Consider the following 144179-nt stretch of genomic DNA (forward strand, 5'->3'; position numbering starts at 1 on the left):
TGTGACTGCTCTCCTGAACATGGTATCCTTCTTCCTAAGGTCATCCTTCACCATCTCCAAAAGGGTATCAAACCTGTCAGGAGATGTAAAGGAAGAAGCTGTAAAGTATGTTGTGGGACAAGGTGTTGGGTGGAGGATGGGGGAGGTGTGTTTACAGAGGTTTGGGAGTGTTGTGGAGGGTGGGGGTGTAGTGTATAGCTAGGTATACAGGGGTGTGGGGGTCAGGGTGGTGTGTTTAGCTAGGTATACAGGGATGAGGTGTTGTGGGGGTGAGGGTGGGGTGTTTAGGAATGGTGGGGGTTGGTGTATTTAGGCCTATATACTTACAGGGGAATAGACATCCGAGTGTAGCTGTAGAACTTCTGTGGGTGTCGTCTGAGGTCCCGGTAGAGGGCCTGGAACTCTCCCTTCCTCTGCCTCCTGGCTAGTAGAGGGTGCACCCACCATCTCCTGCGAGGAGCACGCCTTCTCCCCACATAGTAGTAGGTAAACAACAGGAAGGAGAGAATTCCCAGGTAATAAGCGTAAAAAATGACTGGATCCATGGTCCCAACTGCTGTCTCTGTATCCAAGGATGGTCTCCACACGTCCAGCTGTCTCCAACAATGACCCCAGAGCTTCTGCTGACCTCCCAGAACCCCAGGTATTTATACAGGTTGTTATCTCTTTAAGAATCCGGATCCGGACCGCAACCGTGTTCATACCGCACGGAAACCGTATGCAACCGGACCGGATCCGGACCGGATCCGGACAGGAACCGTACGGTTCAGGTCCGATCCGGCTCCGGTGCGGTCCGGACATCCGGTGCGGTTTTTGCAAAACCGCAAGTGTGAACGGGGCCTTACCTGACTGGACTTGAACTGTACACTTTTTAAGTGTGAACACACCCATAGAAACACATACAAAATTGATGCCAACTGTCAACAACAGGCTGGACTGGGCACCTTTTTTATGTGTGAACCAAGCCTAATAGCTATAAAGTATTATTATAAGCAATTTGAGGAAAACGTGGATTTCACAGGCATGATGTAACGATTCTGCTAGTGTATGAGGGCAGACGTTCCCTGACAGGGGAAATGTCTAACAGTCAGTGACAGCAGAAGGCAGTACTGTCACTGATACAGCTTAAAGAATGGTCAGCAGGCAGGGTCCTTAACAGATCTGACAGATAAGGTACAAAATCGTAAGCCAAAATCAGAGTGTTTATTCAGGCAGAGGTCGGCAACAGATCAGATAGGCAAAGGTACAGTAACGTTAGGCAAGAGAGTAGTGAGTAATCAGGCTGACGTCAGCAACAGATCAGATTGGAAAAGGTACAGAATTCATAGGCAAGAGAGTAGTTAGAGACAAGGCAGAGGTCAAATAATACAATCACAATAATATGTTTTTCCTGAGCTTAGTGTGAATCCCCGAGGTCCTGCCGGTTCAAGCACACGGATCTGACTAAGGTCTGAAGCCTTCACTGTGAAGTGTTAGCTAGAACAGACAACGTGGTACTGAAAGAGCAAGCCTTAAGAAGCCCGGGGTGACAGATTGAACACGCCCCCGCACGCCCCGCAAATCAGGATGAAGAGGTGGAACCCTGTGTGTCAGCTGACCGGCTGTCAGCTGACACGCTTCCTAAGTGAATAAGAGGAGCGACGCTGACAGCGTGTGCGTCCGCCCTCTTTCACTCTCAGCATGGAAAGCCCAGCCGGAGCGCAGCTGACGTCATCCAGCACGGACCCGGAAGACGCCGATGCACTGCTGGCAGCTGCAGCGCCGGTAAGCCTCCCAGCCCTGACACATGATTTCTACAATTGGTCTTACTGGTCTGCTTACAGCAAAAAAAGGTGTGCATCAGAAGATGAACCATTTTGAAAACTGGGGTTTCCAACATGCTCAGGATATACCAATCTATTTATGGATACTTATGATCACATAGTAATACTTTTTTTTCTAAATACAGTAAAATAATCTTTAATAGGCAAATAGTAATATAATCCAATTCAATACAATGGCCTCAATTCACTAAGCAGTTTAGACTAGTCTAATCAATCACAAAAAAAGCAGCGCTGACACGGAGAGTTGCTGCTAGAGGTATGCCGGCTTCACAGCACAATGGAAAAGGATATAGATCTATAGTACCTCAGCGCAAAATGGATAACACTTTACCCGTACAACCAGGGTGGTTCACAGTACCTGTTCTCGAAGTTCCCACCTCTGGTGAAATGCGGGGTGTATTCAGGGGGGCCTGACGAAGGCGAAAGCCGAAACTCGAGTCGGGAAGTGGAGGCTACGCTACTACGTTGCAATACTGCTATTATTAAAGCTTTTATCCAGTAAGTGGAATCTTGCGCTTGGTCTTATTGTAGCCCCTACGGTGTGCACTATTGTGTCTGCGTATCTTTTGCAGTACTATCTGGACGCAGGTGACGCCGGTGGAACGCATAGAGGGCACGTCCACGAGTTACAACGTGGATCACATGACCGAGGATTCCGGAAATCCGTCTAGCGCGGTCACTCTGTCTTCATACGGAGCGGACCCTAGGTTGTCGGGATTACAGCAAGATTTCTGAATACACCCCGCATTTCACCAGAGGTGGGAACTTCGAGAACAGGTACTGTGAACCACCCTGGTTGTACGGGTAAAGTTTAGACTAGTCTACTGATGGTTTTTAGTCTACTGATGGTTTGGTGTAATGTTTTAGACCTGTTTTTAGACCTGGTCTAAAACATTCAGTAATTACACAATTCACAAAGGCAAACAAGAAGTAACCACGCCCACTTTTTTCTGGCATAGATTAGACTAGCTGATTTCTGCTGGTAAAGTAATTCTGTGAGGTATTTTAGACATGAGGATGGAACCTTTTGAATTAATTATGCAGGTGTTTAATTGTATCCAGAGGATAGCTCATCAAAGTAGAAGGATGTCAGTCATAGCTACTTGTTTGTGAATTTCATCTTTTGATCATTTCCCCTGCTTTACCGACCTAATTACCAAATGTTTTAGACCAGGTCTAAAAACAGGTCTAAAACATTCAGTAATAGTGAATTCCCCTTTGCTGCAACTGACCAAACCATCAGTAGACTAAAAACCATCAGTAGACTAGTCTAAACTGCTTAGTGAATTGAGGCCATTGTATTGTATAAGAGGAAATCAAGTTGGCTAAAACACTTGTAAAAAAAAAAGTGACAGCATTAAAAATAATACATAAATGGCTACCTTAGGTACTCAGCTTTTTTAATATGTATGTCATGAGGGTACATTGCTGTTATTGCAATTGCAATTTTTGATTGGGTACAGTGAGATTAAAAAAAAAATTGTACTAGGAACATAATTTAAAGTCTCATCTACACAGGTAGATGAGGCTCCGATCCGGCGGCTCGAGTAGCCGCGGGATCGCCTCTTCCGCGTCCTTGCGCATGCCTGCCGCGTCCCTGCTCGCCGCACATGCGCCGGATTCAATTCCCCACTCGTCCCCGCCGGTGCCACTTATCTTCCGCTCGATTCCCTGCCATTGTCCCCTCGCGGGGAACGAGCAGGGAATCGGCGGTGGGGAGATCCGTCCTGTCGGATCTTACCAATCGAGCCGCATCAGCGGCTCAATTGATAAGGAACACCGCCGCCGCATCTACGCGTGTAGATGCGGCTTTAGTGTTGTGATAGCAGAGACAACATGGGCAAACAAAAATGTGTGGGTTGCAGCTACAGTAGCATTGTTTATTTTAAAACAATAGGTAATAGTATTTTAGAAAGTGTATTTTTTCCCTTGGTTTTTCCTTTAAATTGCATAGAAAATAAAATGAAAACTTAGAAATAGGGATGCTCATTCGGATTCCACGGAAATGCAATTTCCGAAATTCCGATCGGAAATTACATTTCCGCATCGGAATGCGGAAATCGGTAATGCAAGTGTGTTAGGCGGATTTCCGCCGGAAATCGCGGAAATTTCCGCCGGAAATCGCGGAAATTTCCGCCGGAAATCGCGGAAATTCCGCCCGACTTTAACATCGATTTTCTCAGAAACTATAAGGGCTTTTTGAAAACTTTTTTTTGCATCTTGTTCAGGAGATTCTGCTTAATAAACCCTGAAAATTGTGTTTCTAGGACTTAAGGGGGATTTGCTATTAACTGCTAAAGTCGGCGGATTTTTACTGTAATGTAAAATGCAGAAAATCCGCATCTGCCTATTTTCTGCATTTACATTACAGTAAAAATCCGCCGACTTTAGCAGTTAATAGCAAATCCCCCTTAAGTCCTAGAAACACAATTTTCAGGGTTTATTAAGCGGAATCTCCTGAAAAGTTTTCAAAAAGACCTTATAGTTTTTGAGAAAATCGATGTTAAAGTCGGGCGGAATTTCCGCGATTTCCGGCAGAAATTCCGCATTGGAATGCGGAAATTGGTAGCGGAAAGCGGAATCTGTATTTGGCAATGGCGGAATGCGGATTTACCGCGGAATCGGAAATTGGCATTTCCGACCATCCCTACTTAGAAAACAAATATCACCCACAAAAACCCTAATTTGTGTCGGACAAGACATAGATCATTTAACTATGATAAGCAGTGATAAAGATAAAATTATTGCTGAATGAATGAGAGGAGTGCTAAAAGGTGAAAATTGTTGGTGGGAAGGAAGTTTGTGTAGTGAAATGGTTAAAAAAAGGCCAATGTTCACCCCATTGTATGTCCATAGAAATACAGGCTGGAACTCTACACTATACGGTTCCCAAGGAGTGATGGAATTACTCTATTTTCTTCTTTATATCTCAACTATGCCATTTAAATAGTCTGGACGTGTCACTATTGTTCATTTCGTTCTCGATTAGGGACTAGCATTAAACTAATCAGTTGGATACTCACTGACCAGATTTGAGAATAGTTTCTTATTTTGTTAAATTAAAATTAATAAAAACATAGGTTTTTATGCCAATGCACTATAGGATATGAAATTTTATATGAATAGCAAACCTTCGGTCAAACTTAATGACAATTTCAAATATAGTCAAATTTCTTTAAGCATTTCCACAAAGAGTTAAAGTTTACAATGTCTTATCTCGATCTGAAACAGGTTGTTATGTTTAATGGAAATCTGTATTTACTATATCCTTGTAATGATACATTCCGCTCAGATTGACTCTTACTTGTGTAATTGTCATGAAAATACTAAATAAAAGAATATTCAGAAAAAAAAGGGGGCCAATGACTGTAACTTTAATAATCCAAAAACACAACTCTCATAAAAATGCAATGTGTTTGGCAAGTACAGAGAGTAAAATTTGAGGCATATAAAGGACTCCACTATAGAGTATGTGATAATACTGAACAGTAAATGATAAAACTAGAAAACAATAAAATGAAATGGAAAAAAAATGTAGGCTGTTTGACATGATAATTATCATAGTTAGTATTTGCATGAAAATTAGTGGAGGTATTGGGGTGTAATATAATAAGTTAGGTTTATTTTTCTAGCTGGTGACTCCCTTTACTAAACTTATAAGTCCACTTATCCGGGTGACATGGGTTTTCAGCAAAACGTTTAGCTATTTACCAAAAGGAGTTCTTTTCCTCCCCACTTAAGTTCTGAACTGAATAGGTCATTGTACTAGTGACTAGTGTTGGGCGAACATCTAGATGTTCGGGTTCGGGCCGAACAGGCCGAACATGGCCGCGATGTTCGGGTGTTCGACCCGAACTCCGAACATAATGGAAGTTAATGGGGACCCGAACTTTTGTGCTTTGTAAAGCCTCCTTACATGCTACATACCCCAAATTTACAGGGTATGTGCACCTTGGGAGTGGGTACAAGAGGAAAAAATTTTTTAGCAAAAAGAGGTTATAGTTTTTGAGAAAATCGATTTTAAAGTTTCAAAGGGAAAACTGTCTTTTAAATGCGGGAAATGTCTGTTTTCTTTGTACAGGTAACATGCTTTTTGTCGGCATGCAGTCATAAATGTAATACATATAAGAGGTTCCAGGAAAAAGGACCGGTAACGCTAACCCAGCAGCAGCACACGTGATGGAACAGGAGGAGGGTGGCGCAGGAGGAGAAGGCCACGCTTTGTGAGACACAACAACCCAGGCCTTGCATGAGGACAAGAAGCGTGCGGATAGCATGCTTTGTACCGCCATGCAGTCATAAATTTAATAAAGATAAGTGGTTCAATAAACAGGGACCACGCGGCAACGCTAACCCAGCAGCAGCAGACGTGATGGAACAGGAGGAGGCGCAGGAGGAGAAGGCCACGCTTTGTGAGACACAACAACCCAGGCCTTGCATGAGGACAAGAAGCGTGCGGATAGCATGCTTTGTACCGCCATGCAGTCATAAATGTAATAAAGATAAGAGGTTCCATAAACAGGGACCGGCAACGCTAACCCAGCAGCAGCAGCAGCACACGTGATGGAACAGGAGCAGGCGCAGGAGGAGAAGGCCACGCTTTGTGAGACACAACAACCCAGGCCTTGCATGAGGTACCGCCATGCAGTCATAAATGTAATAAAGATAAGTGGTTCAATAAACAGGGACCACGCGGCAACGCTAACCCAGCAGCAGCAGACGTGATGGAACAGGAGGAGGCGCAGGAGGAGAAGGCCACGCTTTGTGAGACACAACAACCCAGGCCTTGCATGAGGTACCGCCATGCAGTCATAAATGTAATAAAGATAAGTGGTTCAATAAACAGGGACCACGCGGCAACGCTAACCCAGCAGCAGCAGACGTGATGGAACAGGAGGAGGCGCAGGAGGAGAAGGCCACGCTTTGTGAGACACAACAACCCAGGCCTTGCATGAGGACAAGAAGCGTGCGGATAGCATGCTTTGTACCGCCATGCAGTCATAAATGTAATAAAGATAAGTGGTTCAATAAACAGGGACCACGCGGCAACGCTAACCCAGCAGCAGCAGACGTGATGGAACAGGAGGAGGCGCAGGAGGAGAAGGCCACGCTTTGTGAGACACAACAACCCAGGCCTTGCATGAGGTACCGCCATGCAGTCATAAATGTAATAAAGATAAGTGGTTCAATAAACAGGGACCACGCGGCAACGCTAACCCAGCAGCAGCAGACATGATGGAACAGGAGGAGGCGCAGGAGGAGAAGGCCACGCTTTGTGAGACACAACAACCCAGGCCTTGCATGAGGACAAGAAGCGTGCGGATAGCATGCTTTGTACCGCCATGCAGTCATAAATGTAATAAAGATAAGTGGTTCAATAAACAGGGACCACGCGGCAACGCTAACCCAGCAGCAGCAGACGTGATGGAACAGGAGGAGGCGCAGGAGGAGAAGGCCACGCTTTGTGAGACACAACAACCCAGGCCTTGCATGAGGACAAGAAGCGTGCGGATAGCATGCTTTGTACCGCCATGCAGTCATAAATGTAATAAAGATAAGTGGTTCAATAAACAGGGACCACGCGGCAACGCTAACCCAGCAGCAGCAGACGTGATGGAACAGGAGGAGGCGCAGGAGGAGAAGGCCACGCTTTGTGAGACACAACAACCCAGGCCTTGCATGAGGTACCGCCATGCAGTCATAAATGTAATAAAGATAAGTGGTTCAATAAACAGGGACCACGCGGCAACGCTAACCCAGCAGCAGCAGATGTGATGGAACAGGAGGAGGCGCAGGAGGAGAAGGCCACGCTTTGTGAGACACAACAACCCAGGCCTTGCATGAGGACAAGAAGGGTGCGGATAGCATGCTTTGTACCGCCATGAAGTCATAAATGTAATAAAGATAAGTGGTTCAATAAACAGGGACCACGCGGCAACGCTAACCCAGCAGCAGCAGACGTGATGGAACAGGAGGAGGCGCAGGAGGAGAAGGCCACGCTTTGTGAGACACAACAACCCAGACCTTGCATGAGGACAAGAAGCGTGCGGATAGCATGCTTTGTACCGCCATGCAGTCATAAATGTAATAAAGATAAGTGGTTCAATAAACAGGGACCACGCGGCAACGCTAACCCAGCAGCAGCAGACGTGATGGAACAGGAGGAGGCGCAGGAGGAGAAGGCCACGCTTTGTGAGACACAACAACCCAGGCCTTGCATGAGGACAAGAAGCGTGCGGATAGCATGCTTTGTACCGCCATGCAGTCATAAATGTAATAAAGATAAGTGGTTCAATAAACAGGGACCGGCAACGCTAACCCAGCAGCAGCAGCAGCAGACGTGATGGAACAGGAGCAGGCGCAGGAGGAGAAGGCCATGCTTTTTGAGACACAACAACCCAGGCCTTGCATGAGGACAAAAAGCGTGCGGATATAGCAGCAATGCTTTTTGCCGCCATGCAGTCATAAATGTAATACAGATGAGAGGTTCAATAAACAGGGACCGGTAACGCTACACCATCCCAGATGTTCATTGGTCATTTTACTTGGTTGGGGTCCTGGAGTGTTGCGTAGTCGTTTCCAATCCAGGATTGATTCATTTTAATTTGAGTCAGACGGTCTGCATTTTCTGTGGAGAGGCGGATACGCCGATCTGTGACGATGCCTCCGGCAGCACTGAAACAGCGTTCCGACATAACGCTGGCTGCCGGGCAAGCCAGCACCTCTATTGCGTACATTGCCAGTTCGTGCCAGGTGTCTAGCTTCGATACCCAATAGTTGAAGGGTGCAGATGGATTGTTCGACACAGCTACGTCATCTGACATGTAGTCCTTGACCATCTTCTCCAGGCGATCGGTGTTGGAGGTGGATCTGCACGCTTCCTGTTCAGTGGGCTGCTGCTGCATGGGTGTCAGAAAATTTTCCCACTCCAAAGACACTGCCGATACCGTTCCCTTTTGGGCACTAGCTGCGGCTTGCGTTGTTTGCTGCCCTCCTGGTCGTCCTGGGTTTGCGGAAGTCAGTCTGTCGGCGTACAACTGGCTAGAGGAGGGGGAGGGTGTCAATCTCCTCTCTAAAGTCTCCACAAGGGCCTGCTGGTATTCTTCCATTTTGACCTGTCTGACTCTTTCTTCAAGCAGTTTTGGAACATTGTGTTTGTACCGTGGATCCAGAAGGGTATAAACCCAGTAATTGGTGTTGTCCAGAATGCGCACAATGTGTGGGTCGCGTTCAATGCAGTCTAGCATGAATTGAGCCATGTGTGCAAGAGTCCTACCAGAATCCTCATCATCCTCTTGTGAGCGTTGTGATAGTTGTTGTGATGCATCATAGTCGTCACCTTCCTCCTGGTCTGCTTCTGCTGACCATTCGCGCTGAATTGTGGAAGTCCAACGTGCACCGCTCTGGCCCTCGTCAGTGGTGGCATGAAATTCCTGCTCCAACTCCAGCTGTTCCTCCTCCTCTTCTTCGTCATAGCTGCTGGGGCCAGCGTTCCCTGAGGCGGATGGCCTGATGTTGGTACCATCACGCTGATCGTTTTCTCCTTCAGATTCCCCCAGTTGCATCATGACAGCTGTTTCCTTGATTTTCAACATTGACCTCTTCAGTAAACACAGCAGTGGTATGGTAATGCTGACTGAAGAGTTGTCACTGCTCACAAGCAACGTGGATTGCTCAAAATTTTGGAGGACTTGGCAGAGGTCCAACATGTTGGCCCAATCCGATCCACAGAAGCTTGGCAGCTGGCCGGATGCGCCTCGGTACTGCGCCGTCATGTACTGGACCACTGCACTCTTCTGCTCACAAAAGCGTGCTAGCATGTGCAGCGTAGAATTCCAGTGCGTAGGGACATCACACAGCAAGCGATGGTGGGGGAGATTGAAGCGCTCCTGCATCTTGGCGAGTGCCCCCGAAGCAGTACTGGAATTTCTACAATGTTTGGCCACTCGACGCACCTTCAACAGAAGATCGGCCACGCCTGGGTATGTCCTCAGGAACCGCTGAACTACTAGGTTCATCACGTGCGCCAGGCAATGGATGTGTGTCAGCTTAGCCAACCTTAAAGCGCGAATGAGATTACTCCCATTATCACACACAACCATGCCCGGTTTCAAGTCCAGCGGTGCCAGCCACAAATCCGTCTGTTCCTTTATTCCCTTCCAAATTTCCTCCCCTGTGTGCTGCTTATCCCCAAGGCAGATCAGCTTCAGCAACGCTTGCTGACGCATGCCAACAGCTGTGCTGCACTGCTTCCACGATCCTACTGCTGCTGGGTTAGCGTTTCCGGATGAGGTACAGCTTTGAGATGCGTTGGAGGAGAAGGAGTCAGAGAGGTAGGTGCTGCTGTTGTTATCCAGTGGGAGGGACGGCGGTGCAGCTGTTTGCGGCGTGGGCAACACCCGCGCCGTAGCAGGTGAGGAATCGCTGCCAGGCTCCACAAGGTTCACCCAGTGCGCGGTAAGGGAGATGTATCGACCCTGGCCGAACGCACTCGTCCAAGTGTCAGTGGTGAGGTGAACCTTGCAGGCAACGGCATTCTTCAAGCTTCGGGTTATTTTGCTGACCACGTGCTCATGCAACTCAGGCACTGCAGAGCGCGCAAAGTGGTAGCGGCTGGGAACCACGTAACGTGGGATGGCCACTGACATCATGCCCTTGAAGCTGTTTGTCTCCACCACTCGATATGGCAGCATTTCGCAGGCCAGAAGCTTGGCTATGCTGGCTGTTACTGCCACGGCCCAGGGGTCATTTGCTGGCAATTTCCTCTTGCGCTCAAACATCTCCGACACAGACAACTGAACCGTAGCGCTGCACACGGAAGGGCTGTTGGTTGTTGTGTTTGATGAACACTGGGAGACCTCAAGAGCACTACTCCGGAAAGTGACAGTGTCAGCGTCGTCTGATGTTTGTGAATGTTGTGAACCACGCAATGGCTGGGCTACTGCTGCTGCTGAGGCGGGTCTGGTGGTGAGTCTGGTGAACCCAAGGGAGGCAGTGTTGCTGGTACCCTGTCCTGCCGCGTTTGCCCACAGAGTGGGATGTTTGGATAGCAATTGGCGGCTCATGCTGGTGGTGGAGAGGTTGTTAATACTTTTCCCCCTGCTCAGGCGAGTCTTGCACACCTTGCAAATCGCCATGGTAACATCCTCAGTGCAGTCTTCAAAGAAAGCCCAGACTTTGGAGCACCTGCCTCCTTGCTGGCGATTTCTGTTTCCTCCTCTTTTGCCTCTCACTCTAACTTCCACGCTTGTGGTGCCTGAAATTGCGCGCCGCCTACCTTGTGGCACAAGGCGAACTCGTGCAGCAGTGGGTTCTTAAATAGACTCATCTGTGCTGCTGCTACGACGGCGATGTTCTCGTTCACAAATAAAATCTGGGTCTCTGTCCACATTGTCCATACCCTCCTCTTCCATCTCCTCAAACTCGTCATATGTCATTGTGGGGGGCCGCCGCCGTGGAGTAGAGCTCCCCAGAACAACCTCTGCGCAGCTCACTCCAACGTCGTCTTCCAGATCTTGTCGGCCGACCTCCTGCAATTGCAACCCCTCCTGCCCAACTTGCTCTGGGATTTGGGTTTCCGAGTCCTCCTCGGACTCGCCTTGTATTTCAGTGCGCGGTGCATTTCCCACAGTTAATGGTTGTGAATCCGGGCACAACATTTCTGGCTGTTCCTCCATTGACCTTTCATAGGTGGAAGTTTGTTGGGCTGGGAATAGCTCCTGCGAATACCCCATTGTGTCCTGAGGTAATTCATAGGACTGGTTATCTGGCAGTTGTGTGCGTGGTGTCGCTGCCGGTTGTGTCAGCTTTGTGCCCACTGGCTCCTTGTAACTGGCTGAGGACTCGGACCTCGTGCGTGATGTGCTGGTGCTGCTTAACCCACTGCTGGACGCTTGAGAGGTCATCCAAGTAATTATCTGGTCCTGTTCTTTTGTATTTGTGAGGGTTGTTGTCCTGGACAACATGGGCGGTATTGAGTGGGTTTTCTTGGGTGCTCCCCTGTGGCCTGTACGTGAACCGTCAGGGGAAACACCTCTTCCCTTGCCCCTTCCTCTTTCACCGGATTTCTTCCTCATTTCACTTATCCTTACAGTACACGCTGACTGGCAGCAGTACAGTGGCAGTACAGAAATGCTATACAGTACCACTATTCCCAGCAGCGACACAGAGCACAATGCTATACAGTGGCGGGTGAGCGGTGTACTACTGTTCCCAGGCCCAGCAGACACAGAGTGGAAGTAAACACAATGCTATATAGTCTGGCTGAGCGGTGTACACAGAGTGGCAGTACACACAATGCTATATAGTCTGGCTAAGCCGTGTACACAGAGTGTCAGAAAACACAATGCTATATATAGCGTGGCTGAGCGAGGTGCACAGTGGCAGTACACACAATGCTTTATAGTCAGGCTGAGCCGTGTACACAGAGTGTCAGTAAACAATGGTATATAGTCTGGCTGAGCGGTGTACACAGAGTGTCAGTAAACAACGGTATATAGTCTGGTTGAGCGGTGTACACAGAGTGGCAGTAAACACAATGCTATATATAGCGTGGCTGAGCGAGGTGCACAGTGGCAGTACACACAATGCTATATAGCCAGGCTAAGCCGTGTACACAGAGTGTCAGAAAACACAATGCTATATATAGCGTGGCTGAGCGAGGTGCACAGTGGCAGTACACACAATGCTTTATAGTCAGGCTGAGCCGTGTACACAGAGTGTCAGTAAACAATGGTATATAGTCTGGCTGAGCGGTGTACACAGAGTGTCAGTAAACAACGGTATATAGTCTGGCTGAGCGGTGTACACAGAGTGGCAGTAAACACAATGCTATATATAGCGTGGCTGAGCGAGGTGCACAGTGGCAGTACACACAATGCTATAGAGCCAGGCTAAGCCGTGTACACAGAGTGTCAGAAAACACAATGCTATATATAGCGTGGCTGAGCGAGGTGCACAGTGGCAGTACACACAATGCTATATTAGTCAGGCTAAGCCGTGTACACAGAGTGTCAGAAAACACAATGCTATATATAGCGTGGCTGAGCGAGGTGCACAGTGGCAGTACACACAATGCTATATATAGCGTGGCTGAGCGAGGTGCACAGTGGCAGTACACACAATGCTTTATAGTCAGGCTGAGCCGTGTACACAGAGTGTCAGTAAACAATGGTATATAGTCTGACTGAGCGGTGTACACAGAGTGTCAGTAAACAACGGTATATAGTCTGGCTGAGCGGTGTACACAGAGTGGCAGTAAACACAATGCTATATATAGCGTGGCTGAGCGAGGTGCACAGTGGCAGTACACACAATGCTATATAGCCAGGCTAAGCCGTGTACACAGAGTGTCAGAAAACACAATGCTATATATAGCGTGGCTGAGCGAGGTGCACAGTGGCAGTACACACAATGCTTTATAGTCAGGCTGAGCCGTGTACACAGAGTGTCAGTAAACAATGGTATATAGTCTGGCTGAGCGGTGTACACAGAGTGGCAGTAAACACAATGCTATATATAGCGTGGCTGAGCGAGGTGCACAGTGGCAGTACACACAATGCTATATTAGTCAGGCTAAGCCGTGTACACAGAGTGTCAGAAAACACAATGCTATATATAGCGTGGCTGAGCGAGGTGCACAGTAGCAGTACACACAATGCTATATATAGCGTGGCTGAGCGAGGTGCACAGTGGCAGTACACACAATGCTATATATAGCGTGGCTGAGCGAGGTGCACAGTGGCAGTACACACAATGCTATATTAGTCAGGCTAAGCCGTGTACACAGAGTGTCAGAAAACACAATGCTATATATATAGCGTGGCTGAGCGAGGTGCACAGTGGCAGTACACACAATGCTATATATAGCGTGGCTGAGCGAGGTGCACAGTGGCAGTACACACAATGCTATATATAGCGTGGCTGAGCGAGGTGCACAGTGGCAGTACACACAATGCTATATTAGTCAGGCTAAGCCGTGTACACAGAGTGTCAGAAAACACAATGCTATATATAGCGTGGCTGAGCGAGGTGCACAGTGGCAGTACACACAATGCTATATATAGCGTGGCTGAGCGAGGTGCACAGTGGCAGTACACTCAATGCTATATATAGCGTGGCTGAGCGAGGTGCACAGTGGCAGTACACACAATGCTATATTAGTCAGGCTAAGCCGTGTACACAGAGTGTCAGAAAACACAATGCTATATATAGCGTGGCTGAGCGAGGTGCACAGTGGCAGTACACACAATGCTATATATAGCGTGGCTGAGCGAGGTGCACAGTGGCAGTACACACAATGCTATATATAGCGTGGCTGAGCGAGGTGCACAGTGGCAGTACACACAATGCTATATATAGCGTGGCTGAGCGAGGTGCACAGTGGCAGTACACACAATGCTATATTAGTCAGGCTAGCCTAAGCCGTGTACACAGAGTGTCAGAAAACACAATGCTATATATATAGCGTGGCTGAGCGAGGTGCACAGTGGCAGTACACACAATGGTATATATAGCGTGGCTGAGCGAGGTGCACAGTGGCAGTACACACAATGCTATATATAGCGTGGCTGAGCGAGGTGCACAGTGGCAGTACACACAATGCTATATTAGTCAGGCTAGCCTAAGCCGTGTACACAGAGTGTCAGAAAACACAATGCTATATATATAGCGTGGCTGAGCGAGGTACACAGTGGCAGTAAACAATGCTATATATAGTGTGGCTGAGCGAGCGGTGTACTACTGTTCCCAGCAGCGACACACAATGACTGGGGGGGACCCTGGCTAGCGTGGCTGGAGAGCGAACTACCCTGCCTGCCTACCCAAAGCTAAACCCACAGACAAATGGCGGAGATATGACGTGGTTCGGGTATTTATTTACCCGAACCACGTGACCGTTCGGCCAATCAGAGCGCGTTCGGGCCCGAACCACGTGACCCGTTCGGCCAATCACAGCGCTAGCCGAACGTTCGGGGAACGTTCGGCCATGCGCTCTTAGTTCGGCCATGTGGCCGAACGGTTTGGCCGAGCACCGTCAGGTGTTCGGCCGAACTCGAACATCACCCGAACAGGGTGATGTTCTGCAGAACCCGAACAGTGGCGAACACTGTTCGCCCAACACTACTAGTGACAACTTGAGACATCTTCTAGATCACAAAAATGTGTCCATTTGGAGTGACCTTTTTTTCTCCTGCGATTTGCCGTGACCTGGATAAATTAGAACATTTACAGATATGCTTACACTGTTCTCCTGAACATTTTTTTTTATTTACTTGATGAAAAGCCCGCTTTGGTTGAAGAAAATGCATCATTAGTCTGTGACAGTCTTTTACTATTTTCTAAATGTCCGCTCAAGTCTTCTCTCTGCAGTGAAACATGATGCCTTTTCAGAATTCACATTTTGCAGTTGTCATAGCCAGGTGATGTGAATGGCCTTCAGACCGTAAAGCTGAAATCACACTCACATATTTGTTACTTAGCTTTCACAGTGTCACCCTGAAGGGCATGCACACTATGTTTTATCCAGCCACCGCAATAAGCTACACAGATGTCTGACTACATCATAGTGTGAGAGAGAAAACGTTAAAGGTAAATGAACAAGTTGTCTAGAAAAATAATATTCATGTCATAAGGTGTATGACTTCATTTACAGAGGCTACGTGCTTTTAAAGCCTATCTGTAGCCACAGCTATAATCCTACCACGGGAAAGCAGCAAGGCTGCAATGCTTTGAAAAAGACGTTAAAGCTCCTGAATTGCCTATTTCTAAATGCCAGTGCTGTGTTTTCTAGTTTAAATTCTGCCTGTTGCCCCTAGTCTGGGTAGCTCATGGACCCCCAGTTACAACCAATTATTTGTCAAGTCTGTGGCACACCCTTCTGGTTTCTAAGGCTTTGCTGAAGCATTCCTTCTAGCTGGATAGGCTCAGTCTATAGAAGCAATTTTTGGAAAATTCTTGGTATGACAAACTGCTGAACAAGAAAAATAATATCAAGGAAGAACCACTGACTGGTTGAATTTTATGTATCTAAGCATCCTCACCAGAGACCATATAAGTGAAGCTCAATGCTAGTCAAAGGGGATTTTCATTTATATTAGTTTTACCTTGTTTAAGTTAGCCAAGATTCTGATATGAAACAGGGAATCTCTAACAATCACTAGAGCTGTCAGTGACAAAGGACCCCCCTAGCAACAGAACCAAACATCTTCCTCTATAGTCTGTGTTTTTAATATTGTATCTTATGTATTTGTAAATACTGTGTGCACATACACATAGGAAAGCCTCTGACACACAAGAATATGCCACTGGTTAATTTATGATCCAAGGCATATCTACTACTAAATGCACATTGCCACCCTGTGGTTACAGCTGGTAATGTAGCTTACATACATAATAGACTGTTGTTGCTAAATACACATTCCAACCCTAACAGGCCCCTCAGGAAGGATCTGGCCACCAGCCCCCCTATTTCAAACCCCCCCACCCCCCAGCCTTCCTTGACAGACTTTGGCTAAGCTGGCCCACTTCTGGGATTAAATGCAGAGTCAAATAACAGAGCTGCAGCAGCTATGGTAATCTCTACAAAAAGTGTCATTGAAACCTTTTTATGCTATACTGTTTATGATCTGTTTTTAGTTTCTACAATACCAAAAAGAGATTTGTACTTTTAGACCTATAACAATAGATTGAGGAATTATTCTTTTTATGTATTACAATACATGTACTAATACTCATAAGAACACCATTTTGCAGCTGTCCCTGCTTTCCATTTGAATTTATGCCACAATATGAGCTAACAATGTTTTTCCGGTTGAAAGGAAACACTTCATTAATTGGATCTATTCACTGAGCATATTCCCTTGAAGGAAATTTTAATTTGTCTGTAGTTGTAAGAGTTTTCCACATTACCTCCCACTAATGGAACTCTGACAGTTCCCGAAGTGACCCTGCATTTATCATTGTCATACAATTTTTAACAATGATTTATGAACATCTGATGTTGTCTTAAGCGATCTGATAACAAACACTTTCATCTCACAAAAGGATGCAGAAGGTGTATTCTTCCTCTGATATTTGAATTTCATGACAAAAAGGTACAATTAATTATATTTACTTCCCTATGCCAGCGTGTTCTATGCTAACACTCATCTGACATAGTGATAGAGATCTCATCTCCATTCTTGCTTTGAAATGTCTAGAGGAAAGAGCTTTTATTGTTACATCGTTTTACTTTGCCCAAGGTACATACTTATATGAATACTAAAATCCCATGAAGAACACAATTTGTGAAAGATTATTGAGAACAATAGGCTAAGCGTTTAGTCCTGAACACATCAAAAATGCCTGGTAAGGATTATTGAAATGATCAAGCCATGTACACTTCTACGGCAGTGAAAGCAATTGAATCTGAACTTAAAGAAGAAGAAGAACCATAATGACACATAGTAGAACATAGTAAATAATTCATGATACCCATTCATACCTTAATTATCCTGTATTCATCATCTGAAACAATCTTTGTATCTATATATTGCTATATATTGATAAGTATCCATGCCCTCCCAGTGATGTTTAGCCTATGTTGGGATATCATGCAGCTTTCTCCCCCTGAGCACTCTGAAAACATACGATGTTCTGGCTGACTTTACAAAAGAAAAAACAAAACAGCTTTCTACCCCTGAGCATTCTGGAATCAGTAAAGATGCAGAATGAGAGTAACAGATCATATTAGTGAGTGACATTGTAAAGCATCAGGAGCTATCGTAGAGTGGGGTGTGCATGACAATGACATATTAATGTAATATATGCTAAACATGTGGGTTTACACATGGCTCCCACTCTTTGACAGCACTGTGCATTTCTCTAACTGTGTGTATCCTCACTTGATCTCAACATTTCCTAGGTGGAAAACCATAACTTGGATTATATCTAGCTAACCCATTCCCCATTTCTTCCCTCCCCAAATTGTTCCTTAATCAAATACCCTTCCTCCTTTTTACCTTCCCCCTTCGGCACGCCTTTTATTTATAATGTTTTTCCATTCGCCCATCATTCCTCCACATTTTCACCATTTATTTTCCTTCTTTTTTTCCTCTTTTCCTCTTCCCCTCCCCTTTCCTTTCTTCCCTTCCAAAGATCGTCCATCGCGGGACTCATGGTGACCTGTGGCAGGAGATAGGAGCATAGTTGAGAGGTTGCTTACATCCCCATCCTCCCACGATGGGGTCTCTTCAGCCTTGTCCACCAGCCCTGCTTTCATGGCTTCATCTCCATGGCTTTCCATGATCGGCACATATGTGCAGGTGAGAGGCGCCTCTGTAGCCATAGATAGTGGTCCCTGGGTGTGGCTGAAGACAGATCCTGAAACTTGAGTATCAAGATTTCAGTAACCTCTCAACTATGCTGTGCTTGCTATTCTGCATCTGACATCTGGTAGATCACATCTTCTACCTACACTGGGAAAGATGGGGGGCTTTAAAGATGCTGCTTTTTTTGTCTGAGCAAGGGAACTTATTTTACATACTCTACTCTACCCTTACTTTTCTTAGGCTACAAGCTCTACAAACCTGCGTAAATTTCAGCTATGTAACCTAAATTCCTGTGAAGATGCCTACACATAGATCAGTTTTGAAATCCAATAAATATAATCTTCTGATACTGAGAAAAACATGTGCTACAAAACTGAACTGTCTAAGAAAATGTTTTCTTCTTCCCATTTAATGAACTGCCTTAGGGCTGGTTTACACTAAAATGTAAGTACTTTAGCACATTTTAGTGCATGTGCTTTAGTGTATGCATTTTAAAATGTTTTTTGTGTGTATTGGGTCCACATGCAGCAGAACGCACAGAGACAGTTTTAGTGTATAGAGATGGCCCGAACGGTTCGCATGCGAACCGATTCGCGTGAACATTGGTGGTTCACGTTTACGGTGAACCGCGAACTTTATACGAGTTCGACCCGCCCCCTATACTACATCATTAGGCTAAACGTTGACCCTCTACATCACAGTCAACAGACATAGGGCAGACAATCAGGCTACACTCCCTCCTGGAGTCTCTCCCCAATAAAAAGCAGCAGCGTCGGCCATTTCCTCACTCTGCGTGCTGCATAGGTAGTGAGAGAAGAGAGAGCGGTTGCTGCAGAGATTAGGGAAAGCTTAGTTAGGCTTTTGTTAGGCTTGTTAGCTTGCTCCTTGCTGATAATTATTGCTAAGAAGCACCTCGAAACAGCTCTTTTGATGTGTTTTTTTTTTTTGTGGGCTCACTGACACTTGCATATACAGCCCTGTCAGTCGCAGCTGGCCCTTGCTAATTGCTATACTGTGCAAGGCCCAGCACATTCAGTGACTACCTTTTCACTACTGCACCTGTGTGGGACAGCTGCATATTTGTAATACCAGTCACTGCATACCTGTTCATGTTTACTGCACCTGCGTGACAGCAGCACACAGTGTTATATATACCAGTCACTGCATACCTGTTCAGTGCATCTGCGTGACAGCACGCAGTGTTATATTATATACCAGTCACTGCATACCTGTTCATGGTACCTGTGGGTGTGACAGCTGCACATTGTATTGAGTCCATTCACTGCATACCTGTTCAGTGCACGTGCGTGACAGCACGCAGTGTTATATTATATACCAGTCACTGCATACCTGTTCATGGTACCTGTGTGTGTGACAGCTGCACATTGTATTGATACCAGTCACTGCATACCTGTTAACTGCACCTGTGTGACCGAACGCTGTTTTATATGCCAGTCAATGCATAACTGTTCACTGCACCTGTGTGTGTGACAGCTGCACATTTGTAATACCAGTCCGTGCATACCTGTTCACTGCACCTGTGTGACCGCACGCTGTTTAATATACCAATACATGTATACCTGTTCACTGCACCTGTGTGACCGCAAGCTGTTTTATATACCAGTCCGTGCATACCTGTTAACTGCACCTGTGTCACAGATGAACATTGTATTGTAATACCAGTCACTGCATACCTTTCACTGCACCTGTGTGACTGCACATTGTATTAGTCAAGTCCGTACATACCTTTCACTTCATCCCCCCCCCGAAATGGACAAAACAACAGGCAGAGGCAGACCCAGAGGAAGGCCACCCGGCAGGTCTTTTCTAGGTCGTGATGACGTGATTTCGTGCAGCCCTGGACCAAAGTACAGTGCTCAGAAGAAGGCATGTGCCATCAACTCCCAAGATTGTCGGGACGTAGTTGACTATTTAACACAGAACACCTCATCTTCCGCAGCCACCAGCGCTACTACAAGCACCACATCCGCTACATTTGACACTTCACAGGAGTTATTTGGTGGGGAATTAACTGATTCACAGCTTTTATTGTTACAACAAGATGAAGGCGCTAAGCAAGTTACACCACCTCATATGTCCGAGTTAGGTGGCACTATGGGTGTAAGGTGTGAGGAGGAGGAGGATGAAGTACCTGCTGTTGGTGCAGTTTATGAGGTGTCTGATACAAGTGAAGCTGTGAAGGATGATTATGATGATGACGATGATGATGATACTGCCATGGATGTCATGTGGGTTCCCAATACAGGAGAGGAACAGGGGGACAGTTTAGAGGGGGAGTCAGAGAGGAGTAGGAGGAGACAAGTTGCTGAAAGAAGCAGGGGGAGCTCATCATCAGAAACAGCTTGTGGCAATGTCTGGCGCCATGTATCGCCACCTATGGACAGCCAGCCAACACGCCCTTCAACGTCAGCTGCTGACGTCACCATAGTGCCATCACCCCAGGGCTCAGTGGTGTGGAAATTTTTTGTGTGTCTGCCTCAGAGGAGAGCAATGCCATCTGTACTCTCTGCCACCAAAAATTGAGCCGTGGAAAGGACAACATCCACGTAGGGACAACTGCCTTACAAAGGCATATGACGAAAAAGCACAAAGTGAAATGGGAAGACCACCTGAGGAAAAGCAGCACACAAAAGCAAAGCCACCCTCCTTCTCCTCTTCCTCCTTCAGGTGCATTATCTTTAGCCGCTTTATCCCTTGCACCTTCACAGCCACCATCCTCCACTCCGCCTCTCACCTTGAGCGGTTCCTGATCCTCTGCCCATAGCAGCAGCCAGGTGTCCGTGAGGGAAATCTTTGAGCGGAAGAAGCCAATGTCTGCCAGTCACCCCCTTGCCTGGTCTCTGACAGCTGGCTTGGCGGAACTGTTAGCTCACCAGCTGTTACCATACCAGCTCGTGGACTCTAAAGCCATCCAAAAAATGTGTGGCGATTGGGACACCGCAGTGGAAGATACCAGGCCGCAATTATTTCTCAAAAAAGGCGATACCCAAACTGTACCATGAAGTTGAAAGGCAAGTGGTGTAATCTCTGGCACACATCGTTGGGTCAAGGGTCCATCTGACCACGGATGCCTGGTCTTCAAAGCATGGTCAGGGCAGGTACATTACTTACACAGCCCATTGGGTCAACCTGGTGACCGCTGTCAAGCAGGGAGTACGTGGCTGTGCAGCAGACCTAGTTGTGACACCTCCACAGCTTGCAGGCAGCCCTGCTGTCACCTCCTCTCCTTCTCCTCCTACTCCTCCTGCTACATCCTCTTTGCTGTCATCCTCCTCCTCCTCCTTGTCTGAGTGGCAGTGCTACTCTACTGGTGCTGCATTCTCCTCTCCAGCTACACAGCCCCAGCTCCCCAGGGCCTATGCTGCATGGCAGGTACGACGGTGTCACGCCATCTTAGACATAGCTTGCCTCAAAGCCGAGAGTCACACTGGAGCGGCTCTCCTGGCTGCTCTTAACAAACAGGTGGATCAGTGGCTGACCCCACACCAACTGGAGATTGGCAACATGGTGTGTGACAACGGCAGCAATCTCATTTTGGCTTTCAATTTGTGAAAGTTGACACATGTACCCTGCATGGCACATGTGCTGAATCTAATAATTCAGAGATTTGTGTCTAAGTACCCAGGCTTACAGGATGTCCTGAAGCAGTCCAGGAAGGTGTGTGGGCATTTCAGGCGGTCCTACACGGCCATGGCACGCTTGGCCAATATTCAACGGAGAAACAATTTGCCGGTGAGGCACTTGATTTGCGATAGTCCTACTCGCTGGGATTCAACGCTCCTGATGTTTAATTGCCTGCTACAACAGAAGAAAGCCGTCAACCAGTATCTGTACAGCTACAGTAAAAGGACATGCTCTGGGGAAATGGGGTTGTTCTGGCCAAAGTACTGGACACTCATGCGAAATGACTGCAGGCTCATGCGGCTGTTTGAGGAGGTGACAAGCATGGTGAGTCGCAGTGAAGTCGCCATCAGCGACTTGATCCCATATGCTTTCTTCGTGGAGCATGCCGTGTGTAGAGTGGTGGATCAAGCTGTGGAGGAGTGTGAAAAGGAACAGGAATGGGAGGAAGAGTTCTGGGATCAATTATCAGTAGAGCCAGATGTTTCCCCAACACCTGCGGCAGCACAGAGGAGGGGGGAGGAGGAGGAAGAGTCATGTGGGGAAGAGGAGTCAGATGAGGAAGGTGATTTTTTTGAGGAGGAGGAGGTGGAAGAACAACCGCAGCAGGCGTCGCAGGGGGCTTGTGCTGCTCAACTTTCCCGTGGTATTGTTCATGGCTGGGGAGAGGAGGAGAACTTACCTGACATCACTGAGGAAGAGCAAGAGGAGATGGATAGTACGTCTGCATCCAAATTTGTGCAGATGGCGTCTTTCATGCTGTCCAGCCTGTTGAGGGACTCCGTCTAAAAAACTCAAGGGGAATGACCTGTACTGGGTGGCAATGCTACTAGACCCTCGGTATAAGCACAAAGTGGCGGAGATGTTACCAACTCACCAGAAGACAGAAAGGATGCAGCACTTGCACAACAAGCTGGCAAGTAGGCGTTTAATGGTGATGTCACAGCACAACGGAATAAAGGTGCCACTGCCAGTAATCCTTCTCCCATGTCCACGCAGGCAAGGACAGGACGCTCCAGCGATCCTATGGTGATGTCGGACAAGCGGACATTCTTTAGTCCAACACCTCGCCTTAGCCCTTCTGGATCCACCCTCCACCAACACCTGGACCGACAGGTAGCCAACTACCTGGCCCTAACTGCGGATGTAGACACTCTGAGCAGCGATGAACCCCTGGACTACTGGGTGCGCAGGCTTGACCTTGACCTTCAGTGCAGCTGGAGGCATTGTCACTGAAAAGAGAAGTTGCCTAGGTCAAAAAAGTGTTCAGTACCTCACCTTTATCAAAATGAATGAGGCATGGATCCCGGAGGGCTACTGCTCACCCGAAGACTAAGTCAGTCGCCGCACACAGCATATCTGCCTGCACGCCGTGTGACTGACTGCTCCAAGGCTAAGTCGGTCCCCAGTCCCCACACAGCATCTCTGCCTGCAGGCCACTTGACTGCCTTCTCCGCCACCACCAACAGGGTCCAACAGGGTCCAGGTGGATTCCTGAATTTTTGCTACTAGCAGCAGCCGCTATAATAACTTTTCTGGTGTGTGTTCATGCCTGCCTAATTTTCCTAGCTGCACTGCAGCTGCAACAACAAAACAAAAGGCATGTAGATGTGTCAATTCCCCTTTGTGATAATTACCTTGCTGCGGTTAAGGGGCTTGCGTATCACAATGAAGCAATGACCGCTGGCTATGTGAGTATGTTGGGGGGCATACCCAAGATAAAAGGTCATTGCTTCATTGTGGACAAACCAAATCCGGTCAGCTGGATAGTCAGCCTGGCGACCATATGGGCTTGAAAACTTCCACGGCCTGCACTCTCACCATGGTGCGCACCAGTCCAGCATGGCCACAGTAAGTTTGGTGTGTCAGTGTGAAGCAGTACACTAATTACACTACCTGATTGATGTATACACATGCAAGATGTTTTAAAGCACTTTAGGCCTCCAATTTAGCATGCAGTGTGATTTCTGCCCTTAAAACGCTGCTGATCCAGATTTTTCCCTGGGACTTTTGGCGTGTATCCCACTCCACCATGCCCCCCTCCAGGTGTTAGACCCCTTGAAACATCTTTTCCATCACTTTTGTGGCCAGCATAAATGTTTTTAGTTTTCAAAGTTCACCTCCCCATTGAAGTCTATTGCGGTTCGCAAAGTTCGCGCGAACCTGAACTTTTGTCGAGGCTCGAGAACCTAAAATCGGAAGTTCGAGCCATCTCTAGTAGTGTCTTGGCATTTGCTATACTATACTGGAGCAAGCCCCAAAGCATTTTGAAATTCCCTCCAGGGCAGTTCAACTTCAAAATAGTGGTAACATTTGGTGCTTAAGTTTTCTTAAAGTGAACCTCCAGACTAAAAATCGACTCAGCAGCACTGAAAAGGCCTGGTGTTTCTTTAACAGTTTTACAGCATCAGAACTTTGTTTCTCTTATACAAGCCTCATTTTTAGCTGCACAGAAGAAAACTGCCCGGGCATTTTTCCCCTGATGCTGTGCAAAGCATGATGGGATTTCTGATGTTGTTGTTCTTGTTCTGCTGATTTGGTGCACTTTTTTTTTTTTTTTTTTTTTACATTTTGAATTTGAAATTGAAGCCTAGCATGTGCAGATGGGATGGGTAATCAGGACACAGGACAGTTGGAACTGTGTCTCCTGCTCCCTGTCACCTACTTTCAACCAAAAAGATGGCTGCCCCCATGACAAAGATGGCAGCCCCCATGAATCACCAACATTTGCCTGTTCTTTTAAAACAGGGTGGGTAAGAGATTATATTACCTATCTATTCTGATTAACATAACTAATGTAACGTAATGACAATATGTTTGTTTAAGCTGAAGTTCCCCTTCAAATATCTTCACAAATACTTCCAAATTCTGATAGTGGCATTTGACCAGCTCCACTTTTGGAACTAGGTTTTAACAGTGGAAAAGTACAGTTTTTTGTAAAGTAACCTTTTATTAATAGACCCCCTGGCATACTACAGTACTAAAATTCTTATACGGGTCACCAGAAAGCTTCAGAAATGGAAGGAATAAAGACAACAATCTCTTGATTGGCCACTGGACACCATATTTTTATTGATTCACCAGATGCACAATAGAGATATCTATAAATCTTATGCCAATAATTATTCTCCAGTGATCTCTGAAGTAAACATACACTCATGCTATACAGACATATGTAATGGATCATTTATCACAAAAATACCCTTTGTACACAGCAATGTGTTCACATCAGAATCTTTTTCCTACTTTAAATCTCCTTTTAACATCTATATAGTCTGATAAAAATAATAAATTCCCCTTTCCAGTAACTTGTTCATACAGTAAATGTTGGTAAAATGTTTAAAATGTTTGCATTGAAGTCAATGGTGGAGACTTTCTGGGTAAATTGCATGGTAATGTCACTTAGGCTGTTAATTTGGACATTGGTGGCTCAATGTTAACCACTTAATCCTATCTGGATTGATATATCCGTCCATATAGGCTACACTGCTGCTGCTGCCTGGGGCGCATGATCACGCACGCTCCCGCCACCTTCATTAGCCCGGAGATCAATAAATGGGAACAAAGTTCCCATTCATTGATCTAAGTACCCGTATGAAAGGCCACCACCTTCAAAGAGACGGATCCGTCTTTCACAAAGCTCCCACTGTCTCACTTCCATATTGCATAGTAATACTAAGCATTTAGAAGTGACCTATGAGGACATCTTTTGGCCAAATAGTAAAATTACATCTGGAAATAAAAATTTCCAGATAATGACATTTTTTACTGTTAAAACTAGCCCCTTACCTCCCACACTCACCTATAGGTACACGTAATTTTTTTGTTCTCTTAGGGACTTAACTTTTTTAATATCTATGTAGTAAAGTATATTACTGTTATTTTTTTTTTTAAATTATGGGCTTGTAATAAGTGGTGGACGCAAAACTGAAAAAATGCACCTTTATTTCCAAATAAAATATTGGCGCCATACATTGTGATAGAGACATAATTTACAGTGGGTTGCAAAAGTATTCGGCCCCCTTGAAGTTTTCCACATTTTGTCATATTACTGCCACAAATATGAATCAATTTTATTGGAATTCCACATGAAAGACCAACACAAAGTGGTGTACACATGAGAAGTGGAACGAAAATCATACATGATTCCAAACATTTTGTACAAATAAATAACTGCAAAGTGGTGTGTGCATAATTAATCGGCCCCCTTTGATCTGAGTGCAGTCATTTGCCTATAGGCATTGCCTGATGAGTGCTAATGACTAAATAGAGTGCACCTGTGTGTAATCTAATGTCAGTACAAATACAGCTGCTCTGTGAGGGCCTCAGAGGTTGTCTAAGAGAATATTTGGAGCAACAACACCGTGAAGTCCAAAGAACACACAAGACAGGTCCAAGACAGGTCAGGGATCAAGTTATTGAGAAATTTAAAGCAGGCTTAGGCTACAAAAAGATTTCCAAAGCCTTGAAAATCCCAAGGAGCACTGTTCAAGCGATCATTCAGAAATGGAAGGAGTATGGCACAACTGTAAACCTACCAAGACAAGGCCATCCACCTAAACTCACAGGCCGAACAAGGAGAGCACTGATCAGAAATGCAGTCAAGAGGCCCATGGTGACGCTGGACGAGCTGCAGAGATCTACAGCTCAGGTGGGAGACTCTGTCCATAGGACAACTATGAGGGCCCGTTTCCACTATCGCGAATCCGCATGCGGTGCCCGCATGCGGATTCGCACAGTCAGCACAAGTGGATGGGACTGTTTCCACTTGTGCGTTTCCCCGCACGTTTTTCTGTGCAGAAAAAATCTGCAGGGTAGGGCCTATAGTTCTACTATAGTTATATTATACACGCCCACTCCCGCCCCGCCCCCCCTCCCGCCCAGCCCCGTAGCTCCGCCCCCACCGACACTGACGTATCAGTCAGCGCCAGTCTGTCCTGCGACATCCTACGCTACCCTAGTGCAGTACCACGGGCCAGCTATTCTTGACATCCTGGAACTGCCCCCGGATATGACGTCCAGTCAGCGCCAGACTGTCCTGCAACATCCTATGCTACCTACGCACAGCGTTGCAGGGCAGCTTTTCCCGACACCTCCTACCTGCTCCCCGGATACGACGCCCCATGACGTCACGTGCACCCGCACGGGGACCCTCCCAGTTGATCTCCGCAGTGCTTTTAATCTTTGCCCGGCGGCCTGACACTCATGGCGCCCAGACTTTATTCCACTGCTATAGAGGTAAGTCCTTTATACTACCTGCCAGCCTCACCTACCTTTTCGCTCCCTTCAAACAGCTTGGGGTCCCTTACACACTTATCAGGCTGGACTGCATAGCACCTCAGCGCTCTATAGGAATGCCGTTGTTTAGATACATTCTTGTCTTCTATATACCTTCTCCCACGTGCTCTTTGGACCACATGGGCCCCCGGTTTCATTGCTTATTAATATGTATTTTTATTGTTGTATGCACTGTGCCACATGTGCCGGTGTGTATGTTGTACACGAGTGTGTGTATATACATAAGCATACTCATATATATGTAGATGGTGCATTTATATCCTTGCAATTGACCTGTTTTATATACAATATCTCACTGATACCTATATCTTTGCAATTGACCTACAATATCTCACTGATACCTATATTTTACATAATAGGTTCTCAATTTTACTATATTTATTATTATTTTTTAACGTATCAGGTTATATTTTTTTCCATATGGGTCAGGCTTATTCATAATATATTATTCATTATATATTGTTTATAATCATCACCACTGCCACCTACTGGCCAAACATTATCACAGAATTGCCACTTTTTTCTTCACATCGTTTACCTACCTGTAGGTTTTATTGGGGATATGTATATTAATAATGTTTTTTGTGTTTGTTTTTATGACGTCCCTTATTTAAATTTTTCTGCGTACATATGTAACTGTAACTAATTGTTTGCACAATTCTATAACAAATTTTTGGTTATTTCTTATGCCGTGTATATGAAATACGTATTGTTCATCCAGAGATTTTTTATTAGTCTGATAGCCATCTGTTGTTCTCTTATAGCACTTTACATGACCTGAGGAAGCGACTTTCTCGTGAAACGCGTTGTCAAGGTGCTAATCTTATCCAATAAATTATTACAATTTTATACCAGTGGTCTTCTACCTTTACTACAGGTAAGAGTATTCTCTACTTACCTGATCAAATTTACATATATATTACCTAGTAATAGTGGACTTGTATACACTCTTTGGGCGCCTCCTTTCATCGTAATCTACTACCTGTGACCCTAGCATTCCCGCCAGGGGCTGCGCCTCTACACTCCCGTAGGACGCTTTTTTCCAGGAGCAGCGACCAATAAAGGCCGAGTGGAGACGGTCCTTCTCCACATGCACTAAAGGTGGTTGCTCTACTTTGGCAACCCACACTTGTGAGTATATTTTGACCATCTTGATTGACGATAATACACGATATCGGGCTCCTGGTGTCCCTGTGTTTTTTTGCCATCTTCTACTAGCCTATACATACCGTAAAAGACTGGCAGCTGTAATTGCAGCAAAAGGTGGTTCTACAAAGTATTGACTTAGGGGGCCGAATAATTACGCACACCCCACTTTGCAGTTATTTATTTGTAAAAAATGTTTGGAATGATGTATGATTTTCGATCCACTTCTCACATGTACAGCACTTTGTATTGGTCTTTCATGTGGAATTCCAATAAAATTGATGCATGTTTGTGGCAGTAATGAGACAAAATGTGGAAAACTTCAAGGGGGCCGAATACTTTTGCAACCCACTGTATATAGTGTAATAAGTAAGACAAATAAGAAAATAAAATACATGGTTTTTAATTATGATAGCATGTATTATTTTAAATTATTTTAAAACTATAATGGCCGAAAAATGAGAAATAATGTTTTTTCCATTTTTTTCTTAATCTTCCTGTTAAAATGGATTTATAATAAAATAATTCTTAGCAACATGTACCACCCAAAGAGAGCCTAAATGGTGGTGGAAAAAACAAGCTATAGATCATTTCATTGTGATAAGTAGTGATGAAGTTATTTGCGAATGAATGGGAGGTGAAAGTTGCTTGGATGCATAAGGTGAAACAACACTGAAGGCTGAAGTGGTTAAAATGGGCGCAAAATAGACTGCTATGTTAATTTTGGCTATCGCAGTGCCCAGGGGTAATGTGGGTACTGGTGCCACCCAATAAAGATTGGGATTAGGCTGCCAGCACCTGTTGAGAGGACCTTAATCCACAGTGAGATCATCAACCATTTGTACTTTCAGTAAAGCTGTTTTTCAACTACAGTGGTGTAGCTCTCCAATCAAGCTTAGTTGGCTACAGTGCTGTTTTCTGAAACACGTCTCAACCTGTCTTTCACTATTCCTTGTTTGTTTAAAATTTTACTGCCGTAAAGTTCAAAGGGTCATTAGCTTTGCTCTGTTTCATAATTCAAAATACAGAGTGTAGTTTGTAAACTGCAAATATTAGAGAATGAGGCAATGTTAAAGAAAAACAGCTATATAACTAAAAATAAAAATATGTGACTCCTTTGCGTCTAATGTTCTATTCCTTATCCGCACTACACATACAATTCATTATATCACACTTTTTTATGCTTCAGTGTCACTTTAAAGGACATGTCAGCCAATTTAAGCTAGGCAAGCTGTACTTACCCCTTGCAACCGATATGTCCCTCATTGCAGCTCTACTCCCAGCCGCTGGCCTGGGGTCCTCTACTGCGCCGTTATCAACATGTCACTCGCACGTGCCCTTGAATGTTCTGCGCAGGAGCAGTAGTTCTGCGCCTGCGCAGAACACTCTATCCCCAAGCAAGTGCTCGGCTGCGACAAGGGACAAATTGGCTGCATAGGTTTGGAGGAAGCACCTGGTAAGTAGAGTTTGCCTAGCTTAAATTGGCTTACATTTCCTTTAAAGATAGCAGAAAATCCTAAATCATAATAATAAAGGCAGTCTGTATATGTTGCAGAGAATGAATTGTGTTGAATACAGATGAGGATACTGAAGGATATGCGGTAATTCTGCAATGTATCTGAAGCAAGAAAAGGGCTGAAGTCTCCATTGGCAGTCTTTTAAATAAAAGATCTGGATGTACATGAGTGTCAGGGTTTCAACTAGGAAATCCAACATCTATTGCATTATAAATACAGGGAGTGACTCTTAAAATAAACCTGTCACTTCTCAACACATAATGAACTAAACTCTCATTAACCAGCTGAGCGGTCTGGACGAGCTCAGCTCGTCCAACACCGCCAGCGGCTGCCGCTCAGGCCCTGCTGGGCCGATTTTAATGAAATAAAAAGCAGCACACGCAGCCGGCACTTTGCCAGCCGCGTGTGCTGCCTGATCGCCGCCGCTCTGCGGCGATTCGCCGCGAGCAGCGGCGAAAGAGGGTCCCCCCAGCCGCCTGAGCCCAGCGTAGCCGGAACAAAAAGTTCCGGCCAGCGCTAAGGGCTGGATCGGAGGCGGCTGACGTCACGACGTCGGCTGACGTCGATGACGTCACTCCGCTCGTCGCTATGGCGACGATATAAGCAAAACAAGGAAGGCCGCTCATTGCGGCCTTCCTCGTTTATTCTGGGCGCCGTAGGCGATCGGAAGATCGCCTCCGGAGCGCCCTCTAGTGGGCTTTCATGCAGCCAACTTTCAGTTGGCTGCATGAAATAGTTTTTTTTTTATTTAAAAAAAACCCTCCCGCAGCCACCCTGGCGATTTAATCAGAACGCCAGGGTGGTTAAACTCTCATCTTGTTCAATATTGCTGTAAATCCCATGCCAAAATAATGAGCAATTGCCTACATATAGAGACTACCTAATAAGGTATGACAAAGCTGGATCAAGCTTTTCAGTATTCAGCTGGAAACTATATTTCTTTACCTTATCAATTAATGCATTCCCAAAAATGATAAGGCAAAATAAAACTGTGTTGCCTGGATCTAAACAACAGTCATCACTAAAATCTAATGTATTAATTATTATTAAGGGTTTAGTTTATTATGTATATGGAAGGAACTATTTTAAAGGAGTACTGTAACCTTAAAAAAAATTAGTTCAACTTAACTGGGGCTTCTACAGCCCTCCTCCCCCATCCTCCCTCCTCTCCCCCCCCCCCCCCCCCCTTCATCCCGCAGATGTCCTGTGCCCGTGCCAGTACCCTACGACCCTCAAGTCTCCACCGCGGCTTGCTTCTGGTTTTTGCAACTTGATGACGTCACAGGGGCCGTGTAAGTTCTGCTAACTGCACCTTTTGCAAAACAGATGACAATGTGATACTACGTTACTGTTTTTTTTTGTTTTTTTTTTATACAGTTTAGGCACCTATAAGCAGTGAAATTCTCAAGGACAACAAACGTGCTTAGTAAACAAAGTTGATCTTAGGTCACTCTCGGTTTTAGAAGAGAAGGATGTATCCTGAATCAGGATCAGCATTAGGCTACGTTCACAGTGACACATGCAGTGCGTTCAACAATGAAATCCCATTGGCAACGCAATGCATTTATATTATAATAGTATGTTCACATCAGCCCATTAGCAATGCAGTGCGATGGAATCCGCTGGTGTATGCGATGCAGGCAATGCGGTACAGCATAACGTGTGCATTAACAATTGCAGTGATGCATACCTTGAATTAACTGTATGCTTCACTGTATGCAGCACACCACACACAAACAATTACTACTATGTGGCTACACAGAAGAAGAGTAAAGAGGACCTGTTATGCCGGTGCCGGAAGCAGGTAATGTATAATATTCCACTGCCACTGCTCTGCATTTACGGTAACTTTACCTTTTCTGACAGGAGTGGGCCCCCTTAGCCCCCAGTTCCCCCGTGACAGCAAAGGTTGCAGGAGCTATTGTTACACCCATTGGTATGACCCCAGCATCAGGCATCAGTCACAGTTGCTATTAACAAATGAGCAGCTTCAGCATCAATGTAGAGAGGGATTTTGATGAATGAGATGTAGCTAAACCTCATCTTCCTACTTTTTTTCCTAGAGTTCTGCTTTAACAATTGAAATGACTTTAATTCCTTTTGTGTTCTTGTAAAAGTATTTAAAAGTTCCTATATCTGGCTTGGAACAAACATCTTCTGCTCTGTTGAACAGCTTCTGTCAATGATTATCTTCCACTTCATCTAATGCCTCATCTCCAATGATAAGCATTAACCAGAATCTGCAAGGTGTGCTCAAGGTAACATATTTGCTGCAGTAAATGGAGACCTATTTCACTTAAGGTGAGCTGATGAAAATTATTCCACTAAGTGATTAGCATTACAGGAGAAGCGGGGTTATTCGAAACATATGTAATGCTCATAAATGCTCAGTCACTGGACCTTACTAATGTGCCTTAGATGAGTACAGTGCACAGTTCAAATAACACCACTAACTAAACTACTGAGTGCTGAGCATATTGCCATGGCTTCTCGTGCCAGTGGCAGTGGGTAACATCGATTGGACGGTTGTTTGGATCCTGCGATGTCTTTACAAAATCACAATAATGAAAAGCATGCTCTGCTAACAATTTTAATGTTATTTTGCCCTCGCTAAACTTTCTGATCTCGATGGAAATTGATTTTTGACTCGAGCCATAAGCATTCTGTTCCAGAGCAAAATTGTGCACGCAAACCATGCATTATATAAAAGTCTTGTAAGTGCCTTCATACTGTGGTTAAATTGTTGAGAGTTTTGTTCTTGATTAAAAAGATAAGCTTAGATAAAGAAAATACATTTTTTTTTCGACAAAAAGGAGGGAACAGTAAAGAAAAAAAAAATCTCTTAAAATTCCTTTTGTAATCTGGTTTTCAGTTGTGAGCTACAAATCAAATATACGGTTTTATGTTAGCATAAAAAAATAAATAAATAACGGGATTTCCAATACAATAATTAGGCAGTCCTTTCTCCATATGCTCGCTCTCTGTATTTGTTATTGAACTACAATGAAAAGTACTTCCATTGCTTTTCCATTACAGATCCTCAATGTACTTAGCTGAAATTCAAATATACACTTACTAAATGTAATGTAAAGTACCCAGTGCATGCTGCTTCGCAGCTGTTTCATTCTGTGCTGCCATTGTGCAAATGGATTCCTTTCAAAGTTTCATCAGAGGCATGTTACCTGCAAGATGTAGAAATATTAAACGTCTGAGATATAAAGTCATGCATGTAACATGATGTTGCACAAACTCATTTATACCAATAGACTTGGACAAAATCTACTTTCATAAAAGCAGCAAAAAGCAGATGTCTTCAGAGCAGAGCATTGTAATTTTAGTGTGGGCTTTTGGTTATAAAAGAGACAGAAGATCTGCACATAGCCTGACACACAAAGCGCTGGTAAATTTGCCATGCATAGGTAGCAAATAGCAATTTTATCAGTATTAATGCCATGGGAAAAGCATACTTTATCCATGTAACGCACATTGCGCTAATGCTGGATTTAGCACCAGTCTGAATGCTGGATTTAGCACCAGTAAAATTGCTGTGCATTGCCTGCACATTACAAATTTACCAATGCTTTATGTATCAGGCCCTTGATGAGATACGCACATTACTAGGAATGTGTCTAAAGTCCCTTTTTGTTTTTTGTTTTTCATTGCAAGGCTTAATAAACCAGTGCTTATATGAAAATGAGGCAGCTAAACAGCAGTCAAGTGCAGCTGACTCTTCTGAAAAGTAGATGTAAGCCTAAACACTTCTGTTTGAATGAGAAAACACTTCTAGCAGATTAACAATTACAAAAATAACTCAGAATACTATAATTATTTTTGTTTTGCAGCTGAATGAACAAGATTGTATATCGCATGCTGTTTAGAATGACATCTTAGAAATTCATCCTTTAAATTGTAAATAAGAATATGAGACCCCAGGTAAAGTCTCTTTACCAGTATGGCTACACATACAATTCATTATCTTATATGTCTATTTTTGAATAAGATATGCTTTAACCATTTCACTTAGGGCTTACTAACACATGTGATTTATGGAGCCACACAACCAGCCTGTGGTGTTACCTTGGCCACTGATAGACATTCTGATGGGGAAAGGTAGCAAATGGGTTTAGAGAAGCACAGAATGGGAGGTCAAAGAATTAGTTAAGATTATAGTCCCATCAACATGTAAGCAAGCTGCCCTATCACAGTATCTCACAATGCCTCACTAGCACTGTGGCTTTCTCATGGAGGTTACAATTAAATAGATATCATTTTATCATAGTTGGACAGCAGGGGAGAGTCTGTGATCCAACAATTCTGGAATAGACTCTCATAAATTATCTGCTATTAAGTGACAACAGTCTAACACTCACCTGTATCAAATCATATTATAGTGAGGTTTACTGAAAGTCATCAAGCTGTGGTCACCCGTGGTGCCTGCAGTGCAATTCTTTTAACTATGCATCTAATTAGACCTAGATTTATTCAAAATCATTTTCACTGCAGGTGTGTGCACAATACTGCAGTAGAGATGTCGCAAACATAGAATTTTCTGTTCGCAAACGGCAAAAACAAACTTCTGAAAGCTGTTCGCGAACAGGTGCATCTGGCGACCGCCATAGACTTCAATGGGCAGGCAAATTTTAAAACCTACAAAGACTGTTTCAGGCCACAAAAGTGATGAAAAAGTTGTTTCAAGGGGTCTAACCTGGACTGAGACATGCCAGAGGGGGACAGCAATTTTACCTCCATCCACTTGGTGGCGCTGTAACACTTTGGTGAGATCAACGACGGTTATCTCACCAGATTGACTCAGAGCCTCCGAGGACAGGAAATAGAAGGGCTACCGACGTCTGGATCACCAGGGAGGTATGTAAAAGCTTCCAGCTGCCTCCACTCACGTTCATTAAGCCTTCGGCGGCTAGCCTGAGCTCAGCTCAGGATTACCGCTAGGGAGGTTAAATACAAAATGTATGCCAGTGCTTCTTGGTGAACTCTGTCTGCATGGGGGAGGGGAGGGATGGTGCTGCTGGGGGGTATGGCTATACTGTGGGGGTATGTAGCACTTTGGGGAGAAATGGCAAGATTGGAGAGTTGGCACTGCTTAACCACTTAAGGACCACGGGCTTCCACCACCCCCCAACCCCAATTTTGATAATACTTTTCACCAACGTTTGGGTACTTTTTCAATTGTAAAATGCTGAAAAGTGATTTCAAAGAGAACATGAAAATTATCTCCTAGGAAATAACTTAGGAGAAAAAGTTAATTGCATATGGGCCATTGGGCCATATCCTATTACCCAACTCACCAGCAATGGCAAGTTCATAAATTAGGCTATGGGAGCTATCCTTTTACATTTTTCATGTTGCCGGGAAGCGATGCTGCCTGTCAGAATGACCATTAGCTTAAACCTGGTAAAAGGTCTAAACCAGCTAATGAAAGTGTTTTGCCACTGAATCCGGGGGTCTCCTTTAATAAGGAGACCCCCAGAGCTCTCTGTCAGCACATCGACAACCCCCCTTCCTCACAGAGCCTCGGCAAAGCTTATTTGAAGCTCCGGTCTGGGGCTCTCCATTCGTCCACTCCACTGTCTCGGCCATTTTCATTGGGGGCATCTTCTGGGGGAGTGAGGGAGCACTGCTGTGGTTCTGATATACAGCACCACAGCGCAAAACTCCCCATCTCCCGGGACATGGGAGCATCAATCAGGCTTTCGCCTGGGTAATGGTCCCTAACGATTGGCCATCGCACGAGTAACACCAACAATAGGATTTGCCAGTAATCCTCGCGCGATGGCAAGGCGATAAGTAGCTCGCATCTGCAAGCTACTTTCCACCTCAAATAGGATATGGCCCATTGTCTCTAACCTCAAGGGGCTTGATTCACAAAGCGGTGCTAACCTACTTAGCACATCTAAAGTGTTTAGACGTGCTAACCAGGGTGCTAAGTAGGTTAGCACCGGATTTCTCAATCAGATCGCGCGCTAACTTTACGTGCGCAAAGTTTTACGCACGCAAAGTCTTATGCGTGCTAAGTCCCATAGGTTTTAATGGGCACTTCGCGCGGAGCGCCCTGCGCTCTGTGCAGTGCGCATGTAAAGTTTTACCTGCATAAAGTTTTGCGCGCGTAAAGTGTTACGCGCCAAAACTCGTTTAGACGTGCTAAGGGGGTTTTCACAGGCGTGCTAACAGTTAGCACCGCTTTGTGAATCAAGCCCCAGCAGTGTCTCCAAGTTTTTATTTACCCTTATTTATCAGTATGAGTTGTGTACAGTATATTGATCCAAGGTGATCACATCCCCTCTGAATCTCACTGTGTTTATCCCAATTACTGTCACTTTTTTTTTTTTTGAGAAATTTCCTTTCATTTCAAATATAACTTTTAAAACATACTCTAATTAGCAAATTCTTAATTCTAGTATGGTCTGTTATGCTCAGGTAATTATCAAATCGCAAATGAATATAGTCTTTCAGGCCTGGATCGAGCAAAAAGAATCTCATTGTGTCAAGTGTAAACACATTTAGTGTAGCTAATCTTTTCTTGTGGTGAGGTTTTCAAAGTCCCAAGCTGGTAATGGTAATGATAACAGTGCCATTAGCAAAAGCAGAACTGCTACAGGTTACTGAGCTAGATGGGTGTCACTGTATGTGCAGAAACACAGAATAAAGCAATCCTGGATAAGTGATAATTTATATCCCCGTCTGCCCATTGCTGAAGAACAGCTCAATCTTCTGCAGCGAAGATAACCATCCCATTAGAAGCTGGCCTGCCTATGCTTCCCAAAATGCTAAATTCTACCTAATGAATGATCAGAAACCATAATGCTAGTCATTACAGATGTTATTTTCAGCAATGCTTTACAGAACACAAGCTTTTGCTAAAAGATTGCATCTAGACTATTTTATTTGATGCCATGCAGTTTCAGAGCACTATTAAAAAAAATCAATGTTCTTAGCAAGCACTTTAAAAAATGTTACTTTAAGCTGTTTTACGAGAGCACATCATATACGACGTGTGATGTGAGCAGAAAAACACCGAAACGAATCTTACCAAAGTTCAAGCATTATGACTTATTCCAATTTGCAATAATAACATGTGCAAATTGAATTGGCGTGCTGTTATTCTGCTGAAAACTAAATGAATGTATCAGGTGCTTTCAAATATATCATCCACACTACTGGAACAATGTGTCCTTTTACAGATACAATCAGAACAATTTTGTTTGTCCTTAGTGATAACTATGTCTAAAGACAGAGGCAAACGCGTTGCATTAGCTGTCCTTCCCCTATATTTTTTTGCAAGAACGATGTGTGAACATTGTCATCTTGTCATAAGGTGGAAAAGTGGTTAAAGATTAGTAAAAAAATGTTTAGCAAGTTTAGGCTGCACATAAAAACTTCTCTTTCTATATATATTTGAAATAGTCAGGGGGATTTTAGACAGAAAAACAGATACAACTTATTGTAGAGCAAAGGTTATTGGACCATTTTCAGAATGTGTCAAACCCAGACCTCAGAATTCTGTGATTCTGTCCTAAAATGAACTGAAAGTGAAATAATTTCCCACGTTGACTTACCTGGAGCTTCTTCCAACCCCTTAAAGTACTCCTGGTCCCTCACCGCGATTCCGCAATAAGCCGTTCCTCCGCTGTTCCTCTCCATATCTCGGCCAAGTGACGAGTCGGCCGGCCACTGTGCATGCAGAGTGCAAGATGATGGCAAGGGACTGGGAGTACTTTAGGGCACTGGAAGAAGCTCCAGGTAAGTAAATGGACAAATTGTGTTTTTACTTTAGGTTTTCTTTAAAGGAATACTGTAGGGCGGTCGGGGGAAAATAAGTTGAACTTACCCGGGCTTCTAATGTTCCCCCGCAGATATCCTGTATCCTGTGCCACTCACCGATGCTCCGGCCCCACCTCCGGTTCACTTCTGGAATTTCAGGCTGAAAAACCACTACGCCTGCGTTGCCTTATCCTCGCTCCCGCTGATGTCACCAGGAGCATACTGCGCAGACCCAGTATGGTCTGTGCCTGTGCAGTACGCTAGCATTGGTGAGTGGCTGCGCGGGCACAGGATGTCTGCGGGGGACCATTAGAAGCACCGGGTAAGTTCAACTCATTTTTCCCCGACCCCTCCTACAGTATTCCTTTTACTCAGAAATAAAATTCTTAATTTGGTTAAAAAAAATTCTGTTTCTAAGTTCTTAGTAAACTTTCCTGGACATTCCTGCATACCTTTGTTATATTACAAACACCATTTTAGAATTGCCAGGCAGCGCACTGCAATTATACCGGTAATAGATTTTTCAATTATATTCAGGTCTAGGGACTAAGATGGCCATTCCAGAACGTTGTACTTGTTCCTCTGCATGAATTTTGAGCAGTGTTTAGTGTCGTTGTGTTATTGAAAGATCCAGCCTCGGCGCAGCTGCTGTTTTGTCACTGATTCCTGGACTTTGGCCCCCAGAATCTGCTGATACTGAGTGGAATCTATGCGTCTCTCAACTTTGACAAGATTCCCAGTCCCTGCACTGGCCACACAGCCCCACAGCATGATGGAACCACTACTATATTTTACTGTAGGTAGCAGGTGTTTTTTTTTTTTTTTTTGGAATGCTGTGTTCTTTTTCCTCCATGCATAACGCCCCTTGCTATGCCCAAGTAACTCAGCACCTTATTCCAAAATGAAGCTGGCTTGTCCAAATGTGCTTCAGCATACCTTAGAGACACTGAAGCAAGACTAAATCTCGCTTCAGGTCTTATATATAGCAGGGGCACGTGTGCCCCTGCTAAAATGCCGCTATCCCGCGGCTTAACGGGGGTCCCTTCACCCCCAACCCACCCCCCGCAAATGTTGGTCGGAAAATGGTCGCTGGAGATATCCTTCCTGGAGGCAGGGCTAACGGCTGCAGCCCTGCCTCCCAGCGCGTCTATCAGACGCGCATCGCCGCCTCTCCCCCGCCCCTCTCAGTGAAGGAAGACTGAGAGGGGTGGGGGAGAGGCGGAGATACGCGTCTGACAGACGCGCATGGGGCAGGGCTGCGGCGGTTAGCCCTGCCCCAACCAGGAAGCGCTCCCCCGCTGCACGGAGGGGGTTTGGGGGGACAGGGACCCGCATGCCCCTGCTAGCTATGAGGTCTGAAGCGAGATCTATTCTCGCTTCAGACTCTCTTTAAGCGGCTCTGTTTGTGCCGTGGGCTTCCTCTGCATCACTCTCGCATACAATATCTCCTACTGTAAAGTGCACCGAATGGTTGAACGATGCACAGTGACTCCATCTGCAGCAAGATGTTGTGGGTCTTTGGCGCTGGTCTGTGGGTTGACGCTGACTGTTCTCACCATTCATCGCTTCTGTCTATCCAAGATGTTTCTTGGTCTGCCACTTCGAGCCTTAACTTGAACTGAGCCTGTGGTATTACATTTCCTCAATATGTTCCTAAATCCTAACTGTGGAAACAGACAGCTGAAATCTCTGAGACAGCTTTCTGTATCCTTCCACAAAACCATGATGGTGAATAGTCTGTGTCTTCAGGTCATTTGAGAGTTGTTTTGAGACCCACATGTTGCTACTCTTCAGATAAAATTAAAAGAGGAAGGAAACTTACAATTGACTCCCCTTAAATACTGCCCATATGCAATTCACTTTTTCACCTGACTTTTCTCCCAGGAGATAATTTTTCATCTTCGATTTAAAATAACTTTTCAGCACTTTTCAACTAAAAAAGTACCAAAAAGTATGTGAAATAGTACTATTAAAATTATTTTTTGAGTATTTTCTTTGCTTTCTGGTGGCTTAAAAGGCATTTTATTGTCAAGTTTCAAAATATCACCTAGGAGAAAACTCGGGTGAAAATGTGAATTGCATATGGCCCTCTTTCTCAAATTGGATTCACCTGTGTATGTAGGTCAGGGGTCACTGAGCTTACCAAGCGAATTTGAGATTGACTAATTCGTTCTAAAGGTTTTGGAATCAATAACATAACAACAGTGCCCAAATTTATGCACGTGCCTAATTTTATTTAAACAATTATTGCACACTTACTGTAAATCCAATAAACTTCATTTCACTTCTCAAATATCACTGTGTGTGTCTCCTATATGATATATTTAACTGTCATTTTTTATCCAACCAACAATTTATACAGGAAAATAATGACGATTAACAAGGTTGCCCAAACTTTCGCATCCCACTGTATATCTGTAGAAACACTTCCTTTTTTCTCCTAATGCTGAAGCTTTGTGTTCCCCCCCCCCCCCCAGCCTGGTTCCCGCCCCTGCCCTTCCCTACCCTGCTCTCTGCCTACCTGGATCAAATGACTTCTCTTTTCTCAGTGTGTAAGACAGAGGACAGACAGCATATAACTGCTGCAGCCTGTCTTATCCTGTCTATTTGCTATAATTCCTATTTCAGATGTCTGTCTGCCTTGCTTGATTAGATCACATGGACACGAGGGGTGGAGTTATCATATCAATCTCCCAGCATCCTTTGCACCTATGTTTTAGAAACAAACTAACTACCAGGGCCCAATTTCACACTGGGGGTGCAGATTTCAAGACCATATGTGGAATACAGAGGGGGGGAGGGGGGGGGGGGGAGAAAACATGGTTTATCATGGGTGGTTTTATATATCTTGGCAACTTATTAGCTTTTTCAATGGATATGGTATTTGTTTATTGATTCCTGTGAACTACCAGTCTACAACATGGTATGACAGCGTAGTGACAGATACAAGTTTCTGTCCTTCACTTATTACATAAAACTGAATATGGATGGGGTGGGTCAGTGGCAACACCACCCACTGTATTGTAAGTGGACGGCGTTGCAGGAAGTGACGTCAGTGGAGCGCACGCTGGAACGCGGAAAAGGTGAGTCCTCCCCGCCCGTGCCTCTTACTATCGTCTGCTTCCTAACTATTTACAGCTGGAGGGGAGCGCAGATCGGGGGTCCGACCCCCCTCCCCACCGCTAGGCCCAATACCCCCGTCCTGCCCGCTACCCCTCCGGCTCGGCGGTCGGCCCCCATGCGCCCACGGACGGGCGGGTGTCGCCCCTAGAAGTTTGCCGCCTGAGGCAAAAGTTTCACCCTGCCTCATGAGCGGGCCGGCCCTGAATCCCCCCTTAATATGGTAGACACCTCTCACCTGGCTTCTGAATTCTCCTCTACTGGCTGCTGCGCCTGGCAATACTGTTTTTGGCTGGAATGATGGATGATGTGTGAGCTGAAAGGCCTGGCAGTGATGCTGTGGCCGGGTTGGCTGGCGGTGATGCTGTGGCCGATGTTGTGGCTGGGTTGGCTGGCAGTGATGCTGTGACCTGGCTGGTGGTAATGCTGGGCTGTGCTTGGCTGGTTGAAGTAAATGCTGGCCTGACTGGTGGTGATACTGTGGCCTTTTTGACAGTGATTTTGGGCTGGTTGGCTGGTGGTGATGCTTGGCTGGCTGGCCTGGATAGTTTAGGTAGCGACCCCTAGAGAAGGTAGCGCCAGGAGTCCCCCAGTTTAGGTAGTGACAGGAGCCCCCCAGTTCAGGTAGTGACAGGAGCCCCCCAGTTCAGGGAGTGACAGGAGCTCCCCAGTGTATGTAGTGACAGGAGCCCCCAGTTTAGGTAGAGACAGGAGCCCCCAGTTTAGGTAGTGACAGGCACCCCCCAGTTTAGGTAGTGAGTAACAGGCGCCCCCCAGTTTAGGTGGTGAGTGACAGGCGCCCCCCAGGTTAGGTAGTGTGTGACAGGGACCCCGATTTAGGTAGTGAGTGACAGGGACCACCATTTAGGTAGTGAGTGACAGGGACCCCCGTTTAGGTAGTGAGTGACAGGGACCCCCGTTTAGGTAGTGAGTGACAGGGACCCCCATTTAGGTAGTGAGTGGCAGGGACCCCCGTTTAGGTAGTGAGTGACAGGAGCCCCCCTCTAACCGCCGCCGCCCCCTCCCCCTCACAGCGTCAGGCAGACCTCAATCAGCCGGCGACCTGATCAGTAAGAGCGGGCGCCGGCCTCACCACGCTCTCATATGCGGAAGTGATGTCACTTCCGCTTATCAGTGCGATGTGCTAGGTCCTAGCACCCGCACTATTGGTCGCTGCCAGATCGAGGTCTGAGTGACATGGCTAAAGGGGAGGGGGAAGCGGCGGCTAGAGGGGGGGAGCGGCAGCCAGGGGGGGCAGCGGGCGGCCAGGGGGAGGCAGCCATACGTGCGGACACCCATGCCCTGAGCAGGGACGGATCTAGACCAAGTTGCGCCTGGGGCAAGGTCAGGTTGTGGTGCCTTTGCTCTTATCCCTACATATGTGTCATATGTAGAGCTACATATGTGCCCCTACCCACATCTGGGCACCCCCTCACCCACTTCTGTGCACCCCTCAGCTTCAGCTACATATGTGCCCCTACCCACATCTGGGCACCCCTCACCCACTTCTGTGCACCCCTTCTGTGCACCCCTCAGCCTCAGCTACATATGTCCCCCTACCCACATCTGGGCACCCCTCACCCACTTCTGTGCACCCCTGAGCCTCAGCTACATATGTGCCCCCTACCCACATCTGGGCACCTCTCACCCACTTCTGTGCACCCCTTCTGTGCACCCTTCACTGAGGGGCGCACAGAAGGGGTGCACAGAAGTGGGTGAGGGGTGCCCAGATATGGGTAGAGGGCACATGTGGCTGAGGGGTGCATAGAAGTGGGTGAGGGGTGCCCAGATGTGGGTAGGGGGCACATATGTGGCTGAGGGGTGCACAGAAGTGGGTGAGGGGTGCCCAGATGTGGATAGGGGGCACATATGTGGCTGAGGGGTGCACAGAAGTGGGTGAGGGGTGCCCAGATGTGGGTAGGGGGCCCATATGTGGCTGAGGGGTGCACAGAAGTGGGTGAGGGGTGCCCAGATGTGGGTAGGGAGCACATATGTGGCTGAGGGGTGCACAGAAGAGGGTGAGGGGTGCCCAGATGTGGGTAGGGGGCATATATGTAGCTGAGGCTGAGGGGTGCACAGACAGAAGTGGATGAGAGGGGTGCCCAGATCAGATGTGGGTAGGGGCATCGGGCACATATGTAGCTGAGGCGTGCACAGAAGTGGGCAAGAGAATCTCTCTCTCTATGGCATGCTGTCCCCGAGTGTGTCAGCATAGCGGCGCCAGCACTGTCATACTTAACTTCTCCAGCCGCTCTCCAGAACCAGACCTGGTCTTCTCCTCTCTGTCCCACGGTCGCACCTCTAGTTGGCTGCCGCTTCAGTGATGACGCGCATTACAAATGCCAACACTAGAGGTGCGACAGAGAGGAGACCAAGTCTGCGCTCCGCGGAGAGCGGCTGGAGAAGTTAAGTATGACAGTGCTGGCGCCGCTATGCTGACACACTCGGGGACAGCAACACAAGCGGGGGGACGGGGAGCCACAAGCGGGGACAAAGTCGGGGGGGGCAGCGCCGGAGCGCTGCAAACACAAGCGGGGGGACAGGGAGCAGAGCAGACACAAGCAGGGACAAAGCGCCTGCCGACTGGGGCAAGAGACCCGCCTGCCCCCCCCCCCTAGATCCGTCCCTGGCCCTGAGCACACCCCCTCTAGGGTGGCTGGGGTCACCCCACCTGGTGCGGGTCGCACCCCCCGCATCCCCGTCACGACGCTACTGGGGTGGGTGGTGAACTGTGCTGCTAAAAAAAATGAATGTGTAAATGATTGCTACACCATTGTCATTTCCTTTTGCCTTCCCCCTCTGTTATGTTTTCTTCTGGAAATGCAAGGAAATGAGTTGTGTAGTGTGGAAGCGGATGTTTATTTCTACTTCAGGCTTATTTTGCAAAAAAAAAAAAAAAAAAAAACAAGAGTGAGATGCACACATCCTCCAGGTACACCCTCTTTTAGGATACTTTTCCAGTTACCCATATTTTTACTTGCAATATTGTACACAAGATAGTAGTAAATTATATGGTTTTCACTGGTAATACTTTGATTAAATGTGTTTGTGCATCTGCAAATTAGCTAATTGATTACTTTTCAGTTCACAAGGTAACAAGCCATTAATCAAACAAAACATAATCAACTAACTGAACCTTTATTGTTCACAGAGAGATAATAATGATGCAATCTGGGTCGTTAGTATGCAGCTATCCCATGAATGCTAGAAACAGCTTACCAATATACTGTAGAAAATACTTTAAAAATATTCTTTTTTTTCCGTCTGGAGAGTTCCCTGTGCTTTTCTACTTTCCACCAGTTAACTCATCTTTGTCCAACCCTGTGATAGTCTCAATTAGGAAAGAAAGTGCGTACACACACTATACTAAACATGGCCAAGACGGGTGTTCATGGCCACCTTGGCCGAGAATCAAACATGTGTACAGGTGTCTCCCAAACTCATTTACAGATCCAGAATACCATCCTTAAACAGTGACCCCCTGGACCACCAGGAACACCGTTTCCCTCCTTGCTCCTCCCACTAGATGCCAACATGTCATGCATGGCACCACTGTCCTTACTCTTTGGCCCTTGCCCAAATTTACATGTGATTAGATGAATGTGAGTGTTGTTCATAGTAAGTTTTTAATTTCTTTTTGTTAAACACAAGTTCTTTTTTCCATTGTTAGTAAATCTGTTAAATATATCTGTAATATATGTACTAAATTTAAAGTTGTACTAAATGTAAAGTTTATAAAGAGAAAATCTTCCTATACGTACTGTAAGAGCAAGATCACAATAGCAGACAGGAAGTTGTTGCTGAGAATAGAAATAATATATGCTCTTAAGTTACATTTTGTGCTGGAAGAGAGGGTGAGGCGATAGGAAGAATGTAACCATGAGGTTGAGGGGACAGAGACAAGCTGGAGGGGGTAGCGGGCTGGAACGCGGAAGAGGTGAGTCATCCCTGCCCGCTGCCTCGTATTAATACGCTGCTGCTGCACTTAAAAGTTGGAGGAGGACCCAGGTGAGGAAGGGGGGGGGGTCCGATCCTCCTCCCCACCACTGTGCCCAATACCCCCTTCTTCACCTGGGTCCTCCTCTAACTTTTAAGTGCAGCAGCAGCGTATTAATACGAGGCAGCGGGCAGGGATGACTCACCTCTTCCGCGTTCCAGCGTGCGGCAGTCCGACCCCCCTCCCCGCCGCTGTGCCCAATACCCCCTTACTGCCCGCTATCCCCTCCAGCTCTGCGCCCCCTCCCCCCCCACGGCTGGGGGGGCTGTGGTCTCTCACAAGTTTGCCTCAGGCTGCAAAAAGTCTAGAACTGGCCCTGACTGTTAGCCATAAAATCAAAAATCAAGTTATTATTTGTATCTGGTAAACAAGTAATAAGGATGCTAGCCAGGCAATCCAAAAGTTAAAAATCACTCTTACTTTTCTTCTGCATAAAAGATCATTCCCCAGTTTCCCTGGTTCTTATTTGGTACATCTGCCGCACAAAGGAAGTTGCAGGGCATGCAGGGCATGCTGGGTTTTCTTTTTTTCTTCTTTACTTTCCTCTCAAACATAACTAATGCAGCCTGATTGGCTGACGCCTTTTTCCCTCCCGTTTTCCCCTCCCACACCTCTGTTCCTCTCTGATTGGCCAATATTTCTCATGCTGAGACAATGCACTTTCTATTGCAGAGCTGAGTGGGAGTGTCTGAAGACTGGGAGGAAGGCGGGCAATGATACACAGACAGAGTAAGGGAGGAAATTATGTCAGGATTGGCTTGAAGATAGACAGAGTCAAAATGGTATTCTCTTTTTTACTATAGAAAAATCACTAAAATCAAAATGTGGACAGTGCAATACATATGTTATGTAAGTAGAGCAAGTATTTATCTACTAATATATGTGTTTTTTTCCCCTGAGATAGTTTGGCTGACAGCTCCTCTTTAAAGAATCAAAGAAGGGACTTTCACAAATGCCCTGTTAACTTCTTGTAATATAAAGGAGGGGGGGGGGGGCTTAAAAATTAATGTTTACAATTGCAGGTACTGGGAAATTCAACTTCTGGATTGCCAAAATGCCAAATGCTGCAATAATAATCTCAAAGTAGCAAATGCAGTCACTATGACCATCAATAATAAATGCAGCAAACGTTATCTCCGACAATGCAATGAGGCAAAAATTACATCCAGCACACGCAATGAAGCAAATGCTACCTCTGACACATGAAATGCAGCAAAATTTTCCTCCCACATATGCAATGAGGCAAACGTTACCTCCCACACATGAAATGTAGCAAATGTGAAAAGCAGAAAACACGACCTCCCACACAAGGTAAAATACAGTAAACATTAGCTCCCACACACAGAATGCTGTACATATGTGAAATGTGGCGAACAGTACCTCTGACACTTGTGAAATGCACATGTATTACCCCACATATATGAAATGCAGCAAATTTTACCACAGACTTAAAGGCATCAAACATCCCTCCACTCTGGGTGCTGGTGGGGTGGGTGGGATGGAGCTGCTAAGTGGGATGCAAGGGTGACACTGGGTGGGATGGGATACACTGGGTTATAGGACAGTGCCACTGAGTGGGGAGGAGGGTGACACTGGGTGGGAGAGGGTGTCAATAGGTGGGATAGGGTGTCACTGGGTGGGAGAGAAAGGTGCCACTAGGTGGGAAGGAGTGGGGAAGAGGATGCTATTGGGTGGGCACTGTATTGCTACCCTCCTGTATCCCCTTGTAGTCAGTAAATAATATGGGGACGCAGGAAGAGGGGCAACATCATTCCACCCTACCTATCTATAGGCCCCCTCCTGTGTGCCCTTGCAGAGTACTGGTGCAGCACTGTGTTTATCAATTACCTGCTCTATGCATCCCAGCAGCCGGATCCTCTCTACTTCCTGTTTTATCATGGAAATAATTGTGTCCAAGAAATATGCAATAACTTGATAAGGGATTTACAAATAAGATTCTTACAGACTGTTTTTGTATTGAAATGGAGTTAATTCAGTTCACAGAAACACTTTGGATAAATATATCACAATATCCTATTATGTGACTGCCATGAAATTTATTTAAAAATGTTTTTTTTTTCTGTTTTGTTTTTTTGGGGTGGGAACAGAAAATAAACTATTATCTTCATATGAAATGTACTGAAAACGAATTCCAAGCTTTTCAGCTTCAATATAACACTTACAATTGCAAAACGCACAAGAGCCCTCAGGTACAACTATTAGATTAGAAAAAAATGAACTTCAGACAACTGTTCAAAAGTTCTCTTAGGAAAACAAAGTGCTTGAAAAAAAGTTGTATTTCTAAGCCAGCTGGGATAATGGGTGTGGAATTTAAGCAGAAATACTCATATGTTCAGTACATTTCATGAGCTGCCTGGCTGGTCCCAATGATACACACAGAGACACATGTTACCTTGAGCATAATAAACAATTCTTGTGTATAACCAAAAGGCGATAACAAATGTTCAATCAAAGAAAAGGCACCTTATATGGTTTTTAAATGGCTGTCAATGCCACTAAAATTCACAAAATACCCAAACAAATGAGTACTGCCACACATAAATGTTGAAAATATGTAATCAAATTTATTAGGGACATATCCCTTTAAAAACAGTTAAAACAGAAATGACATAAAATCCCTCAAAACATTCTGCTTATAAGCAAAAAACCTTGCTGCATAAATATATGTCACCCATAAAAAATAAAAAAAATAAACTAATCGATACTGATGAGACCAGACCAATAACAAACAGGTGAATCAGGGATTGAAAGTGTCTGCGTGCTATGTGATTGTGCAAAAAATGGTCTGTTGCCAACCTTGTGTGTAAGAATCTACTAAACCTCACGGAGGAGGTAACATAGTGCAAAAGGAAAAAATATAAAGTGCGTGGTGCAATGATCCTGAAGGAGGAATACCTGATTCCTCTGGGTGATAAGAACAATGGTGAAAAGCCAAGACCAAGACTCACCCCTGTGTGGTGGCTGCAGCAAGGAAGAGGGAGGGGTATTTTGTGAATTTTAGTGGCATTGACAGCCATTTAAAAACCATATAAGGTGTCTTTTCTTTGATTGACACACACACACACACACACACACACACACACACACACACACACACACACACACACACACACACACACACACACACACACACACACACTATACAGTCATCCCATATTAGACTGCAGCAGTTACCGGTAGCAATTATATCCATGAGTTACAGTGCCAATACCTGCATTTTAAAAACCTGTCTGGATAGTAAATAGTTAAAGTCGACCCGAAATCCTGCACAGCACACAATGAAAAGTTTTTATTACACATATAGTTGTGGTGGGAGGGACACTTTGGTGTGTTCTGTGTTTCTGTGTTTGTTAAGGCAGATAAATGGTTCTTATCAACAACTGTGAATAGACTGCAGGAGAGCTCTACCTAGGCAGCTCTCCATATAATAATGCTGAGGCTTACTCTTTCAGATCTCCTTGCAGAAGCCCGCAGAAATGAAACCAAGTAAAACTTCAGTTTTAAGATTCCTATAAATTGTGTTGAAGAATTCCAATCCTCCCCCACAGTAAATTGTGATGAAGAATCCCACCCATAAAGATAACCATACTGTGGATAATCTTTAAGAGCAGAGTGAAAATTTTGAGTTTAGTTCCACTGTAACCTCCTAAGATATCCCTTTCTCTGTGTATTCACCCAACAGCCTCAGTTAGACCTTACTCTCTGCACAACCACAAGCACACACACAAACACACACTTACAATCACCTAGAATCCTATTGAACAAATATACATCACACTAAGCCCACAGAATAAATCACAGTAATCTCAGAGGAGAGGACATGCACAATACACGTTAAAGTGGGATAACACTGACATAACCTTCAATAAACATGTGTTTTACTAGTTTTTATTACCCATACAGTTATCATATTTGCTTTTTGCACAAGTAATATTGTCTTTCAACAAATTCCCCCCAAAAAGTGTATCTGCTCTGAAAGCTGTGATTGCACTTTATTACATAGCTGCTGTATTTATATATTAAAAATCTAGCTAGTCACTTCTCAGCTCTTTCTGCTTTTCTGCTCCGTATAGCTCAGTTTTGGCAGTTTGCTAATGTTAACTAAATGTATCTGACAAAGGAATATAAACAAAAGACAATGTTATTACCTCACCGGATGCAGCCAGAAGTTGCCCACTGAAGCAAGGAACAGTCCACTGAAGAACAAAGTGCTGTGTGTAACTGTTTGAATGCTGTTCTGCCACAGTTTTTTGTGGTCGGCGATTTTATGCTGCAAATATTTTCATGCTATTGTAAGTCCCACAGGATGAAGACATTCTCTACTCATGGAGGAAAGGAGACTTTACCATCTGTTTGGAAGGTTTTTCTTTATAGCAAGAGTGGTTAACATGTGGAACATCTTACCACAGGAGTGTAGTTATGACAAATACTAGACTTGCAGTTAAAGGATACCCGAAGTGACATGTGAAATGTTGAGATAGGCAAGTATATGTACTGTGCATATAATATAATAGCACACAAATAACTATGCTGTGTTCCTTTTTTCTTTCTCTGCCTGAAAGAGTTAAATATCAGTTATGTAAGTGGCTGACTTAGTCCTGACTCAGACAGGAAGTGACTACAGTGTGCCCCTCACTGATAAAAAATTCCCACTATAAAACACTTTCCTAGCAGAAAATGGCTTCTGAGAGCAAGAACGAGATAAAAAGGGGAATTTCTTAGTAGTGAGGGACACACTGTAGTCACTTCCTTTCTGAGTCAGGACTGAGTCAGCCACTTACATTCCTGATATTTAACTCTTTCAGGCATAGATAGAAAAAAAGGAACACAGCATAGTTATTTGTGTGCTAGGCACTATACATACACATGTCTATCTCATCATGTCACATGTCGCTTCGGGTAACATTTAAAAAGAGTTTGGATGTTTTCTTAATGTTGAGGGACAGCTTCATTAGGCAGCCCGGTAATTCCATCAGTTGGTGGGGAATTGGGCATGCCTGGCCGAGTGCGCCCCATTGCTCTGTGCCTGCGCAGTGACGCTCCTGGCCACGGGATTGTGATAGGGGAGCATGCAGCCAGACTGCACCTGCATCCACTGGACCCCACTGCCGGATTTACTGGGCCACCTAGTGGAGGATGCAGGTGGCCTGGGAGGACGGCAAGGACGGCAATCAGCCTGAAGGGGGCGGGAGGAAGCCCAATGTATGTATATATTTTTTTATTTCATAGTCTCAGGTACACTTTAAGTTCTTCCTCCTCCAAGACCTCAGCACACAGACATGTCTTATTCCAGAGTTTGCTATGGTAAAGATTTACATTTTTTCCCTTTTCATCCTTCTATACAGCAACAGTTTCCTCCTTTTGGAAGAGGCTCTTAGCAATTGATACAATCATAATCTGTGGTGACACATGCAGTGATAACAACTGACTTCCTTCCCTCTCCGCAGCACTCTGTTGCTGGAAATGCTGAGTTTAATTAGCAGTACAATATTCAGAGGAGCAAGCAGGTCACCTTTATGTCAGGTTTCCAGCAGTCAATTCTTTGCTCATTTTCTTAGGATTGCCCTTAGTGCCACGCTTTCACATAGAGCCCAAGAAGCCAAATAACTTAAGGATTTAAGAGAAATCCTTTGATTGTGGGTTTAATGTGATTATAATGCAATGAGCTTCAAGGGAGTTGTGTGAGTGAAGGCTTGCATGGCAATGTTATTTTAATGAGTTAATTACAGAGGTTTAGATCTTGGCACTCCTGTTTTCTTGTTTAGTTACTGCAGTGCAACATGTTTGCCATAGTATGTTCCAGAGGTAATGTAACAAGTCCTGTTGCACGTATTTTTGTAGTTAAGATGAAGTGACGTGTGCTCTACACATGGGGATTTCTGCATGCGGCACTTCAAAATAAAATGTCAAGTATAGTTAAATATGAGAATTTCTATGGATTGGTGAGAGCTATCCTAAAGCAGATCTACAATACAAGGATCAGACTGACAAGTTACACTGCATGATTCAACACAATGATCTACTCCCATGATCATTGCTCATCATTACTGCATAAGACATACACTTTTTATAACCTGAGTGCTAGACATGAACTCAGAACAATCTGGTTTAACACTTTTATTTCATTAAAGAAGAATTGCCATTTTGCTTTACAGCCATTACCCAACACAGTATATATCCAGCAAAAACATCTATCAAGTTCATGCTTGGCCAGGAACATCCATTTTGGCATAAGTAACAGGACAGTTGTGTAGGGTACCATATGCTGGCCATGACACCATGGAACTAGATCACCTGTCAAAGGAAAATTCCTGTCTAGTCTATGTATTTTGTCACTGTATAAGCAATACATGGGATAATCCCAAATGGCTGAGCCTTGGTCTTCGTTTTCTTTGGATTGTTGGATCACAGGGCATGGTGGTTACAGGTGAGTTGATGTGACTCTCACAGGGTGAGGAGGCCAGTGGCTATCAGGGTCTGCTCTTTATCTTCCCTTCTGCATGTCATGTAACATGCATTGAGAGCCAGAGCTTTGTATAGGAGCATATTGCGGGCAGCTGCAAGGAAGGACAGAGGAGACCCAGAACTGCAATGTGGGTACCAGGGGTTGTTGTGCATGAAGGGGAACTGCTTCTTTACTGGCCATGCTTGCATAAGCACTAGGAATAGTGTTATGCTGGCCACACTTGGGACATTGTTACGGGGGGGGGGGGGGGGGGGGTCATATGGTTTGTAGTTATGCCCCTGTCTTGTTGGAGACAGTTATTTAATTAGAGCGGCTTGCATTAGAGAATTGTGCACCACAGAACTATGTCCAGCATGCAGAAACCACACATACTTTATCCTTTGCATTTTCCACAGGATAGTGAAAGTACAAATCATCCAGATTATCTCATTTACTGCATATCCTGGAAGAGGATACCAGTGGCATCCAGTGAGCTGTAGTTAAGGCCATGCCCAAAAGAATTAAGTCAGTCCTGGAAAACAATGGTGGCCACACAAAATACTGACACTTTCAGTATGATTTTGACATTCTTCCCTTAGAGGTGTACTCACTTTTGTTTCCAGTAGGTTAGACACTGGCAGTATTTCCGAGCTGAGCTCAGGCTGCATGCTGGGAACTGGAAGCAGTAAGCTCGAGCTCAGCTCAAAGTGCTAGTGTTTTTAAGAGCGCTCAGAAGCGCTCTTTGTGTGCACCAGTCCTAAAAGGCATGTTATTGGTAAGGGGGAAAATACCACTGAGGAGAAAACTTGGAGGAAAAGTGAATTGGGTCAGGCCCATAGTGTCTTAGTGGCAATAATCATATCATATGATTATCATATAATAGCAAGCTGTATTCCACATTGGACAGACCACTATATATCAAGTTCTTAAATCATTTGAAGACAAACAATTATTATTATTATTCATTTATAAAGCGCCAACATATTCCGTGGCGCTGTACAATGTAAGAAAACAAACAAGGGATACATAATGATACAGACAATGATATACATCAAATATAAACAGTGATACAAAATACAGAACTGCTGATTATTATAGCAAATTTAACATGATGATTAAAATGTATAAATGTCTAACAGAGTGCAAGCAATTAAATTAATAACATTCCATGACACAAAAGGGTGAGAGCCCTGCCCTTGTGAGCTTACAATCTAAAGGAATGGGTTGGAAACAAGAGGTGGGGGAAGTATACAGTATATGTACAGGCAGTGCGTAATTAGGTTATTTAGTGGGTGCATGGCTTAAGCTAGAGAATAAGCTTGTCGGAAAAGGTGGGTTTTGAGGGAGCGTTTAAAGATTTCAAAGGTGGGAGAGTGGCGGATGTGCTGTGGAAGGGCATTCCAGAGGAGGGGTGAGGCACGTGAGAAGTCTTGTGCACGTGAATGTGAAGAGGTAATTGTAGAAGAGGATAAAATAAGCTTGTGTGCAGATCTGAGATTGCGATTGGGTTGGTATCTGAAGACTAGTGAGGAGATTATACTCAATTGTCACTCTTAGGTGCGTACACACCTTTTTGTCGCCCATCGGGGATGGGGGGATCTGATCCCCTTAAGCAACATTGCTGGGCCAGTCAGTGCAGATGTGAGTCAGCTATATAGCTGACAACGCATTCTGTTGCTATGCAGAGGAGGCAGAGGGACAGCGGAGCAGTGGGTGGGAGGAGAACTGTGAATAATGAAGTTTGGTGGCAGAACGTTGGCAGGATGCTCCCGGGGACAGAAGCGTGATCGAGGATGCACATGGCCATGGTTGCGCATTTGCAGTCGCCAGTTGGTTGGCTGGAAGAGAATCACTGTGGGAGACTGGAGGAACACTTAGTGACAGTGCAGGAACATGGTGGCCAGGTAAATTAAACTTTTTTTTTTTTACTTCAGTTAGGTTTCCATTAGGAGAGACACTGCTACACATGGTGAGACACCATAGCATTAATTTAGTACAGTTCTTGAAAGGACAACTGAAGTGAGAAATATATGGAGGCTGCCATATTTATTTCCTCCTATGCAATACCAGTTGCCTGGCAGTCCTGTTGGTCTATTAGCATGCAGTAGTGTCTGAACAATGCCCAGAAACAAGCATGAAGCTAATCTTTCAGATCTGACAATAATGTCAGAAACACTTGATCTGCATCTTGCTGCATGCTTGTTCAGGGTTTAAAGCGGAATATAACCCTGCATTTCAACTTTGCTCTAAAACATTATTTACAGTATATTATATGCAACCAGCATTTTTTTTTTTACTAGACCAGGATTGGAAGGGTTACACAGGGCTTTAAAGTTCCTGGAGATTTCTGCAGACGCATCCGAAGCTGACATAGATACATTTTGTTTACATAAATGTATCTAAGTGTAGCATGTGACTCATCTCTCTGACTGAGAAGGAGCTGGAGGACAGCCAAAGAGTGTGTAACATTTATCAATAGATACATTTAACTAAATAGAATGTATCTATCTGAACTTCTGCATATCTCTCCACGGAACTTTAAACCTCTGTGTTTAACCCTTCCAATGCTGGTCTAGTAAAAAAAAATGCTTTTTGCATATAATATGCTGTAAATAATGTTTTAAAGCAAAGTTGAAATGCAGGGTTATATTCCGCTTTAAGGCTAAAAGTATTAGAGGTAGAGGATTAGCAGGATACCTAGGCAACTGGTATTGCTTAAAAGGAAAAAAATATGGCAGCCTCCATATCCCTCTTGCTTCAGTTCCCCTTTAAATGAATTGTAGTGCTAACTAGAGAATTTCTGTTTTTTTAATAAACATTTCCTCTTACTTAGGCTGGCCAGAGGTATTTCCCCTTCAGACTGAAACTCAGTTTCTCAAAGAGGGCAACAGAAGAAAGTTTCCTTGAAAATGTACATTAACTTTCCTAATGGATCCATGGCTACTGAGATTCCTCAATAAATGGGTGCTGAATCTAAAAATAGGCACATATACAGCAGCCTTAAAGCACTAGCACAAAGAAAAGACAAGCACCACTAAGGCACTATTAGGGCTCTGTCACTTTCATTAGTCAACTTATGCTGAGGTGCAATGTTGGCACTGTCATTTCTGTTGACAACTGGCTTTGAGGCAATATGGAAACACAATTTCTGTACAGTAAGTCAAACACTTTCAAGCAATAGGTTTAGAGAAACATGTTTCCAAATACACTAATCAACTTGCATTTCCACATTTGAACATTAATGTCTTATGACTAACATCAGTGGGATGCTTCAGAAAAGAAGGGGAAAAATGGTGAGGCCAGGGAAGCTATTCCCATCAGAGACAAGTGACATTCCTCCTCAACAAGCCTGGAAATCATGCAAATAACATTTGGAAAAGCATATCATATACAGTGGGTTGCAAAAGTATTCGGCCCCCTTGAAGTTTTCCTCATTTTGTCATATTACTGCCACAAACATGAATCAATTTTATTGGAATTCCACATGAAAGACCAACACAAAGTGGTGTACACATGAGAAGTGGAACGAAAATCATACATGATAACACACTAGACAGGTCAGGGATCAAGTTATTGAGAAATGTAAAGCAGGCTTAGGCTACAAAAATATTTTCAAAGCCTTGAACATCCCACGGAGCACTGTTCAAGCGATCATTCAGAAATGGAAGGAGTGTGGTACAACTGTAAACCTACCAAGACAAGGCCATCCACCTAAACTCACAGGCCGAACAAGGAGAGCGCTGATCAGAAATGCAGTCAAGAGGCCCATGGTGACTCTGGACAAGCTGCAGCGATCTACAGCTCAGGTGGGAGACTCTGTCCAAAGGACAACTATTAGTCATGCACTGTACAAAGTTGGCCTTTATGGAAGAGTGGCAAGAAGAAAGGCATTGTTAACAGAAAGCATAAGAAGTCCCGTTGGCAGTTTGCCACAAGCCATGTGGGGGACACAGCAACCATGTGGAAGAAGGTGCTCTGGTCAGATGAGACCAAAATGGAACTTTTTGGACAAAATGCAAACCGCTATGTGTGGTGGAAAACTAACACTGCACATCACTCTGAACACACCATTCCCACTGTCAAATATGGTGGTGGCAGCATCATGCTCGGGGGGTGCTTCTTTTCAGCAGGGACAGGGAAGCTGGTCAGAGTTGATGGGAAGATGGATGGAGCCAAATACAGGGCAAACTTGGAAGAACATCTCTTGGAGACTGCAAAAGACTTGAGACTGGGGTGGAGGTTCACCTTCCAGCAGGACAATGACCCTAAACATAAAGCCAGGACAACAATGGAATGGTTTAAAACAAAACATATCTATGTGTCAGAATGGCCCAGTCAAAGTCCAGATCTAAATCCAATCGAGAATCTGTGGCAAGATCTGAAAACTGCTGTTCACAAACGCTGTCCATCTAATCTGACTGAGCTGGAGCTGTTTTGCAAAGAAGAATGGGCAAGGATTTCAGTCTCTAGATGTGCAAAGCTGGTAGAGACATACCCTAAAAGACTGGCAGCTGTAATTGCAGCAAAAGGTGGTTCTACAAAGAATTGACTCAGGGGGCCGAATAATTACGCACACCCCACTTTGCAGTTATTTATGTGTAAAAAATGTTTGGAATGATGTACGATTTTCTATCCACTTCTCACATGTACACCACTTTGTATTGGTCTTTCACATGGAATTCCAATAAAATTGATGCAGGTTTGTGGCAGTAATGTGACAAACTTCAAGGGGGCCGAATACTTTTGCAACCCACTGTATTATTGCATTGAACAAATACATTCTGAGAAATTACTTTGTGATGAAGTGTGACATGATCCAAGTCATCTGCAGTGACCAACCTATGTGGAGAATCTTCTGCACTCGAAGGCCCTCATCTGATAGCTGCACACCCTTGTTACTATCAGTGGCATGCTATACTTGCACACTATATTGTACAGCATGGTACAGAACAATGTTCTGCCAGAAATGCATTTTCCAAAAAACAGCACTCTACAGAAGATGGGCTCTACACAGATCTGGAAAGCCTCTGGATCATCCAAAGTACTACTCCAACTACTGAGGTAACTTCTGAGCTTTGTCAGTGATGAAATGCCTCCTTATAATCAACATGGAAGATACAGTAAATTAGTATATAAAAACAATGACACAGGTTCACTTGATTCTTAACACAATGTGGTAGGGCCACCCTATTATTCTGATATGGTGCATTCAGTCATTTACTTATTTTTACTTACTTATACATTTATATTGTTTTTTGTTTTTTTTTTTGTTTTTTACAAAACACTTAACAACTAAGTGATAGCATTAGATTATACTACCACTTGGATTAATTTACTGTGCATATTTACTTGTGCATATGCAATATATATCCTCGGTCCTCTGACTAATATGATGCTCTTGTATGGGCAAAATAGCTTGAGAGGCACAAGCACAGGATGTTTACACAGGCCGCTATGAATGGACAATGTGTTTATATCTAATGCTGTTGAGTTCATGTAATATTTAGAGTTTCATCTCTCTTAAATTATTCAGACTGAATAATTGTGTGGACATAACATGCATTAAGAGGCTTGTGACAGCGTTGTCAGCTTTAATTGCAATTTCAATGGGATGTTTGTTATTTGTGGTAGTCACACCGATACAAAAGTATATTCAGAGTTTGAAAAAAATGTATATGGAGGACAGTACATTACCAAAGATCTGTTCCTAAATAAAAAAAAAGACTGTAGCAGGGGGCGTAGCTGGGGGGAGCAACCTCTGCAACTGGCATCAAACAAATGACAGCGCTCATAGGTTGCAACTGAATTGTAGACCAACAGAGGCATGCAGAGCCCCACAGGGCTAAATACATGCCTTGAATGCAAATCAGATGCAAATCATGTACTAGTCCTAATCTATAATTTGAATGCAAATTGATGCACATGGATGCAGCTAGCCATAAGTATACTTACATGAGTTTTGTACAGCAGGAGACATTGGCAGCGCTTCTAAACAGAGGCAGCAGAGGCATTCAAATTATAGATTAGGACTAGTACATGATTTGCATCTGATTTGCATTCAAGGCATGTATTTAGCCCTGTGGGGCTCTGCATGCCTCTGTTGGTCTACAATTCAGTTGCAGCCTATGAACGCTGTCATTTGTTTGATGTCTGTTTGAGAGAAATGTGTATACCATTTTATGACTAGCAGCACTAGGAAAAAATCGTGTTTTTATCTTTAGACTAGCAGTAGGTCTTCCCCGAGAGGACCCGTCACCGCCGTGGGGAAGTCTAGTAGGGAATAATTTGTGCACATATTATTTATACTGAAGCTAACGTCCTCCTTTGCTGTACCTGTTTTGAATGCATGTTGTGTATTTTAGTCCACAATTGTTGAGCTCTGCACATCTATTGCAGGTAGTCAATTCGGGTGCAGCCTTTGTTTGGAAGCGCTGCCAATTTCTCCTGCTGTACAAAACTCATGTAAGTATACTTATGGCTAGCTGCATCCATGTGCATCAATTTGCATTCAAATTATAGATTAGGACTAATACATGATTTGCATCTGATTTGCATTCAAGGCATGTATTTAGCCCTGTGGGGCTCTGCATGCCTCTGTTGGTCTACAATTCAGTTGCAGCCTATGAACGCTGTCATTTGTTTGATGTCTGTTTGAGAGAAATGTGTATACCATTTTATGACTAGCAGCACTAGGAAAAAATTGTGTTTTTATTGTTAGACTAGCGGTAGGTTTTCCCCGAGAGGACCTGTCACTGCCATGGGGAAGTCTAGTAGGGAATAATTTGTGCACATATTATTTATACTGAAGCTAACGTCCTCCTTTGCTGTACCTGTTTTGAATGCATGTTGTGCATTTTAGTCCACAATTGTGGAGCTCTGCACATCTATTGCAGGTAGTCAATTCAGGTGCAGCCTCTGTTTGGAAGCGCTGCCAATGTCTCCTGCTGTACATAACCCCTGACTGCAGGGGGGCCCAGAGGTGGGGGACGGCCCCAACTACTAACCTTCCCTTTCTCTCATACTCCAGATTTTTTGTGGCTACATCTGTTATGGATCTATTTTGACATTGTGAGGGCGGGTGAGAAATCAAACAAGAAAAGAACTGCGGGCACAAGCAGCATAAACAGATAATGAAACAGCTGATCTGACAGCTGCAATCTCTGCCTGCTCCTGAGGTTTCTCTAACCATTGAGCCATTGTGACATTCTCCTCTAACTTTATACACTTCTTACATCCCTCAGTACAGAGCTGAGGCTCCCACTGGGAGGAATAGGGAAGCAGTGCAGTGGTGTTTGCAACTTACCTCCCATGGGTCCGGACGCTTGCAGCACATCTTCTTTCAGTCCACGGAGGCTCTCGATTCCTTGGGTGAGATTACCATTTGTCACATGACGTCAGATGGAGATCTCACCATAGGGGTAGAGCGCCACCCAGAGGTCAGGGGGAAGTAATGCAGCACTGGATCCTGGGGAGGTGAGTCTCTGCAGAACTACTGCAGATCTCCCCGTGGTAAGATGTTTTCCCACTTTTAAGGTCTAAAAGCACATGAAAAATTGTAATGCTTTTACACCCTAAAATCAGAAAAGATTCATATTGCCAGGGAGGTTAAGGAAGTCAGTTGAATATGGTCAGTACCTAAAAAAGCCTTTTATTGGTACTGGGGATTACATTATCATTGCTTCATTTAATGTTTAAACAACAATATAGTACCTATCCAGATGTCAAGTTTCTTTTATTTCAACATATTAAATAAGTGAAGCAAAAATGTGCACGTGCAGGGACATAATTCACATCTCTAATCATATGCTTTGATGTTCCAGATATGAAAGCTACCATATGTTTAGACATATGCTCTTCTAAGCTAATAGCTATTTTCCCAGTGCTCACCTTAAACATAAAGCATTAGTTCATTCTATTTCATATGAATTCTTTTCAGTACTAACAGGAAACACGTAGTTGATACTTTGCAATTTGTAATATAAGAACGTACATTAAAAAACAAATTAAATTAAAAAAAAATATGAATCAGCTCATTAAAGTAAATGATTTTTTTATAAGATAAATAATCTTAAGATTGTATTATTTGTTTTCCAATAAAACTAAATTCCTATCCTTGAGGTTGGTTGCACACATAGCACAGTGCATCGCATCATGTCACGGTACTCTACCCCACCGCAGCTCGTCGCAGTGGCCATTGGTGTCTACAAGACAGGCCACAGTACACCCCTGATGTGAAGTGATGCAACGGAAGAGGTTTGGCCGATGCAGAGCCTGCAGCACGTTACCATGTGGTGAGTATGGTACCACGTAGCACATGACTCTATGGGAGTCAATGGCACCATGGCTAATTTTTAAAAATGTTCAGGCTAGCCGTGCAGCAGGTTGTGTGAAATGACGTAACCTACTTGCCATATGGAAGTAAGCACATCACTAAGCAGGGGGCGGGACCACGCAGTTTTCCCTGTCAGCGCAGTCTGCTGCAGGGACCAATCTGCTATCTGCTTGCAATGGTGCGGTGTGCTGCACATATATGCAACCACCCTTTATAGTCCTATTCAACTAAAATACTATTGAATAAAGCTGTGCCTTTTCACTACCCGTTTTTTTGTTTTTTGTTTTATAAATATAGAATGGTAATATGCAGTATATGTAGCAACACATGTCATTTTTAACCCCCTCAGGGATACTTTACTCGAGCAAAGTTGCATAAGGTAAGCACAGGAGTCTGATCATGCTGGATCCACATACTTCTGTGCATTGTCTGTTCCTCGCTTCGTTCCCACTGGTCCCCATAATCATGCCTTGACAAAAGTTTACTTGGCTAAAGTCACATTTTCTGACAGGAAGAGGCAGGCCTTCTACTATGATTAATTATATATAATATGCTGCGCCACCTATACCACAATTGCACAAACACAATGTCCACAATCAATTTTTAAGGCTGTCCTGTTAGAGCGCTGTGTTCCTTCCACTTGAATATGTCCTTTCAATGTATAAACAATCCACTGCGCGCTTCCAGGAACCCCTGCAAAAATAGCTTCACATAGCGTAATACTGCTTCACTCCAACAAAACTCATGCTTCACCAAACTTCCCACCACCTCATAAACCAAACTGTATGTTTCACTCCGTACATCAGTGATCCAAACTCATCATCATTGTAAAATCACAACTGCGCTTCTCGCGCACTCCAGCAACTTACAAGATCTAAAGGAACAGATAGTGTGTCATAGCGATACGTCTCCTAGGCCTGGCGTCTCGATTTCTGTAAACCTTCCTCGGCATCCCACTTACTCGGCTGTCCGCACCTGCCTGGTCCTTCCATGTTCCACCACTTCCACGTGACTTGCTACAGGCGTACTGGCTCCGCCCTATGCGTTTCGTCATCAAGACTCATCAGGAGCTTTCTACTATGGTCCCTCCTATCACCCTCCCATTTCCTCCTCTTAAGATGAGTCGATGGGGTGGGTAAGAGGAGGGAATGGGAGGGTGAGTTTTGGGAGCATAATTCCACTTCAAAACCCTAATGTATATTTTGTGGAATGTATCATACGTTTAATTGCAGAGAATTTTGTGAACTGCAAAAAGTCTTTTGCATCGAACATTTGACACTTTTGAATTACACAAAAACTGACAAGCTGTGTGCCTTCCCTGCTATCTCCTGCCACTCACCACCTCAACGGACCCTTTGTGTCACCTTCCAGCTAAAGCGTTCCCCCATATATGTGCATGCCTGATATACTTATGTCATAGCATGTGGTAGGAATTGTTGGTACTCCCAGGTCAAACATTTCTGCCCCACACTCTATATTAATGTGCCAATAACAAGAAGGAAACAGGTGCAATGGAATAATGCTAAATGGCAGAAAGTGGGCCGGACCTGGTGACACTTCCATGGCACTGGCAGCGTGAAAAAGGGAGGGACTGGGTACCCAAATAGAAAAAGAACATTTCACAGATAAAAATGCATTTTAATTATAAACATTGCTTCTCTTTAATTTCAGTGCAAACTCTTGAACTGAATGTGCATTATAAATGATGCATGTTCAATTCCACTAAAGTTCAGTAAGTGATTTTGTAATTAAGAAATAACCGATAATTTCCCAAGAGGCGATGAACTAGTCCAAAACCTGACAGATCTGTCAGATTTTTACTACCTACTGTAAGTCGCAGCACATAAGAAAAATGTCATTTGAAGTGCATTTTACTCTGGGAGATTTGTACATTTATATGTAAAGCTTGTATTTAAAATGTTGCAGTTTTTTTGCAATAGTTGTCCTTTAACTCTCAGCTCTGCCTGTTCATTAAGCCAGCGCCTATTCAGTAGGAGACCTTGGGCAAGTCTCCCTAACACTGCTACTGCCTATAGAGCACATCCTAGTTGCTGCAGCTCTGGCGCTTTGAGTCTGCCAGGAGAAAAGCGCAATACAAATGTTCTGTGTCTGTGTCTTCCGACAGGATGAGTATCTACTTTCCTGAAAACTTCATTGTAGCTCTCAGGGATGTAGCTACTCAACTTCCTGTTTCCAAGCAGCATGCGCGTGCCTATGGGGTCACGTGGCAGTTCACAGATCGGTGCATGGGAACATATGTTCCCAAAGCCATTCAAAGTGTATAATAAATGAATGATTGCTATTGCAATGAGCAACATTGATAATTCCATTGTAAACAAAACAAACTGTCACATCCTGCATTCTAACTAGACAGGAGGCGGTGTGGGGACATAAGCCCCAAAAATATTACAATAAAAAATATTCAAAATGAATTTACTATATCCATAACATGCCATTAACCCCTCCCCCCCCCCCCCCCCCATATAACACACTTGTTTAAAAAAAAAAAAAGCCAAAGTGACAGAATTTAAAGGGCAATACATATATTGTTACCTTAGATACTTAGTTTCTTAAATATGTATGCCATGAGGGTGTATGACTTATTTTTGAAAATAATGGCTTGTAATTATTGATAAAGTACAATGAGTAAACCAAAAATATAAAATGGAAATATTGTCACCATACATTGTACAAGGGGCACGATTTAAATGTTGTAGTAACCAGGAAAATGGCAAATAAAATGTGTGGGTTTTACCTACAGTAGCACATTTTATTTAAAAACTATAATGGCTGAAAACTGGGAAGTAATGCATTTTTTCAATTTTTTTTCTTCTTCTTCCCTTCAAAATACATACAAAATAAAATAATTTTTAGCAAAAAGTATTACCCAAAGAAAACCTAATTTGTAGTGGAAAAAAACAATGTATAGATCATTTAGGTGTGATAAGTAGTGGTAAAGTTCTTGCCAAATGAATGGATGGAGTGCTGAAAGGTTAAATTGCTTTGGATGTGTTGAGTGGGTGCAGTCTTTGTCTCTTTTTAAACAATGCCACTTGCATGGCTTTCCTACTCATTCCATCTCGAATACTTTAAGCCTAGAACAAATATGCAGATCACTGTGTTTTGACTACAGTCTGAATATAATTAGTCACATGCTTGTTTCAGGTGCCTGTTCAAAAACCACTGAAGCCAGACTGATCAATTTCTCAATGTATTTACTTGCAGCATGCCATCATTACATATACATTCTTATCAAATGTTCTCTAATGATTATAATTAACTAAAAAGGAACTTACTTAGTTTTGTCTTTATCTCTTTAGGTTCAAAGCATGTTATTATGAATTGACTGTGACAAGCACAACTATTGTTTGAATCCATTAGAAATGCTCCCTGGGATACGTGTACTACATGTTGAGAACCTGTGCCCTATAGCTTCCATCCAACCAGGAAAGATAAGAAGCACAAATCTACGATAAGAATGAAACCTACATTGTTTTAAACATTTTTCTAAATAAGCTTTCAAGGTCAATGGCATCAAATAGAGATTCTCTGGAATTCCTATAAAATGCTTAATGAAATTGATCATATGTATTCATTAAAAGGGGTTAGGGGGCAGTGTTGCCAACCGCCTGTAAATATACAGGCAGCCTGTAAATTTTGATGCAAGGCCGCCCGCTCTGTTGCAGGAGGACAGCAGCGCAGTGGAGGAAGAGCTGTGAGCAGCGGTGGAGAAGGGGGGCAATGTCCCCCCCTTCCCTCACCTTAGTGCTCTCCCTCCCTCGCTAATCGTTATCCCCTCCTGAACTAGTGCTGACTGAGTGGCTGGCAGCGGGCGGGACTTACCTTCCGTCTCGCTCCAAGCGCCCGAAGTTCTGCTACTCTGGTCTGGACCAGACCAGAGTAGCGGCAAATCATCTGGTGCCTGCGACCAAACGCAGCAGGTAAGTTCCGCTCGCTGCCAGCCACTCAGTCAGCACTACTTCAGGAGGGGATAGCGATTAGTGAGGGAGGGAGAGCACTAAGGTGAGGGAAGGGGTGGAGATTGCCCCCCTTCTCCCCCGCTGATGCCACAGCTCTCCCTCCACTGCGCTGCTTTCTTCCTGCTGGGGGGGGGGGTCACCTGGCTACCTATTGTGGGCGCATATACTGGGCACATATAACCCTGACTACATATACTGGGGACATATACCTGCCTACATATACTGGGGACATATACACCTGCCTACATATACTGGGCACATATACCTCTGGCTACATATACTGGGCACATATACCCCTGACTACATATACTGGGCACATATACCCCTGGCTACATATACTGGGCACATAAACCTCTGGCTATATATACTGGCGACATATACCTGCCTACATATACTGGGGACATATACACCTGCCTACATATACTGGGCACATATACCTCTGGCTACATATACTGGGCACATATACCCCTGACTACATATACTGGGCACATATACCCCTGGCTACATATACTGGGCACATATACCTCTGGCTACATATACTGGGCACATATACCCCTGCCTACATATACTGGGCACATATACTGGGCATATATACCCCTGGCTACATATACTGGGCACATATACCCCTGGCTACATATACTGGGCACATATATCCCTGCCTACATATACTGGGGACATATACCTCTGGCTACATATACTGGGGACATATACCCCTGCCTACATATACTGGGCACATATACCCCTGGCTACATATACTGGGGACATATACCTCTGGCTACATATACTGGGCACATATACCCTCGCCTACATATACTGGGGACATATACCTCTGGCTACATATACTGGGCACATAAATCTGCTGGCTACATATACTGAGGACACTGGCTGTTTGCCATTATGTGCATTTACTGGTGAAAAGCTGTCTCTTATTATGTGCATTTACTGGTGAAAAGCTGTCTCTTATTATGTGCATTTACTGGTGAAAAGCTGTCTCTTATTATGTACATTTACAGGTGAAAAAATGTCTCTTATTATGTGCATTTACTGGTGAAAATCTGTCTCTTATTATGTGCATTTACTGGTGAAAAGCTGTCTGTCATTACGTGCATTTACTGGTGAAAGGCGGTCTGTCATTACGTGCATTTACTGGTGAAAGGCTGTCTCTTATGTGCATTTACTGGTGAAACGCTGTCTCTTATGTGCATTTAGTGGGGAAACGCTGTCTCTCATTATGTGCATTTACTTGCCATGTACACTTTCGTCGCCGCGGCGTGCAGAGTGCCGCAAATTTCCTCGAACATTTTGCCCCCTACCCATTTGACTGCCCCCTCATATTTGCCAGTCTAGAACCGGCCCTGTACCCCTGCCTACATATACCCCTGACTACCTGTTCTGGGGACATCTCTCCCCCTGGCTTCCTGTTCTGGGGACATCTATACCCCTGGCCACCTATTCTGGGAACCTATAGACCTGGGACTACCTATTTCTGGGGAACCACTGCTGTCAGATTAAATGTATTTTAGGGAACTGCTGCCAGATTATGTGTACGTTGGGGGAATCGCTGCTGCCAAATTACATCTATTTTTTGGGAACCACTGCCATATTATCTGTATTTTGGAAGAACCTCTGCCAGATTACGTGGATTTTTGGTGAAATGCTGTAAGATTACATATATTTTGGGGGAAGGGGGGGAGCTCAAACTTCCCTGGCAGACCTTTTACAGCAATACTAAAATCATGTATATTTGGCCCCACCAATGACCATGCCCACATTCTGTTGCGTGACCACGCCCATTTTTTTCACCGCGCTGCGCGCAATTTTGCCACAAAAAAAAATCTTTTGTCAGTAAATTTTTAGGTATTTGTCAGTAAAAAATAACGTGAAAGGTTGGCAACACTGTTAGGGGGGTTGTCCGACATGCTGGAGACCACTCACTGGAGTTGGCCATGTTATTTGCAGCAAAGCCCATGACTAATCAGGGTGTAATGGTGTAGCTGGGAACAATGTGGTCTGACAGCAGCTTTTCTGTTCACTGAAGGCCAATTCACTAGTGAGATTTTATAAAATAAGACAAGTGTGCAGTGGATATAAAATGTGTATACCCACATATAGTAAAATGCCAGGTTTTTGTGGTGTAAGAGAAAATGAGACTACAATAAAAAAAATGTCAAAACTTTCCCCACCTTTAATTATTTCTAGAACTTGTACAAAGCATATGAAACATAAACAAATTTGTTAGGGGTAGTGTTGGGCGAACAGTGTTCGCCACTGTTCGGGTTCTGCAGAACATCACCCTGTTCGGGTGATGTTCGAGTTCGGCCGAACACCTGATGGTGTTCGGCCAAACCGTTTGGCCACATGGCCAAACTAAGAGCGCATGGCTGAACGTTCCCCGAACGTTCGGCTAGCGCTGTGATTGGCCGAACGGGTCACGTGGTTCGGACCCGAACGCGCTCTGATTGGCCGAACTGTCACGTGGTTCGGGTAAATAAATACCCGAACCACGTCATATCTCCGCCATTTGTCTGTGGGTTTAGCTTTGGGTAGGCAGGCAGGGTAGTTCGCGCTCCAGCCACGCTAGCCAGGGTCCCCCCAGTCATTGTGTCGCTGCTGGGAATAGTAGTACACCGCTCGCTCAGCCACACTATATAGCATTCTGTTTACTGCCACTCTGTGTACCTCGCTCAGCCACACTATATAGCATTCTGTTTACTGTTCTGTGTCTGCTGGGAATAGTAGTACACCGCTCGCTCAGCCACACTATATAGCATTCTGTTTACTGCCACTCTGTGTACCTCGCTCAGCCACACTATATAGCATTCTGTTTACTGCCACTCTGTGTCTGCTGGGAACAGTAGTACACCGCTCACCCGCCACTGTATAGCATTGTGCTCTGTGTCGCTGCTGGGAATAGTGGTACACCGCTCAGCCACACTATATAGCATTCTGTTTACTGTTCTGTGTCTGCTGGGAATAGTAGTACACCGCTCGCTCAGCCACACTATATAGCATTCTGTTTACTGCCACTCTGTGTACCTCGCTCAGCCACAATATATAGCATTCTGTTTACTGCCACTCTGTGTCTGCTGGGAACAGTAGTACACCGCTCACCCGCCACTGTATAGCATTGTGCTCTGTGTCGCTGCTGGGAAGAGTGGTACACCGCTCACCCGCCACTGTATAGCATTGTGCTCTGTGTCGCTGCTGGGAATAGTGGTACACCGCTCAGCCACACTATATAGCATTCTGTTTACTGTTCTGTGTCTGCTGGGAATAGTAGTACACCGCTCGCTCAGCCACACTATATAGCATTCTGTTTACTGCCACTCTGTGTACCTCGCTCAGCCACAATATATAGCATTCTGTTTACTGCCACTCTGTGTCTGCTGGGAACAGTAGTACACCGCTCACCCGCCACTGTATAGCATTGTGCTCTGTGTCGCTGCTGGGAATAGTGGTACACCGCTCACCCGCCACTGTATAGCATTTCTGTACTGCCACTGTACTGCTGCCAGTCAGCGTGTACTTTAAGGATAAGTGAAATGAGGAAGAAATCCGGTGAAAGAGGGAGGGGCAAGGGAAGAGGTGTTTCCCCTGACGGTTCACGTACAGGCCACAGGGGAGCACCCAAGAAAACCCACTCAATACCGCCCATGTTGTCCAGGACAACAACCCTCACAAATCCAAGAGAACAGGACCAGATAATTACTTGGATGACCTCTCAAGCGTCCAGCAGTGGGTTAAGCAACACCAGCACATCACGCACGAGGTCCGAGTCCTCAGCCAGTTACAAGGAGCCAGTGGGCACAAAGCTGACACAACCGGCAGCGACACCACGCACACAACTGCCAGATAACCAGTCCGATGAATTACCTCAGGACACAATGGGGTATTCGCAGGAGCTATTCCCAGCCCAACAAACTTCCACCTTTCAAAGGTCAATGGAGGAACAGCCAGAAATGTTGTGCCCGGATTCACAACCATTAACTGTGGGAAATGCACCGCGCACTGAAATACAAGGCGAGTCCGAAGGAGGACTCGGAAACCCAAATCCCAGAGCAAGTTGGGCAGGAGGGGTTGCAATTGCAGGAGGTCGGCCGACAAGATCTGGAAGACGACGTTGGAGTGAGCTGCGCAGAGGTTGTTCTGGGGAGCTCTACTCCACGGCGGCGGCCCCCCACAATGACATATGACGAGTTTGAGGAGATGGAAGAGGAGGGTATGGACAATGTGGACAGAGACCCAGATTTTGTTTGTGAACGAGAACATCGCCGTCGTAGCAGCAGCACAGATGAGTCTGTTGAAGAACCCACTGCTGCACGAGTTCGCCTTGTGCCACAAGGTAGGCGGCGCGCAATTTCAGGCACCACAAGCGTGGAAGTTCAAGTGAGAGGCAAAAGAGGCGCAAACAGAAATCGCCAGCAAGGCAGGTGCTCCAAAGTCTGGGCTTTCTTTGAAGACTGCACTGAGGATGGTACTATGGCGATTTGCAAGGTGTGCAAGACCCGCCTGAGCAGGGGGAAAAGTATTAACAACCTCTCCACCACCAGCATGAGCCGCCACATGCTATCCAAACATCCCACTCTGTGGGCAAACGCGGCAGGACAGGGTACCAGCAACACTGCCTCCCTTGGGGTCACCAGACTCACCACAAGACCCGCCTCAGCAGCAGCAGTAGCCCAGCTATTGCGTGGTTCACAACATTCACAAACATCAGACGCTGACACTGTCACTTTCCGGAGTAGTGCTCTTGAGGTCTCCCAGTGTTCATCAAACACAACAACCAACAGCCCTTCAGTGTGCAGCCCTACGATTCAGTTGTCTGTCTCGAAGATGTTTGATCGCAAGAGGAAATTGCCAGCAAATGACCCCCGGGCCGTCATAGCCAAGCTTCTGGCCTGCGAAATGCTGCCATATCGAGTGGTGGAGACAAACAGCTTCAAGGGCATGATGTCAGTGGCCATCCCACGTTACGTGGTTCCCAGCCGCTACCACTTTGCGCGCTCTGCAGTGCCTGAGTTGCATGAGCACGTGGTCAGCAAAATAACCCGAAGCTTGAAGAATGCCGTTGCCTGCAAGGTTCACCTCACCACTGACACCTGGACGAATGCATTCGGCCAGGGTCGATACATCTCCCTTACCGCGCACTGGGTGAACCTTGTGGAGCCTGGCAGCGATTCCTCACCTGCTACGGCGCGGGTGTTGCCCACGCCGCAAACAGCTGCACCGCTGTCCCTCCCACTGGATAACAACAGCAGCACCTACCTCTCTGACTCCTTCTCCTCCAACGCATCTCAAAGCTGTACCTCATCCGGAAACGCTAACCCAGCAGCAGTAGGATCGTGGAAGCAGTGCAGCACAGCTGTTGGCATGCGTCAGCAAGCGTTGCTGAAGCTGATCTGCCTTGGGGATAAGCAGCACACAGGGGAGGAAATTTGGAGGGGAATAAAGGAACAGATGGATTTGTGGCTGGCACCGCTGGACCTGAAACCGGGCATGGTTGTGTGTGATAATGGGAGTAATCTCAATCGCGCTTTAAGGTTGGCTAAGCTGACACACATCCCTTGCCTGGCGCACGTGATGAACCTAGTAGTTCAGCGGTTCCTGAGGACATACCCAGGCGTGGCCGATCTTCTGTTGAAGGTGCGACGAGTGGCCAAACATTGCAGAAATTCCAGTACTGCTTCGGGGGCACTCACCAAGATGCAGGAGCGCTTCAATCTCCCCCACCATCGCTTGCTGTGTGATGTCCCTACGCGCTGGAATTCTACGCTGCACATGCTAGCCCGCTTTTGCGAGCAGAAGAGTGCAGTGGTCCGGTACATGACGGCGCAGTACCGAGGCGCATCCGGACAGCTGCCAAGCTTCTGTGGATCCGATTGGGCCAACATGTTGGACCTCTGCCAAGTCCTCCAAAATTTTGAGCAGTCCACATTGCTTGTGAGCAGTGACAACTCTTCAGTCAGCATTACCATACCACTGCTGTGTTTACTGAAGAGGTCAATGTTGAAAATCAAGGAAACAGCTGTCATGATGCAACTGGGGGAATCTGAAGGAGAAAACGATCAGCGTGATGGTACCAACATCAGGCCATCCGCCTCAGGAAACGCTGGCCCCAGCAGCTATGACGAAAAAGAGGAAGAGGTATAGCTGGAGTTGGAGCAGGAATTTCCTGCCACCACTGACGAGGGCCAGAGCGGTGCACGTTGGACTTCCACAAATCAGCGCGAATGGTCAGCAGAAGCAGACCAGGAAGAAGGTGACGACTATGATGCATCACAACAACTATCACAACGCTCACAAGAGGATGATGAGGATTCTGGCAGGACTCTGGCACACATGGCTCAATTCATGCTAGACTGCATTGAACGCGACCCACGCATTGTGCGCATTCTGGACAACACCAATTACTGGGTTTATACCCTTCTGGATCCACGGTACAAACACAATGTTCCAAAACTGCTTGAAGAAAGAGTCAGACAGGTCAAAATGGAAGAATACCAGCAGGCCCTTGTGGAGACTTTAGAGAGGAGATTGACATCCTCCCCCTCCTCTAGCCAGTTGTACGCCGACAGACTGACTTCCGCAAACCCAGGACGACCAGGAGGGCAGCAAACAACACAAGCCGCAGCTAGTGCCCAAAAGGGAATGGTATCGGCAGTGTCCTTGGAGTGGGAAAATTTTATGACACCCATGCAGCAGCAGCCCACAGAACAGCAAGCGTGCAGATCCACCTCCAACACCGATCGCCTGGAGAAGATGGTCAAGGACTACATGTCAGATGGCGTAGCTGTGTTGAACAATCCATCTGCACCCTTCAACTATTGGGTATCGAAGCTAGACACCTGGCACGAACTGGCAATGTACGCAATAGAGGTGCTGGCTTGCCCGGCAGCCAGCGTTATGTCGGAACGCTGTTTCAGTGCTGCCGGAGGCATCATCACAGATCGGCGTATCCGCCTCTCCACAGAAAATGCAGACCGTCTGACTCAAATTAAAATGAATCAATCCTGGATTGGAAACGACTATGCAACACTCCCGGACCCCAACCAAGTAACATGAACAATGACCATCTGTGATGGGTTAGCGTTGCCGGTCCCTGTTTATTGAACCTCTCATCTTTATTACATTTATGACTGCATGGCGGCAAAAAGCATTGCTATATCCGCACGCTTTTTGTCCTCATGCAAGGCCTGGGTTGTTGTGTCTCAAAGCGTGGCCTTCTCCTCCTGCGCCTCCTCCTGTTACATCACGTGTGCTGCTGCTGGGTTAGCGTTTCCGGTCCCTGTTTATGGAACCTCTTATCTTTATTACATTTATGACTGCATGGCGGTACAAAGCATGCTATCCGCACGCTTCTTGTCCTCATGCAAGGCCTGGGTTGTTGTGTCTCAAAAAGCGTGGCCTTCTCCTCCTGCGCCTCCTCCTGTTCCATCACGTGTGCTGCTGCTGGGTTAGCGTTTCCGGTCCCTGTTTATTGAACCTCTCATCTTTATTACATTTATGACTGCATGGCGGCAAAAAGCATTGCTATATCCGCACGCTTTTTGTCCTCATGCAAGGCCTGGGTTGTTGTGTCTCAAAGCGTGGCCTTCTCCTCCTGCGCCTCCTCCTGTTACATCACGTGTGCTGCTGCTGGGTTAGCGTTTCCGGTCCCTGTTTATGGAACCTCTTATCTTTATTACATTTATGACTGCATGGCGGTACAAAGCATGCTATCCGCACGCTTTTTGTCCTCATGCAAGGCCTGGGTTGTTGTGTCTCAAAGCGTGGCCTTCTCCTCCTGCGCCTCCTCCTGTTACATCACGTGTGCTGCTGCTGGGTTAGCGTTTCCGGTCCCTGTTTATGGAACCTCTTATCTTTATTACATTTATGACTGCATGGCGGTACAAAGCATGCTATCCGCACGCTTCTTGTCCTCATGCAAGGCCTGGGTTGTTGTGTCTCAAAAAGCGTGGCCTTCTCCTCCTGCGCCTCCTCCTGTTCCATCACGTGTGCTGCTGCTGGGTTAGCGTTGCCGGTCCCTGTTTATGGAACCTCTCATCTTTATTACATTTATGACTGCATGGCGGTAAAAAGCATGCTATCCGCACGCTTCTTGTCCTCCTGCAAGGCCTGGGTTGTTGTGTCTCAAAGCGTGGCCTTCTCCTCCTGCGCCTCCTCCTGTTACATCACGTGTGCTGCTGCTGGGTTCGCGTTTCCGGTCCCTGTTTATGGAACCTCTTATCTTTATTACATTTATGACTGCATGGTGGTACAAAGCATGCTATCCGCACGCTTCTTGTCCTCATGCAAGGCCTGGGTTGTTGTGTCTCAAAAAGCGTGGCCTTCTCCTCCTGCGCCTCCTCCTGTTCCATCACGTGTGCTGCTGCTGGTGCTGGGTTAGCGTTACCGGTCCCTTTTCCTGGAACCTCTTCTCTGTATTACATGTATGACTGCATGGCGACAAAAAGCATGTTACCTGTGCAAAGAAACATGACATTTTCCACATTTAAAAGACAGTTTTTCCTTTGAAACTTTACAATCAATTTTCTCAAAAACTATAAGCTCTTTTTCAAATATTTTTTTTCCTCTTGTACCCACTCCCAAGGTGCACATACCCTGCAAATTTGGGGTATGTAGCATGTAAGGAAGCTTTAAAAAGCACAAAAGTTCGGGTCCCCATTGACTTCCATTATGTTCAGAGTTCGGCGCGAACACCCGAACATCGCGGCGATGTTCGGCGAACGTTCGCGAACCCGAACATCTAGGTGTTCGCCCAACACTAGTTAGGGGGAAGAATACATTAAAACATGCACTGTCATATAAGCTAGTCGCATAAGTGCACAATATTTCACAGTGGTCCATAGTATAACACCCGTGCTATGAGAATGAGCTGCATTGGAGACTGAAGATAGACTTTAACCACTTCACCACTGAGGGGTTTTACCCCTTCAGCATCCGAGCAATTTTCACCTTTCAGTGCTCCTCCCATTCATTCATCTACAATGAAATGAACTATATCTTGTTTTTTTCGCCACCAATTAGGCTTTCTTTAGGTGGGACATTATGCCAACAATTATTTTATCCTAAATGTGTTTTAATGAGAAAACAGCAAAACATTTGGAAAAAAAATCATTATTTTTCAGTTTTTCGGCCATTATAGTTTTTAAATAATGCATGCTACTGTAATTAAAATCCATGTAACTTATTTGCCCATTTGTCCCGGTTATTACACCATTTAAATTATGTCCCTATCACAATGTTTGGCGCCAATATTTTATTTGCAAATATAGGTGCATTTTTTTCAGTTTTGCGTCCATCCCTTATTACAAGCCCATAATTTATGAAGTAACAGGGTTATACCCGCTTGATATAAATATTTAAAGAGTTCAGTCCCTAAGGTAACTATTTATGTTTTTTTTTTTTAATTGTAATTTTTTTTTTATTACAAAAAAAATGGTAACAATTGGGGAGTGTGCGAGTTAATGAGTTAATATGTATTTGTATATGAAAAATGTTTTTGGGTGTAGTTTTACTTTTTGGCCACAAGATGGCCACAGTACATTTTTCGGAATGCGTCCTGTAAGCGTCGGAAGTACGCTTACAGGATGTTCAAGGAGGCTGGGAAACTTTTTTCTTCACAATGAACGTGCTGCTTCTCATAGAAGCAGCCGATCATTGGTGGGGGGCAGAGATCAAAGAATGGGAATGCTTTTTCCCGTTCACTGATCTCCTGGCGAGTGGCCGGCGGCATGCACGAGCGTGGGAGCGAGCGGGAGCGCGGACAGTGTCGGGGGGTGCATATATCTACGCTCCGGGTGGGGAACTCAAGTCCAAAGGAGATGTACTGTACCCAGGCGGCGAAGTGGTTAATACAAAGCCTGCATGCAGCAAGTTAGAATACACCACGGGAACACAGTGAAGACACTCATCAATAAGAGGACACGACATGGGACAAGAGTGATATTGACAAGAACTCAATGGGCCTCATCCAATTCACTTTTTCTAAGTTTTTTTCAGGGAGATAATTTTTCATATTCTGTTTAAAATAACTTTTGCGCTACCAAAAAGTAGGTTAAAAAAATACTGTCAAAATTGTTCTAAACATTCTTGATTGCTGGTGGCTTAAACGGCATTTTATTCATAATGTATAAATATCACATAGGAGAAAACGTAGAAGAAAAAGTGAATAGGATCGAGCCCAAAGTCCCTCCAAAATTGATAAAAAGGACAAGATGGTCAGGGACAGACTGCTGGATGGAAGTGACTAAAATGATAAAATAATTAAAAACAGTTTAAAAATGAGAGAGAGTAGTTGACTTACTTCTTCTGCAAAGCATTATAGCCAATAGGAAAAACAAATATTTATTGCACAAAATGAACAGCATCAAACAGCATGCTTCGCAAGTGTTTCCCACTTCATCAGGTCAATAATACTGTATGGCATAAGGAGATCTGCGCTTCAAACAACAACTCAGTTGCTTTCATTGCTGTCAGTGTTCCAACTTGTTGTGTGCATGTGTTTGGAGTGCAGAAGATTAACCTCCTTAGCGGTAACCCCGTGTGTGACACGGGGTAAGCCGCCGGAGGGTGCCGCTCAGGCCCTACTGGGCCGATTTACATAATTTTTTTTTTGCTGGACGCAGCTAGCACTTTGCTAGCTGCGCCAGCACCCCGATCGCCACCGCCGCGCGCCCGATCGCCGCTATCCGGTGTGACGCGCACCCCCCCCCCAGACCCCTGCGCTGCCTGGCCAATCAGTGCCAGGCAGCGCCAAGGGGTGGATCGGGTCTCCCAATGACGTCCCGACGTCGCTGACGTCGGTGACGTCATTCCGCCCCGTCACCATGGCGACGGGGGAAGCCCTCCAGGAAATCCCGTTCTTTGAACGGGATTTCCTGATCGCCTATCGCCGGAGGCGATCGGCGGGGCTGGGGGGATGCCACTGAGCAGCGGCTATCATGTAGCGAGCCTTTGGCTCGCTACATGATTTTAAAAAAAAACAATTAAAAAAAAACTGCTGCGCTGCCCCCTGGCGGTATTTTTCATACCGCCAAGGGGGTTAATGTCTAATTTCTGTTAACATGCTCAGTTTTTGTGATATAAAAAATGAGACCACAATAAATTATTGCAAAAATGTCCCCACCATTAATGTAACCTAATATCTGTACAATTCAATTAAGAAACAAACAAATCAGTAAAACAGCAGTGGTTTTGCTCTGATGACAATGACGCAAAATCTAAATTTCATAAATGTATCTGTTATAACACAACGTAACATTCATGTTAAAATTAAATTGTATATAATAAAATTCATATTCAAATTAGTGTTACTTAGTGTTACTTTGCAGCCTCAAGATACTCTTTGTTTTTCTCAGCAAACCTGATGGGTCAAAATGTTTTATCACAATAGGAGAGATGGAAAAGGATGTTTTGCTCATGCGCAAGTCCGACTGCTGTGTAAGTAACCTAATCTCTAGGATATATCAGCAGTTCCTGCATGGATGTGTATAAAGCTTCTAGCCTCACTTGCCAATCACCTCTTGCTAGTGAAAAGTGGAAAATGTGCACCTTATCTACTCCTAAAATTTACAACTGATGATACTTCATTTAGAACCTTTACACTTATACAGTTCATCTTAATAGTGATGATTTAACTGTTTCTGAAATGTAGGAATAGCCATAGCAGCCATATTGATTGTTATGAGGTCTAGCACCAGTTCTGGGAATATATAGGGAGTGGCGCAGGTGCTTTCTAAAGTCTTCTTCATTCTTTTTTTCTCCACCATGTAACCACCAGGCCCTTCTATTTAAATCAAGCGGATGAGCTCATTGAGAGGTGTATGGGATCCACATGTTACATACAGATGTAGTAGCAGTTAAAAAGGGCACAAAAATGCATCCTGTTTAAAACTAGATAAGCGGTAGGAGACGCCCTATGATAAAGAATCAACCAGGTGAGCCCTGGACCTTTCACCACCAGGGGAATCACCCTCACTGCCTCTGAACTGAATGCTTAGAGGTTGCAGTCAATTGTTTTGTGTACCCAAACAATCATTTTTTCTGGAGTGCGACCCATAAATTTGAAGACAAAGAACCCGAGTGGGGACGGGATTTCCTCACTTGTTTTTATACTGTGGTTGCTGGTCTTGCAACCCTCCTTTGTGAGTACCTCATCACTTTGTATTTATCCAGAACTTGAGATTAATATACTACATCATAAGGGCCTCCTGGTCTCTCCCTGTGTTTTTCCTGTATCCGTAGGAAGTCCTGGGACTCCTCTGGATCACACACCTCCCCATATTTTCCGAATACACCCCTTGCATCTCCGTTACTCCATTGTCCCTGATCACTAACATACTGTACATCACTGAAGTTTAACTTTTAAACGAAGAATGAAGAAGAAAAACAGAAGGAAATTGTTTCTTTTCTAAAGTTCATGAAGGTTAGCTTCTTCTATCAGTCATAGATCTGCGTAATTATAGCACTGAGAACTACAGGAATATTAGCTCCTGGGGTGTAACCTAGCCTGCCATTACACTCTGTTTCATTTTTCTTTTACCTTCACGGCATGCAGTTTGATTGTCTACAGTTCTCCTGCATGGGGCCTGGACAGCTTCAGTGCAAAGCATTATTAACATGACAGAATGTTCTTTCTTTTACAAAGGCAGATCAATGGAAATAGCCAAGTGTGCAATACAACTGTATACATATGTTACAAGAGGCAATGCTGAGATGCTTGTTAGGAACACTGCATAAATCTCCTTAAAACTAACATAACTGAAGTCATGTTCTACATAACCCAATAGGTGGCATGTCAGCCTTACCAATTAACATCCTTATTTTGAGTAAAAGTACAGTGTCCAATGCCAGAAAAAAAAAAAGAAAGAAAAAGAAATTAGAAAAACTTCTGTCTTGGTTTAAGTACCACAATGGCACCCAGAAATAGCTGATAGAATAATCTGTAAATGTACCAATATTCCACTCTTGCAGTGCTAATGATGATAGTAAGATACCAATATTTTACTACAGCTAAACCTAACCCTAATCTCACACTGAAACCTTCCTCTACCGAATACCAATTCCCAACCTTAGCCACTCCCCCTGGACACCTAACCATAACCACCACCTCACACCTAACCTTAAGCCCCCCAACACCAATTTGCCATAAAAAATGCAAATTACACCCACTTTCGAGCATTGCCTTAGGCACCCATAAAAATAGGAGCTTTGGAAGGAAAATTGTGTACCCATGGCACCCTAGAAATAGAAGGCACCGTGGCCACATGCAATGCAAAATACGGCTACAATTAGTGGATGCAAGCGCCTACTATCTTTAGCTGTATTTTGCACTGTTGACAGCCCAACAGACAATATTTATTTTCTTTCCAAGGTGTGTGCGCTCACAGCGGTTCATTAAGGGATAGTCCTAAATCAATTATTATCTCCAGTCCAGTAGACAATCTCAGACTCCACTATGACTTTAATGCACCTCAGGAAAAAATGAATAAAAAGAAAACAATAGTCATAATTGTGTAGCATGCCTTAATAGGATGTGCACCTCCACCTTTAATGGTACTTATGTATGACACCCTATAATCAGTAGCACCCAACGCTCACCAGATAAGTATACTGCTCAACTATAAACAGCCTTAAAGCGTAAGGAATATAACCACGATCACTCTTCATGGGCATCTGTTCTTCCTAAATCCCAGCCGACTGGCAAAATCCCTCAAAGAATAAAAATCAATAATAGTGCAGTAAATTAAGACCAGCTAGACCTCCACCATACCATGAAGTTCCCTGGATCGGGTGGATCACTGGTAACTTCCCCTATGGTTATCATTCCACCACACCATGAGGCAACTATGCTCGATGGGGTCACCCACGTGCCAATATAGATTGCACTCACCAGAACAGGTGGCTGCTCAATCACAAACAGCAGATTAGCATCATAAATGGGTAAAGTCACTTCCTTAAAATACGGTCTGTGCAGGCCAAGAAGAATGATCATGCACATTTTTTTTCTCTCCATGCACAAGTGTATTTGCTCTACTGGGCCTGTGCAAACCATACTCATCCATGCACAGTAGACACGCTCATCCATGGCCAAGCTTGCACTCTGAAGAAATGTATAGTTAGTAAAGTTTGATTGAAAAAAGACATCTGTCCATCAAGTTCATCAAGGAAAATAGATAAATTAGGTACATTTCTGCACTCTCACATATCCCAGTTGGTCCAGGGTCAAATATGTTTAGAGGGACCCAGCGCTGGAATGGTGGGTTGCATGAAGATGTAGGAAGTCTCTGGACAATCCAGAGACTTCCCACTACCAAGGTCAATATCTGCTTTTTATATAACTTCACAATTACTTTAAGGAATTTGTAAACTTTAGAACTTTAAAAGAAATGTGACCTTTTCATATCTTTCCAGATGATTTTTATTATCTTTGAAGCCTTAATGCATCTCAACTCACCATTGTTTTATTTCTCAAAACACATCACAATGCGCCTTTGACTTTATTCAGTTTTCTTTTCCATGCTAGACAAGATTTCTGGAGTTCAAAATTCAGTTCCTTTTTAGTTTCTTCAATTAAAGTTTGATTCCCTGTAATCATAATGTCCTAATATATTAATGTCATTTCAGCTCCCATTGAAATAGTATAATCTGTATAAAAGAGAACAATAGGAGAACATCTCAGAGGTCACCCTGACAATAGATTTGTACCTTCTTCAGCAGAATGAGGTCCTTTTCCGCTACAGGAGGCTTGCTTTGTATCCTTTTTAAAGAAGAAGTAAGCCATATCTGAACTTAAACAAGAAGCACCAACTGCTCTATTTCGTTAAAAATGTATCACAAATTGAATAAATTATTCAGAACTGGAATTTTATTTAAAAACTTAATATTACAAGCAATTACGTGAAAAAAGTTAACTTTATTTTTAGGCTACTAAAGTGGGTTTTTTATGCCGGTAGAAGCCATAAGCTCTCAATATATAGGGACAAATCATGTTATACAGGAATATTTTTGGGATCCCCAATGAGAAGAGTTCAACCACTGCCTTAATGAGGATACCAATTATTCCTAGGAGACACTTTCTGTATGTCATTAACTGACTAGAGCAGCCAAATGCATGTCTCATCCATCTCCTAAGAGGTGTAACATTTGCAAGGTAAAAAGAAATGATTTGCATTAAGCTTGACAGCAGTCATAGATATAATTGAATTTTTACACTGGAGAACTTATTCCTGGTGGAGAGAAATTTACATAATATGATCTAATTAAAATATTTTAAATGTATTTACAAGTGTATAATTATTCTCTGCATGCATGCTGTTTGGATTCGTAGAACTTATCTTGTAGACCTAGAGTTCTTCGTATAAATGGTCTTGGCAGGTTGCTCATAAATGTAATTATGAAGCCCTCTATGTGTAGATCTGTGTCATCGGATGAGCAGAGGAAAGCGTCTATGCTTGAGCTTTCAGCACCGATGTCACCATAGATTTTATTAAATTGGAAGCTGCATTGTTTACTGTCGTGACTTGGGAAAAACATGTGGTTCGCAGCAGTCTAAGATGTTGCTTGTAGCAGCCTCTCAGCAGTACTTTTCTGTCTTAACATCTGTCAGGTTAAATACTAATTCCAGTCACAGGCAGTAGGTCAAGACAATTTGATGCCAAAGCTGGCTGGTGGTTCTGTTGTTGAGAGCAAATATCCAGTCATGGCAAGCATGTGGCGTCCTCTTAAGACTTATGAAAACATTGTTCAATGTTCTGGGAAAGTAATTGCGATTTACTTTTTGTTTCTAAATGATGATAGGCAAAACAGACTAAGTGCCTGTAATCTAGATAGATTCCTACATTACCTGTGATCAAGGTAACATTTACCCACCGTGGGCCTGATCTGATTCACTTTTTCTCTTAATTATGGCAAAACAAATGTAAATGTAAAATATGTGCAAACAAATAATAAGTACGTTTTTTCCGGAGTAAAATGAACCATAAATTACTTTTCTCCTATGTTGCTATCACTTACAGTAGGTAGTAGAAATCTGACAGAAGCAACAGGTTTTGGACTAGTCCATCTCTTCACAGGGGATTCTCAGGGATTTATGTATTTTCAAAAGCACTTAGTGAATGGCAGTTGCTCTGTCCAATTGCTGAAAAACTGTAGCAAGCAGGGAAGTTGGCCAGCATCATTGTTTAAATCCTTTTAAGGGCCAGTGCACACCAAAAACCTCTCTCTAGCAGATCTGCAAAACGCTAGAGGTTTTTGAAGCAGATTTCAGAGCCATTCTAGGCATGTTTAGAGAGATTTTCTAAACATGCCTAGCGTTTTTTGGAGTGTTTTTGTGTAGCAGTTTTCATATATTGTTACAGTAGGGCTGTTGCTGAACAGCTACTGTAACAAAAACGCCTGGAAAACCGCTCTGATCTAGCATTTTTCAGAGCGGATTGAGCTCTTCCTATACTTTACATTGAGGCAGAAATGCATCTGCAAACTGCAAAAATGCTGCAGGAGCCACGTTTGCAGTTTGCTAAAAACATCAAACCGCTGGTGTGCATCATCCCATAGAGATACATTAGCCAAGCGTTTTCACAGGCAGCAGCGGTATTTGAAAAAGCTACCAAAAATGCTTGGTGTGCACCAGCCCTTTGGAAATATACTGTATAAAGAATAAAAGCTTTGCTGAGAATCCCCTATGAAGAGATGGACTAGTCCAAAACCTGTCGCTTCTCTCAGATTTCTACTACCTACTGTAAGTGACAGCAGAGAAGAAAAGTAATTTATGGCTCATTTTACTCTGGAAAAAACATACCGTATTTGTCGCCGTATAAGACGCACTTTTTCTCCCCCAAAAATGGGGAGAAAAAGTCCCTGCGTCTTATATGGCAAAGGCAGGGAATCCCCAACTTCCGAATGCCCGCCAATACGAAGCGCAGACCCGCCGCCATGTTGGGAATTCCCTGCCTTTTTGTCCATTTCCCCCTTGCGTCTCCTGGTCCCCCCCTGTGCAGTAATGTATAGCGGGAGACCTCGGTGCTACCCCCCGCTAGCCTCTTCTCCCTCCCCCTCATCTTTCCTGACCCCCCCTGTGCAGTAATGTATAGCGGGAGACCTCCGCGCTACCCCCCGCTAGCATCCTCTCCCTCCCCCTCGTCTTTCCTGACCCCCCTGTGCAGTAATGTATAGCGGGAGACCTCCGCGCTACCCCCCCCCCCCCCCGCTAGCCTCCTCTCCCTCCCCCTCGTCTTTCCTGGCCCCCCTGTGCAGTAATGTATAGCGGCAGCTTACCTTCCAAGCGCCCGCGGTGGATGCAGACATCGGTCTCCACGCTACTTCTCGCTCTTGTGTCCGGCTTGTACTTATGACATCAGTACAAGCCGGACACAAGAGCGAGAAGTAGCGTGGAGACCGATGTCTGCATCCACCGCGGGCACTTGGAAGGTAAGCTGCCGCTATACATTGCTGCACAGGGGGGCCAGGAAAGACGAGGGGGAGGGAGAGGAGGCTAGGGGGGGGGGTAGCGCGGAGGTCTGACATTGCCGCGGGAGCATTGATTAGATAAGTTGCGGCTATGCACTGCAGCACGGGGGACCAGGAGACACATGGGGGGGCATATTGGAGTGGGGAATATTGGACACACATGGGGCAGACACGCTGGACACACATGGGGCAGACACGCTGGATACACATGGGGCAGTCACGCTGGGCACAAATGGGGCAGACACGCTGGGCACACATGGGGCAGACACGCTGGGCACACATGGGGCAGACGCTGGGCACACATGGGGCAGACACGCTGGGCACACATGGGGCAGACACGCTGGACACACATGGGGCTGACACGCTGGACACATATGGGGCAGACACGCTGGACACACATGGGGCAGACACGCTGGACACACATGGGGCAGACACACTGGACACACATGGGGCAGACATGGGTTACACAGGAGCACACATCAGGACACATGGGGATACACGAGGACACCATTTGGGCTAGAACATGTACAAGACGCTCCTGGAACATGGACGCACCAGGTTTAGTATGTATATCTTTTCCCCCTGGTTTTTGCCCTCTAAACCTGGGTGCGTCTTATATTCCGGAGCGTCTTATACGGCGCGAAATACGGTATGCACCATTGTTTATCTCATTGAACAGAGCGTTATGCTGAGTACACACAAAGGAAATTCCCATCTGTTCGATGAGTAATTTGATAGGAAGTTGCATCCTGTGGTGTAGCAGCAGAGGTTGTGACCCTTGTGCCATAGGGGCCCCGAGGGGACCTTTTTCAGCTGCAGTATTAGCTCTTTATTGGTCCTGTGCTGATAATGATCTTTTCTACAGGTGCTTTGAATAGTAGTAATCATTAAACTGTTCCCCATACTCTTCTTGCACCACTGATACTGTGGTTGACGTTCTCCAGGTTTTGGTAAAACATATGAGTTGTTATGTATATAGCGCTTGTGGGTCCCATTGTAAAACTTACACTGGGGCCCAGAGCTCTGTATCTACTGGTTTCATCGTGTGTACATGTCCAAACTGCTCCCGATCAATAACGGGATGGATTTTACCATGATAACGGAAAATCGATCCAGTTATCGAATGGGAGCAGATCAGACATGACGGAAATAATCAACCAATTTCTGATGATGGGACAGGAAATAGCATTGAGTGAACCCAGCATTAGAAGTTTGGGGATTGTAAAGCTCATTTTGCCAAACTTCCTTTATAGAACACCCATTTCTGCAGTAAAAAAAAAACAAAAAACAAAAAATCCATACAAAAACATTAACCCCTGAGATTTATTTTTTTTTACATCTTTGTTAGGAGTTATCCAGCTTTATACACATAATTTGCTTTCCAGTGAAAACCTGATTTTCACTTTCACCATAACTCTAAGAATGTTTTATGTTCCCATGATGCCAAAACTCCACCCAGAAGCCAATCAGCACAGGAAGGGGCTGAATATGGACTGTGCTGTGCAGAGTGAATTAGGAAGAGTTTTTGCCACATAGAGGAAAAGAGCTGTGCTCTGAATTTCACTGTTGAGATGGACTTTATATTGTGACTAAGGCCTGGCCTGGTGCACACCGAGCGGTTTTTGAAGCGTTCCACAAACCGCTTCCGCCTGTGAAAACACTTGGCTAATGTATTTCAATTGGATAGTGCACACCAGCGGTTTAAGGTTTTTAGCAAACCGCAAGTGTGGGTCCTGCAGCACTTTTGCGGTTTGCAGATGCATTTCTGCCTGTGTAAATGTAATGTAAAGTATAAGAATGTAAAGTATAGGAAAAGCTCAAACTGCTCTGAAAAACGCTAGATCAGAGCTGTTTTCCAGGCATTTTTGTTACATTAGCTGTTCAGTAACAGCCTCACTGTAACAATATTTGTAATCTGCTTCACAAAAACGTTCCAAAAAACGCTAGGCATGTTTAGAAAACATGCCTAGAATCCCTCTGAAATCTGCTTCAAAAACCTCTAGCGTTTTGCAGATCTGCTAGAGGTTTTTGGTGTGCACTGGGCCTCGCTTGTGTTCACAGCTCTGTACTCATGACATCAAACCCTGTAGGGGTAAGAAAAAAGAAAAAAAAAGTCCTTTAGGTGCAAAATAGTGTTATGCTTTGCATAGACGTCATAGTGGTTGTACAGCTATGTGCCCCTTGTTTTTAGACTTTGGGTCAGTAATTCATTGTTTAAATTGTAATTTGCGTCTCATGTGTGTCAAGTTTTTGTTAGTTTGTAATTGCTTTCAATTGTTTGGGGGTTTTGTCTTCAGCATCTGGAACACCGTTTGTTGTGGTTTTTCTATTTGCTTAATTTCAAATGAATATCCCCTCTCTTCTCCTCCCTCCTGTAAAAATGCATGCTGGATAATGTACTGATTAAAGGCACTACCTTTGGCATATAAGAGCAGGGTTTGAATCTTGGCTGGTGCCAGTATCTATTCCGACTCTCTAACACTACATGGTGGCCTAATGAGCACCCTCTTGTCATATGTACATTTGCTTTGTCCCTGTTGTGCTGGTGCCCAATACACATCTGATGCATTTAACAAACACCAGCAATATCAGTCAGAGTGACGGGAAAAGGAGTTGATGGCTGAGCTCGCTGCTGGCTTGGGACAGCTGAGCTTTCTATTAACCACGTGCTTTATGCCAAAATACCAAAACAGACAGACCAAATTAAGCCACTGCAGATGAGATGGGTGCAAATGCAAGCAACAGCTGGAGAAGGCCAGCTTTAACACTTCTGAGTGTGCTCTACAAAAACTATAGAACCATGGCAAGTACCAGCAGGGCCTGCACTCCCATAGAGGCAAACGGGGCATTTGCCCCGGGGCTCCCGACCTCTACAGAGGCCCTGCTGAATACTGCCTGCTCCCCCGCTCGCTCTGCTCCCCGGGGCCCTTCTAACAAGCAGCAGCAATTACTAACCTCTTCCAGTGGGCAGCACAGTCCGGGCACTCTTGCCATGTTGTCCTCCACCTCCTCTTAAAAATAACGCACGCCGGATCATAGAGGAGGTGGAGGAAAACATGGCAAGAGTGAACGGACTGTGCCGTCCGCCGGAAGAGGTGAGTAATTGCTGCTGCAGCTCGTTAGCAGGGGCCCAGGGCCCCCGAGCCCCTTACGCTGGCCCTGAGTACCAGTATAGTGAATAACTCAGATTGGTTCCTCATTATCATTTGTATATAAAAGCCAGAAGACAGGGATTGTTAGGAACTCAGTAAAGATGAAATGTAAATCCCTCAATACAACTAATATTCAATAAAACTAATTTGAAAACACAATATTACCATTTACCAAAGAAATTTACTATAAATCAGCATTTATTTTTTTTTACTACAAAACAGAATTTTTTCACACAAAAACACCAAAAAGCAAAACAATTAAAAAGAAAATAAAGAAACACAAACTGAACTAATCTTCTTTCCTCTGAAATACCTTATATGGTACTCCTAAGTACTATACACATTTTGCTAATGAGAACAAAACTAATCTCGGATTTCCACCGCGATCACGGCCGTAACTGAATTCCGAATACTTGCAATCCCGGAATTTCCGTGGCCGGTTTCCGTGATCCATAATCGATCACGAATTCGGATTCGGCAGTCGAATAGTGGAAAAATGCTAACAAATCACGGCAATTCCATGATCACGGAAATTATCCGGGCACCGCTGGACTTAAGCCAGCACCTATCCAGTAAGGAGTCCTTAGGCAACACTCACTAACACTGCAGGGTATCCTATTGAGCGTGCCCTTAGCGGCTGTAGCTCTCAAGCACTTTGAGTCTGACAGAAGAAAAAGCGTTATACAAATGTTAGCATTATTATTAATTTAAACCCCTTGTAGACCCTTTTCTAGGCTCCTCATTATACCTTATGTAGTCATTTCAGATCAGTCAAAGCTCATTAAGGTTGTTTTCTGTGTAAACACGTATTACAAAGCTACCAAAGAAGTATTGTGTGAACTGTTTTGAAAACTGTCAGCTGAGTGTATAGCTTAGTATTGTTTTCAACCACTCTGCTTTCTGAGAAGATGTTTATAAAAAAAGTAACAGCACAAATGGAAATCCATCTGTCAGTTCAGAGACATGGCATTCATGACCTGTTCCTGTTACACTTCACAAAGCAGCACGGTACAGGAATAGCACTACTTTGAATTCAGTGAACTTCTGAAAGAAGCTAGCAAATGAAATGGACATACAAAATTCTTGGACCAAATTTTACACCTGCACCTCTAATAGATTATTTTTTTTGGTGGGGGAAAGTAAAATATGCTATTTTATTTATTTTATCTTCAATCAATGTGCGTGCTAGTATTAACAAATCATTTACAGAAATCAGGATTCAGAACTAAAGTAAATTTAAATAAATACTGTAATCGAAGTGATTGAAGTCATATCTGGGAAATCAAATAAATGCATGGTAGTGGATGTTATTTATATATCGAATCAGACAGTAAATTCCTTAGCCTGTTATTGTTCTTAAAGGACACCCAAGGTGAGAATAAACGAATGAAACAAACAATTGTATCTATCCTCCTTCTCCTAAAAAATGACTTTTTAAGATATTCCACGGTTTTAATTTATATTTAAATCTACTTTGTGTAGTATGGATAATGAATAGAACATTAGCAGCAAAGAAAAGAGTGCATTTTATTTTTAGTTATATTCCTTTTTTTATTTTAATAATAATGCATCCTTCTGTCACAGTTGCAGTTTTAAAAAAAAACACACTGGCTCATCTGCAATTAACGTTTGGAGAGGATTTAACCCGTGGTTCATTGCCTTGGAAGACGCTCCAGCGGAGCGAAATGGCCAGCAGGCAAGGTTAGTGCCCTACACCCACCACCATCCGTGTGAAGGTACCGCCAGGTACAAGTGTGACTTATGCCGCACATGTTTTATGTGATGAAAGCCTGAACATCAGTCCCGGACTCTCCTCTTTTTTCCACCTTGTATCAGTCTAGCACTATGAGTCCTGAAGCACGCTACAAACCAGTGAGTCCTCACACATGGCAAAATAGTCCATACTGGGATCCCCACATGGTAGTGCCGGTGCTTTTGCATCTCTATCTACATACTACATACTAATGTTCCATTTCTTACCTGTACTACACATATAATTATCTCATAAGTTTATTTTTGCTTCAGGTTTGTTTTAAACAGAATTCTGGCAAGATAATTGAAAGGTGATTGCTTGATACTTTTCTCATGTACATCACCTGATAGGACCACAGGCAGATTAACACACTCTATACATTTTGCAATCAAAGATGGAAATATTCTGTAGATTTTTGCAAAGGCAAGACCTGGAGTTGACAGTGGCTCATATTATTAGAATCTCAATGCAAAGCCTATAATAAAATACGTCAGCAAAAGCTATCAGGCCAATTTGATGTGACCTTTAAGGTGCACCATATGATTACTCAATGGAAGTGAAGAACAGATTTTAGAGATTACAGAGACAGAGAGAGTACAGAGAATTCCTCACTATACGTTTGAGGCATTGTGCAGAAATTGACAAATACCAATATATTACAAAAAGAAAAGCAAACTATGATGGCAGAGTGGCTGTCTGTCAAACGCTTTAAAAAGTTGCTGAGAAAAGAAAGGAAGCTGAAGACTATGGAGGAAATTACACAGCCGAATGAAGAATTCAAAAAAACAGCATGCAGAGACAAGTAGGCACACTTAAATGAGCAGTGTAAGAAATTGAAATGTGACAACAGAGTGGGAGAGGGGAGATTGGAGAGATCGAGGGAACCTTGCATGCATGAGTCGAAATGGTAAATGATATGGATTTAAAGGGAAATTCCAACTTCCAACTTGAAAAATAAGCAATCCATTTCAGCTCTACAATTTTGCTAGGGTTAGTGCTACATGTTATTTCAAACTGCTTTAATCATGAGCACAAATTTCTACAGCCTCCCCGCAATTATTATAACATAAACTGTTAGGATCTTGAGTGTTCATGTTACTGCAATTCTCTCAGTTACAGTAGGTGGGGGTGCAAAAACAAAAAAACTTGTTTTGTGCAAGTGGATTACGCATGCAAAAGAGGATGTTACTGGGCTGTTCATACTGAAACACAGTGCACAGATATACTGTAGATGAGATCTGAAATTTGATTGAAAGTGTACCTAAGACAAGAAGTGTCTCAGGTACCATACTTACATGGAGCTTCCTTAAAGAGACTCTGTAACAAAATGTTCAGCCTTATTTCTTCTATCCTATAAGTTCCTATACCTATTCTAATGTGGTCTGTCTTACTGCAGCCTTTCCTAGTTGCACAGTGGCTGTATTATATCTGTTATATAATCTAATCTTCTTTCCTTTGTCAGCTTTGTCGGCTCAAGCAGGAATGTGCTGCTCTGCTGTGATAGGTAAAAGTTATACACAGCCTCTCCATGCCCCCTCCAGGCTCTGTATGAGTCACAGACTGAGCTTCTCTCAGCCTATCACATGCTGGTTAACAGCTATGTTTTTTGTTCGTAAACACTGCCTAAAACTGGCAATTACAAGCTAGGATTGCAGCAAGGAGTGTCAGAAACAGCAAAAAGGGGCCCAGGAGAACATAATGAGTAGAATGGTATGCTTTTTATTGTAAGAATTTTAGAGTACAGATTCTCTTTAAGCCTCCTTAAAGAGGACCTCCAGAGTCAAAACGAAAATCCGGCAGACTGCAAGTAAGTTATATTTACCCAAAAAGTCTTGTCCTACGATTCCATCCCAAAGTCCCATCATCACCTGATTTCCAGCGCTTGGCCCTGCCTCCTCTCTCTCTGCAGAGAAAAACGGCAAGCTATTTACTACAGTACAGAAAATAGCTTGGCGTTTTTTTTTCTGCAGAGAGAGAGGAGGCGAGGCCAGGCGCAAGAAGTCAGGTGATGCAGGGACTACAGGACGGCATCATGGGACAAGACTTCTCAGGTAAATATAACTTACTTTTAATTGCAGGCTGCAGGATTTTTGTTTTGACTCTGGAGGTCATCTTTAAGGCCATTTGTCCCTCGCCGTCTCCCCCGATGGCCCTGGTGTCCTGCAATTCAGCCCGTAAACCTGGCCAAGTTGCGCTTCATTGCGCATGCGCTGGTCCGGCACATACTCCTGTCTCGCTCCTGCGGCTGGTAGCGCTCTGCGCTCTCATATGTATCTGGTCACATGACACCCAGTTTCAGGTGAGGCTGTATCGTGGAGCTGCATGACCCGAATGTCGATGTATGCAATTACCGTATGTGATGGACGTGACATGAGCACCATCCAGGGATTTCTGACATGATAGGATGGAGGACCATCAGAGTATTTACTAAAATGTAAGGACATTATCAGTAATCTCAAGCAGTATCCAAATGTAAAAGGTATGTAGTGATGTGCTTAAAGCAATTGTGATTTCTTAATGTTAGAGGCAATCAATTTTACTGTTCCAGGACACTTGAAATAGTATAAATGTCCCATATTTTCCCATATAATAGAAAGCATTTGGCATATCCAAAGTAAACATGGGAAAATGATGACTGCAGAGCCATTCATTTAGATGTAGGGAAGAGCTAGATCTCTGTCTGATCTTATTTTGGATAACATTTTGGCCCCTTTTACACTAGCACACTGATCCACCCAGTGTTACGCTTCCCAACCACATCCACACTGCAAGGACCATGCAAGTCTGTGGAGACTTGCACATTTCACGAAATGTGATGTGGTGTGCTGGAAGTATCCAAATTGGCCCATTCCCAATGCAAAATATATAGCGTGTTGCTTCATGATCTGTACCTACCGTACAGATTATGCAGCATTGTAAGTCAAAGGCCAAGTGTGAATGACGGGAGTGTGGTGCAAAGTGGCACACATGCATGACCCGACGGGAATCCCAGTAACATACTTCCTGCCCAGAAGGAAGTATGTCATTGAGTGGGGGCTGGGTTATGCATATGACCTTGTCAATGCATCGTGGTGCAGGGTTATATGAATACGGATTTCCATGGTGTGGTGATGTGGCACCAGGATCACCGTCCGTGTGATCACCACAATGCTTAGGTTAAACTCCCCTAAAGACCAGGCCATTTTCTGTAAATAGGCCACTGAAGCTTTAAAGGACGTCATCGGACGTCCGCCGGGCTGTACTGCGCATGCGCAGAACTACTGCGCCTGCGCAGTACTGCCCGGGGGACGTCCGATGACGTCAGCGCGCCGGCGTGGGACGCAGAAGTGCCAGGAAATGGAGCGCAGAAGAGCCCGACCTGGCAGCCGGCCTGGCCAGGTCGGGTCGGGCACCGGAGACCACCGGGAGCCTGCGGAGCGGCGGCGAGGGCACCTCCTGCCTGCCACGGGCTGGAGGAAGCCCCAGGTAAGTGGAAATTTATTTTTATTTTTTTAATCCCCTCCCTGAACCTTCCCTTTAAGGCCTAGCTGCAGGGCCACACAACTCAACACATAAGTGATTCTCCCTCTTTTCTCCCCACCAACAGAGCTCTCTGTTGGTGGGATCTGATCACTCCCCCAATGTTTATTTATTTATTTTATAAATATTTTTCTGTTTATCTTTCTAATAAATGTCTTATTTTTTTCATTTACAAATCCCTCCCTCCCCTAGCCAGCCTATGACAGCGATCGGCTGTCATAGGAGAGCTGATTGCTCTCTTGCCACCCAGGGGAACAGCTGTGACACACGGCTGCCCTCAGTACAGCGCTGTACAGGTATATTAGATGACGGTTTTGCCGTCTAACAGTTTCCGAGCTGCGATCGCCCCTGGGAGAATGAATGCAGAGCGGAGCCTTCCAAGCGGAGATGCACGCACATCGGCGCACGCGATCTCCTGCTAGCCCCATTGGCAGCCGTTCACGCCAATCGGCGTGGAGAGGTCCTGGGACTGCCACCGCAATCATGCCACTAGGCGTTGAGCAGTAGGTAATTAGTTTTAAAGAGAGCAAGGTTTAGAGATGTTTGTTACCGAACACCAAAATGTTTTGTGCATGGCTGGTGCAGTTTTTTGAAAAGTATACAATAATTAGGGCATGATATTCATTTTCAGAATGGTAAGAGTAATCCTTTTTTTTTTCAGATCTGTTTCAATTTGTTCTGATAACGGTATGAAATTTAGAAATGTAAATGTAATTTAAAACAAAACAGATTATTTATCTACTTTAATTATACATAACAAATATGTTATATGATCTGACATCCATATATAAATGAAAATTTTATTGAATTAACTGCACTAAGTAAGGGGGCAGAGTTAAGAATTTCAAATATAGAATTATTTTCTTTGATTTCAAATGCTTCTAATTTCTAAAAAAAATGTTAGGCATGGTAATTAGTGTAAAAGTGATACAAAGAATAACTTTGGCGCACATTACCTTTTTTGCATTTTTCTTTGAATATAAACAATCTGCCTAAGAGCGATATGTGAGGTTTCATATAATCAAAATATAATCAACGCCCCTACCTAGTGCTATTTCGGATGATTTTTAAAATGTTGCGCTATTGTAAGATATAATGGAGCCGATTCACAAAGCTTTTCTGTTGAATTCTCACCTTAGACTTGGTTGACAGTGGTCAGTTACATATCGCATGCATTACAATGACTGAACTGCAATGGAGACTGGCCATAGACTTTAATACAAAGCTTGCATTCAGCGAGTTAGAATAACATGATCTGTTACCGGGGCAAACCTAGGATTTGCCATGCACAATACAGTATAATAATACATCATGCTGGGTACATATAATGCAATTTCCCGTCCGACTCACAGGATCTGACAATTATTTCCTAAATGTTCGATCTGCTCTCAATCGACAACGGGATAGATCAGGGACAGTTTGGATACAGATAATAATGAGGACAGCCGACATTGGTAATGATGAAGGGGAAAGTGAAGCATTCACCCAGCAGGGGCACCTGACTGTTAAGTTACCCAGAGCTGTAGCAGGGAAAGAAAGGGGGCAGTGCTGTGAGCAGCAGGATGACTGCAGATATTCTGGTGTCTCAACTTGTGCCTGTCTACAGACACTGCACCAGCCCTGGTCTGAGGGGGGATTCTGGGCAGCTGTAATCCCCCCCACCTGCATTTCCTATGTGTATGTTAAGTTCCCCAGAGCTGCTCCATGCTCTGTACACATGCTGCTGCTACATCAGAAGTCAACTGTAGCAGGGAAAGAAAGGGGGCAGTGCTGTGAGCAGCATGATGCCTGCAGATATTCTGGTGTCTCAACTTGTGCTTGTCCCCAGACACTGCACTGGCACTGATCTGAGGGGGGATTCTGGGCAGCTATAACCCCCCCCCCCCCCCCCGTTTTTGCCTATGGTTACTGTGAACAGGCCCATAGAATTGTATAGGCAGTTAATTGACATGCAGACTTATTCTGCAACACAGCTGACCACTGTTAGCAGGGCCTTACTTATTAACTTACACTGTATCTCTTCTTAAATTGCTTAACTCATGATTTATCTCTTGTTACCTAACTTAAAGAGGAACTCCAGTGAAAATAATGTAATTAAAAGGTGCTTCATTTTTACAATAATTATGTATAAATGATTTAGTCAGTGTTTGCCCATTGTAAAATCTTTTAAATCCCTGATTTACATTCTGACATTTATTACATAGTGACATTTTTACTGTTGGCAGGTGATGTAGGTGCTGCATGCTTTTTTGGCAGTTGGAAACAGCTGTAAACAGCTATTTCCCACAATGCAACAATTTTCACAGACAGGAAACTGCCAGGAGTACCACGGTCCTCAGAGTTTCTTGTGGGAGAAGTTTCACCACAATATCAGTCATACATCGCCCCCTGATGGTCTGTTTGTGAAAAGGAATAGATTTCTCATGTAAAAGGGGCTATCAGGTACTGATTGGGAAAAGTTCAATTCTTGGTCAGAATTTCTCTTTAACTCAAGTAACTTAAATACCTTTTAGGAGGCAGGTTGTATGCATGCATGCAAAAAAAAAGGTGTGGGGAAATGTGAGTGCCAGGTTATACCAATAGTAGAATATTGGTAATGTTATCAACATTCTACGAATGCCTTCCATAACCCTTCACACCTCTCACACTAGGCCTCCACCAACTATGCCTAACACTACAATCCCCCACCTACTCCTAACACTAAACTGTCCTATGCCTAACACAATGTTAACCTGTTACAACTTACCACAAACTGGACATATATACGTGACCAGTTTGTGGTGCAATCTGGCAAACAGGACATACAGATGTGTCCTGGTGGAACTTACTCTGCAGTGACTGGTGAACTGGAACATGTGTTCCCTGAGCCAAAGTGCCTGCGTATAAATAATCATGGCTTCCTTAGAAGCCATATTCATTCATTAAAATGAGTGTAGAATGTAAACATAAAAAAAATTCACACACTTCCTGAGAACACAGGATAAAGGGTGTAGTACCATCTAGTGGACAAAAAGTAAAATTAAAATACAAGTATAGTACAAAAAATCCCCTATAGTTATTAGCCACTACAGCATTTAAAAAAACCCATAAATAGTTACCTTGGGGCCTCAGCTTTTTTGATCTGTATGTCAAGAGGGTATATTACTGTTACTTTTGAAAATAAGGGATTGTAATTATTAATAGTGTAAAGTGAGAAAACAAAGAATGTTGTGATAACAAGGACAAATGGGCAAATATTAAATGTGGATTATATCTACAATAGCGTTGTTTTTTTTTTTTAACTATAGGGGATTGAATTTTGAGCAATAGTGTATTTGGCTCTTGGTGGGAAGTGTAAAATAGCCTGTGATGTTAAGAGGTGAAAACCAATGTGGGGCTCTGCTACATAATAGGCAAACCCCAGGCACCCAGATATTTACACCCACACTTCATCTGCCAAACTCCTTGCACAGTAACTAACCTCTCTGCTGATATCAAGGGTTTGTCTACATAGTAGTGAAACCCCTGCTGTCACTGACAAAACTCTGCTGTTATTTAGAGTCCAGCTTTGATACAGCAAAATACTGAACCACGGCCACTATTTCCACCACTATTTGGAGCACCTGAGAAGATGGGTGTGGTAGCACTGCAATACCTTTGTGTTTGCTAAAACAACACTTTGGGGTTAATTCACTATAACAAATAGCGTGCCTTATCAGAGTTAACATGCCTTATCAGAGTAGCATAGCGAGAGCTACAAACGTATGCCTTTTGACACAGTAGATCATTCTTTACTCCTCCAGTCTCTCCAGTCCATGGGCATTCACGACCTTGCCCTGACCTGGCTTTCATCCTACCTCTCCAACCGCTCCTTCACAACCTCCTTCAATGAGTCCTCATCCACCCCCAAAGACCTCTCGGTAGGAGTCCCCCAAGGCTCGGTCCTTGGCCCCCTACTGTTCTCCATATACACATCCTCCATTGGCAAGGTTATCTCCTCCATGGGTTTTAACTATCATCTGTATGCTGATGACACCCAGATCTACCTCCACACCCCTGACACATCCCCCACTACCATGGACAAGGTCTCCTCCTGCCTATCAGCCATCTCCTCCTGGATGTCCGCTAGGTTTGTGAAACGAAATCTAAACAAAACGGAATTTATGATCTTCCCACTCTGGCCATCCCTGAACCTCCCAGATGTGCATGTCACTGTTAACCACACTACCATTCGCCCTACCTCTCAAGCCTGCTGTCTGGGTGTCATCCTGGACTCTGCACTCTCCTTCACTCCCCACATCCAAAACGTCACAAAGTCCTGCAACTTCCACCTTCGTAACATCTGCAAGACCCGCCCTTTCCTGACCTCTGCCACCACCAAACTCCTCATCCATGCTTTCATAATTTCCCGCCTTAACAACTGCAATGCCCTTCTGTCTGGTCTTCCTATGACCCGAATAGCCCCACTGCAGTCCATCATTAATGCGGAAGCCAGAATTATCCACTCCTCCCATCGCTCCACCATGGTGGCTTCCCTCCGTGAATCCCTCCACTGGCTTCCTATCCAGTCAATGACAAGAGCTCCACTCGTCCTGCTCTGAGCTCCTAAGGGTCCAATCACTTTAAAGGACATAATCCCCGCAATTTGATTGGCCCAATAGGCTGCCTGCCAAGTTTCCTGTCAAGTGACAGGCAGCCTATTGGGCCAATGAAAGTGCGGGGATAATGTCCTTTAAAGTGATTGGACCCGCAGGGGCTCAGGGCAGGACAAGTGGAGCTCTTGTCATTGCCAATTATCAAGCATAAGTTCATAGCTTTCACTATGCTACTCTGATAATGTGTGTTAACTCTGATAAGGCATGTTAACTTTGATAATGTGTGTTAACTCTGATAAGGCACACTATTTGTTATTGTGAAGCAACCCCTTTGCGTGTTGTGCCTTTATGAAAAATTGTGCTGCTCCTGTTTGCAGAGAATCACATCAGGAATCATTTGGCAAGTGTAGAAAGTCAAAGTTAGCTGCAGACAGAGAAGGGAAGTGAATTTTCATAACAAAAAAAATAATAATTAACCACTTACGGGTTTCGGGTGGTTTGGATGATCTGTGCTGCGGGGGCTCTTCAGCCCGCAGCACAGATCAGATAGCAGGCAGGCTGATCAGACTTCCCCCCTTTTTTCCCCACTAGGGGGATGTCCTGCTGGGGGGGGGGGTCTGATTGCCACCGCGCTGCTGTGCCTAGCAAGGGGGGGGCTCCTCAAAGCCCCCCTCCGCAGCACTATTCCTCCCTCTGCCTCCTTCCCTCCCCTCTTTGTTATGGGCTGCGCAGGACGGAAATCCGTCCTGCGCCGCCTCAGATAGGCTTCAGCCTATCAGATGTCAGAGATCCCCGGCCAATCAGGGGCTGGGGATCGCCGTTCTCCGCAGCGCCGTATGTATGTAAATAGCGGGGAAGATCTTCCCCGCGTGTTTACATTTACCCTGCGAGCCGCGATCGGAGGCTCGCAGGGTGTTCGCGGAGACACCCTCCGTGAACTGACATGGAACGGCTGCTCATACGAGCGGCCGTTTCCATGGAAACCACTTCAGGATTCAGGGGCGTACGCAGAATCCTGAAGTGGTTAAATATATGCTATATTGTTTGTTTATATATATATATATATATATATATATATATATATATATATATATATATATATATATATATATATATATATATATATATATATATATATGTCACCTAGTAAAATGGCAATTATACTGATTGTGTTTTCCAAATAAATAATTTTTCAATGGAAAAAAAGGATTAATCGAAACATGCATGAAAGGTTTTAAAATATCAGCTGTGGTTCTATGCCTCCTTTATATTATGGATGACTTTATATAGGAAAACAGAACACAGCAGAGAAGTTCAGCTAATGAGATATACCTTGCAGGATGCTATAGAACATCTCAACAGAGGAAACTACAGAGAGCTGCTATTATTAAAGCGTATGGCAGAATGGATTATTAAAGCCCTTGTTACTGGTCCCCTGTGTTTCTCTGATAATTCAGTTTTGGTAGGTTTTTCCTTATTTTCATAGTATTTATGGTACATACTGTAAGGAAAAAAAAATTCTAGTAGTCTAGATTTAACTGTACATATGCTTCTAGATGACAACTTGAAACATTTCTGCTATGATATCCATAACCTATTTGTTTTCTCCAAATTAGCAGTATAAAAAAACACACTTATATTCGATGTGAAAACTATTTTTTTTTTATTTATTTTTTTTTTATGTATTTTTTTTAGATGTTGGCCTTCAGTACAATAGTGATTAAAGCTGGGCTTATGCCTCCTGCAAAGGGGTGGAGCCATGGCTAACCTTCCAATCAACTAAATCAACTTTCCAGTCAGTAATTGACTGGATGGGAACACCATATTAATGTACACATTTGTGTGGTGAAAAAGCCTGACTCCCCGGCTATGACTGTAGTAGGAAATGAAAACAGAGTGGCAAAAAGAAAGGCATGGTTAACAGAAAGCATAATAAGTCCCGTTTGCAGTTTGCCACAAGCCATGTGGGGGACACAGCAACCATGTGGAAGAAGGTGCTCTGGTCAGATGAGACCAAAATGGAACTTTTTGGCCAAAATGCAAAACGCTATGTGTGGCAGAAAACTAACACTGCACATCACTCTGAACACACCATCCCCACTGTCAAATATGGTGGTTGCAGCATCATGCTCGGGGGGTGCATCTCTTCAGTAGGGACAGGGAAGCTGGTCAGAGTTGATGGGAAGATGGATGGAGCCAAATACAGGGCAAACTTGGAAGAAAACCTCTTGGAGACTGCAAAAGACTTGAGACTGGGGCAGAGGTTCACCTTCCAGCAGGACAATGACCCTAAACATAAAGCCAGGGCAACAATGGAATGGTTTAACCACTTGCCGACCGCGCACTCATACCGCGCGTCGGCAAAGTGGCAGCTGCAGGACCAGCGACGCAGTATTGTGTCGCCAGCTGCAGGCTGATTAATCAGGAAGCAGCTTCCTGTCAATTCACGGCGGGGGGCTCCGTGAATAGCCTGCGGGCCGCCGATGGTGGCTCGCAGGCTAAATGTAAACACAAGCGGAAATAATCCGCTTTGTTTACATTGTACGGCGCTGCTGCGCAGCAGCGCCGTAAGGCAGATCGGCGATCCCCGGCCAATCAGCGGCCGGGGATCGCCGCCATGTGACAGGGGACGTCCTGTCACTGGCTGCACAGGACGGATAGCGTCCTGTGCAGCCCGGAACACCAGGGGGGCCAGGTAGGAGAGGGAGGGGGGGGGATTTCGCCGCGGAGGGGGGCTTTGAGGTGCCCCCCCCCCGCAACACCGGCAGGCAGGAGCGATCAGACCCCCCCAGCACATCATCCCCATAGTGGGGGAAAAAGGGGGGCGATCTGATCGCTCTGGATGCACCCTGATCTGTGCTGGGGGCTGTAGAGCCCACCCAGCACAGATCACAAATAACAGCGCTGGTCCTTAAGGGGGGGTAAAGGGTGGGTCCTCAAGTGGTTAAAACAAAACATATCTATGTGTTAGAATGGCCCAGTCAAAGTCCAGATCTAAATCCAATCGAGAATCTGTGGCAAGATCTGAAAACTGCTGTTCATAACGCTGTCCATCTAATCTGACTGAACTGGAGCTGTTTAGCAAAGAAGAATGGGCAAGGATTTCAGTCTCTAGATGTGCAAAGCTGGTAGAGACATACTCTAAAAAGACTGGCAGCTGTAATTGCAGCAAAAGGTGGTTCTACAAAGTATTGACTCAGGGGGCTGAATAATTATGCACACTCCACTTTGCAGTTATTTATTTTTAAAAAATGTTCTCACATGTACACCACTTTGTATTGGTCTTTCACATGGAATTCCAATAAAATTGATGCATATTTGTGGCAGTAATGTGACAAAATGTGGAAAACTTCAAGGGGGCCGAATACTTTTGCAACCCACTATATATATATATATATATATATATATATATATATATATATATATATATATATATATATGAGAGAGAGATAGATAGATAGTTAGACAGGTATGATATATTCCCCCTTTCATTTTACTTGCATCTTGAACAAAAAAGCCTGCGAGATGGACTTTATAGCTCTATAAAATTAATAAACCACAGGTGTGGTATAAACCATAAGGGGCTTGGCTTTGTCAGTATTCATTCTTGACCATTTTGTTGACAAGCCTGGTTCACATGAATAAATGTGTGACATATAAAAAGGCATGACAAATAGCTGTGGCTGCAGGCAGGGCCGGATTTCTACTTTTTGGCGCCCAAGGCCCGCTGTCATCATCCGCCCCCCCCCTCCCCCCCAACAGCATCCTTACCAACCACACACAAAAACTTTTTCCCCCCTGCAAACACAAACCTTTAACTGAAGCTACTGTAGAAATCATATTACATCTCACCATTTCAGCACTGGGTCCCTCTCTGGTCAAATGGGTTTCTGCAGTGTTCGAGCTTGGCTGTAGGTGAGTGTGTCCATACTGGGCATGTACAAGTAAAGTTGGCGCATTCTCAGTAGAACTAAGTAGTAAAAATGTTTCTGTACCGTGTTAGCCAAACAATATATGTAGGTAGAAAAAACCAAAGTCTTGTAAAAGTAATACCTTTTAATGGCTAACTGATAAAGTTAAATAATGCAAGCTTTCTGGGATCTAGTCCCCTTCTTCAGGCATATTTCTAGATGTTAGCTGTAGTAAAACACTGATGCAGGGAAGCTGCATGAAGATGGCAGTTGTACTGGTTGCTGTTTAGCAGTTAGATGTCATGTGATCAGCAGGCTGGAGCCAGTGAGCTTATGCAAGCAAACATGAAATCTAGCAGGTTTCTGAAGATAGTGAAGCCAAGTCAATCATGTTACATAAGGAGTCATGAATCCCATTCCACAATTTAAACCTTCTGTTAATGTCTTGAACATTTTCATAAATTTGTACTCAGAAATCTTTCTTGCTTGTTCATTTTTGAAGTTACCTTTAAGAATAAATACTTTTAGATCTTGCATGGGGACACTAACAGAAAAGATATCTGGCTGGGTAGAAAACATCCTTAAACCCATGGTAAGGAATACAGCCAGCTACATCCAGGACACCACTGACCTTCTTAACAAATTGACTGCCATGGGTCCAATCCCAGAGGGTGCTATCCTGGCTACAATGGATGTTGAATCCCTTTATACCAACATTCCACACGAGGACGGTATTGCAGCTTGCCAACATTTCCTTCAGTTGAATGATCTACCAACAGAGCCCACACTACAACTTATCAAATATATACTAACTCATAACTATTTTTCATTTGGGAATGATGTATATCTACAGACAATGGGCAGTGCTATGGGAAGTAGAATGTCACCCCAGTATGCAAATTTATTTATGGCCAGATTGGAGGAAAACTTCCTTTCAACGTGTGAAATTAAACCATGGGCTTACTTCAGATTTATAGACGATATCCTATTAATTTGGACAGCATCACAGGAAGAATTAATCACATTCCACAAAAACTTCTCAGAATACCACAAGAACATCAAGTTAACGCTCAACTTTTCATCCTCCCATGTCAGTTTCCTGGATACTACAATTTATATACAAGATAGATTTTTAGAAACATCCATCTACCGTAAACCAACTGACCGGCATATTTACCTCAAGTGGAATAGTTTCCACCCGGAACACACCAAAAAATCTATTGTTTACAGCCAGGCTCTGAGGTATAACCGAATATGTTCTGTTTCAGAGGACAGAGACAGACAACTTATGTCACTACGTAATATATTCATAGATCAGGGATATCATCCACGAATCGTTGATGATCAAATACACAGAGCAACTTTAAAATCTAGAGAGGAACTATTGAAATACACCCCAAAGACTGAAAACAACAGAGTCCCAATAGTGGTCACCTACAACCCAAGATTAAAGACACTGAGGAAGATATCGAAAGCCCTGCAACCGATACTTCATAAAGACAAACGCCTGAAAGAAGTTTTTCCTGATTTACCAATGCTTGCTTTCAGACAACCTCCCAATGTGAGACAAATGATTATCAGAAGTGCATTATCTACACCAGAAACTCCAGGCATATTACCCTGTAATAACGCAAGGTGTGAGACCTGCCCTTATATCTTGTGCACAAGCCAAATACAAATACCAAACTCACAGAAATATCATCAAATATCAGACCAATTTTCCTGTGAATCATCCAATGTTGTATACATGATACGCTGCATTAAATGCCCCTCAAGAGGAATCTATATAGGAGAAACAGGACAAAAACTGCGCACAAGAATGAACCATCACCGCTTTAAAATTAATGAGGGTAAAATGGACACACCAGTGGGCCAACACTTCTGCGAACCAGGACACAGCATGCAAGATCTAAAAGTATTTATTCTTAAAGGTAACTTCAAAAATGAACAAGCAAGAAAGATTTCTGAGTACAAATTTATGAAAATGTTCAAGACATTAACAGAAGGTTTAAATTGTGGAATGGGATTCATGACTCCTTATGTAACATGATTGACTTGGCTTCACTATCTTCAGAAACCTGCTAGATTTCATGTTTGCTTGCATAAGCTCACTGGCTCCAGCCTGCTGATCACATGACATCTAACTGCTAAACAGCAACCAGTACAACTGCCATCTTCATGCAGCTTCCCTGCATCAGTGTTTTACTACAGCTAACATCTAGAAATATGCCTGAAGAAGGGGACTAGATCCCAGAAAGCTTGCATTATTTAACTTTATCAGTTAGCCATTAAAAGGTATTACTTTTACAAGACTTTGGTTTTTTCTACCTACATATATCAGTAGAACTAAGGCACTTGTGTACTGCTTTTTTTCCTCCATGCACAAGCATTTCATTTTACTGAGCATATGCAAACCTTATTTGCACATGCCCAGTACAGATACGCTTGGCCACTGTCCTGCTTGCACACTGAAGAAACCTATTGGACCATAAAGGTCCCAGCACTGCAACTGTGTATGTGTGTGTGCATGTGTATGGAAGAAGGCAGTTATAACTGAGGAAGGTCAACTAGAGGAGATGTATGTATGCAGAGGGACCGAACTAACGCCTGGCAGACACAATGAGATTTTCTGGCAAATTTCCAATATGATTTCTGATCGATTATTTGTTTACTTCTATTGAAAATCGATCGGAAATTAGATTGGACATGTTGGAAATAATCGATTTCACAGTACATCTGCCAGAAAATCTCATCGTGCATACCAGGCATTAGGGACAGAAGGGTTGGTGTAAGGTAAGTGAAGGGCAGTTAAAACTGAAGATGTGGTCATGGTGAGGACAGATCAGTCAGGCTGGGGTGAGGTAAGAAAGGATAGAGAAGATAGCGAAGGGCGGTCAGAACTGAAGTCGTGTTCAGGGTAAATAATCAGCCAGGGTAGGTGATGGTAACAATTGAAAGGCTAGTCAGGCCCCATTTCCATAGGGGCAAACAGCCCCCAGCATGTGCACCCCCCACCTACAGAAGCGCCACAGCTTCCAGTTTGCCCCTCCATAGAAGCACAACAGTTCCCAGCAGGCAGCTTTTAAAGAGAAACAAAATTGGCACTAGATGCACCTGGCAGCCTATGGTGGCATCCTGGTGAACAACTAACTGTGCCCCCGGTTAGAAGATTCCACTCAAAACTGAAGAAAGGCAAGTTCCAGGCACCAGATGTGTTGCAAATAACACCACTTTATTTCATCCCACCAAACAAATACATAGCACGGCTGGTCTGACAGCTGTTTCGCAAAGGAAGCAAGTTTTTTGTGAAACAGCTGTCAGACCAGCCATGCTATGTATTTGTTTGGTGGGATGAATTAAAGTGGTGTTATTTGCAACGCATCTGGTGCCCGGAACTTGCCTTTCTTCAGTTTTCAGTTGACAGCATGCTCCACCTCTCCATAGAGGCACCACAGCTCCCAGCATTCCCCTCCTTATAGTATTGGGGTGTCCCCAGGGCCCAAGATCAGGCTGCCGACCCTAACCCCCAAATGTGTATAGTGGTCCACGGTGCCCCTGCACAGTATTCGCAGCAAGGTGCGTGTATAGGGAGTGTATACAAAAAGCTTCTGTGTCCTTCCTGATGAGTTCTGCTGTGCAAAGAGGTCTGTCTCCTTCTCTGCCTGCGCCCTGATTTTCTGACATATGTGTCCTATGTCTGCCCCAGCGGCGTGGTGAGACTTCGGTGCAGCACTTGTTCCTATGCTGCCGCTGCCTGCTCTGCTCAGCTGATCCGCTGCTAAGTTAACTTCCCTGGCGTTCTGCATTAGCTGCCTGCTGCGCACACACACAACAATGTGCAAAGCAATGCGGGCGGCTGCAAGAAGGAGAGGTGACAGGTGGATAAGTGGCTCCCCAGTCGCCCCAAGAATTCCCCACGCTAGGAACCGGCCTTGGAGGCCTGCCCAGAAATCCGGCCCTGGCTGCAGGGCTGACAATAGCAGAAGTCAGCAGCACCAATTAGAAGTGCAAAGAAAAGTATTTGCTTTCATCATTGCTAAAGCCAAATAGCTAACCACCTATTATGGTCTGACTGGTCATTAGTTTCCACATAAAAACTGTGAGAGCAGAGTCAGTATCAGAAAGAGGGTTATGGAGAAAACCTTTCTCAATGGTCAGATCTAAACGGAGATTGGTATGAGTCAACATGTGAAATATCAAGTGATGTGATTGATGTAAACAATTTAAAATGCACCTCCCTTCCCTCCCCCCCAAACTCTACCCACACACCCCCTCGGCATAACCTTATTCCTATCCATCCTACCCCTGGGCATTCGCTCCGTGTTTCCTGTGGCCTCTGGAATGCCAGGTCCACCCGCAATAAGCTGCTCTCTGGAACTCGCTCCCTCCAGCCACCGGACTCGCCCCCACCTTTAATACCTTCACACAAGCTCTCAAGACTCACCCTTTCATGCTCGCATACCCCCCTACACCAGCACCATAAAATGTTCTGTTAGACACCCTCTCAACAGATACACCTATTGTCTCCACCCCCACCCTTTAGATTGTAAGCCTCTGGCAGGGCCATCTCCCTTAGTGTTTCCAGCTTGATTATGCAATCTTACTGACAATCACCCCTCTTGTGGACTAGAACAGTCTCTATTTTGACCTATGACACTGTATTATCAAATCATTTGCATGATCTTGTTTTGTTGTGAGTTTCCTGTATGTCCTACCTTGTATGTTAACCCTTTTATCTATTGTGCAGTGCTGCGTAATATGTTGGCGCTATATAAATACAATAAATAATAATAATAATAATAAAAAAATTGCTTCACATTGAACTTCAGTCTTTTGTTTGTTTAATTCAGGGGTCCCCAAACATTTTGAGTCGAGGGCCGGGTCAACATGCTTCAGACTGCTGGGGGCCCGGAGTATACATAAGATGATGTAGAAGTCTTTACGGGACAGGCAGTGAATCATACCCAGGTGACAACCTGAAGTCCAATTTGACAGCAGTGTCACCTGATGTGGAATTTGATTGGAAAACAGCGAAATTACTGCTTTCTGGCTTCCATGTGGATGGGTGGTGCCAGCACTGCTATTCCCAATGCGGACCACCAATATTTAAAGATGTAGCTGACTGCATCTGTAGGTAATACATTTTCTGTATAGGGAGCCGGTAAAAAAGTCTCAGGGGGCCACATTCGGCCCGCAGGACTTAGTTTGAGGACCACTGGCTTAATTGTTTGGTTGGTTTTTAAAAAATGTAGGAGGGTTAGAAGTTGGGTCAGATTTTTGTTGTTTTGCTGTTTGTTGAGGAGTGTTGCCCTCACTATCTGCTCTAGCTACCCCTTTTTAGGCAATCTGTGTTTGCCATTAACCTCCTTGGCGGTAATCTCGAGCTAAGGTCGAGGCAGAAAACAGCAACTCAGAGCGGTAATCCCAACCTGTGCTTGGGGTAGCCGCCGGAGGCTGTATGCAGGGTTATGCGGTCCTCCCAGGGGACCCCGACGTCGGCCGCCACTCTTCTTACGCTCCTCCAAGGCTCTGCTTCCCCCTGGTGAGATCGCCAGCTGTTGTCATGACAACAGCCGGCAATCTCACTTTAGCGTTGCAGTGCCACCCGGAGGATGGAGGGAAAACTGCAGTGCCCCGGTTCTCCCCTGATAGTTCCACCACATTAAATAGTCCCACTTCAAAGCCCGGAGACAGGGGACTGTTGCTGTGTAATTATACAGTTCGGCGGCGGAAGGATATTTTTTACATTGCAGTGCGGCTGTTTTAAATTACATAGCGGGAGCAGGAGACCAGGAGGCCCATGCCTGCAGCTAGAGGATTATTCAGTCAGTGGATCCAGTGAGTGTTTACCCCCCTCATCTTTCCTCACAGCTGCCTGTCATGTGAAGTGTTAGAAAGCGGTGTCTGGTTAGCCGGAATGTCAGGCATGTCAGTGGAAGGCAGCCTGACAGTGTTATTCTTCCCCCCACTGCCCGTGACTGTACTGTGTGCAGGGGGGCTCTGGAATGGAAGCTTCTTTTTCCTGAGGTGAAGACAGGGTGCTTTGTACATAGCAGGGGGGCTTAGTCTGTTGTGTGTCAGAGGGCTTGTTGTGAAGCTGGCAGCCTGGTTTCAGCGGGCAGATGTTAATCAGAGGTGATAGGAGTAATGCAGCATAGGATTTGTGTATATGTGTATGTATTTGCCTTTCTCATATTGCTGATACCCAATCTTTCTTTCTATTTCCACCCTCTTTCTTACTCCACATTCCTTTTTTCCACCTTGCTCAAAAATATATGGGCATTCTCTTCATTCTCCAGTTACTTACCTGGGGCTTCTTCCAGCCCCCTGAATTCTTCCTAGTCCCTCACTGTCATCTTGTGCTTCTTAGTTTCCCTGCTGTCACCCTCCAATGCTGAATGCGTGGCCCTGTGGCGAATTGGGCCCATATAGGTACAGCCACAGACCATCTTTGTACAAGCAAGGTCAGGTGCCTGCCCTGCAGCCAGCCAGATGCCAGAGACCACCCAGGCAGCCTACTGATCCCTGCTGCCTCAAGTATGTACAGTATAAGCGGTTCTCTGTGCCTGTACTGATAGTAAACTAGCTGCAGTGTGTGCTGATATCTGCTACCTCCAGTATGTACAGTATATGCTGTTACTCTGTGCCTGTACTGATAGTAAGCTAGCTGCAGCTTGTACTGATCTGATCACTGCTGTTTCCAGTATGTACAGTATAAGCTGTTACTCTGTGCCTGCAATGATAGTAAACTAGCTGCAGTGTGTGCTGATCTCTGCTGCCTCCAGTAGGTACAGTATAAGCTGTTTCTGTGTCCCTGTATTGATAGTAAACTAGCTGCAGAGTGTGCTGATCTCTACCAGCTCCAGTATGTACAGTATAAGCTGTTACTCTGTGCCTGTACTGATCGTAAACTAGCTGCAGTGTGTGCTGATCCCTGCTACTTTCAGTATGTACAGTATAAGCTATAAAGCCTGGTACACACATACAATTTTGATTAGCCAATTTTAGCTCTGTTCATCAAATTAATTGTCTGTTGGCCCACTTACTGCATGGGGGTAGTAAAATTGGTCAGTGATTGACCAATCAAAATTGTATGTGCGTATACATCTTTGATCTATGCCTATACTAATTGTCAATTATCTAAATAAAGGACATGGGGCTCCAACCAATATTTTGATGGGAAGGCCCGTTATCTGTAGCTTACACCACTGCTAAGTTCATCTAAATTTGGCCATGCCCACTCACTGAATGACCATGCCCCTTTTTTGCATACACCCTTCACCTTGTGCCCACAGGTGCCCCCGATCTCCAAGGACCCTAGGAACGCCCCTAGTCGTTAAGTGAAAATTTTGCGAAAATAATCTTTTTTTATTTCCATTTTGCAGCGGATTGGCTTGGGGAGGCGGCGATTACGGTTAGCAAGGGGGTGGGGGGTGGTTAAGCATAGCCATGGGAGGCAATTAAGGTTAGCCGTGGGGGATGGTTAAGCATTTGTAGAGGGAGGGTTCAGAGTGAGAATAGGGTTACAGTATGTTAAGCTTTTATTGCCGAAAATACTCGTTTCAGCTTCACCAGATGCCCTTTTTTACTTGGCGCCCTTTTTGCATAGATACTAACCAAACTGAACTCGGATAGTGATGAAAATCACACAGAATTTCTATTCTTTCCCCACTTTAAAATATTTATTTAAAATATTATATATAAAATATTTAAAAATCCATAACTGACAGGATGTCTGTTTAGATCTAGCACAATAGGCTCTATTCACAAAACTTGAATAAATGACTTATTTATCACCTAAGTGATAAAAATAACCTTTCAGCACATTTACCAGCAAAATAATCACTCAATGTAAGCTGTTCCTGGTTAACTTCATTTCAATAGTACTTTTCTTACCTTAATTATATTATATTTTTGCTGTTTGGGAGCTTAAAAATGTAACCTAGATAAGGTGAAAACAGTTGAAACAGGTGAAAAAGCTTTGTGAATTATGCCCATTGACACTTTGGGCTTGATTCACAAAGCGGTGCTAACAGTTAGCACCCTGGTGAAAAGCCCTTTATCATGCCTAAACTCAGTTTAGACGTGATAAGTTTAGGTGTGATAAGTTTAGGCGTGATAAGTTTAGGTGTGATAAGTTTAGGCGTGATAACTATAGCACCAACAGGGTTAGCACCGCAGTGCACAGCTGATCAAAAGTTTTGCGCTAGCAAAGTCTGGTGCACTTCGCATAGAGTTTAATGGCGCTGCTTTGCGTGCGGGACTTTGCGCGCGATCTAAACTTATCTAAACTTATCACGCCTAAACTTATCACGCCTAAAAACTTATCACCCCTAAACTGGCTTTTCACCAGCGTGGTGCAATGGATATCACGCCTTAAGTCTTTTAGGCGTGCTAACTGGGTTAGCACCGCTTTGTGAATCAGGCCCTATGCATTTAACATTCTAAAACCGATTTTAACTCTTATGTTCTAGCAAGGAAAATAAACTATAAATTACCAAGAGATTAGGTTACAAATCTTAAAGCCCAAGTTCGCTCTCCCTTTTTTATAACAACTGCATTTATTAGGAATTATATTATACATTTAAAGAAAACCTGAAGTGAGAGGGATATGGAGCCTGCCATATTTATTTCCTTCTAAACAATACCAGTTGCCTGGCATTGTGATGATCTTTCATACACCAGTAGTGTCTGAATCACCCACCTGAAACAAGCATGCTGCTAATCCAAAAGATGAAGTGGTAAACGTGCCTCTTATTTGTAAACTCAGGTAGTCACATTTAAAAAAAAAACACTATCACATTTAAAAAACTCAAGGATGCAACATGTTTCGCAGGACACGGCCAGCTTCATCAGGCAAAATGGGAGTATCTGTGCTATGAGATCAGTTTACTGTCTACCTGTTTTCTTATATAAAGAATTTTCAATGTTTGTTGGCACCTCTGTTATACCACTTGTACTACAGATTGTCCACCATTGGTGAAGGGGTATTGCCCTTCCACCCCCCCCCCCTTTTCTTTTTAACACAGAGAGCGATTCTGCTAACCTGCATGGAGTCAGGTCTAATCTTCCCACCTGCCATTTCACTGATTACCTAGAAGATAATTAATGCTTGTGAGTATACATACTCTCATTCGACATGACACATACCTACTGGCGCAACAATATACTACACTATATTGGACTCTCAGTTATTTTCCTCTTTTTTGTCTTACACGCTGATAATCCAGTCAAACTTGAGTCAAACATCTGATCAGGGCAGTTTCTAGGCTAAATTGCACCCAGAGCGAGGGTGTAAAAATTGCGCCCCCTTCCCCCCACCCCCGTGGACTCGCGAACCCTTACTCTTTAGGGACAGTCACACAGCCACAGGTCACAAGTAGATCTGCCTACTTACTAGTGACCAGCCGCTCATCCAGGAGGAAACAGGGACCAGGAAAACACAGAGGTGAAGAAAGCCCAGAAAGCCGACTCCTCCATGGGCGCCACACACTGACAGCATGCAGTATTGCTACAGGACATCAGGTGTCATCAAGTGGGGGTGACGTGATGATGACTTGATGTCTGACGCAGGCAGCCCAGGAGGAGTCAAGAAAGGTGATTGAGCTGGTAATCTTCTTCCATTTGGTTAGACCGTGCGTTACCAGCTCCCTAGCGGTTATGACCTTCTGCCTGCGCCCCCTTCTTCTACTTGCCAGGTTGCACCCAGGGCAGTCGCTCTGCCTGCACTGCCCAAGAAACGGCACTGCATCTGATTTGCAGGCTTATTCAGGGTCTATAGCTAAAAGTATTGAACATTAGCAGGACAGCCAGGCAATGTTCACTGTTTAAAAGGAAATAAACATGGTAGCCTCTATATCCTTCGCACTTCAGTTGTCCATTAAAATTATACCACAAAAAAAGATTTGTTTACACTGTAAAAGTTCAAACTTGAGGCTGTCTGCAGTGGTCATACCTGCACTGTAATGTATGGCAGCCTCCTACTCCCCTTTCTTTCTGGCAAAAGTCAGTCACTACCAGCGATGCACTTTATATATTGGAGGTTGGACTAGCGTTGATTCCCACACCTTCCAAGTGACTTACTGGCCATCCACTGGTCATCCCACTACTTTTAATAACATGGATTGCATTACTGGCCAAGAAGACAGCCATTGCAGAGGGTGGGTGCAGTATGAGGGAAGCCAGAATGGTAGCATGTAGACTGGCCACTATTGACATGATTTAGCAGCATCTTAAAAAAAAACAGTTTTTTAATTCAATTTTAAATGCACAACTTGGTGTAATTGCATTTTTATCAAATGCAATCATAAAATGTAGGAACAGTAAACCAGAGCTTTGATAATGGAAAGCCAGCCCATAAAACCTCATTTTGACTACATATAAATTTGTACAAGGCATTAGAATTTTGATTGTTCGAATACTCAAACACAAAACAACATTCCATATGCATTATCTCTGCCATTTACTTTTCCCCTTCTTTACATCTTAATCTTCCGTCTTCACTTGATGCTGATAGTATCCATATAATTTTGAAGCATCAGTAGTTGAAGAAAATTGAAAACATGCATCAGTAAACTTCAAAGCACTCCTCCAAGCATATGGTAATTTACAGTATTATCAAAAGGGGAACAGATGTGTCATGCAAAATGTTCAGCATTCTAATTGCATGGCAATGGGCAAAATCTTGTACAACTTTATCAGTAAAGATAATGTTCATTAATTTAGCCCGTAAACTCCGAACAACATTAGGATAAGTGAAGGAACATGAGAATTGAACTAGCGCTACTTGAAAATGCGTTCATGACAGATAATTGCCATAACAGAAGATATCCAATACACGCGTACAGTCAAAAATGGCGTCTGGAAAAAATGGCGCAGTGATAAATCTTTTAAAACGGTATTTATAGTTTTAAGGATATGCAGTAACTTTATTTAAAACGCTATTTATCGTTGGTCTGACCCCCGCCCCTCATGTCCTGCGGTGTCCCCCGGTTCCTGTCTTCTGCCTCCCCCGCCCCCCCTCGCAGGTCCAATTTTGTCTCCCAGTGATTTCATCTCTGCCCCGGACTGGAGTGTAATGCTACAACAGTCCTACCTAAGCAGATCTTACGAACAGCTGATGGATGTATCTGCTCGCTGCCGCTGATGACTTTCTGATGCACCAATCACGCTGGGGGCGCTGCTCCAGAACTGCCAATCACCGCTGCTCATGTCTCTGCTCCGTCTGCTAATTGGACGCGATGGTCTCGGAGGCGGGAGCATTGGGTCCAATTAGCAGACGGAGCAGAGACATGAGCAGCGGTGATTGGCAGTTCTGGAGCAGCGCCCCCAGCGTGATTGGTGCATCAGAAAGTCATCAGCGGCAGCGAGCAGATACATCCACCAGCTGTTCGTAAGATCTGCTTAGGTAGGACTGTTGTAGCATTACACTCCAGTCCGGGGCAGAGATGAAATCACTGGGAGACAAAATTGGACGTGCGAGGGGGGGCGGGGGAGGCAGAAGACAGGAACCGGGGGACACCGCAGGACATGAGGGGCGGGGGTCAGACCAACGATAAATAGCGTTTTAAATAAAGTTACTGCATATCCTTAAAACTATAAATACCGTTTTAAAAGATTTATCACTGTGCGCCATTTTTTCCCCACGCCATATTTTCCTGACCCGCAATACACATGTATGACATAACACCTGCTGTACGTATTGACCAGAAATAGCCAAGCTTGGCTCTGGGCCCACAACCTCTTGATGTTAGTTCAGTATGTGAAATGTCCAAATTGGAAAAAGTCAAGAGCTGAGATAAAACATCATACTGAACAGCTGCCAGGCATTTATTACAAGTTCCCCTGCAGGAACTCCGTAAAAATGAATTTAGGCCAGGCTTTTTGGTATTAACCTGAAATGACTGACAATGGAATATGTGAATAGTGTTTTATTGATACAATAAAGTGCATGCTCTGCTGAAATGATCACAGCAAGAAAGACAATCATCAAAAAGACAAAACATGGGACAAGCAAACTCTCAATAACAAGCAGCCATAGGCCAGAAACCCACTAGGAGCGATTTCTAATCGTTAGTGATTTGAAAAAGCTCTTGCTAATGCAATGCTATGGGGGATTTTTATAAAATCACATCGCTCCAGTGGGATCACACCCATAGCATTACATTAGCAAGAGTTTTCAAATCACAAAGCGCTCAGAAAATCGTTCCTAGTGGGTCTCTGGCCTTACACAAATATATAGAGCAAGAGCAAAGCAAAATGTACAGATCAGAAGGGCCAAGGAAAGGACAAGGACCTGATGTTGTGAGAATTCTTGTTTAGGGAATTGAATTTGGACAGATGGCACTGTAGAATGGACATAGAGAATAGATTGGTTACACAAGTTGAATGCAGGGGTAGGCACTAGAGGGACAGAGCAGGGTTATACAATTCTTGAGTGATCATCGGCAACTGGAACAATTTAGAAGCTAGAGAGACACCTGTTGGTGGCTACTAAAACTACATGCAGCACAGTATTGAACACACAGTGCCACCATCAAGTAACTCCAGGAAAAGTGAAAAATACAGTACATTTTGTACCTATATATACACGTCACCAATGTCAGTCACGCTAAATAGTGTACACTGTTTGTAGTAGGAGTAAACTTGGCAGGGAAAAGTTCTAATCCTATAGGTTCTCAGTACATGTGAAGATGCAGAGTGGCACTCCCAGCGACATAAGCGCTGCCGCCTCTTGAAGTACCCAGTGAACAGAGAGCAGAGAGACAAAGTATCTGAGCTTTTATAGGAAGAGGGGAAAACAGCAGATTATCCTAGTTGCTGGTGCTGTGTTACTTATCTCTTTGTGGGTCCAATGCAATTCCAGGTGATAAGGAACTTGCTGCATGCAAGATTCTTATTAGCTGACATTGTTCAGAAGTGACTAGCAAATGCAACTGCCAGCTTCACCTGGGTAATGGCTGAGCCTCACTCAGTTGAATAAGAGTCCATGTTGGAGTGAGGTGTTGTGCTGTGTAGCTGTCTTTCAGCACCACACCACAGCTTCATTTCCTTGAATGTTAACCTCTTCCCAACCACGCCGATGGGCGTGGCCATGGCAGCAGCCCCAGGACCCCCTAACGCCGATTGGCGTAAAGTCCTGGGGCCAGCTAATGCAGGAGATCGCGCGCATGCTGTGCGCGCATCTCCTTCTTGGGGGGCGGAGCTCCGCCCCGCCTTCAGTCTCGGGAGACTGTTAGACGGTGTGATCACCATCTATTTTCATGTACAGCACTGCGATCGGCAGCAGCGCTGTACTGGGGACAGCCGTGTCACACGGCTGTCCCCCTAGGGGACAAGAGAGCGATCGGCTCTCATAGGCAGAAGCCTATGACAGCTGATCGCCGTAATTGGCTGGCTGTGGGGAGGGAGGGAGGGAGTGAAGGTATTTAAGGAAACAGTTGTTTTTATAAAAAAAAACACCAACAATAATATTTATTAAAAAAAATAAAATAAAGATGTGAGGGAGCGATCAGACCCCACCAACAGAGAGCTCTGTTGGTGGGGAGAAAAGGGGGGGAGGAATCACTTGTGTGCTGTGTTGTGCGGCCCTGCAGCATGGCCTTAAAACTGCAGCGGCCAATTTTACTAAAAATGGCCCGGTCACTAGGGGGGTTTAGCCCTGCAGTCCTCAAGTGGTTAAACCGTCGCTCCTCCACTCCCCACCACTACTGTGCAGCACTCTCTGGATGTTACCCGGTGCTATGTTGCCCTTATTGGTAGCAAGCATTACACTAGCAACACATGCATTACCTACAGTCAGGGTAATTTCTGGCTATTTTGGCACCTAAGGCAAGATAGCTGATATCAATACTTACTCAAGCATTGCCAGGTCTTTCCAGTGTATAAAACTTTGCACTCCTCCCTAACATGTGATACTTGTGTTTAGTTATTGAATCCTTAGAATATACAAGCTTTGGTACAGGAATAAGATATTTAGTAGAGATCCTCCTGAGTGGTTTTGACATTACACATGGGAACACCATTGCTCCATGTTTTCTGATTCCATTGTCTGTCCCTAATTCTTGAGTTCTATTTAAATTTGCTGACATTTTTATAAAGGCACAGGTGGGGTAGCCACAAATGCTTTGAAGCTTTACTGAGGTATCTGCATTTTGATTCTTTGCCACTATGATGATAGTTACCATCACAGTCCAGTGACTACCTGCTGACATCACAGATGGAAAGCTGTGTTAATAGAGCATACCCAGCTAACCCAGGAGAGGCAAATCACCAAATTCAACATCTGTGGCTGAGCAACAACTAAATAAGGGAGCTCACCTGAAAGAGGAAGAATACGTATCAAATACTAAGGAGCACAACTAGAAATCCTTGGGTCCACTCTACTTAATTCAGTTGCACCAGCCTCCTTCAGCCTCATACCTCCTTACACCTCCCATTTCTGAGTGTCACTTGACATACATCAAGAGCTATAAGAGGGTATGAAGCTGTAAAGTGCCAGGCCACAGAAAAAAAAGGGATTGACCTGATTTCTCTAGAAAGCAGTTGAAGTACTCTGCCCCGCTGTGCAAATCAGTGCAAGAGGTTCCTGGGGTGGAGGTTAGAAGTTGGAGGAGTGGATCTCTTGCCCTCCCCCCCCCCCCCCCTCCACTTTCACCCTCATGGTCATGGGAGTTTTGTGTAATTATACCCCTGAAAACAAAACAACAAAGGTAAGTAACTGTGGAGTATGACAAAGAACTTAATCAGAACAGTAAGTGCTAACCAGGGGGCAAAATTTGCTTGGACCCCCAAACAAGCTCTATTAGTGAAGTTAAAGCGGATCCGAGATGAAAAACTAACTATAGCAAGTAACTTGTCTATATATCTTATCTAAAGTTTAGATAGTTTACACAGCAAATCTAGCTGCACACAGCTTTAATAGAATATGATTATTTCTTCATGTGATAAAATGACAGCAGCCATGTTGTTTGTAATCATTACACAGAGGCAGGCCTATCTGCATCTTGAGCAAAAAAAAAAAAACTAATCCCCCCTCCTCCTCCCCTCTTCCTCTGAAATCTCTGGCTAGTAATACCCCCCTCCTCCTGCCCAGACTGAGCTCCCATGAGCCCTTGCTACTGTCTGAAAGTGCCTTGGCTCTCTGAAAACCTGTGGGAGTGGCTTGTTTAGTTTATAGGGAATTAGAGTATTAAAACAAAAAAGTATTTGGCTTGAGGAATGCCCTATAAACAATAGGAAAGGAACACAATTATGGAATAAGTAATAGTTCATCTCGGATCCACTTTAATCATGTTATCTATACAAACACAGACTCTATGGCCAACGTTCCACCATTAGTCGTGTAGTCAATAAAGTGTACCTGAGGTAAGTCTCAGGTACTAAAACATACTTACCTAAGAAATGGGAAACTAGAGGATCCTGTAGAGGCTTTCCATGCCATCCTCCGGGCCCCCGTTACCTAGCACGGACATACCAAACAATTCTGATGAGGGCTTGATGGAAGGAACATTGGGGCCGCATTTCTTTTCAGGCACGAGCGCAGCTGTACTGCGCCTGCACAAGTACGGCCACACCTGCGGATTTAGCCGAACTAACTCAAGCACGAGCAGCTCTATGATCGCATGGTAAAAGAGAAGAATGGCCCCGATATTTGGGAGGATCCCGGCGAGCAGCAGTGATGAGGACACAGGAAGCCTACAAGATCCACAAGCTAACCTCTTTTTAGGCAAGTATGTGTTATCTTACCCAAGGCTTGCTTTGGGTTCTCTTCAATTACCATGTTTACAGCAAATTGAAATTAATAGTCGTTTACCTTTAATTTTTGCACATTTTCACACAATAATGTATTTGTACTTTACACCACTTGGCATCCATCAAAGCCTTTTAACACATGCAGAGCAAGAGGCTGACTTTATCCTGGAAGGAGAGCCATGTTTAATTGTGGAAACACAGAATAAGCCATGAAAGCCATTGGGGATTCACAAATGAAGAGGCTTCTGTAAGTGGTTTGTTACGCAGCTTTCCTTAATTGGTTGAGGAGAACTGGTACTTCAGATTAGAAAGACATTCTTGTTAAGAAGAATATTACAGTTGTAGATTGAAGATATTCAGAGGGGAAGCAGACTATAGCTTTAACGTTTGAATTTTACTGTCTGTTGCACATGGGTGGTTCTCTTACTGTGCTCTATTTAAAGCAGATTTAAGAAACTGTTGACTGCCTGGCAAGCTGTTTCTGAGCTATGTTTCCCAGCATGCATTGCCTGAAGCCAAATGTTCTGCATTGTACTTAACTGAATCTTTCAACAACCAGAATGGCATTACAGATTTATAAGCATTCTCTGCCCTCTTAGTCAAGGTGCCCATTTATATTTACAGCCAGCCAGATAGTCAGGTATCCCCTGTGGCTATTTTGATGAGAATAGGATTCCCATCCTCTTATTTATTTGCAATTCTGGGCATTGAGACAAATTATCCTAATCCACACCTCCAACTTTAATCAGCGGTTAATGTTATACATCAGCTCTAAATAAGAACACATGGATCATGCAGGTTTTCCAATTCTCTTTCAGCTTACACAGAGGGGTGCTGAGTCACAGACCTCAATGGCACTGTACAATCACAAGTGGGTGCAGGATTTCAAATCAAGTGGTTTGCAGAAGTCAGTTGACTGCTAATTTGGAGAGACATTTAAAGGATACCCGAGGTGCCATGTGACAAGAGATAGACACGTGTATGTAGTGCCAAGCACATAACTATACAGTGTTACTTTTTCTTTCTCTGCTTGAGAGAGTTAAAAATCAGGTATGCAAGTGACAGTTTCTGACCGGTCGGACTATAGCATAACCCTCACTGGTAAGGAATTACAGCCATAAAACACTTTCCTGGCAGAAAAGGGCGTCTGAGAGCAGGAACCAAATAAAAAGGGTTAATCGTTCATAGATTTTAGCTCTGGCATACTTCAATGCATGTGTCATTGAGCAGGGACATTGAAAAAGTCAATATATCTAAAAAAAAGTCATTTTTAGGAGGATAGATATAATGATTTCTCTCATCAGTTTATTTCACCTCGTTTTTCCTTTAAAGAATAATTCCACAGAGCGTCTTCCAAGTTATACTGGTTACTGCAATTTGATCATAGTCGGGCATATTCACTAAAAGGAGGATACAATTGTTATGCAAAGCTAGCACACAGAAATGTTATCAATACTTACACCACTGAGGTGCTACAAGCTGCACAATTAGTGAAAAGAGTGCAACTGGTGCTACCTGCTGTAGGTAATGCGTGTGATGCGAATGAGGTTCTATAGCATCGGGTTCGTCAAACATCAGGAGAGTGCTGCACTGTAGTAGCGGCGAGTGGAGGATTGGCAGTTTAACATTGGAGCGAGGTAGCTGTGGTGTGGTGCTCAAAGACAGATAGGTTCCTTTATCCAACATTGCACCTCATCTACTGGCCTCAGGCAGGTGAAGTTGGCAATTGCATTTGCCAGCAACTCCTTTGGCGTGATGTCAGGTAATAAGAATCTCACATACTGCAAGATCAGGGCAGTTTCCAGGCTATAGAGCTCCCAGGGCAAAGGTCTATAAATTGATTGCACCCCCCCCCCCCCAGATTCGGGCACACTATTGTGATTCTGTAGCCAGAGGTGCCCCAATATTAGGTAGCCCACAATATAGCTAGATGCAAACCCCTCACAGAATAAGTAGCCATAGGAGCCCCAAATATTAGTCGTTGGTAGTTGGATGCAATTTCCCCCAGTATAGGTAGCTAAAAGATCGGCCAGTATTAGGAAGCCAGATGCAGCCTCCCCAGTATAAGATGCCCCCCTCCCTCCACAGTCTGGGTAGTCAGAGGCAGCTCCCCCTCCCCTCCATGTAGGCCCCAATTGTAGGTAGCCAGAGCACCTTTGTAGGTAGCCAGAGGACCCCCCCGTAGGAAGCCTCTGAGATCCCTGTTTATGTAGCCCGAGTGCTCCCATTTAAATAACCACAGTGATCCCCTGTTCGAGTAGCAAGACTGCCCCATTTGATAGCCAGAGAGCGGGGGGAAGGAGCGCGTGGCATCCCGTCGTATGGTAACAGTACATCACAGGGGGTGCTGTTACCATGCAACGGGATGACAGAACAAGGAAGTGAATGCGGCATTTGTAAAGTAAGGTCACATATTCTCAGAAACTACCCCAACCTAGACATGCACGCTGTCTCTCACGCCACCTGGCACCTCTCTTCACATTATCCTTCACTGACCCACACTCAGCAGCTACACACTACCACCACTCAATCACTAAAGTCATGGATTCCCTTGCCCCTCTTACCAATGTCTGCCCTCATCGTGTCTGTCCCCAACCCTGACTGACCAAAGCTACTAAACAGTTGAAAAGGTGCTCTTGAGTAGCTGAAATGGCGCTGGAGAAAAACACAAGTGAAGACTTAATTTCATACATTTCAGGACAACTAAAAAAGAGGGATATGGAGGATGCCATATTTACTTACTTTTAAGCAATGCCAGTTGCCCTGAACAAGCATGCAGCAGATCAGATGTTTCTGACATTGTCAGATTGGATAAGATTAGCTGCATGCTTGTTTTTGGTGTTATTTAGACAGAGGCACTATTCGTGCTACTGACGAGCTACTGTTTGTCCCCTATCTTATTGCCTGATGAAGCGGGCTGTGCCTGCGAAACGCGTTGCATCTTTTGGGGTACCAATAATACATTTAATTGTTTAATTCAGACAGTATTTTGAGTCTGCTTTCCGGAGGTAAGTCCACCATTGCCTCCCAGCAAATTAAAAAAAAAAAAATAAATAAAAAATAAATAAATAAATAAATTTATTTTATTACGTTTTATCCTGCTGGCGCCTCTGTTCTCTTACGATAATACTGTGTCCACCCCTGGTGGAGGGGTGACCTACCCCTACTTTCCTGATCTACAGAGAGCGACATCTTAATCCTGAGTGAGGACAGGTCTAATCTCCTCACCTGCATCTACAGTGGTTGCCTAAGAGGTAACCCATGTTTGTGAGTATATTCATCTCACACTTACATTTATCCACGGTTTCCAATACATACTACACTATATTGGGCTCTTGGTGTTTCTTATTTATATTGTCAGATTGGATAAGATTAGCTGCATGCTTGTTTTTGGTGTTATTTAGACACAACTGCAGTCAAATAGATCAGCACAGCTGCCAGCCAATTTGTATTGTTTGTATGTATTTAGGGAGTCTTAGGGAGTTTAGCTGTCTAATTTCCCCTCATTTGTGTCTAATCTTAAATTGTAATTTGATCTCTCACATGACTGCCACAGCAGAGATGGCAGATAAGACCATTTGAAAGCACAGGAGGTTAACAATATGTCTGCTTCCATGAATCAGGAAGTAGAAGGTGCAGATTTATTTTAGGATTTGTATCAGCTGTAACAAAGAAATGTTTTTTTCTTTTACAGTTATTATGCTGTTGCATATCTTTTAGAACAGAGACAAAATTCTGAGTTCAGGTCCACTTTAACCACTTCACCACTGAGGGGTTTTACCCCCTGACCACCAGAGCAATTTTCACCTTTCAGCGCTCTGTCCATTCATTCGTCTATAACTTTATTATTACTTATCGTAATGAAATGAACTATATCTTGTTTTTTCCGCCACCAATTAGGCTTTCTTTAGGTGGGACATTATGCCAAGAATTATTTTATTCTAAATGTGTTTTAATGGGGAAAATAGGAAAAAATGTGGGAAAAAATTATTATTTTCAGTTTTCGGCCATTATAGTTTTTAAATAATGCATGCTACTGTAATTAAAACCCATGAAATTATTTGCCCATTATTCCCGATTATAAAACCGTTTAAATTATGTCCCTATCACAATGTTTGGCCCCAATATTTTATTTGGAAATAAAGGTGCATTTTTTTCAGTTTTGCGTCCATCCCTAATTACAAGCCCGTAGTTTATAAAGTAACAGTGTTATACCCTCTTGACATAAATATTTAAAAAGTTCAGTCCCTAAGGTAACTATTTATGTTTTTTTTTATTGTATATATATATATTTTTTTTAAATTACAAAAAAAATAATAATTGGGGAGTGTGGGAGGTAATGAGTTAATTTATTATGTAAAACAATTTATTTGTATGTGTAAAATGCATTAGGGTGTAGTTTACTATTTGGACACAAGATGGCCACAGTGAGTATGTTTACATGCGACCTGTAAGCGACCGGAAGGACGCTTACAGGAAGCAGTAGGAGGCTGGCAGACTCACAAAGATCGCGCTGTTTCTGAAAGAAGCAGCAGATCATTGCGGGGACTTAGATCAACGAACGGGAATGGATTTTCCCATTCATTGATCTCCGGGCAGGCGGGCGGCGGCGTGCACGAGCGGCGGTAGCGCGGACAGCGGCGGGAGTGCGGAAGGTACGGATTTCTCCGTCCCTGGTTTTTTAGGAGGGAAAAAATGGGCGGAGAAATTCGTACCGCCGGGGGTAAAGTGGTTAAAAAGGAAATAAATATGGCAGCCTTCATATTCTTCTCACTTCAGTTGTCCTTTAAAGGAAACTTGAGATGTTTATACATGTCTGGGGCTTCCCCTTTGCCATCTTTCCAGGCTGCCTGTATCTTCTGCTAGTTGCCGCATTAATTCCGAGAGTTAGGGTGTACTGCACATTCACAGCTCGGTAGCACCCCCATTGCTGGGAGCATTCTGCGCATGCACTATACTGTGCAGGCGCAGAATGCCCTCAGCCACGGGTATGTGACAGGGAGAGCACTGCCTGGGCCAGCTGGAGTACTTACTGGACCACTTAGTGGAGGATCCAGGCAGCGTGGGAAGATGGCAAGGGGCCAATCAGGCTGTTGGGGCTGGATGAAGCCCCAGGTATGTATATTTTTTTCTCTTTCATCTCAGGTACACTTACCCAGTTCATGTTCCAAGGTTTTTACCCCTTAAAGTGACACATTCACAGTGGGAGGTTGCGGAGCTGTGTTATAAAGCCTTATAATGCAGCTTACCGCACTGCAATGCTAATCCTATGGGACGTTCACAGTGCGACGTTAGCATCGCATTGTAACGTGTAGCATTATGGTAACTCACTGCTTGCAGTGCATTACCTCTAAACGCACACGTTACTAGGTACAGGAAAGCATACTTCTCATTGCCTGTATGCTTTACTGTATCTACTGTATGCGATGGTAACGCAGCGTTAACTTTTTGCGTTGCATTGTAATGCAAACTCTTAAGGACGTAGAATCTACCTCCCAAAATGAGAAGTAGCTAAACAACTTTTTGAAATGCACTCTCGCCCACCAAACAGTCCCATTTTTTTCTCATATTTCCTCCCACTCCCACACAAACCAAAGCTCTTGTTCAGCACTTTCAACTCCCATCTCCACCCCCCTCCTCCTTCTTCTTCATGCTTATCAGCTGAAGGATTTGCAAACAGGGGCGCCTTTACCGGCTGGCACTACAAGCGGGTGCCTGAGGCGGCATGAAGAGAGGGAGGCGCGGGGCACGCCGCTGCGGAGGGTGGTTTGACTGCGTGCGGCTGATCGCCGCTATTAAAATCAGCTGCTTGTCGGCGGCGATCGTAGTTTATTTACACCACGTGGTGCTCTGCCGCTTATATGCACGCCCCCCCCTGCCCGCCCAGGCCCAGCCAATAGAGTAGCTGGAAAGTCTCGGTGGATAGTCCCGCCCACTCCACCTCCTCCAAATCGCCTTGCCCGCCCACCTCCCCTCTCCCTAGCAGCAGCCACAGTTTGTTTACTGTGTGTGTGTGCGACGCCACCTCTAACTCCGCCCCCCGCCTGAAGGCAGCGTGACTCTCCTGGCTGGCGCCGCATGGATGGGAGGACAGGAAGATTGCACGGCTACTGTGTCTGTGCCCCCTGCTGAGCCCCCCCTTGGCCGGCCTTGCATGTGTACTGCTCTCTCTCTCCCCCTTCCCCTCCCGGACCCCCCAAACAAGTGGCTGCATTAGGAGTGCTGTGCTGAGGCAGCTTAAGGTAAGCCCATGCCCATAGTAGGCTAAAGTTGTGATCACTTCTTGCTGCTGCATTAATAAAAAAAAAAAAGTGGACCTGAACTCTTGCACAGGACAGAAGGAAAACTTGGAGAGATGCACCCTGTATGTATTTAGATTTAGCCTGTTTCATCCCCCCTCATTTATTACTAATCGCAAGTTGTAATTTGATCCTCCCTGTGTCACCTGACTGCCATGCCATGGCAGATAAGCTCATTAGAAAGCACAGGATGTTAACAATATGTATGCTTCCATGAAAGCAGGAAGTAGAAAAAGTGATGATTTATTTTAAGATTTGTATTAGCTGTAACAAAGAAATGTTTTTTTTTAAAGTGTACCAGAGACGAGCAGCGTCTTTGGTACAATACTTACAGTAGGCTTCCTTAAACACGTTAGGGCTGCTCGTCCCTTGCCATTTCCCTGGGTGACTCCAGTCACCCATAATTGTCCCCGAAAGCCTGGCCGAGTTGCGCTCAGTCACACATGTGCGGCCCTTCCAGGTGCGCTCCTGTCCCTGGGCGGGATCTGTGCTTGCGCAGTACAAGTACAGGGACGGGAGCGCGCCTGGCTGAGCCACACATGCGCGATGGAGTGCAGCCAGGCTTTCGGGGACAACTGCAGGTGACAGGAGTCACCCAGTGAGATGGTGAGTAGTGTTGGGCGAACACCTAGATGTTCGGGTTCGCGAACGTTCGCCGAACATCGCCGCGATGTTCGGGTGTTCGCGCCGAACTCCGAACATAATGGAAGTCAATGGGGACCCGAACTTTCGTGCTTTGTAAAGCTTCCTTACATGCTACATACCCCAAATTTGCAGGGTATGTGCACCTTGGAAGTGGGTACAAGAGGAAAAAAAATATTTGAAAAAGAGCTTATAGTTTTTGAAAAAATTGATTGTAAAGTTTCAAAGGAAAAACTGTCTTTTAAATGTGGAAAATGTCATGTTTCTTTGCACAGGTAACATGCTTTTTGTCGCCATGCAGTCACAAATGTAATACAGAGAAGGGGTTCCAGGAAAAGGGACCGGTAACGCTAACCCAGCACCAGCAGCAGCACACGTGATGGAACAGGAGGAGGAGGCGCAGGAGGAGAAGGCCACGCTTTTTGAGACACAACAACCCAGGCCTTGCATGAGGACAAGAAGCGTGCGGATAGCATGCTTTGTACCGCCATGCAGTCATAAATGTAATAAAGATAAGAGGTTCCATAAACAGGGACCACGCGGCAACGCTAACCCAGCAGCAGCAGACGTGATGGAACAGGAGGAGGCGCAGGAGGAGAAGGCTACGCTTTCAGGCGCAACTCAGGCCTTGCATGAGGACAAAAAAATGCGTGCGCAAAGCAATGCAATGAGTAGTTTTCAGGACACAATGGGCTATTCGGAGGAGCTATTCCCACCCCCACAATCTTCTACCTGTGAAAGGTCAATGGAACAGCCACAAATGTTGTGCCCGGATTCACAACCTTTTTCTGTGGAAAATGCACCTCGCACTGAAATGCAAGGCGAGGCCGAGGATGAACATGACGTCAACAACTCAACATGACGCAAAATGGGGGCGGAACAGAAAGCTGCTTTCAATGTTTTGAAGGCCTTAATTGCCTCCGGTGGCCAGTTAGATGCATCATTCATCACACCCAAATCCCAGAGCAATGTGTGCAGGAATTTGAATCGCAGGAGGTGTACCGAGATCATCTGGACAAGTGACCAAGTGACCAAGTGACAAGTGACCAAGTGACAAGTGACAAAGTGAAAAGTGACCAGTGACAAAGTGACAAAGTGACTGACAAAGTGACAAAATGACAAAGTGACAAAATGACAAAGTGACAAGTGACAAAGTGACAAGTGACAAAGTGACAAAGTTACAAAGTGACCAGTGACAAAGTGACAAGTGACAAAGTGACAAGTGACAAAATGACAAAGTGGCAAGTGACAAAGTGACAAAGTGACCAGTGACAAGTGAGAGGTTGTTCTGGGGAGCTCTACTCCACTGCACACAGTCACATATGAGGAGAGGTCTCGTCGGGACTGCTGATCCTCCTCAGCTTGCTCAAAGCCTTGAGGGTTCCTGAAGATCCTCTGCTTGGAGTTCGCCAGGGTTCAGCTTGGTGTCGGGGTCGGCGGCGTCCTCCTCACTCCAACGTGGCAGATCTTCTGTTGAAGGAAAAAAAACATTTTTAAAAGTCCAGTACCGCTTCTGAAGGACTCACCAAGAGATGCAGGAGCGCTTCAATCTAGCGCACCATCGCTGGGTGATGTCCCTCCCTACGCGCTGGAATTCTACGCTGCACATGCTAGTACGCTTTTGCGCAGTGCCGAGGCGCATTCCAGCAGCTAGCTACCAAGCTTCTGTGGATCTGATTGGGCCACCATGTTGGATCTCTGCCAAGTCCTCCAAAATTTTGAGCAATCCACGTTGCTTGTGACTGAGCAGTGACAACTCTACAGTCAGCATTACAATACCACTGCTGTGTTTACTGAAGAAATCAATGTTGAAGATGGAAACCGCTGGCATGATGCAAGTGGGGGAATCTGAAGATGAAAACGATCAGCGTGATGATACCAACATCAGGCAACCTGCCTCAGGAAACGCTGGTCCCAGCTATGACAAAGAACAGGACGAGGAACAGCTGGAGTTGGAGCAGGAATTGGATGCCCCCACTGCCGAGGGACAGAGCGGTGCACGTTGGACTTCCACAATTTATCGGGAATGGAAAGAAAGTGATGCTGGTGACGAATATGGTGCATCACAACAATCACAACGCTCACAAGAACATGAAGACAGAGGAGTCTGGCAGGATTCTCTGGCACACATGGCTCAATTCATGCTAGACTGCATTGAACGCGGCCCGTGCATTATTCACTATTCATTATTATTCATTATTCTGGACAACACCAATTACTGGGTTTATACCCAGTTTATACAAACACAATGTTAAAAAACTGATTGAAGAAAGTGTCAGACAGGTCAAAAATGGAACAATTCCAGCAGGCCCTTGAGGATGGAGACTTTAGAGAGGAGATTGACATCCTCCTCCTTCTCTAGCCAGTTGTACGCCGACAGACTGACTTCAGCAAACCCAGGAGGACCAGGAGGGCAGCAAAGAACACAAGCTGCTGCTAGTGCCCAAAAGGGAATGGTATTGGCAGTGTCCTTGGAGTGGGAACATTTTCTGACACCCATGCAGCAGCCCACAGAACAGCAATCGTGCAGTTCCACGTCCTCCAACACCAATCGCCTGGAGAAGATGGTCAAGGTCTACATGTCAGATGGCGTAGCTGTGTTGAACAATCCATCTGCAGACAGACGGTGAGTGTGACAGCACAGAAGGACCATGGCAACTCACTCATAGTACCACAGTTTGATAGTGCTGCCCAAAAAATTATATGGATCCGTGGACCCGGGCAGTACTGGGAAGTGGGAACGCAGATTTTAGTACCTAAACACACGATACAACATGTTTTCCGGGGTCGGACTCTGAGGCACATACAGATGGTCCCGATCATCATCCTCATCATACAACTCTTCTCCTGAGTCTGACCCACCCACCACCTCTGCCACCCCAACATCCCCAGACACAGACCCCTCATCGTCCTCAACATTAACTTGGGATGCTGGTCTGAGCCAGACCTCCTCCTCCACATCAGGCCCCATCATCTCCTCAATGGCAGCCCTCATTAATCGCTCTGGCGACGGACCGATGGACACAACGTTCTCCTCCGGGGAGGGCTGCTGCTGACCACTGGCTGCTGGGGTGGATGTTATAGCTTGCGTGGGGCGTTGGCTGTTGTTGGGAGTGCTGCTCACAGCGGAGGTCTCTGAGGAACTCATGGTGAGCTCATATAGTGGTTGGCGGTGAGTGGAGTATTACTGATCCCAGCAATATACACACTGACTGGCAGAGTACGCAATGCTATATAGTGTGGCTGAGCGGTGTACACAGAGTGGCAGTAAACACAATGCTATATAGTCTGGCTGAGCCGTGTACACACAGTGGCAGTAAACAATGCTATATAGTCTGGCTGAGCGGTGTACACAGAGTGGCAGTACACACAATGCTATATAGTCTGGCTGAGCGGTGTACACACAGTGGCAGTACACACAATGCTATATAGTCTGGCTGAGCCATGTACACAGAAGCATACACAGAAGGTCAGCACTGATTACCGCTGAACAGAGGGCAATGGGAGGATGACGAGGGATTCATCCATGCTTATGGGGCTGGAGGAAGCCCCAGGTAAGTAAAAAATGTTGTAATTCGTGATCTCTGGGGTCACTTTAAAGGAGAACTGTAGTGAGAGGTATATAGAGGCTGCCATATTAATTTCCTTTTAAGCAATACCAGTTGCCTGGTTATCCTGTTGATCATCTACGTCTAATACTTTTTGCCCTAGACCCTGAACAAGCATGCAGCAAATCAGGTGTTTCTGACATTTTTGTCAGATCTGACACGATTAGCTGCATGCTTGTTTCTGGTGTGATTTTGCAGGCAGATAGCTTAGCAGGGCTGCCAGGTAAATGGTGTTGCTTAAACAGAAATCAATATGGCAGCCTCCATATACCTCTCACTACAGTTCTCCTTTAAATGCTATTGTAAACAAACAGTCCCATGATGTGTGATGCTGGGAATACACAATAAGATTTTTCAGATTTACTGTCCGATCGATTTCCATTCACTTCTATGAGAATTCGATAAAAAAAAACGATTGGAAATATAGTATAATATTGTGTGTGTGTGTGTGTGTGGGGGGGGGGGGGGGTTCATGTGGCTGAAGACTGGGGGGGGCCACAGGTTTTCTCGCCTGGAGTGACAAAATGGCTAGAGGCACCCCTGTTTGCAACATACTTCACTGATAAAATTGATACAATTATTTGTTTGGTTTTTCAATGCAGCCCTCAAATCCCATCTCCACCCATATCCTTGACTGCTCTCTATCTGCCTTCTCTCCACTCTCTGAACACTCTCTCTCCTCCCTAATCTCCAAATCCCATCTAACCACCTGTTCTTTGGATCCAGTTCCCTCCCATCTCATTCCACAACTATCCTCACCCTTCATGCCTGTAATAACATCGCTATTTAACCTTTCCCTCTATGGCATCTTTTTCATCCTCACTCTAAAATGCTGTTGTGACACCTCTACTTGATCCTGTGATCAACAAGAGGCCCTAATGATCCTAAAACCTAATTTTTATTAAAGGAAACCTGAGATGAACAAGTACCTGTAAAATAATAAATGTATATATTACTGTGTGGGACTTGATTGGTCCATTTTCAAACTGCATATATTTGTCTAAAAATGCACATAAATTTGCACAAACTCAGAAAATGCAGTACATCAACTTTTTTCAAAACGACAGACCGTAATAGCTATATCCCGTTGGAAAGTTGCCACCACCCCAGCTGGCTTAAGGCAATACCATCTAGCCAGCTTTTAAGGGTTTTTAGAAATTGTACACACAATGAAGATTTTTTTACTCAATCGAATGTTTTAATTGAAAGATTTGTAGAAAAAGGATATGATTTTGATTGTTTAACGAAATTGCGAGATGAAATTGGCACACGGAATAGATTGGACATGATCCAAAACCATGGCACAGGAACAAGCCAGAATGTGGAAAATCAGTTCAAATGTGCTTTTATTACTGATTTTAATACACAATATAGGGACATTAAAAGGCTTGTAGGGAAACATTGGCCTATTTTGAGACTAGATCCTGATCTAACTGCAATTATTACTGAAAAACCACAAGTTATATTCAGGAAGGCCCCAAATCTTCAGAGCCGGATTACAAGCAGCACCCTATATAAGCAGCCAACTACCAGTAACACCTTTCTGGAGTTAGAAGGTTTTTTCAAGTGCAAACGATGTTTTGGATGTCGCACATGTACCAACCAAGGAAGATCACCTCTTTTACCAGTAATTATACAGGAGAAACATTTCAGATTAAACGTTTTTACAACTGCAATAGTATGTATGTGGTATACCTTCTGGAGTGTCCATGCGGGCTCCAATATGTAGGGAAAACAGAGAGAGAGTTCAGGAGGCGACTATACGAACATGTCTACAATATTGGAAAAGCTGAAATAGACCACTCTGTCCCCAATCATTTCAAAACTGCCCATAGCAAAGATCCTTTAGTTTTAAAATTTTGTATCATCGACCAAGTAAAAACAGACTGGAGAGGATCAAATAAAGATAGAGAATTATACAAACTTGAAACTAAGTGGATTTTTACATTAAGGACTATGCAACCAAGAGGTTTGAACATTGATTTTAATATAAACTGCTTTATAGACAATTCTTGAGTGCAATAATCTATTTATAGGGTGTGCAATATACTACGTAATTTATATATGTTTTTAGTAATATGTGCCTTTTTAATGTATGTATTTATTTTAGTATTGCTGGGATTTGAACCGGGGACCCGGCGTTGCGGGGCAGGAGTGCTGACCACTACGCCACTGTGCTGCCTGTACTGATGTGTTATTTATTTATTCATTTGGTCATGTAATTGAGTTGCTGAGCGTAGAGAGACTGGAAACTACACTTCCCAACATCCTTAGCGTCTCTTTCAGCCAGTTACGTGCGAGCATGCTGGCCCATGTGACCAGCCCGACCAATCACGCTATGGCTCCAGCTCTGTAGTGATGTCACACCATCCCAGAGCCCCTTGCACCTAACCACCTGACCGGAATGAGCCTATCAGCTATGCACATTACCGGAAAGTGGAAAACTTTCTGCTGAGAGCCTGCAATGGCCCCGATCGAGTGATTACAAGGTAATCTTTATATATTTTGCCCACAGCTCAGTCTCCAGTGTTCCCTGATGATGGCGCAAGGCCGAAACCGGTAAAAAAAGGAACTGGAGACTGGGCAACTTATATGAGATCGTTTTTGGATTTTAAATGTGTACTGGGTTACACTATATGCTTTTAACTACTAAGGGTCCCTGTCAAAAGGACCCTGGAAGTAAGTCATTGTATATGTGATGTAGATTCAGCTTCTAATAAATGTTTATATGTTTCTTGGATGGAGAAGTGACCTTTCTCGATTTATTTCTGGTGATGGTCACTATGGAAACATGATTTTGAGCACTGTGGGGTTACTGCAGATGCCGATCTGAGTACCAAGCGCTGTGGATTTGTATGCAATTTTTCTCAGAAATATTTGCACCTCATTGACCATCCCTAGTCAATATCAGATTTAGGCCCCATTCACACTTGAAAGGGCAAAACGCCGGTGATTTTTGCCGGCGGTTTCTGCAGGAGTGATTTTTCCGAGATTTCACGTGGAAAAATCGCTGGACAGTGCAGCGATTTCTCCACGATCGTGGTTAGCGCTTCTATAGCACTGAAACGCGATTGCTGGGAAATCGTCTGAAAATGGTGCAGGCTACGCACTTGCGTTTCACGATTTTGGCCAATTTGCGGCGATTAGAGCAAATCGCCCAAGTAAGAACGGGCCCATAGGGTTTTATTACACTAGCGCTTTTAAAAGCGCTAGCGTTTGAGTGTTTTGCCGAAATTTGCCGGCAAAACGCTCAAAAGTGAATGGGGCCTTAGGCCTTTTTTTCATGGGCAGTTGATAGGCAGTGAAATGCCTCTCAAACTCTCAACTGCTTGTTGCTGCCTGGTAACTGCTTGCCAAGCACACAGTTCAACTGCCAGTGGAAAACAGCCCTTAGGCCTCTTTTCCACGGACTGTTGAACTGTGTGCTCAGCAAGCAGTTGTCAGGCAGCAGTGAGCAGTTATCAGGCAGCACTGAGCAGTTACCGGGCAGCAGCAAGCAGTTGTGAGAGTTTGAGAGGCATTTCACTGTGTATCCAACAGTCCATGGAAAAGAGGCCTAAGAATTCACAAAAAGATTGAATACTGCTCTAGTGTCTGCTCCTCTACTGATGACTACTATGATCTACTGATGCTGCAGACCTGACACAGATAAAACTATGCTCAGTTTAATGCATGTTGTAATTTTATGAAGCCTGCTTGAGCATACATATGTTCAATGACAAGTGCTATAACACTGCCAATTTGAATGCAGCTCCAACAGTTATAACTTTATATCAAATATTGCCATTTATAAATGTTGCAATGCTATGCAAACTGCTTAGTATCCATGCATATAGTAGAGAGGGATATAACACTGGCACAGAGTACAGCTCCAACAATTATAGTTCAGGATTATCTCAGTAGTACTATGCAAGGTACTTCCCACACAGTCAGCTATTTTGCTCATATGTGCAGTATTGCAAACATTTCACAGCAGACTGGACAAGTAAACTGCATATCTACATCTGATTGATCCAGATTACTAATCTGGTCTAGTGACTACAGGCTGCAACTGTCTGAGCTTGAAGTGCAGGGCACTCCTATAATGCTAAATCCTCTGCACATAATGCTGCAACCACTGTTTTCACAGACTAACATTTGTGAATACTGTCCTGTACTGACTGTGGCTATAGCCATGTGCTAAATAACAACAAACTTCCCTCTAACTAACACGTACCATTCCTAATGGGCTATCTAAGGGAATCAATATAATCTGCGCATGCATAGTGATAACCTACATCAAATAAAATAAACATACATTAGATTAACACAAAGCATGTTAGAGCCAACCATCATGCTGCTCTCACCTCTGCTTATATAGTGTCCAGAGAGGTATCTCCTCCCTTTGAGGTCACATAAGCTCTTCCCACTGCTCGTCCAGCACCTGCGGTTGCTCTGGGACTCCTTGTGTGCAACTTTGTTATACACTTGTTTCCCGATATTGCTCGTGAGTGCAATTTTTAATAATTATTTTAATTCTTTTATTTAATGACGGTTTTATGCTATGAAAGTTTTTCTATGTGATCCCTGGGTGGAATTTTGGAGTTGTGATTCTCATTGCCTAAAACACATTTTTATCTCATGATACTTAGGATGCAGCGGCGAATGCGGGCACATTGCTTTTATTGTTCTTAGTACATAATCAATCTTCTTTTTAAATTTACTATAACAATTTACACATAGAATATTTTATAAAAGTTAATGATATTCTATTAGCCAAAATCTGGTGGCCAAATTTCCTTGTGCTCCTATTTCATGCATGCCCGGGGTTAGATGATGGAATTTTCCAGGAAAACAGCAGTCATCACTGACTACCTAAGTTACAATTCTGAAACCATCTCTATCACATTTCTGTTTCTCCAAAGTTTTTTAATTTCTTTGATAAAAATTAGTTCAGTTTTCTTAATTCCATAAGCAGACCAGAAACAGAGGTATACTTCTTTGTAAAAACTCCTTCCCATAATATGTCCATAAACATTTTACAGACCCCCATTTTCACTACTCAATTATTATTAACGGTATTCTACAACATTTCAGATGCCTAATCAATTCCCATCTGCCTCCGAATAAATCACCTCTAACTCCTCAAACTATTTTAAACAATATTGATTTCTTCTAGTTCTCTTCTATGATCTGGTCTGGTGTGGAGATTCAACTTCACTCTAAGCATAAAATTACTTAGATAGAACGACAACATCTAATGATGGCATCAGCAAAAAGCAGAAGATCAATTTAAGTTTACCAATTGAAGAACATAGATTAAGTCTTAGGTGGGATAAAATCCCAGATGAATCCTGTTCTTCTTCTGTGTACAACACTCCTACTCAAGGATGGACCTCATTTTTACCAACTTTTCATTAGCTCTGAACAGTTTTTTAACAGATACTTGTTAGGCTCTTAGTCAGACAACAACATGAACAAGGTATTTTAATTTTACAGAAAAATGGAAAACAATACATAAAAAATTCTGATATAAAAATACTAGTGTATTCTTATTTATCTTTTGGGCCATAAACCTAATAGAATGAAAAATCCACAACATACTGTAAACTTCAATTCATGGCAGTAGCTAATAAGACCTTGATAGCTTCTAGCTGGTGCCCCCCTGCGTTATTGTATACCCTACTGCTACAGAAAACGAACAACATTATGGTAAGCAAAAAAATTACTCAGGCCCTTTTCCAGGGCCGTTCGGCCCGTGCGGCTGCCCTGAGCACTGAGGAAAGGAGGGTGCCGTGATGAAGGGGGAGCCAGCCGCGGGGAGGGTGACCCGACCTCTCCCTCCCTTCCTCTCCCAGGCCGCCCTCCATGCTTTCCCCTCCGCTGCAGACTGCAGAGTGAGGGCAGGAAAGTGTTGTATAATGCAGCAACTCACCTCCCTGCGTTCCCTTCGCCGATCACTTGCCGCTGGTCTCCTGCTCTGCATAGCCGTGTATACACAGAGTGTGTATATACACAGAGTGTGTATACACACTATGCAGAGCAGGAGACCAGTGGCAAGTGATCGGCGAAGGGAACGCAGGGAGGTGAGTTGCTGCTCTATACAACGCTTCCCTGCACTCACTCTGCAGTCTGCAGCAGAGGGGGGAGCATGAAGGGCTCCCCCCTCCATTATGGGGGGGCACTTACCTATCAAACCTATATTGCGAGTACCTATCTATCTAATCTATACTGGGGGCACCTACCTATCTAACCCGTACCTGGGGCTCCTACCTATCTAGCCTATACTGGGGGCACCTACCTATCTAACCTATGCTGGGGGCAACGATTCTGGCTACCTATATTGGAGACACCCACCTAGCTAACCTGTACTGGGGGCACCTACCTATCTAATGTATACTGGGGACACCTGCCTATCTAACCTATACTGGGGGCAACTATACTGGCTACCTACACTGGAGGCACCCACCTGGCTAATCTATACTGGGGGCAATTAAACTGGGGCAATACCTGGCTACCCATACTGGAGGGACGTATAGCTGGCTACCTATACTGAGTGCAACTAGACCTGGCTAACCTATACTGAGGGCACGTATACCTGGCTCCACGGTGGGTGGGAGGGGGGCAGTTTTTACACCCTTGCCCTGGGGGCATTTTAGCTTAGAAACAGCCCTGAAATTACTGCATCATTAGGACATATGATACTGCTATTCGAGAGCATTTGGCAGCCATGGATAGACTGCAGAGAAGCCAACAAAACTTAAGTTACTTTATTGATCTACCCTGAGTGTCATATTCGAGATGCTATTTGAAATTATCTTTGAATGACATGGTTATGCTATAATCGCACACTGCAGACCAATGAATCTAATTTCTCTTTTTGTTTTTGTATGCAGGATTATTTGTGTTCTGTATATTGTTGTTGTTTTATGTCTACCATTTCCTGTAACATTTGTTGTGGACGGACGATTGTTAAAGCAAGGTTTTGTTTGACCAAAATTGTTGCGCTAGTGACAATAAAAAAAAAATGTTTGAAACTAAAAATACTACCGAATATACTCGAGTACTTTTTTGGTCCTAAAATGATCCCCAGAGCAAAATTTTGGCATAAAAACTGATGTCTAGTGGTCTTTACCCCCTCTCCCATAGATTTTGGCTTCTAGTGTTTGCGGCTTGCTCTCTACTTCCTGGTAACCGGGAAGTAGTTCCAGGAAACAGAAGAATCAAAGGCAGTAGAATGGATGTTTCTATATTCCTGCCAGCTAACAAATCTCTCAGCAACGTTCACTATGCTCTATCATGACCCAAATGACTGTGCACAATCATATATTATTAACCATCAGTATATACCGTACTTCTGTACAGAGCACAATGTAAAACTTAGTAGGTAATAATACATTTATTTCATATATTAATGCAAAGAGGGGACATCAGGCAGTACAGTTCCACAAGTACATATACAAACAATGCAAAGTACAGTAGCACCCAACAATGCTATTATATAACTACAACAAAAACACTGAATGGATGTCTCTCTTAAAGGGACCCTGAGCAGTAAAAATAAACGAAATCAGGATTTACCTGGGGCTTCCGCCAGTCCACCGAAGGTCGGGAGGTCCCCTGGCGTCCCCATGGCTCCTCTCCCGGTCTTGCTGCTGAATTGACGACCGGCGACACCCAGGCCAAGTATCGGGCTGACACTTCCTTAACGGTGATGCTACTGTGCATGCGCTGTTTTCTAACTCTAAACCGTGCATACACAGTACTGTCACGCCGGCCGCCATGATGATGCATAGCAGCCGGTGTGATGACGCGTAGCATCACCGTTAAGGAAGTGTCAGCCCAACACTCGGCCCAAGTGTTGTTGGTCATCAGTTCTGCAGCGGAACCGGGAGAGGAGTGAAGAGGACCCCGATGACCTACGGTGGGCTGGAGGAAGCCCCAAGTAAGTCCCAACTTCATTTATTTTTACTGCTCAGGGTCCCTATAAAGCTGCAAAGAATTTTGAGATCCCCCAGTACAGTTTATGGGATTAGCTATAATATCTCTACTTGAAATGATAGGAAATATCTAGAGATGCATTGGTAAGTTAGACCCTTGGCATCATACAGCAACTTCATATCATATTAAAATACCACTTTCATGGATGGACATGGCAGTGGTGGATTACTTGTCCGAAGAGATTGGCAGGAGGCAGTATAATAGGGGTAGTGTTTAAGAGGATAAAAATATGGTAGCTTTTTTATCCCTCTCACTTCAAGTGTGCTCTAAAGAGAACCGGAGCTGGCATTTTTTTGTACAAAAAAATACTACCTGATCCGGGAGGCAAGCAGGATCAGGTAGCATCCATCTCACCGCTGCTCCCCAACACGCCTGAAGCCTGTAATGGCTTAGTTTCACTTTCAGTGTCAGGGGTCACAACGCTGCATACAGAGCTCTGTGCTCTCATCCAAGAAGTACATAGCTCAGAAATGCAAAGAGCAGGTAAGGAATGGGCAGGATACAACACTGTAGGGCCATTGAGAGGAGAGAGTTCCTGACACCCAGGTGGGGTGTTTTGCAGGAGTGCTTCTCCTGCATAGGACACCCCTTACCCTCCTAGACTAAGACAAGCTGAACATCGGCAATTTCAGGGGGGCACAGCGTGGAGCAGGGGGGGCTGAGAGCGGCGTGGAGGGGACACAGAGGCATGGTATAAAACAGGGAACATGCCTTTGTGTCCCATATGCCCCACCCCACCCTGAATCCACCTCGGGTACACTTTAAGGGCAGCTCCTGGTGTGACCTGTTTGATTTACTCTCTAAAGCACAGGTGTCGAACTCCAAGCCTGGAGGGCCAGATCCATGCCAGTGTTTAGGATGGATTGAGAAAGAGAGGTATGTGTTCTACCTGATGGACCACACCTTTCCTGATTCAGACCATCAATTAATATGAGCGGTGTCAAAAATGTGTGAGGACCTCGGCCCTCGAAGGACCGGTTTGACATCCCCGCTCTAAAGCACTGCCACAATCAGCGCTATACAAATATATGCTAATAATTATAATGTGTCATCATTCGCGTGGTTTACAAATGAAAACACAAGGCCACAGCAATTTTGGCATTATCAGCTAATTATACGCTATTTCCATCCTGAATTCTCCGCTTCCCTGCCTTTGTAAATCTCTCCATAATGAGCGACCTTGTACCTGCCCCCTAATGTGTGACTTGTGTTCTAAAGTTGCCCATGGCAGATAAACCCAGAGGTGTGCCAGTGCAGATAAATACGACACAGAGGCTCTCAGTCCCACTTTCTATTCTGCACTCCATCATCCTGGCTGTGCAACTCATTGAAATGTTTTTTAATCAGCTTTGTCTAGTCACAGAGGACATGCATCAAATCTGCATTACATAATTACTATCCAAACTTTTAACTTAAAACACTTGTTCCAAATCCCTAATTAAAAAAGTAACCAATGGGCAAGAAGACAGCTTTAACCGAGGAACCATTTCACAGTTATTTCCCTGACTGTCCCTTAATTGTGCTCTATTATTGTTAATAAATTGCAAAGTAAATGTTTAATTATATATCTGTGCTTGCACAAATGCTGTCATGTGTTGAAATGCGGTAAGACGTACAACATCTGTTGAGCCAGGCTTTGGAGTATTAAAGTTGATAAAACTTTGTGCTATGCTTTTTAATGCCAAGTTCAAGGCTGATCAGAAGGCTCCTATTAATATTCATGGACGTAATTAATCTACTTTCACAGATGTATTTGACTCTCATTATTGCAAATCATCTAAGATTTGCTTGCTGTAGTATACTTAAGAATGAGTGCTAAACTCATAATGATGTAAAATATGTCACGCTGAAGTGGAACTTGCAGAAATACATGTGAAATTAAACAAGCTTGTTAGTTCTACATATCCTGAATCCCATTTTTTTTTCTATAACCGACCTTCTTTTCAAAGTCATAATACCATATACGGTATACTTGTATATTGTATACTTGCATATAAGTCAAATTTTTGGAATAAAAAAAGTGTCCCAAAAGTGTGGGGGTCGGCTTATATGCGAGTCGTGTGTAGAGTTGTATGGGAATAGTTACCTCTCCTCTTTCCTAGCAGTGTCTTCCATGCAGCACTCCTTGCTAGATGTCCAGGTTTCACTTTCTTCTCATCCTGGGGAACCACTTCCTGTTTACCTTGCAGTCCCTTACTCAGCCACTAGATGTCAGCGGTGAGTACAAAGCTGCAAGGGAGATGAGAAGAGAGATGCCAGAGACCAGAAGACACTGAAGGCTGTGCGCCTCATGAGACGCTGTATCGGCATGCGGACCCCGCGGCTACCTGCAGCGCAGCCGCCATCACATCCCACAGGCCACCACCTATTTAGGCCAAGCGGATTGCCAGACTAGCGGATTGCCATCCAGCCATCTCACCCAAGGCGGGCTGGATATAGAGACTTCCTTCCTGGCACACCATCCTTGGATCCTGATGTCTACCCTTGTCATCACACACATGTGAGTCAGCCCCCTTACGGGGCCTTTCAGGTCTTTGCCACCCCAGCCATCACTGTGGACGACCAGTCAGCCTTAGGCACTGTCCAGACGCATATACTGCTGCTCAGTACACAGACACCAGGACATATGTCATGCCTATCTATTGATCCAAGCCCTCCAGGAAATCCAGAAGGACTGTGGTATAGTGAGATCCTTACTCGTAATTGCTTTGCTTACATGGAACTTTATTGCTGCTATTTGCCAATAAGTGTTGTCTGCTGGAACTGTGCTTCTGCATGCCTATCTGCTGGCTTTGTGCTTTGATTTGTCAGCTGTGTATTCTGGGAATCTTTTCGCTTTCGTGCTGCACTGTGCTAGTGTGAAGAATCAGTGTGAACTGTGCCCCTCTTTTTTTATTCCCAATTTTTTGTTCTTTACTGGCCAGTATACATAGTGAGGATGTGTGGTGATAATGTGGAGCGTGAATGTTTGTGTGGCGGGATGGTCAACTCATGCTGTTTTTAAAATTTAATATGCACATTTATATATTGGTTAATAAACGCAAATTGATACTTTTTAATCCAGTTGGACACTAGTATTTATTGCAATTACCTGTAGCCCTTATCTCCTCTCCTCTTTGCACAGATGACACTGAAGCCTGAATCTGTAGCAAGTAAAGAGCTGCAAGCGCTGCGAATATGTTGGCGCTTTATAAATACAATAAATAAATAAAATAAAGGAGACGGGAAGATGACCGACGAGGAGAAGTAACTATATGTACACTTCACAACACTTTACACCACATATACTCTGCTATCTATACACAGCATCATCACATACATACACTCTGCTATCCATACACAGCAGCATCATCACATACATACAATAAAGTCATACAATAACATTTCTACAGCGCTTTTCTCCCATACACTCTGCCCCACATACATGGGGGAAACCAGGGGGAGACATAGGTCTTGATTCACAAAATGGTGCTAACTGTTATCACGCTGTGAAAAGTGCTTCGCGCGAAATTTCACGTGATAACGTTTTTTGCGCGCAAAAATTCACGTTCGTGCGTTAACGCAAATTTTTCATGCATTAACGGTCGCATCCACGCGATAAATTTGCGTTATCATGTGAACATTAACGCGCAAATTCCACGCGAACGCGAATTTTTGTGCGAAAACATGCTAAAACGTGCGAAAAGCCGTGCTAACAGTTAGCACCGTTGTGTGAATCAAGCCCAATGAGAGGTCGGGTTATCCACGGATCACGCATTATTAGGTTTTTTTTTCAGAGGCAAAATTTGGGGTCAGCCTATACACAGGATGACCTCCTTTCCTGGTGTACCCTCTCTCCTTTGCTACTGTGGCTTGTATCATGGATGAAGTTTTTTAACAATTTTTGAATACACAGGCGTTTTAATTGGAAGTGCCCAGCCGCTTTTTCTCTTCACACTATTTCAGCCTATGCACAGGATGGCTTATACACGAGTATATACGGTGAACCCAAAATAGATAATTTGGTTCTTGGTTTTAAGTGATGACTTGAATTACTTGCTTATTTCTTATTTCTCTGGGGGTATCATTCTGATCGGAAAATTATTTTAGCATGCAAATCTCCAGTAACCTAGGAAAGGAAAAAGATGTGGCCAATCAAATCTACCTGTTTCTTTGATTGGCTAAATGTATTTTCCCTCTAAAATGTGTATGCTAGGAGAATGTTTTGCTAAGTACTGTGGGATCTATAGGACTCACATCAGCATTTGTAATTTTTAACATTCTTAACACGTCTGTCTGCATCCTGACCTCCAAACAAATAAAAAGACGTGACAACGTTGATTACTGTCACTTACTTACTAAAATTAACTTTTAAAAAGAGAAGATCACATGATCACATGAAGCTTGGTACATACTTTCAAAGTTGAAGCTCCATCAAAGAAACCTGCCCGGGCATTTTTCCCCTGATGCTGTGCAATGCATGATGGGATTTCTGATGTTGTTGTTCTCGTTGCCTAGCAGCTGGGAGGGGTGATCAGAACACAGGACAGTTGGAATTGTGTCTCATGCTCCCTGTCACCTCATTTCAACCAAAAAGATGGCTGCCCTCATGAAATCACAAACCCTTGCCTGTTCTTTTAAAACAGGGTGGGTAAGAGATTATATTGACTATCCATTTTTATTAACATAACTAATGTAACTTAATGACAGTATGTTTGTTTAGGCTGAAGCTCCTCTTTAAGAAGTTTATTTATTTTTTGATCTTTGGCAGATGCTAATAAATTATCATTGGGGGGTGGGTGATGATACCTAGCTTCTATACACATCTGGACCATAGGTTTGACCAATACCACAGCTCTCTGTCACAACAGGTTAAATGTAATTTATCTCTGCCTCTCCCTTAGTATCATACTCTTATAAATGCAAGTGAAGTATAGTCAGGTATTAGTCGTGGAGCAGATACGCAAACTTCAAACAACAAACATTGATTCAGGTAATACTGTGTATGGCTAAATATATACAGTTTATTGCAAGCTTTTGCAACTTAAATTTTCTTTTTCGAGCATGATACAGAACTAACATGCCTGAAGAAGCAAAAACTTAAAAAAAAACCTGCAATAAATTATGTACAGTTAGCAGCATTACCTGAATCAACGTTTGATGTCTGCATATCCACCCTTATAAATAAGCTCTTAAACACCAATTTATACAGGTGCAAAATAAAGTCCATATTATTTCAAAATATTATATTTGCCACCAGAAATGTTTTGAGGTTTGTTTTTAAATTAAAATGTATTGTTTATGGAGTAGTAAAGTAGATGACCTCTTAAAGAGGAACCGTAACCAAGGATTGAACTTCATCCCAATCAATAGCCGATGCCCCTTTTCCCAAGAGAAATCTTTACCTTTTCTCAAATAGATCATCAGCAGGGTCTGTATGACTGATATTGTGGTGAAACCTCTCCCACAGTGTGATTCAGGACCTGGGTCCTGACAGTTTCCTGTCTGTGAGCCTTCTTGCATTGTGAGAATTAACGGCTGTTTCCAACTGCCAAGCAATCAGTATCTCCCTCTATGCACATGTACATTTAGAAAAAAAAAAACCTTTTAGTCTATTTCATTGTTATTGGGTGTGGTTATAGATAATGGCAGTTGGTGCTTTTTTCTTGTCTGCCAGTAGTAAAGATGATTACAGGCAGGCTGATTGTGGATCAAACAATATGAATAAATCACATGGAGAATATTAATCATTTCTTGATCTTTCTTCTATTTTATAACTTCTCACTTTGCAATGTATTTATTTATTTTTTCCACCATTTCGCTGAAGTTCCTCTTTAACAATGCTCGTTAACCTTTGAAACAGAGGTTGTGCTGAAATCCCTTCCCCTTAGGGACGTAACCTTCGGTCAGCCCCAAATTCTCTTTATAGTGGTAATAACAGTAACTCTGTTATTTGTTTACGAGCAATCTAAGCATTTCTGTTCTAAAGTCTACCTATGCCCATTTCACTGGGTTTTGTTCATGCTGTGGCAAGTGATACAATCAATTCCAGGAAATGCTAACAGTGGATGTGAGAGCTGTCTTCTGTGTGATAATATGACATACATATGGGTCAAGTGTCCCTTCTGCACCGTTAGAGCTTCTTTTATTAGAAGTTGTAATTCTCACTGGACCTCTAGTCACAATTCCATAAATGTTTAATGCTTCTCATAACGTCATTCTAAGTTCTAACAGCTTCACTTTAAAAACAACACGAAAACAAATAGAAACAGATCCTTTCCGGAAACATATTGAGAAGAAATCATGACTTAAAGGAACATTCAAACCTCTACAGAAATAAAACACACATAAACTCCATATGAAGTAAAAGTATCCTTTTTTGGGGGTGTTTACAATACCTGGACACATTTTATTTATGGTGCTACTAATATATTTCTAGTTGATTTACTACCATCCCCCCCCCCCCCTTTTACTAGAAAACTCTGCACATTCTGTTCCTATATGGCAATGTGTAAGTAAACTGGTACTGCTATATACAGTAAAGGCTTTGTTATCCATCAACAACGGGGATCAGCTGATGCTAAATAAGTGTGCTGTCTGGTTGCTTGAGACTAGGCCTATCTAATACAGTACTATACCTCATTCTATATGCATACCAAGAACTCTGTATTAAATGGCAAAATATAGTAACTAAAATATATTAACCTTGGGAAACCATGGAACCCTGGGGGAACTGTGGAACTTAGTGTTTAAGCACAGCAGAGCCTACAAACAGCCTAACTAGGCCTGGATTTACCTCACAGGAGCCTATAGAAACAGATGTCCTGACACCCAAGACTTCGACCTTCATGAACGTACAAACACATGCCGAACTACAAGAAGTGTCACTTAGTTCCCTTGCCCATCATAGATAGATAGAGGTGCCCCTTAGTATTAGGTAGCCAGAGCTAGCCTCAGTATTAAGTAGCTAGAGATGCCCCCAAGCATTATGTAGCTAGAGGTGTCCCTAACTGAAGGGAGATCTTGTCAGTGGAATGCAGAGAGCTGGGTTGTAACCTCTCATTTACATTCCCCTTGGGACTATGCATAGGTAAGGCAGGAGGGAGGTACTTGAGGAGGGAAGTGAGCCACCTTTCCATCATCAGGCGCCTGTAAGCAGGTGCCTACAGTGCTTTTTGGTAAGTCCTGGCGGGAGTTTGTGCTAGTTGGTTGAGACCGCTGGTTAGTTGAGTTACGGATAAAAGGGACTTTACAGTGCATGAGTCTCTTTATTAACAAAGAATAGAAAGCAGAACTTATATCAAAAACAGAGCTACAAATACATATAATTTGACCTATGTGTGCAAAATGCATCAGCATGTGCCATAGAGTGTAATGCCATATTTATGAATGATCACATAACCACCATAAACTAACTCTATGAGAACTCAAAAACTGTAACAGTAGAGTGCTTAAAAGGAACCAGTAAGCTTGGTATCCAGTGCTGTTCGTTATATGCCCTATGATGTTGCATCACGGTGGGCAGCACGGTGGCGTAGTGGTTAGCTCTCTCGCCTTGCAGCGCTGGGTCCCTGGTTCGAATCCCAGCCAGGGCACTATCTGCAAAGAGTTTGTATGTTCTCTCCGTGTCTGCGTGGGTTTCCTCCGGGCACTCCAGTTTCCTCCCACATTCCAAAAACATACAGATAAGTTAATTGGCTCCCTCTAAAATTGGCCCTAGACTACAGTACTTACACTACATAATATAGACATATGGCAATGGTAGGGATTAGATTGTGAGCTCCTTTGAGGGACAGTTAGTGACAAGATATATATATATATATATACACTGTACAGCGCTGCGTAATATGTCAGCGCTATATAAATACTAAAATAATAATAATAATAATCCCTGCTCAGCAAGACGGGACATCAAATATTACAGTAGTAATATGTAAGCCATATACTTATGTATCATGTATATTCTTATGTGGGAAGAATCTATTGCCTGCCCACACACTGCACACCCATTTGAAAGATATTTCAGCATGAAAAGTATTGGATATTGTCTGGCTGCCACACCCCAGGTGTATATATGTCATTCCCCACCCAGTGTTGAAGGCTCACCTGTCACACTAAGTTGCAGTTTCTCACTTTTGCAAGTAGAATATTGGTAATTTTTCCAATATTCTATTTTCACTTTACTTAACCTTCCTCTCACACTAACATCTACCTACTCCTAACATGAACTTACCACAGGGTTAGCTGCGGACTTGTTTAAAGAGACTCTGTAACAAAATCTTCGGCCTTATTTCTCCTATTCTATAAGTTCCTATTGCTTTTCTAATGTGGTCTGGATTACTGCAGCCTTTTTAAGTTTCACCATCTCTTTAATACCTTTAAATCTATCTAATCTAAATTCCTTTGTCAAGCCTTGTCGAGCCAGGGGAGGAAGGGGCTGCCTCTGTTGTAATGAGGACAAATTATGCACGCCCGCTCCAGGCTCGCTCCGTGTGCTCTGTTTATCTATCACAGACAGCGTCTGTGCTCTCAGATTTAGCTGCTCTGTGAGGCTGTCTGTGTGAGCTGACAGGGGAGGGAGCTGCGTGTCACATTTGGTCCGGCTGCAATACTTGTACTGCGCACAGAATGAATGCTCTGTGTATTGTAGGTGTGTGACTGAAGCTACTACTGAAGCCAGAAAGATCAGCAGGACTGCCAGACAACAGTGTTGTTTAAAAGAAAATAATTGTGGCTGTCTCCACATCTCTGCAGCTTTAGGTGTCCTTTAAAGATACTTTATATCAGTATAAAGAGCTCTAAGAGTTTTTCAGACTCAACAATCTTCATCTGCATCTCAGCAGCTAAAGTGGGTGTGTACACCTACCCCGGAACATGACAGTGGGCGTGTTCCCGATTATTTCTGTACGAGCCTCAAGCAAGCTGAATTATAGTAAGAGATAGTGATGGACTCACGGGTAGAAAAGTATCCGAATCTGTGATTCTAATGAGGCTTAATTGCCTCAGGTGTGTGCATGGAGGACAGGGGGTTCCGGCCAAAGGAGGAAGTGCGCAGTAAGTCGTGGAACCCGTCCCAGCGTTTGATATGCATAGAAGCCCCCAGACATCTGGGTAATTAACCCCCTGTCCCCCATGCACACACCTGAGGCAATTAGGGCTCATTAGAATCACGAATTCAGATACTTTTCTACCCATGAGCCCATCTCTAGTAGGAGATAACAGCCCTATGGTATCTCTTTGACAAGTCTCTGACACCGTTACATGAGAAGCCATAAAAATTAAATTGACCACTTGAGACAATTATGGTGGGGCTGTTGCCCTTTCACAAATGCTCATTGTTACAATATGAATATTAATCTCATTAACTGACAAAACTCTTTGAAGTGTACCCGAGCTGAAGCTTAGATACTTACCTAAAGAGAGGGAAGCCTCTGGATCCTATTGAGGCTTCCCTCCCTGCTCTGATGTTCCCCATCGCTGAGCCCGGGCCTCCAGAAGATTAGCAAGGCATTGTCGCTAATCATATCAGCGCCACGTAGCTCTTCTTCCTCCAGCGTGGCCATGCAATAACTGACCGAGCCCGCCCAAGCATACGCAGTACGTCGGAGCTGCGTGCCCTGTGGTACTACGCATGTGCTAGTGGGCTGGCTCAGCCCCGATGTGGAGGGAGTCGCCCTCAGCAATGGAGGACAACGGAGTAGCAAGGGAAGCCTCAATAGGATCCTGAAGATTCCCTCTCTTAAGGTCAGTATCTGATTTTGATACCGAGCTTTAGCTAATAGTATTGTCATGTTTAATATTTTGCCTTTGGATTGTGGTGAAGTATGATGTGCGATTGTGGCACTGAACACAAGAGTTAGGAGTCAAGCTGCACTCGATTTCCTTTTGTCCTTTTTCAACTTCGGCATTGCTTAACAGTTGAAGTAAGGGCAGAAGTGAGAGACGTATTCTGTGTCGAGGCCTGATACAACTACTTTAAGGCACATTAAGCCAGTTGACGGTTTAAAGTACAGAAACGGTAACAGCTTCTCATGCTCTTAAGAGTGCTTATACAGATTATCATTCAGAATGAGTTTAGTCTGCACCCAAGAGGCACAGGAGATGGAAGGGAAGTTGTTGTTCTGCAAGATAGGATGATAATTGGTGTTTCTTCATATTGTAAATAATGGAAACCATGGTGATGTCAAAGACGAAACAGTGCCTGACCCAAGCGACTACATATTTTTACTTGACGACCAATACTTCAGACAGTTGTAAGTATACCATCTGATATTTTAGTAAGAAGAGCGCTCAAAGTCTACCTTTTGGTGTCAAATGAGGCATTTACAGTGAAAATCCTGATTTTACAAACAGGTCATAAGACTTAAAGAGGAACTCCAATGAAAATAATGTAATACAAAAAGTGCTTCATTTTTACAATGATTGTGTATAAATGATTCAGTGTTTGTCCATTGTAAAATCTTTCCTCTCCCTGGTCTACATTCTGACATTTATCACAAGGTGACATTTTTAATGCTGGCAGTTGATGTCAGTGGAAGGAGATGCTGCTTGATTTTTTTGACAGTTGAAAACAGCTGCAAACAGCTGTTATCCCCACAAAGTAATAAGGGTTCACAGACAGGAAACTGTCAGGACCATGGTCCTGACATCACACTGTGGGAGGGATTTCACCACAATATTAGCCATACAGACCCCCCTGATGATCCTTTTGAGAAAAGGAAAAGATTTCTCATGGGAAAGGGGATATCAGCTACTGATTGGGATGAAGTTCAATTCTTGGTTACAGTTTCTCTTTAAAGCAGCCCAGGTTAACAACAGAATATGTGGATGCATTGGTGCCACTAGAATTGAGCGTATTATATAGATGCAGAGCTGCCAGGTGAGTAAATTCTTTTCTTTTTGCAGCTCTGAAAATGTACCCTAATTGTGTTTGATTTCTGCTGAACTGTTCCCTAATTGTGTGATTTCTGCTGAACTGTGCCCTAATTGTGTTTGATTTCTGCTGAACTGTGCCCTAATTGTGTTTGATTTCTGCTGAACTGTGCCCTAATTGCGTTTGATTTCTGCTGAACTGTGCCCTAATTGTGTTTGATTTCTGCTGAACTGTGCCCTAATTGTGTTTGATTTCTGCTGAAAATGTGTACTAATTGTGTTTGATTTCTGCTGAACTGTTCCCTAATTGTGTTTGATTTCTGCTGAAAATGTGGCCCTAATTGCGTTTGATATCTGCTGAAAATGTGACCTACAGTAATTACGTTCGATTTCTGCTGAACTGTGCCCAAATTGCGTTTGATTTCTGCTGAAAATGTGCCCTAATTGCGTTTGATATCTGCTGAAAATGTGCCCTAATTGCGTTTGATTTCTGCTGAAAATGTGCCCAAATTGCGTTTGATTTCTGCTGAAAATGTGCCCTAATTGCGTTTGATTTCTGCTGAAAATGTGCCCAAATTGCGTTTGATTTCTGCTGAAATGTGGCCCAAATTGCGTTTGATTTCTGCTGAAAATGTGCCCTAATTGCGTTTGATTTCTGCTGAAATGTGCCCAAATTGCGTTTGATTTCTTCTGAAATGTGGCCCTAATTGCGTTTGATTTCTGCTGAAATGTGGCCCAAATTCTGTTTGTTTTCTGTTGAAATGTTGCACAAATTGCGTTTGTTCTCTGCTGAAATGTTGCACAAATTGCGTTTTTATTTTCTGGTGTCTGGGGTAACTGTTGCTGCATTTATTATTTAACCACTTCCCGACCGCCCACTACACAGGGGCGGCGGGGAAGTGGAGCCCTGCAGGACGGCCTCACCCACAGAGGCGGCGGTCCATTTAAGGGCATGGGCGGAGCGATCGCGTCATCCGTGACGCGATCCTCCGCCGGCGCCTGTCACCGTTCGCTCGCCGCAACATCCCGCCGGCTATACGGAAGCGCCGGCGGGATGTTAACCCCGCGATCGCCGCATACAAAGTGTATAATACACTTTGTAATGTTTACAAAGTGTATTATACATGCTGCCTCCTGCCCTGGTGGTCCCAGTGTCCGAGGGACCACCAGGGCAGGCTGCAGCCACCCTAGTCTGCACCCAAGCACACTGATTTCTCCCCCCCCTGCCCCAGATCGCCCACAGCACCCATCAGACCCCCCC

The 144179-nt window shown here is 44.3% G+C and overlaps 1 long non-coding RNA gene across 1 annotated transcript; it reads right to left on the bottom strand.

The window, feature by feature from the left end:
- Positions 1–32836: 32836 nt before the first annotated feature.
- Positions 32837–98253, bottom strand: LOC137528302 (uncharacterized). Its single transcript, XR_011023354.1, has 3 exons — positions 97727–98253; positions 77866–77996; positions 32837–32915 (listed from the first exon to the last, which is right to left on the bottom strand). It is a non-coding gene; the product is annotated as an uncharacterized lncRNA (long non-coding RNA).
- Between the last annotated feature and the right edge of the window lie 45926 nt (positions 98254–144179).

The sequence above is a fragment of the Hyperolius riggenbachi genome, chromosome 8 (genome assembly GCF_040937935.1).
Source record: "Hyperolius riggenbachi isolate aHypRig1 chromosome 8, aHypRig1.pri, whole genome shotgun sequence".
NCBI lineage: Eukaryota > Metazoa > Chordata > Amphibia > Anura > Hyperoliidae > Hyperolius > Hyperolius riggenbachi.